Raw genomic sequence first — 113,824 nt, 5'->3', positions numbered from 1 at the left:
GGATGCCACCTATGTACAGTACAGGCCAAAAGTTTGGACACACCTTCTCATTCAATGCGTTTTCTTTATTTTCATGACTATTTACATTGTAGATTCTCACTGAAGGCATCAAAACTATGAATGAACACATGTGGAGTTATGTACTTAACAAAAAAAGGTGAAATAACTGAAAACATGTTTTATATTCTAGTTTCTTCAAAATAGCCACCCTTTGCTCTGATTACTGCTTTGCACACTCTTGGCATTCTCTCCATGAGCTTCAAGAGGTAGTCACCTGAAATGGTTTTCCAACAGTCTTGAAGGAGTTCCCAGAGGTGTTTAGCACTTGTTGGCCGCTTTGCCTTCACTCTGCGGTCCAGCTCACCCCAAACCATCTCGACTGGGTTCAGGTCCGGTGACTGTGGAGGCCAGGTCATCTGCCGCAGCACTCCATCACTCTCCTTCTTGGTCAAATAGCCCTTACACAGCCTGGAGGTGTGTTTGGGGTCATTGTCCTGTTGAAAAATAAATGATCGTCCAACTAAACGCAAACCGGATGGGATGGCATGTCGCTGCAGGATGCTGTGGTAGCCATGCTGGTTCAGTGTGCCTTCAATTTTGAATAAATCCCCAACAGTGTCACCAGCAAAACACCCCCACACCATCACACCTCCTCCTCCATGCTTCACAGTGGGAACCAGGCATGTGGAATCCATCCGTTCACCTTTTCTGCGTCTCACAAAGACACGGCGGTTGGAACCAAAGATCTCAAATTTGGACTCATCAGACCAAAGCACAGATTTCCACTGGTCTAATGTCCATTCCTTGTGTTTCTTGGCCCAAACAAATCTCTTCTGCTTGTTGCCTCTCCTTAGCAGTGGTTTCCTAGCAGCTATTTGACCATGAAGGCCTGATTCGCGCAGTCTCCTCTTAACAGTTGTTCTAGAGATGGGTCTGCTGCTAGAACTCTGTGTGGCATTCATCTGGTCTCTGATCTGAGCTGCTGTTAACTTGCGATTTCTGAGGCTGGTGACTCGGATGAACTTATCCTCAGAAGCAGAGGTGACTCTTGGTCTTCCTTTCCTGGGTCGGTCCTCATGTGTGCCAGTTTCGTTGTAGCGCTTGATGGTTTTTGCGACTCCACTTGGGGACACATTTAAAGTTTTTGCAATTTTCCGGATTGACTGACCTTCATTTCTTAGAGTAATGATGGCCACTCGTTTTTCTTTAGTTAGCTGATTGGTTCTTGCCATAATATGAATTTTAACAGTTGTCCAATAGGGCTGTCGGCTGTGTATTAACCTGACTTCTGCACAGCACAACTGATGGTCCCAACCCCATTGATAAAGCAAGAAATTCCACTAATTAACCCTGATAAGGCACACCTGTGAAGTGGAAACCATTTCAGGTGACTACCTGTTGAAGCTCATGGAGAGAATGCCAAGAGTGTGCAAAGCAGTAATCAGAGCAAAGGGTGGCTATTTTGAAGAAACTAGAATATAAAACATGTTTTCAGTTATTTCACCTTTTTTTCTTAAGTACATAACTCCACATGTGTTCATTCATAGTTTTGATGCCTTCAGTGAGAATCTACAATGTAAATAGTCATGAAAATAAAGAAAACGCATTGAATGAGAAGGTGTGTCCAAACTTTTGGCCTGTACTGAATATGTTAAAATAAGTCAGTATCTTAAAATACTGAGAAGCTTTCTCAAAGTAATGACTATCTCAAAATAATGATTTAATATGTTATCCCAAAAATAATGAAAAACCTTCTCAAAATGATGTCTTAATATTGCTTCTTATTACTTTGAGATATGACGTCATTATTTTGAGAATGTTTCTGGCACAGAAACAAAAGTATTGTATTTCAGTTTATTTCTGTTGTTTCCTCATTAGATTCAAGTAATTAAGTGAGTCATTACTTTGAGAACGTTTCTCATTATAATCATCTTCTACAAGATGAAGAAGAGGGTACTTTAATTTTTTTTTCACTCTGTTGTCATATAAGGTGGCATAGTGGTGTGGTGGTTAGCACTGTTGCCTCACAGGAAGAGGGTTACTGGTTCGATACCCTGCCTCTCGCCCAGTGTCAGCTGGGATAGGCTCCAGCCCCCCTCAAGAGGATAAGTGGTTACGAAAATGGATGGATGTTGTCATATACAGCTACCAGTCCATGCTCCATATTTGGTCTGGACAGGGACTTGAGCCACCGACCCTCCTGTTCTAAAGCCAAGTCCCTATGGACTGAGCTACTGCCACTCCATCACACTGGCAGGAATGGGCTTCCACAGATAATAAGACTTGAATTGTACAATAATTTTGGCTAAAATGCTCATCAATAGAATGTAAAACAGTTCCATCTTGTAGATTCAGAGATAAATTAAATAAATTTAACCTCCTTTCAGTGATTAAACACTATTTAGATGAGTGACTTGAACTGCAGGGAAATAAGTGTGGCATAATTAACGCAAACTTAATTTCGCTGCTTAACTAATAATCATAGTTTATGTGTTGAGTTAGCAAGTCTCTCATATCCCACTGGCAGGTACTAGTTTTTACTTTCTGTTAATGTTACTTGAAAATAATTTCTTGAATGTAAGCAGTCGTCTCTGGTTAATACTTTTTGAGAACTAAACTAGTGGGCCTAACTGTTGCTAAATATTAGCTAACTCTGTATGGATGGCATAGTGAGTGTTGTGATAGCCAGAGTGTGTGAATATAAGGCCATTTAAATATCATGCAAAATTCATTTCCAGACATCGTATAAATCATAGATATTGTATAGAAATGTTGAAGGATTAAAATACATGTATGTTAAATTGTGATGAAGATGCATCCTTTAATTTTGTAATTTACGTTATGTGCAGTTTAGCTGAGCAGAGAGCAGCATTAGGCATGGGAGCAAATAGTTTTTCTGCCATGTGATTGAGTGTAATTTCAGCTTTTCAGTAAATGTTTTTAACTAGATTACATCTCCTGTCATTCATGTCAGACTGCAGATACTGTGCCTACAGCTCAGCAGTGGCTTGTTTGATATTCAGAGGGAATGTTACTACAAATATAGTCTGTCAGACTCTAACAAAGAAACAAAAATGACTGTTAGCTTCCAGTGCTTGCTAACCAGCTAACACCAGGTGTCATTGACCCTTTTTTCATGTCTGTCAAGCTTTTATTTCTTGCAGATGGGGAATTATATTTTCTATTAGAGCAGGAGTGCAATTCAATTTATAATATGCACATTAACCAGGTTTCAACCTCATCAGGAAGACTGGAGTGAGACATCTTGCAGCGTGTGCCATCTTTGGCTGTACTGTACTCAGGTGAGCAGGTTGTGAAGACGGGCAATTCCCTATGACTCATCTCTTACGTCATATCCTACCTGAGGTGTCAGAGGCAACTACAAATGTGTTGTTTTTGTATTTTGTGAAAACAAGCCACACATTCACACAAACATTTTAAATACAAAAACTCTTTATTTGCACTACTGTTTTTGTATTCTTGACACATATTAAAAAACAAAAATTAAAACTATGTAAAAAGGAGCAGCCATCTCTTTTTCATGAGTGTTTCGGGAAATCCCTCTCCGCCTCAAATAGCAGCTGGTATACTTTAAATTTAACATCTGCTTTATGCTTCGGGTGGATATTAGCCAGCATGTCCTTGATGACTTCAGCAAACCGCGAGTCTGCATTGTCCTGTTGCATCGATTTATGTCTCTCTTGTTCCAGGAGCTCCAGTCTGGCAGCATGGGCATCACCGACTCGTGATGGTGATTCACGCAAGGGTGACGGGCTGCTGGAGGACGTCGTCTCTACCGAGGATGGTCCAGAGAGCGGTGCTAAGTATGATGAAGAGAAGTTACCCGGTGATGATGAAGATATGGGGGGAACAAGTCTTTTTGTGTCTTCTAGTGTCTTTTGGGCATCACCGTTGAGTTCCAAGTTTTCCTTTAAGAAAGAAAATTGAAACTGTAAGACCACCGTATGACAAGGAAGCAAGCACAAGCACCTCAAATTTGTAGTCAAGTATATTACTTGAGTAAATAGTTACATTTCAACACTGGAACTGAGACACAGCTTTAACCATTTACAATTACAATTTGTATATTGTACAATTTATTTTCCACACGCTGAGCAGAAGGTGGCGGTAATACACCTAATATGCTGGTTGCCAACTGCAGTTTCAACACAAGAAGAAGAAGAAGACTTGGATGAAGTTGTTAGAAAGTTATTTTCTTATTTTGTTGTGACTATTTGCAGCTCCAATTCTGTTTCAGTTCTCAACAGCCTGATATGCTTCAGTTTCAGCAGTCAAGATATTTTATTCAAAGTGTAACTTAGGGTGACCATATTTTGATTTCCAAAAAGAGGACACTCGGCCCGGCCACGACATAGCCTACTTAAATGGTACTCGCAGTTTACTCAAATATGCCTTATAATTTTAATATATTTAAAGTTTATATGTATGGATAGAAAATTCAGTTATATTACAAAATAATATCTCTCAAAGACAGAAATTGAGATAGGCCCCTATAGATAGGGGACACATAAACACACTAGAGTGTGGCTACCCGATCCGAGCCCGACGTGTCCCGATGGGTCAGGCCGGGTTTGGTCAAAAATGTATAAATTGTATTCGGCTCAGGTCGGATTCAGTCAGCTTTCAGTGAAAATGTAGTGTAAAAACAAATAAAATCCTATTGTCTGTCCTGTTTATTGCTTGGGCACTGTTATTTACGTGACAACACCTGAACATAACACACACACACACACACACACACACACACACACACACACACACAGGCTGTTTGTTTCTACCTCTCCCCTCGCTGAAGTCTCGGACCTCCAGCCGTCAGCCTCCACCTTGATTAAACGCTGAAAATAAAATAAAAGAGGGAGACAGGTGTCTCCTATTTTATCTTATTTTGTTATATTTCACCCTCTCCCCTCGCTGGAATCGTCAGACCTCCCGCCTCCTGCTCCCATTTCAAACATGGAGGTCTCCCTCTCCGCAGAGCACCCACGGCGCACACCCAGCCTGTTAAATAGCCTGTAACCATGACAACTGTGTGACACAAACTCAGTGCTTTAGTAATTAAATAATGTCGGGCTCGGTTCGGGTTCAGACAGAGATATGCGGCCCGTGCCACACTCTAACACACACACACAGAAAACCGGACATTATCATCAATTTATAAAAATCCCGCGGACGCCCTGGACGGGCGTGAAAAGTGGACATGTCCGGGCAAAAGAGGACGTTTGGTCAGCCTAGGTTCATTCCAGACTTATGCATCATAGTAAAGTTTCCAGCTGGTCTGGTCTCTCATGAGCATTGTGAGGTTGAGGAGGCTGTTGTGCATGTAATCACAGAGGGTCCATGTCATTGGTACGACATCCCATTAGTCCGACGGTCCGCAGTGCTGAACGGCTCCCGGCGGGCGTATTTCTACCTTGATGGTGCGCCGCGACCGGCTCTGGGTCAGCTGGGAAAGGCTTGAGGCGAAGCCGGCTTACGGCTTATGTGTTTGTCACGTTCTTTTTCATTTTAACCCACACCATGATCTTTTCCTGACCCTAACCAAGTGGTTTTTGTGCCTAAACCTAACCAGACCCTAACCACAGGGCATCATGATGATTTCGGAACAACGGGACTTCGGAACAATGGGTTTAATATGGTCGCAACAATGGGCTGTCGGACCAATGGGCAGTTCCCATCATAGAGCGGGTATAAAAAAAGAAAGGCAAAGGATGCATACGGATCGCTGATAGCCTGGATGGCTTTCTAAATTGTAGTTTGGGTTAAAATGAATAGATTTCTGACATAAAGGGCAAACTTCTCCCACATGCAAGATCTCAACAAGGCTGGAATTCATACTCTTAATGTAAAAACACTAATGAATCTGTCAAGTGGATGTCTGATCCACACTCCATAGCGCAAGGTGGTGAAAATGCACCTAAATTGTCCTGTCGCTAAGTCTCGCCCCCGGACACAGACTGGCCAATCATAGCGTAGCATTGGGCCGGCTCAGACCAGGGTCCGACAACAACACAGCTGTGCTCCAATGACTCTAATGCAATCTTTTCAGATTTCCTTCATTTTCAGGCTGGTTTTGTGGATTTGGAGCTAAATGTTGTGCCTGGGGCATGTCGTGTATTAATGATACTCGTTACCTGGAGAGGTTGGAAAAAGATATATGTTTCTTCCCTGTTCCAAAACCAAAATCACACCCTGAAAAGTGTAGGGTTAGCTGGCTAGCTACTGAAGATATAGCCTACTGAATGTATACACATGCTGCTTTTGCTTTTTGATGATTATAACAGTGAAACAAAGACTGACCCTGCTGTACAGGAACCAATGAAGGGAAGCAGGGACACTTTGCTCATATTGAACCAGCTGTGTGTCATCACATTGTGCGCACATGAACGTTGTTCAGCGGTGGGGGTCCGGGTGCTGATAGCTGCACAAGTTCATCTGCACACACTGTGATGCCACACAGCTGGTTCAATATCAGCAAAGTTTCCCTTTATATTCATTGTCTTGTGTGGCGATCAGCAGTGATGTGGTGGTTCACTTTTACACTGTGATCTGTAGCCTATAGTTTGGCTTTAGCTTCTAACTATCTTTGTCTTTTTAACCTGTTGTTGCTGCTGAGTCAGTTTGACATCCTGGATATATCCTTCAAACACACACTGTAGACCCCTCTGTCTGCTTCTCTCTGGAGTCACTGTTTCATTTCTCCAAAAATATGATAACATTTCTTCAGGGAGTGCAGTTAGTTACAGTGTGGGCTCCATGCTTACTCTGACAGCTTGTTGGACCATCACAAAGGGGCGGAGCCTGGCAAAAGGCTCACATGCGGCACAGACAGAATTGCTGCTGCAGAGCTGCCCGCACCTAAGAGTACTGTATTTCCACAATTAAAAGCCACTATTTTGGCCACTGTGTTGTAAACAGCACCATCCTGCAAATATGTCACACTGACAAAAGCATTGTGTCAACAAAGTCATTGTCTGATGGATTTCATTTTGATATTGTAACAGGAGTGGCTAAGTTAAAAGGAAATAGTTGTATTTGTTCATGTCTTTTACAGACTAAAACACTCAAACTGTAACAAAGGGTGATATCATGTCACTAAAATCATCATGTACACCGTCTATTTTGCTGAAACGCATTTTTTGGATGTTCCGCAGCTGAGCGGCAAACGCGCCGTGCCTGAGCACCGCGTGTGCGTCATGGAAGCTCTTCATTGTTTTTCAGCGCGCATGAAAACAGGTTAGAGGAGCGGCGCTGCAAGCGTCAGCAGCGCTGCTCAGACGCGGCTTGGCTGCTGCTCAGCTGCGGAACATCTACCATACACCATATACCATATACCATAGTTATAACGGCAGGTGCAACGGTTAACAAGAAGGAGAAGAAAGCCGGATGTCCACTGGATCCGTCGGGTGCAGGATGCCGGAGCTAATCGTGACCATTCAAGTCAATAAGCTGCTCAGCCAGAAGCGCGGTGCGACGATGCGTCAATTTGCACGGACCAAATGAGTAAAACAGGAAGTCAGGCGCAGAAAATACGAGAGTATCCGGTCAATTTTCAAAATAAAACACCCATGAAAACTCGGGATCGTATTTCACATCGCTACATCAACATGACGTAAAAGTGGGTGGCGCCCGGCACAGGACGGAGCGAGTGCGCGCCGCGGTCGAATCGCGCACGCGACGGATCCAGTGGACATCCGGCGGAAGGGACTACTTCTTCTTTGTTTCCCATTATTACATGACTGGCCATGAAAGAAGACGTGCACTATAAATGTGACAAAACACATGAACTAAACAAAAGAATTAAAGTAAAGACATGAAGTAAAGTACAGACATGAAGTAAAGTAAAGTAAGCTGCATTCACGACAAAAGTATAAACACCGTCGTAACGTACTGGCCTGCTGTCACTAACCTCGAAGTCGGAATTATTTTCCAGCTCTCGGTGTTTAACGAACTGAGACAGCCAGCCGAGCTCCACCAGGATCCGCGGCACGGCTGCGCGTCCCTCGCCCTTTAAACGAGCTCTCCGTTTCTTGGCTTTGACGAAGCAGTCTCTGGTGCTCTTCCACACCCTCCGACAGGATGCCTCGTCCTTCCCCAGGGTGGCTGCGATCTCCCTCCACGAGTCAGAGGCCATCTGGATGAAGCTGCGGTCTCTGAACGAGGGGTCGTACAGGTGTTTGTACCGGCGAACCTGTTCGGCCACGCGACTCTCGAAGTCGTTCATGCTGAGGTCATAAACACAGCGCGTGCAGTTGGTCTCAAAATCTGCAACAATTTGCAGAGCAAACGCGCAAGACGCGAGAGCGCGCTAGGGGCGCAATGACGTCACTTTTGGCGCGCGCTCAAAGGTTTCCAGGCGCGCGCAACATCGAACCACAGACACACAGGAAGTTCGTTTTTCTCCTGAAGTTTTTTTTCCCCTCGTCTTTACTGCACAACTACTTTACAAACAACAAAGCAGGTTGAACACATAATTAAAATCCTTGTGTCTGAGTAGAATTATATTTATATATAAAATAAAATATAACAAATAAGAAAAAAATGCATAAATTGTAACTAGTAAAGACAAACAATATAATGAACAGACACACAAATGGTCTTCAATTTAAGGTTAGTACATTTAAACTCTATTAATTTGTACAATCTTACACCTATTATTTCTTTTACAGATTTTAAACTAATATATTTCAGGTATAGAAATGTATTTTTGAATGTACTAACCTTTAATGTAAATTAAAAACCATTTACGTTTATGATATTGTATTGTACTGCATTATCATATTGTATTTATTTACAGTTTCTGCAATTTACTGTCTACTCTATTTGTTATCGTTCTATTTCAGATATTTCATTTTGTATTCACTACTCAGACACAAGGATTTTAACACTGCGTTTAACCGTCCTTGTTTGAAAATTTGTTACTTGATTTTTTTTTTACTGGTATTTTCAAACACCAGGCCTATATTTTTTATTGTATTATTATTTTAATGAATACACAGACATTTGTAGAACACAGCATTTGTTGATTACAACACAACTGAGAACATAAACTGAAAAAAGAAGACAAATTAAAAAGTAAAGTCATCAAGAATATATGAAATAAAAACAAAGGTTCAAATCTCTTATAAAAGTGAGAGAGGAAATTATTTAAAATATTACTCTAGGGAGATAAATAGTTTTAATTAATTTTTATTGCCATGTCTCAGTGTCTTCATTGGACACACATTACCCTCAACACACATAGGCTTACATACAAATCACTCAATACATAATAAAATCTAAATTATTTTTTTCAGTAACTACCAACTGGCTTTTTAAAACAGTACATATGTGGAAGTAAAATCATTTCTAGGTATTCACTCAATCAGGCAGTAGGAGTGAGACATCTCTCTTTGGCTGTGCTCAGGTGGGCATGCCTTGACGACAACAAGCCACGCCCCTTCGCCATGACTCTAAGGACACCTCTCTTCCTCACGTCATATCGTACCTGTAGACGCAGCGGTAGCCAGGTGTGAAAAGATTGTGCACAATAATACTATAACCAAAGACGTCTGTCTCTGCTGTTGTGTCAACATCAGTTACATGTAGCGACGGTCTGACAAACGTCCTCAACAGGTGAGTGAACACCGGAGCTGTAGTTTAATAACATTTATAAATGCGTTTCAAACTATATTTAGTAATTTGTAATGGTTTTTGTTTGAGTTTTATTGTGTGTGTGCCCGCAGTTAGGTCTAAAGGGACTAGACACAACATGTACACCTGGTTAACGTGTAATACCTATGCATTAAAAGGGGGTGTTAAGCCATTTCTTTGTAGTGTAGTGTAATATTTTTCTATCCTTTTGCCCACCATAATAGAAAACCCTAATAGGAACACCTTAAAATGAAACTAGAGTCTATATTTTTTATTTGTTAATTTGAGATTAGTAGTATTTTCATCAAGAATGGTGGTTTGTAGACTCTTTCTGCAGGAACATATTAAAAGGTAGGCTTAAAATGCAGAATAATAGTAACATAATTTCAGTATGTGACTTATAATAAACTGGATATACTTTTTCTATTTTGGTACAAATCATAATAATGTGGCAGCTCAGCTTGTTTTCCAGGAGATTGTTCTCTACTGTTGTGACTCATTGCAATTTAAAGATGATTTTTTTTTTAGTATTTAAAGTGTATTCAGTTTAGATGTGTGATTTAGTTTATTATAATTATAAGAAGGTTTGAATGAGAATAAAAAATGTCACCTGCAAGTAAAATGTTAACTAATATTATATAAAATAGGATTTGAGTGTAAAGCTGAACATTTAGCTTTAAGTTTTATTTTTAACATCTGGTTCTGCTCGTCTTGTATCAGAACTGAGAAATAAACCTAATCTAGATCGCGCCTTGCTCTAGCCATCCTGTAAAAACTTGTCTGAGCAGGTGTCGCCAGAATGAAACTGAGCTGGTTCTCACTGTGGTTTCTGAAAAAAATAAATAAAAGGAAACAAGAAAAATCATCGGTAAAAAGGTGTGACCCCATTTATGGCATCCTGTTAATTACAGGCTGGAGGACACTTGCCCACACCTTTTTAGATGACTAATTGCATAAAGCATTTTAGCGTTGCTACAAAGAGTCTGAGCCAGGAAGCATAAACCTGCAAAGTGCTCACTCTGAGCCAATCAGTCAGCCTACAGTAAATTTCAAACGAGTCCTAAAAGGTGCAGAAAATCAGCACAGGACTTTGAGGAACATATTGGTGATATAACTGAGTGTACTATTACATGTATCGGAAGGATGTTCGTGTGTATTTGATCTTTATCTGAGTCAGTGAATCTAAATGAAGATGAGCTCTCTAGAACGAGGAAGTACATACAAATCTAATGTCCAGTTAAAAGAAAGCACAGTTAATTCTGGTAAACCCAGATTCTTTCGGAACGCTGCCTCACCTTTGACCTGTCTTTGTTGACTTATAACCCCACACCTTTTTATTCTTCCTTTCCTGATTAAAAGGCGCTGCAGGCAGTCAAATCATAGCTGCCAACAAGTTATATGCAACTGCTGATGGCCTGTATGCGTGGGTGACAACATGTACTTAAACTTAATGGTTGTGCTTGTTGTTTTCCCTTCATATGTCCTTGTTTTAGGTCAAAACAAGACACGCAACCAGGCCACGGGTTTATTTCACCACATTAACCACAAGCTGGTGATGTCACGTCCTTTTTCAGGGCGGGCAGTCTAACGGTTTGTCCCAGGATGAGGAGACATTTTGGGTTGGCACTGCTCTTGCTGCTGTCAGCAGCTGTGGAGTCCAACAGTAAGTTGAAAGGCTTGGATGCAATTATTTTGGCTTATAACAACGTGTTTTGAAAGGGTCAGTTCTCTAAAATATAAAATCTGCTTACCTCAGTGATATGCAAACGTAGACATGCAGATAGTTTTGGTTTTATTTGGTGCGGAGATCTGCCACTGAGATTTCTTTAGTGTTCAGAGCAGTGAAAAAATATATTTACATCACTGCTCGAAGAAAAATCTTTTCTTTTCCCATAGGAGTTGATACTAAAAGATATAAAATAAGTTTTCACAGCAGCTTCTTTGACCTAATACATATTACTGTTTAATTTTTTATCAAGTCCAGCCATTATAAATAAAGGGTGGATAAACAAGTCTCAGCCAAATATAACCCTCCAAACTGGGCAAATAAACTAAAACTATCTATCTGCCATGACTAGACACCATTAAAGATAAAAGGTCAAAGATTTTTAATGTTATTGGGTGAACTATCCCTTTAATTTGTCATCTTAGTCGTGATCTTACTAATGTAGTAGTGCCAAATTGTGGATTAGGATCTAATGTTTGTTTTTATGCCATGTGTTGCCAGGCATGTCTCCACCAGGGAAACCAGTCCTGCTCGGCTGCAGGTCACCTGAGAAGGAGACGTTCACCTGCTGGTGGGAGCCAGGCTCCGACGGAGGGCTGCCGACCACACACCGCCTGTATTATGAGAGAGAAAGGTCAGTCCAGTTACATTTTTAGATTTTTGTTTTGTATTTTGCCTTTGTGCAAAAGGTCACGGTGGAGATGCAGGAAAGGTGGAGGAGAGGGAGAGAGAGGGGAGTGACTGACACAAAATAAAGACGAGAACCAGGGTTTACATCACAGTAGACTGTCACTGTAGTCTCGGATAAGTTAATCACCCACACTGAGATCAAGTGGAAGTAAAGCCTCTGTTGTTAAGTTGTCAGCTGTGTAGTGTTGTAGACAGGTGAGTGGAAAACTACCGGCTCTCTTGTTCACATACTTGTGTTCAGTCAGGTGAGAACAAATCTTTGTTGCTGTGCATGTAAACCTGCAGACCTCAAATGCTTTACCTGTGTCACCCTCACTTGCCCTGACCTGGACTAAAATGCTGATATAAATACTGATAGTTTTAAACTTTTCATGGCTTGATTGGTGGTTTGGTCCACTACTTTGGTCCATGAATGGCCATAAAACTTAGATATATACATTTTATAGGCCTATTGTCTGCCCAAGTATCCCAAACATATTTCATGTACACTCTGGTGTTCATACTTCAGTTTTTTATTTGTTAATTATCTTGTGTTTACTTAATTTTTAAATGATGACGGTAATGGTAGATGGTGAGCATTGTACCTGGTAAACATCAGCATGTTAGTGAGCTGATGTTTGCTTTTAGTGGAGCCTGAAAGAGTTTTTCATTAATCATTATTACATAAAATGTCAAGTTTGTAGACATTTATATTTTCTGACAAAACACTAACGCATTAGGCAGTGGCGCCCATTAGGGAGGGCCAGGTGGGCCACAGTCACCCTAATACAATTGCTGCTGGCATTACTGTCTTTAAGAGGCTGTGGCATGATCATTTTTTAAAGTTAGGCAAAGATAGTGCTATCTTGTGAAACCGGACAACCTAAGACATCTATTGGCACCAGCCATGTTGGCATAGCTTTTAAGAAGGGGGGGTTTGGTGAAGCATCTGGCGTGGCGTTTTCAAAGGACTCCCTTGATATCTGAATGAAGATGGGTTCGATGGATACCTACGAGTCTCCCCTGAACTTGAGAAGGCTTGTTCCCAGTGAATGTTATGTGCCTTCAATCAATGTGCTCCTTCAAAGTAAAGCTGTATATCCTCCTGAGACCCTGTGTCCTCATTTGAAGACATCTCGTTTTGGGTTTACTTGGCCTTATACTTCATTCTACTTAACTTAGACCTGTTGTCCTCGTTCATGGACACTTTTTTGTGCCATCCAGTGTTCGTAAGAATACGATACAACAATCCATGTTAAAAACAAGATGGCAGCCATCTCTGCCAAGTCAGTCTGCAGCCAATCCCGACACAAAAGTGGACAAGGTCCAAAACCTGATCACATTTTATGGCTGAAACTTGTTTATTTATGACTAATAATGTTTGTAGTTTGATATGGCAACAAATTATGACTTTATTATCGTCTCGTTTGAGGACACTGGAACTTTATTATTGTCTCGATTAAGGTCATTGGGGCTTAATTATGTTGACAATGCCTAATCTTTTATACTTATCAGGTCCTACTGATCCCAAATAGCTAGGAGAAATTAAGTATGTGCACCAAACAAAAGTTCGGGTCTCAGGAGGATATTTCTCTTTGTAAGGAAAAAGACAAACAACCTATCTGAAAAACAGTTTTCAATTAGCCCGTACACTTAAACAGCATAATCGAATTCCTGAAATTCAGGTATGGCTTTTGGTTTTGGTGTGCTACCCCAAAATTTTCAGCAGCCCCATTTGGCCCCCTCATGGGAAAATTTCTGGGGACACCATTGACATCAGGTTCCTAAGACATGTCAGAAAATCTGATTCTTAGTCTCTTAGATGGTGACATTTGGGATCATGTTGCAGTGCTCAGTGAGGACACTATGTGGACATCACACGCCTGACTCTTATCTGGTTATCACTTAGGCCCTGTAGCTGTTCACTGAACGTCAGCATGTGATGACGGCCCGCAGCACAGTTTAACAATGTTAACTTTGTTGTACAGGAGCAGTAAATGTCTTGCTTTGTGTGTGCGTAGATTGGAGGGAACGTACGAGTGTCCAGACTATCGGTCAGCAGGGAGGAACTCCTGTTTCTTTGACAAGAACCACACCTCCATCTGGGTCGACTACTACCTGACGGTGGTGGCTTCCAACATCCTCGGGAATGCCACTTCAGACACCTTTAAGATGGATGTGATGGAAATAGGTATGTTTTGTTACTCTTGACCCAAAGAAAGAGGATTTAGAATAATGACAAAGATATATCCAGATTAACGAAGACAGTTACTGAAGGAGAATTTCATTAAAGCAAACTTTTTGTATATTGAAAATATCCTCTAAATTGCTGCTTTTCTTCTTTATGACAAACATGTTATTCCCATGAGTTTGACTCTGTACTAGTTACTGTTCAATGTCTATAAAAAAGTAGTTTTACAACACTGAACCACAGTGGATAAAATTAGGATTTTCTGGCACCGATTAACTGTGACACAAAATGACAGTTTAATTAAAAAATAAAAACAAATCCCTACAAATGAATAATAATAATAATCATGAGTAGCTTAATCTGCTTTGCTCAAGAGTGTTTCTGTGTCACACTGGGAGTGATAAACTTCAGACTTCAGACTATTGACAACCCCTCTGTCTGTGTATTCATCAGAGTAGAAGACGTCACACAGCAGAAAACAATCAGTATTGATTCAGCTAATGATTGGCACAGTTTTGCCTTCTTGAGCTCCATAGTGAATGGAAAAGTACTGTTAGACAGACACGAGGCGGAACTGGTTTATGCCCGGTGTAAAACTTGTGTACAGTCTCGGATCAAATTTCACAGCTTTTGTTTGGTTACACAGGTAGTTGTGCACATGATTTCCATGCACTGCACTTTGATTTGGAGCAGAGTCTTGTCCCATGTGAGAAAGAAGTAACTCCGCTGCATTAGATTTTGTCCCAGGGGTTTCAAGTGACTTCACTAATTTTTGATTTTCGCCCCTTGTAACCCTGTGAAGACACTTTGGGGTCCAAGGACCTGCTTCACAAGCCCCCATGGTTATATTGGTCTGTTGGATGGTTCATTGCTTTGTTTCAGACTGAGTTATCTCAACAGCTATTAAATGGACTGATATTGACGTTAATGATCCTCAGATATTAATCCAAATGACTCAGGTGACCCCCTGACCTCTCCTCAGGCACCACCAATAACTCAGTTTGTATGTATCGACTGAAATATCTAAATCAATATTGATGGATTGCTATGAAAGGAAGAATGGTAATCATTTTGGTGATCCCATCAAATTTGAATTTGTCCAAAACTTTAATTTATGACCAGAAACCTGCAAAGGTAACAACATTCCCATCATCTTCAGCTGTAATACACTCAACAAAGACGGTGAACATGGTGAACATTTTACCTGCCAAACATCAGCATCTTAGCATTGTCCTTGTGAGCATATTAGCGCACCTCTGGGTCTTGTTGTGTCTCGTCAGTGAAACCATACGCTCCTGAGAACGTGACTCTGCAGGTGGAGGGGAGAGAGGACAGCCCATGTCTCCATGTCAGATGGGAGCCTCCCTATAACACAGACACCAAGTCCGGCTGGGTCACCATTAAATATGAATTAAGAATCAAACAAGGAAACAACAAGTGGAAGGTGAGTCAGAAACGGTAAAGACTGATTTTTTAAAAAATAATAATTTGCACGTAAGCAGCATCTTCCACAGTGGAGTAAAACAGTGTTGTAGCTTTGTTTTTACCCTTTTCAGTTCCCAGAACAAAAGTTGTTTTTATTGGATGACTGCTGCACATTGTGTTTGTTGTGCAGGACAGAACAAAAAGTGCCTTTCAAAGGTACGAGCTGTGATCCGTACAGAAAAAACATGAAATCAAAATGTAAACTACAGGATTTAAACCTCTTAGCAGTCTCAAATTGACTGAGAGGTCTTTTACTACGGGTGCCAACAGATAAATCCATGCTATAAATGTTTTCTGACTCTGTTAGAGCTTTGTTTTAGAGCTGATAAAGCAACTAAGTCAGTAACTGAACAGTCATTTTTTCAGCATAATGGGTTGTAGTTTCTCAAATGTTGATATTGGCTGTTTTTCAATGACAGTTAACTGAATATCTTTCAATTTTGGACTGTTGGTCGGGCAAAACAAAGCATTTAGAGGCACCACCCTGTGCTCAGAGTAGTTGTGATGGTAATTTGTTGTCATTTTATTGAGTAAAAGATTAATCTGAAAAGAAAAAAAAAGTCAGGTTAATGAAAATAAAAGTGCAGCTCTAGTCTTTTATGTTTGTATAAAAAACATAAGCCTATGTTTTTAGTTATAATCATCTCGAGACTGCAGGAAAAGCCAGGATACTGTGAATTGCCTGTAAAAAAAAAATCACAATTGCATGTTACTTTGTAAACACACACTTGCATACATGCTAAAAATAAATAAATAAAATTAAAATAAGGAACTGGCAAGTAACAAACTGTACTTAGGTACAATAATAGAAAAATATCCATTTATCAAATTTAAATCACTCATTGGGGGACTTTTGACTTCCTAGCAGGCTGATCCAAAGAGAGGGGAATTCTAATAGCGAAGGATCTGAGGACCTCTGAACAGTCCTGATAGAGGATCTGAGGCTGCCGTCTGCTTCATAAGGAGTTCAGAGTTCTGATGTTTTGGGCCAAAGATCCATTTTTTCGAACAGATTGTAAAATCTAACTGGTGGCAGGTGATAGGAGGTGTAGATAAAGGTGATTAACCCCGTCCTTTTAGCCCAGCTGCAGCAGAAATCTCACTTTGGCATAAACTGTGGGAGTGCAAACAGGAAGAAATTAAACTACTTCTCTGGAGATCAGGAAACATTCAAATGGTTGTGTAGTCAGCCAGTAGAGTGCAATAAAGGAGCTGTCTCCATGACTGTCAACAGGAGTGTCAAATGCTTTGACCTCATTTCATGCAGTATATGTGTGAGACAAACATTTTCTATGTTCACTGTTTTTTGGAGTTATTATATAATAAATCAGTTAATCAGTGTTCTTTAATGCAGGTAAAGGAAAGTTTAGCCCGTGATCTAATTCAGGTATGAGGTGAACATTTTGTGATTTTTGTTTTTTTCTCCAGGAGTACAGGTCAGGCACACAAACGTACTTCAGCCTGTACGGCGTCAGTCCTGGGGCGGTGTACACAGTTCAGGTGCACTGTAGACTGGACCACGGTGCCTGGAGCGAGTGGAGCAACACCACCTATGTGAAAATCCCCAACTGTAAGTCTCAGAAGCTGTTCTCAGAAGATCATTGTCTGTATAGCAAGGTAGCAACTGTCTCAAGTACTAACAATCACTGAAAATTATAATGTTTTCTTTTTTTTTTAGATCTTCATAATGACAGACTGTTTTGGATAATGGTTTCTGTCCTGTCTGCAGTTCCAGTTATAACAGCAGTGTGCATCCTGGTCATAAAGAGGAAACAGTATGTATTTTCTGCAAAAAAAAAGATGTGTAATCAATGTTGGCAAAAATGAGTATTGATAAAATAAATATTGGAATAAAGAATTAAACAAATATATGTGTAAATAAATACATGAATAAATAATTAGGAAAAACATATCAATGTAAATATAAATACAGGAGCAAATAAATAAATGTGTAAATAAATACGGAAATAAATAAATAATGTATAAATAATTGTGTAAATAAATACAGGAATAAATAAATAAATTAAGAAACAAAAAAATAAAAGAATAAATAAATGCATAAATAAATAAAAGAATAATAAGATAAATAGGTGTGGAACATTATGGATATAAGTAGATTATTAAATACATAAATAATGATAAATAGGACATACACAAATGAGCATCTTGAAAATGTTATGTTTTGTATAACTATATTTATTCATTTATTTATGTGTCTGTGTATTAATAAGGTAGGAGGTCCTGACCTCCACATGTATTTATTTCAGCATCTATTTTTTTCCATTTATATTTCAGCATTTATTCATTATTTTTATTTCTGCATTTATTTATTCCTGTATATAGATTTATTTATTTATTGACAGTAACATCGTTTTTCATCCTCCATATATTACTCTTGTCATAGTGTCAAGATGGTGAGGATAATTTGACTCATGGTTTTCTTTTGTTCCCCAGTGTGAAGCAGTTTGTTCTGCCCCCTGTTCCTGGTCCAAAGATAAGAGGAGTTGATGTCCAACTTCTCAAGGTAACACTGTGTCTGCATTGTATTTCCAACACATCCAAAAAGTTGCTTTGGGCCTGACAATGGCAATGTTGTAATGTACTGAACTGGATTCTAACCTCCAGAGTAGGGGATCCGAAGATGTCGACAGTGTCCTGATCAACAACCCGAGCTTTCCTCCTATGATGGCCTGGAAGGACCAGATGGAGGAATACCTTATCGTGACGGACAATGATGATGGGCTTTCCTCCCATTCTCAACAAAGGAAGAAAAGCCTGATTATTCCTGCTGGCTTCCTCTTAGACACAGAAATCTATTGTAAGGAATCAACGCTGGCTGGGGAAAGAAAGAATGAAACAGAAAACACCATCAAACCCTTCACAAACAGCGGTTATGTGGATATTCAGAGACATGTGGAGAACTTACAGGGGGTGGATGTGAAACAGGTGGACTATAGCAGAGTCAAAGAGGTGAACAGTGACAATGTTCTCATCCTCAAGAAAGAAAACACTAAGGCTGCTCAGAGACAAGAGGAAGACATACCAGAGGACTACAGCCGGGTGAAAGAGGTGGACAGTGACAATATGATCCTCCTGGAGACACAAAGTCCATCAGTAGACACTTCCTGTGGAGAGAAGGGAAACCACTACACAGACTTTGCCCTTCAGAGGCAAAGAAAACCTCATGTGTGCACAGAACTCATCGACAGCGGATATGTAGATACCATCCCTACACCACTTTTAATGTAGAGTGTTGTTTTATATGCAGTGTCCCCAGTGATGTTGAGGGTGCAGATATTTTATGTTTCTGTCATTATTACTGGATGAGTTGCCATGAGGTTTGGCACAGACATTCATTGTCATCTGCATGACTGGTGATCCCCTGACCTTTTCCTACAATGTCATCATGAGGTTGACATTTGTGGTTCAGAGTGACATATCTTGAATCATGGGTAGATTCTTGAGACATCTGTTACAGATATTCAAGGTCTTTTAAAGTCTAAATTCGGTATTTTTCAACCTGAACCTTTTTTCCCATGTTTTTGTGCCTAATTGATGCAAACGACAATTTTTGTATTATGTCCAGCATTGAGAGGGCTGCAGCAGGCAGCAGTGCAATGTCTGTAATCATAGGAAAACTGTCATTGTACGTCCATTATAAATTGTTATTTTTGCTGCAGACAGACTCAGACTGTTGTAAGTATCTGATGTTTGTTTTTACCTTTTACTTTATCCGGTCTATTTGTTATTGTGCCTTAAGTCTCGCTGAAGCAGAATCCCATTCATAAATCTTACAAGTCGTATACTCAAGCTTAAATAGCGACCATCGAATTCAAAGGCCTCGTACACATTGTTGAAATCAGCTAAATAATCTTCCATGCTGTTGAAAATCTTTTAGATAAGTGGTTCCAAAATGGTCCAGCCATGGGGTCCAGATTTCTCCTTAGTCTTTAGTTTGAGGTCCCACATTTTAATACATGCAGCGTCATACTTGAGTTTGGCCATGTCATAGAGCTAATTTGCTGTCTCCGTCAAGAAGCTGTCAGTTCGTCACTTACTCTACATCAGAAAACAGCCCTTCAAAATAAAAGCTCTGTACTGGAAATGAACTGTATTTAAAGATTATTTATTTATTTATTTTTTTATTTTATTTTTTTTTACAAACTTGACGTTTGCATTCAGAATAGGCCTGTGATCCACTTTTGGACCGCAACCCACCAGTTAGGAAACACTGTTTCAGATAACAGTAAACTAAGCTTTCTATACTCCAACACAACACATTATTCCCTCTCACATGTGTTTCCAGTGTTGTCTCACTGCAACAAGTCTGATTCTGTGATACTGGGATGCCTCAGGGAAGCATACTTGGCCCACTTCTATCATTTACTAATGATCCACACTCACTTATATTAAACACTGCATTTGAACCATCTGACCATTAATGCTTAAAAAATAGTTTGTATCTCCATTAGGAAATTTGTGTATACTCCCTCTTAGATTCAGTTTATATTTAAGGATTTATAAAAGAGCAAAACCACTTTACGGAGCATTTAAACAAATCTGAAGACAATTAGGGAATTATGCTTATTCACTTTAAGGGGGAGAACAGATGATAAATTTTTATCTATCCCATTTCTGTTCGATAATATTAAGGCTAGAGCTGGTAACTGGTTAGGTTAGCTTAGCACAATAATTGGAAACAGGGAGAAACAGACAGCCTGACAGTCTTAAGCTCACAAATTGACATGTTACATCTTGTTTGTTTGTGAGAATTTGACATTTTAGTGGGAGTACTTTAATTGGGACTATTTCTTGGCTGCATACAGTAACTTTTAACAGCTATGCTTGGCAACTCCTGAGTGCCAAGGAATAGTCTCACACATAAACCTCCCACAAACCGGCAAATAGTCCTTTTTTTTCAAAACAAATGAGATATGAGAGCTTTAGAGGTGCATGTAAGCTGTGCTCATTTTCAGTCTTGATACTAAGCTAAGCGAAGCTAAACACTTGCTAGCTGTAGTAACTCTCCACCAGAAAGCAAACGAGTACATTTCCCCAAATGTCAAACTTTTGCTGTAAGAGTCACATGAAATGCAAGACTGTGAAGATACACTTAAACTTGTCATAGCAGGAAATAATTAATGCTGTTAATCCTGTTGAACGTGTCAAAACACATCATCAACTTCCTAACAACCGTCTCCTCCTCCTTCCAGTAGAATAGTACCAAGACATAACTCAGAAAGATATCAGCATGTGATCTGGTCGACCTTGCATGAACCCATCCCATTCCAACTCCCAATAACAATAAGATTCACCACACATCTGATAACATCACTGTTCCACAACTGAAATGTTTATATGAACAATTTCTCAAGTCTCAATAGTCACAGTCAAATGTCTTCTCTGCTTTACAGTCTCAGTTCTGGTCATTTATTTTGCCCATTTCAAATTTTGTCCTTTATTGGCTCTTTTAACGCGATTGACACCTAGCACTTTAGATACCGTAATTTCTCCTGTTATATCATTATGCTATTTCATAATTTAATTTCCTCACCATGTGGGTCAAAAGTAACGTTTTAACAAAGTAAAGTTAACAGCAGATAATATTATTTTGCTGGTGTTCCTACTGAAAGAAAATCAAACGTTAACCATTTACACCTAATCACAGGTAAGTATTACATACAACATGTAGTACTGTCTCAAACAAATAAAAAACACAGGCTCTGCTATGTAGTGCAATAAGGATTAAAAAAAAAAATCATACTTGTAAAAATGATATCATTTCTTCTGGGGAAAAAAAAAAAAAGTTTATCTCCATTTTTTAACTCTAAACTGAACCAAGGCGTGTCATGGTGTCCTAGGAGGATTTACGACAGTGGGCTCAAATAAGGGTCAGTAAGATTTTGTGTTTGTGAAATTATGCTCAGAAACAATTCTGAAGTCTGTGCTTGTATATCACTCTTTGTAAGCAAGCAAAAACGTGAATATGTCGGCAAGATTTGTAGTAAATACATCTGTGCACAAATGATATCAACAGTAAGGTCACATCAACACTTAGGAAAAATACTTGGTTTACATCTCAATATAGATTCAAAAGCAGAAAACTCTGTGAGAAACTCAGCGCTCAAACTTCCCAAACTATGTGCAACACTAAAGTAACGAATCCATGTTGATGTACACTATCGCCCCAAAATCCAATGAAATGCACATAGGACATCTTAAAGTCAGTAATGGCATTTTTAAAGTTGCAGTGTGAACAATGGCACAAGTATTGTATAATTTCCTGTTTGTATAAATTTAGTGTGTTGTTTTCTTGTATGCGAACAGCAAGAAAATAAAAATAATATAAAGTATATGCTGTTTGCAATCGGTATGGAATTGGGGGCACAGCCTTAAGTTAAAGGGTACAAATGTTTGGCCTTGCTTTAACAGCCTAAAGCATGGTGTTTCTGTACAGGTTGTAACTACAGTGTCATGCAATGTGGAAGCTTTGAATTTCTCAAAAACACAATAAAAATGGTTTCTACATTCACAAACTTGAATTTCTCACGCAGAGTTTCCCCAGTTTTAAAAAGGGTGATAACAACCATCATTTCACAAGCTTAAAACCATACTGGATCTCATTTGAGCCCATATTAAGACACTGACCATGTAACTGCAATGCCTGCAGGTTAAGTTTGGCTGGGAAGTTGCGATTCACCTTTTCTCTCCCTGCATTTCCTGACATCTCTCTAATGTCTGTGTCAATGAAAAGACAAAAATGCGGGTAACATACTTTGACCTGAACAGAACTGATTACAAGAAAAAAAAAAAAAAAAGCAACACAATGGCTCCAGGGCAGACATCACTCCTGATAATTTTATATCACTGCTGTTATTCTAATCTACACACATTCAGTACATAAACCCCCTACACATCCTCTACTCATGCTCACAGACATCATGATTGAAAGTTCATATTGTGGGATTTCTTCAAGTGAGTCATTTGGTCCAAATGAGTCAGTGATTAAACCTCTCCAGTTTGTAACCCACACACACAGTCTTAAAGCACACAGCTCTGCCCAATTATCTTAAACTCAAACACAAAAATATGACTTTTTTCAAAAAGAAAATAAATGAATTCATAATTCATTGCAAACATTAGCAACATGATTATCTCCTGACAAAACCCCCAGGTTAAGAACCGCTGCAGCAGAGCACCTTCCATTGCTCTTTTTCTGCATGTGGGATCAAGTCCATCCTAGTTTCAGCACGAGTGGGTTAACATTGTTATTGGGCACAAAGGGATTCACCACTGTCAACTCTTCTCATCTTCATCAGTGTTTTCAGTACATTCACTGTCCAAGCGCATGGAGCTCAGCTGCTCCTCAAAGTTCAGAAATTTGTGGTTGCAATCCTTCTCCAACATTTGCTTCCAAATTTTAACTAGAAGAAGAAATACAAGAAGATATTTATTTGATTTTTATTTAACTTTCAATGGTGAAATATGTTACTGTATTACAGCTTTCACTTGGTTTAACTTCATCAGAGCAGTTCATATGGGTCAGGGCAGTAACTTACTGTACTCTGGTTCCTCTGGCTGTGTGGCGTCAGGTTTGGGATGAGCCTCCTCAGCCAGGTTGCTGATCTGCAGCTCCTCCTCAGTGTTCCCCTCCTCCTCTGCCTCCGCCTGGCCTGTCTGCTCCAGGCTCGACACCATCTCCTCATAGGCTCTCCTGGCCTCAGAGGACAACTCGATCATCTTATGATAGAAGTCCTGCGGGTACAAAAGCAGACCTCTCAGCTTGTCTGTGATATTTTTACTGACATGCTTTTTGTAATAACACTTGAGCTCATGTCAGGAACAACTGCCATGTTGGTGATTAGTATGTATTGTTGATCATAAACCTTACCTGTGCGCCATCATAGTTGAAGATGCCCACCAGGCTGACAGGCACTGCCTTGTTGAGGCAGCGACCCAAAGCTTTCCTGGAGAGGGCAAACACGAACGGCACCCCCTGCTCACGACATGTGTCGATGATGGTGTATAGAGCCTCATCCAGGCCTCCTGTAAAAGAAGACAGTTTTCTATAAATAAATTAACACAATTTTGAGAGCGGTCGGTGTATTTTTACCCAACCCACCTACCTGTAACTGCTGCTACTGAACCTGGACTGCTGCAAATCCTACGTTCATACAATGCGACTGCCATTTTCACACCAAAAATGGTCCTGTTCTAAAATTCTATCTGGGATAGCTAAATCTGAAAATGCTGGCTTTGTCCTAAAATATGACGGCAACTTTCTGTCACATCCAGCCCACACTGTGATGACTAATCGAGTGCTGCTGTTTTTTTGTTGTTGTTGCCAGAAGCAGGGAGATGAAAAGATCTAGCTGTATGTGTTGGTGCCTCTGTGTGGATGTGAATCTTCACAAAAACAACCTGACAATGAAAAACACATTTTCGGGAGAGCTGACACAGTAAGTGGACTGGCAGAAACTTAATCAGCAATGATGTTGTGATAATAGATTGTTTCAGTCATTTGTTAAGCAAAAACATATTTGCTATTTCAGAGCAGTCAAATGTTTCTTTTTCATACATGACAGTCGATGAAACAGCTACTCTGAGATTTGAGGGCATCACCTTGGCTTGTAAGAAATTGACATATTGTGACAACTTTTTTAACATTTCAGACTAAAAAACTTACAGCAGATTAATCAACACTGAAAGTAATGCCTAGTTGCAGCCCTAATTTTCAGATTCAGCTGGCTTCATCTAGACACGGTCTCAGTCAACTCTCCTCATAAGTAAAACTGAAATTAACTATACCAAAAGCTGTGTTGCTTTTTAGAAAACAACAACAAAACAAACAAAGGATCAAAGTCTGACCTACATTATGGACTGCAAAAGACTTCTGTTGGACAAACTAGGGTACCTCTTCTGTAATGGAGGTATGTATGAAAAAATGATGCTTGGACCTTTGAGTATATGTAGTATATTCTAAAACTAGTCCCTATACTTGATAAAAAAACAAAACAAAACAGGAACACTAGAACCACAGTTTGTCATAATTAAACTCAACTGTAGCCACACTGGACATATCTCCAAAGAACAAGGACAATAGATTTTTCTTTTACAGTACAAATCAGCACTAATTAAGCAAAAATGCTGACAATGCTCCACAAAATAACTTTATGAAAACTTCCTAATATCACTAATCTCACACACACACGCACACACACACACACACACACACACACACACACACACACAGAGCGAAGCACTCACATGGACACAGTCATACCTTTGGACTGGATGCGTTCACAGTTGGGTGAGATGACGACACACTTGACCTTCCTGAGTTTGAGGTGCTTCAGGACCTCTCTGAGCCCCATCACAATGCGTCTTTTCATGCGCGCCTTCATGGGGTCCTTCTGATACAGGCGGTCCTGAAAACGGACCAGCTCCTTCAGCAGAGCCTTCACACACTCGTCCACGTCTTTGCTCAGCATCTGGCTGCAATAGCTGACATGTACAACAATATATATGTTTCTAATCAACAAAAAGTATCAGAAAAACAGTGATTGTTAAATTAAGTGTTTTCTTATTTCTGGACAAACAACCAACAAAGATTACAACTTGTGGCGGGGTGTACGGTTTAGAGTCTTACTCTCTGAACTTTCTGCTGTGGATTTTGGGTCGACTGGCTGGGCAGGGCACAGGTGAGGTGGTTTGTTGCTCTATGTTCTCGTCTTTGTCGGCCTCTTCATCTCCCTCTTTCACGATCTCGTTTGTGCCATTAAATTCTGACTCATCATCAAGTTCCTCTGTGGGACTTCCAACCTCATCTGGGGCTACAGAAGTAAAAAAACAAACAAACTGATCAAATATTAGCTTCCTTCCATACTTACAGTAGGACTCAATTCATTTCACATGCTTGCTCTGACCTGCAGTATTTGTGTCACACTGCTCTTCTTCTTCTTCTGCATCATCAGCTACAGGTTTGAACTCATCTTCAGGCAGCAGCCCTCTCTCCTCCAGCAGACGTCTCTGTTTCCTCTCCTCCCTTTCTTTCAGAATGACCTGAGGATCAAAGAGAAATAAACCAACAAAGCAAATAAAACAATAAACCTTACAAAACGCAGTACATCTCGGTTTGTTCCAGAGTTAGGTCGGTGGACTTACCTTCTTGAGAGGAGTGGGTTTCTTGGCTTTGGGTACCTCTCTCTGCTTGCCTTTCTTCACCAATGGGCTGGTGGAGTCCAGGGGGTTGTGAGCAATTTTATCCTGCTGCCAGGGAGGCTTCTTCTGGACTAATGGCTGCTTCTGGACAACAGGTAGTCCTCCACCAACTACAAAGAAATCATTTATACTTATTTTGGGGAAGGTTTATATACCTTGCACCAACAGATGTGGATCAATAAACGTTGTTCAAAGAATGCAGGTGTAATCAGCCAAAATATAATTAATGTATATAATCTTCATCAAAAAAAAAGAGGGAGCCGAGGTCATGACGCCAACCATACGCACCTGAGAGAATGACTGGCTTGGCATCCTGCTTGGCTTTTTGAGATTGCTTCTTTTCCAGGGCAGCCAACATGTTTCCGATGTCCAGCTGAACAGGAGCTTTGCTCTTCTTCCCAGATACCTTTTCAGCTTTCTAGAAATCATGACACCACAAACAATCTCTTCCCAGTCTCTACAGGATAATATCCAAAGACAGCCATTTAGAATGCATAAGAGAAATACAAACCTGTCCTTTTTTCGCTGCCTCTGCAGGCTGAGATTTTGCAGCAGTTGATTTGTCCTTGGTTTGGTCGGCAGACTGATGTTGCACACCTTCTCTTTGGTTTTCCTGGAAGAAAAATGCAGCAACATAGATTTGCAAATTACATACTGTCTAATTAATCTTAATGACCACACACATTGACATGAGTATTTTTCACCCATGTATAAAATGACATAGTATGATAATTATGATGTACAAACATCTTGGAGGGGAAATAACATACTGCATGTATAATATTATCTACCCGATTGCATAGTTTTGCTGCATAGCTGCTTGTTATCAATCTGTCAGTCACAGTCACAGCAGGAGTCAAGCCTGGAAACTCTTCTTCATCCTGCGAAGATAAAATGGCAACAAAAATCATCTTCCATTCAACACTTCGGAGAAAAAATCTAAACTTAAAAATACTCAGAAATGGGTTTTGCTTTTACACTGAATGTGAATAAAGACGCAGTTTTTATTAACCTCAAATTTTGGAGGCTCCTGGTAAAGTACTGGCTCCTCTGACTCAGCTTCTGCATCCTCGCCAGCACCTTTAGCTTTCTTCTTCTTTTTTTTTCGTTTCTTCTTCCCTGGAGCTCCCTCATCTTGCTCAGCTGCCATTTCCTCCGCCTGAGGAGACGCAACAAAGGGACAGAAAACAATGTTTGAAAAACAGGAAAACCCAGAAAGGTTTACGCAACAACTACATTTTCTTATCTATGAAAGTGGGTGGCACCTTTAAGAGACTAAACAGCCAATTTTCAGGCAAGAAAACATATTAAGGTTTAAGAGTTTTTGATGCATTCTAATGCCTTATTGAGAGACCATCATGTTGTCTAACCTGCATGTGGTTGCTGCTGATTGTCTTCTCTTTCGGGACAGGTTTCTTTGGAGGCTGGGAGGCAACATTAGCCCAGGAAGTAACCACCGACTGACCTGGTCACAAAAATAAATAATTAGAAAAATTACTGCCACTGCCTTTAAGTCTTTGAAAAGCCAGCTGCATGGACTTTCACTTACCTGGTGAAGCAGTGGAGGAATCTGACTTACTGGCAGTTTGTTGGGGGTCACGCTGTGTTGGGGATCCTCTGCTGACAGACTATTCAACAGGAAATTAAAGCAGCACAAAATTCATTAGTGAAGCATTCACTGCAAACTGCACAACATCACAGCTGACATTTCAGTGAGCTCACCCTCCAGGAAGATGCTGATGCTTGTGTTTGAGTTGGACCCCAGCACTCCTTCTGAACAAGAGGAGGACCAGCTCTGCCCAGGGAACCACCAGCCAGCTCCGGGAAATCAGTCATCTTCACTTCAAACGGGATCAAGTCTTCCTGTGCTGGTTTTGACTTGCCTGCAGAGTTCTGGGCAGATCTGGCACCTCTAAAACCTGTCGTCCAATTACATACAAAAGCTGATGAATAAGAGTAAGGGAAATTAGATGCACGCTGATAACGTGCCGGGGTTTACTCAGGAAAATGTTAACATTACCATGTGCTATGACTACCTTTTTTCTGTGAATCCAGTAAGATTTTGCCCATGACTCCCCCTTGCACCAGAGAGCCACTGCTTCCTTTTGATGTCTGTGGAGATGGATAGAAAACACTGAAACTGGTTGCATGATTAAAGTTGGTTTTATCCATTTTTCTGGTGTCTCAAAATGAAGCCAACCTTTGCTTGCGGATCCCGTGTAAACCTGTCTCTCTGCAGAAAATCATCAGTGGTGTCTCTAACACGACGGCTGCTGCTGTAGCCATGACTCCTTGACACATCTCCTCTTCCTGCTGTCACTCCATTTGATGGACTCTGCTTTGCGCTCAGACCTGATGACCGGCTCCTTCACAAAGTTCAGAAATTCAAAAAAATTAGTGTCTTGACACCAGGCCATTAGGGTAAATAATTGATTACTTTAGCCAAAATAAAAATCTGTGATCATCCCCTACCCTCTTAAACTCTGGTCGGACACATAAGGATTTGGGAACATCATCATGTGTGTCTCAGCAGACTCCTTTCCCTGCCTCCTCGGATGTTTATTGTCATGAGACTGGACAGCAGATGACAGTTTGCTCTCCTGGGGGACAGTGAAGATTGTTTCTCATTTAGTCTTCCGGAAAACGACCTTTGACTGGAGTACTAGTGAAGCCATGTATTGACTCACTTATTTAAACACTACCTGATCACTTTATCCACGTTTTAGGCTCATAATTCACTCATACGACATGTGTTGAGCTCAACTTTTACTATTCTGCAAGCGCTAATTTAACCATGAAACTATTTAGCCGTTAGCTTAAATTAACTTCTAACTTAGCTGTAAGTTACAACGTTGTTTAAGTTACTTTTGGGGAACCTGACAAACCTTAATGTTGAACAAAACGCCATAAACAACTGCTTATTTGTGTGGTTAAAACAGCCGTTAGCTTAAAGTACCATCTACACATTCACAACAGCTAAAAGTTAGCAGCAACACGCATCAGCGCACGCTAGCATGACAGGCTGGCTAGCTAGCTAGCTAGCTAAAAACAACCGTTATGTTATTTTTTCCCCACAACTACCTTGTCCATCTTCAGGTTTTCCTACACGCAGTCACATGTCCGCATGTTCACTCGATATTCCATGTGTTGTCAGACTCCCTGTCGCAACGCTGCTACATTTATCTACCAATCGCAACAGTGTGTTGGCTAAGCAACCTGTTTGATAACATAGCAGTTAGCAGCTAGCTGTTAGCCGTAGTTGAGTCTGATAGAAACAGCTGATGTTTACAGTGTGCGCAGAGAGGAGAGCAACAGCGACATCTACTGGATCACAGCGGTCATCAGTCAACTCTAAAAACAACAGCAGCTAAATATAAATGCCTTTATTGAAATTTTAGGTAATATTATGCTGACATGTTAGTGGTATAATGATGTATTTGTATTTTAGTATATTTATAGTGTATTTTAGTATGTTCTTATATTGTTTATTCTTATTGCCCATAGCATATAAGTAATACAGTAACCAAGCAGTTAACCAGGTAACTTCTAAAATAGCATGCAACAACTTAATAAATGTTAATGTTCATAAAAAGCATAAACCAATTCTTATAACTAATTATGGTCAAAGGGGGTTCAATGAAGGTAAGTTAAGGATGGTATAATATAAATAATAATTTAAATCCTTTCCTTGTATACCCCCAAATTGTTTGTGGTTTCAGTTAACTACAGAAAAAAAGCAATTTAACTATACAGGTATAAATGTATTTGAACTACCAGCAACTCAGTGCAAAATGCAGTTAAACTACTGGTTGAATTACATGTAGACCTTGTTCACACTGTTAACACTTACATTTGCAGACTTGATTTATTAATGACTGCTGATGACTTATTGATGACTTATTAGAAAGTGAGAAACTAATGAGCATTTATTATGACATTACCAACACATATAACTCAATTATTACAAAAAAGTAATAGTATCTATCTATCTATCTATCTATCTATCTATCTATCTATCTATGCATCCATCCATCCAGGCCTATCTAAAATAGCATAAAACAAGCTCAGATAACACACTGAGTCAAACCTACAGCCAGTGGTGATTGCACAAGACTCACACTCAATGTGCTTGTGGAGGAACTTTGCTAATAAGATTTATCGTAGATTTGCACCATTGAAGTACTATATCATTACTACTATACTACTACTACTATACATTATTGCTTGTATGATTACTGTAAAACTTCAATTACTAGCCCAGGCTTTTATTTGCTTAACTCACTGACATCAACAGGCCTGTATTTGGGACAAGCCTTTAATTCCTTTCACACGAAACTGTTGCTCAGCTAAGATGGGAAATACAATCAAATTGTTTAAACCAGTATGAATATTACATGTACAAAAATTAGGCTTAAGATTATATATTATTTGATCTAGCTCCGACAGGTAGCACATCAGAGAGAGAGGGTGAGTTACGGCACTCAAAGATTATGGCACCCAGCATACTGACACAACACCACTTTACCCCGTAAAAACAATACTCACAATTTGAATTAATTTTATGAAAAACTGTTTGGATTCTTTTGATCTGAGGACCCTTACAGACTAAAGGAATATGAATAACCAAAGGATTAGTGAGAAATGGACACATAATTTGAGGTTGCGACAACCCGCTTTTAAACATCTGAAAAATGTCTATAAAGAAAATGAACTGCTTGGCAGTGAGACCAGGCGTCTAATAGAGACAGGCGGGGTTTTTTTTTTGTCAATATGTGTGGCCACACAAGGCTGGTAAGAGGGACTAGGAGTTTAACTGGGACTAGGCTTTTAACTGAAGTTTTACGTTACTTAATGTAGCGGCCCTGTCATGTGGAGTGGTTAGAACACCCTTTGTCCTGTATTTTAGTTTTTTTCTGTGCATCCTTGGCGGATATTTCCAAATAAATATAGCCATGAGTTTTAGAGTACTATGTTGTATGTATAAAAATGTTGCATTCCAACTTTTACTCATAGTAAAAGAAAAAAAAAAGAATGATCAGAAAATTATTTTCAAGGTGTCAAAAGAAAAAGTATCCTTAAAGCAGAATTAGCTCTTTCAGAGTGTTGCATAATGGCATATTTGGACTTTTATATATGCATTAACATGCAAGCAGTATTTTCAATGTTGTGAGTGGTTGATGTGGAGCAAATTTTTTACTCAGTTATATACTGTTGGGTAGATTCTTCCGTAAAAAATGACCTTATTTTACAGTTACATCACATTTTTTTTTGTAAAATCTAATCTGCACAAAAACATGTTGCATTCAGATACGTGTTGTGGAGTAAAAACTAGCATCAAATGAAAATACTAAATAAAAGTACCTCAAAGTTGTACCTGAGTAAATGTGCTTGGTTTAATTTCCACCACTGCAATTACATTTCTTACCTTTATAACCTTTTTGCACAGTCTCTATATGACATAAAATAATTCATATCCATACACAGATGCTGTCTTGCTTGTTTATTCTTTTTTTAATAACAAGAAAATAGAATATCCACATTTTTAAAGTGAGCTAAAATAAAAAGCTACTTTGCAAAATATAAAATCTGAGTGATTGATAAAATACTGCATTATAAAATGATACCTATGAGCATAAACGTTATTTGTAACCCACCCTCATCCATACATTTCACAATATGCACAGGTCTACATTACATCCACTCATTTCCCATTTGTTCAACACGTCCCTCTGTTTTGGCATGTGCAACGTCTTCTGGCGTTATTTTGTTTGATGTGATGATCCTTGATGAGCAGTGCAGAGAGTTTGTATCTCATTATTTTTGTTCGTGTCAAAGTAAGACGTCAGTGCTTGTTCTCCCAGCGGATGTAAACATCATAACATTCATTTAAACTGTAAAATGTCTCTGCAGTCAGAGTCTCTGTCAAGTATTTGTGTCCCTCACTCCTCCTTTAGCCGTCTTGCTGTTCTCAGGAGAGCCAGAGGGATAACGAAAGAGGCTGAGGTGAGGAGAAAACAGATCTGGGCTCCAGCTATCCAGTAAACTGTGAAGAAAACACAAGATTTAAAATGACTACACTGCAAAGAGCAATTATTGCCAAGCAAAATTATTTCTACACAGAAAATCGGATCTGTAAAATGTTTCACCATGCCCAGTTTCCATGTCCAGGATAAGGTATTACAACTGTCTACAAATCTGAGCAGCATTTGGTGCCATCTGTCTTCCTTACCAGAGGATGACATGACTGGTCCAAGTGCTCTGGCCAGAGCGCCCAAACTACGCAGGATCCCCATCACTGTGCCCTTCTGATTGGCTGTACCTGGAGGAACATCCACGGCAGATAATCAGTAACAATGTGCACATTATAGCGTAATCAAAATGGTTCGTGAGTTTCCATAAATATGAATTAATAAAGAGGCTCACCGTGGTCAGAAACAAGCGTTGACAGACATGGAACTACTATTGCAGCCGCTGTAACAAAAATAAATGACACACATGACAGTTAACATGCATTTAACATAAATAAATCTGTTAAATGTAGATAAATTTCATGTTTTAGGTACATTTTGTCTTTGGATATTATCCTGCTGTCTTATTGGTTGACCTACTTCAATCACAAAACCTCTGGAGATACATTATAACTGACAAAATGGCAGCATAAAGTAGTTAACACAGTCACATTGCTGTTGTGGTCTGTGCCCACACAATATCTACATTTTACGTAAGAGGCTCTTGCAAAGATTTCTTCCTTTTTTTTGAGGGGGAGTTTTTCCTCATATGAATTGAGGGTCTGAGGTCAGACGATGTCGTATACTGTAGAGGTTGTAGAGCCTACTACGACAAATTTGTGATGTTGGGATGTATAAATAAACTGACTGTCAAATAACATAACAAACAGAGGACATCAGAGGCCTAAGGGAGAGAGCTAGACTATTTAATATAGCTATACTGTCAAGCTTAATTTACTCTGTGATGACAATGACAATTATAATTTTCCAGAATTTCTACTGCGGTTGCTCATTTTTCCCCACAAGGATCATTATTTTACCATATCACTTTTGCAGGGCTCATTAGATTTGGTTTTTAAAGGTTCTGCATGCCACATTCAGATCATTAATACAGCAACAAAAACACTATTTGCTATGTAAAGATAAAGTGGGGTAATGGCATCCTGGGCAGAGAATGAAGTCACACTGCATCTGTGTATGTTGTAATCAGAGCTTCTCTGTTCTTTGCTGTGGTAATCAGTCCAGCCGTGTGTGCATGTTAGTGCATGTGGGAGTGTGTTTAACCCTCATTGTTTATTACTTGTTTAGGCTGCATATGTTCATTTGATCACTGTCACTTCCGGTAGTAACTGGCACAGGTGTGGGTGTGGTTTCACATTATTTAACCTGTTCATTCACTGGCGTGGCGGCTTTTAGACAAAGAGGGTGAGATTTGGCTCTGATATATTCTGATGACCGATACTGCAATCACGTAATCACATCACATAGTATTTAATGTAATCTCTTTTTTCTTTAGTTATCTCAGTTGTTTGTTTAATAAATCATCATAAAACGCATCTTTGGACTTCGTCATGGGTTTCTTTAAATATGTCACACTTTAGACCCGACTCAGCCTCTTAGTGGCTGTTTTCATTTCATTGTTTATCCCAATGGCTAAAAGATTTTTGCCCTGAATTTTGCATAGAAGAAAAAGAGGAAGCTATACTTTATTAATCCCTCAGGGGAAATTCAATTTTTTTCACTCTGTTGTTATACACACACAGGCAGGAAATACACGCACATGCACTGATGGGACCTATACATGCATTAAATGGAGAGATGTCAGAGCAATGTAGCTGCCTTGGACAGATGCCCTGAGCAGTTGGGGGTTCAGTGCCTTGCTCAAGGGCACCTCAGCAGTGCACAGGAGGGGAACTGGCACCTCTCCAGCTACCAGTTCATGCTCAATATTTGCTTCAATGGGGACTTGAACTGGCGACGCTCCACTTCCCTATGGACTGAGCTACTGCCGCCCCAGTAAGCTCTTTAAAAAGTCATCAAATGCATCACTATTAATTGTGAATGTAAAAAAACCCTGAAATTCTGATTAGTTTTGTTTCACCCTGAGGGACTCAGCTCTGGGAGTTTTTCATCCTCTTGGTTCTTAACCCCCTAAAATATGGCATGATTTGTTGTACTATGATACTGTTTTCCACAGTTGATAAATGTAGAAATCACATATTAACTGTGCAGTTGCAAAGTCTTCAAAATTTGCAGTGTGGATTGATATTATAATTTATACTGGCCTTTTTATTAAATCAATATCATCAATAATATATTTTCACTAATTTCACACATTCATGGGAACAATAAAGGGTTCGACTGTCTTAACAACACACAAATAAAAATTGAGCTTACCAAATGAGTACAACGCCAAGCCTACATAAAGCATCGTTGTATTCCATGAGAGCCCAATGACAATGAACGCTGGGATCAATACTATGATTGCCTAAAAAAAAAACAGAAACATGGTTCATTAATAAAGAAGACAGGTGTGCAGTGGTGCATCGTGTCTTTTCAGCAGCAGCAGTATTTTATTATGTGTCATGTAAACAGAAGGTGCTCCTACCACTTGAACTGCCTTGACATGCTGCCCCGGTTTGATTCTGCGAGCATACCCGCCCTGGATCAAAGCCATAATGACACCAATGAAGAAGAACATCTTCCCCTGCTGCATACTATCGGGAGAAAAAAATGCTCGTAAAAATCACAAGGTGCGTTTACTGTAACTGATGACACACACAGCTTTATCTCTGAGCCCATACCTTGTAAAGTGGAAGCGCTGGTGAGTCAGAAAACTCAGCGTGAACTCCAGACCAGAGAACAGGAAGAGGTAGCAGAAATAAACCAGGCCCAGCGCTTGAAGCTTCTGCATTCCTGTTGAGACATTTCCACCTTTTATCTCTCAGTGTGCCAAACTTCAATCGTGCTAATAAATGGGTCAAATGGGTGCAAGCTACTGCCTCACACAGGAATCCAGTAGGTGCAGCACTCACTTTCTTTTGGAGGTGGATCTTTTGTCCTAGAAACAGCTGAAAAATGGAACAAAGATAGCGGGTTCAGAAGGTCTCTGGAGTCCCTGAATCCTGAAGATGAAGCCTAGAATGAAACAAGAAATAGTATCTGTATCTGTCAAATAGAATAACAGTGCTGTCAGACAAAAAAAGTTTTAAGCCAATAAGGAAAACTAACTGGTATTAATGCACACTGAAATGTTGTGGCCCCTTCACGCTGCACGCACATAGCACATATATCCTCCTGACACCTGAGGCAAATATTTTTCCTGTGCGGGAGACATGACACTTAGGCCCTCATTTTTAACACCATGCATGCAGTCTATTTGAGTCCTGATGTGCCCTGAAAAGCACATCCTGGGCTTACTAGTGATGTAACACATGTGGGTGCGTGACCAACAGAAGACATTGTCTGTCTTTTAAAAAAAGGAAGAAAAGGGGAAATTACAAAACACATTTTATGGCAGTGAGGGAGATTAGTGATCATATTTATATTTATATTGTGCTTCAGCGGGACCTGCTTCTTCTCATTTTGAACCTTTTTACATACTTACGTTGGCAAACTCAGTGTCTTTGTTTAAAACACATTTTAACAGTAAATCTGGTATGTGTCTAGTTTCTATCCTTCTTTTATCAGCTTTATTATTCATCTATTTCTTTTTACACACTCTGATTTATCTGGTCTTAGTCTGTGTTCAATGTTTTACTGCTGTTTTTATCTTGATAGTGTATACTATTTTATTTGTCCCATAAAGCACTTTGTAAATGTGTTTAAAAAGTGCTATACAAATAAAGTTTATTATTATTATTACTTCAGGAAACAGTAAAAACATCGGAGTCAGGCAAAAGAGCAGGATGTTGAATGCCCAGAAGACGACATATCAGCTGAGGAGGAGCTTAAAGAGGACTACTGACACCCAGCACCCATTTTGGATCATTATTATAATTTGGATTAGATTCAAGGACTTCTCTCTGGTTCTCACACACACACACACACACACACACACACACACACACACACACACACACACACTCACAAACACTATATATAACCATATAAAAGCATGCACATAACCTTTAATATTACATTTATTTCAACTAAAATTAAAACGTAAACGTACCGTATTGTAAAGTATGTTTTGTGGAAAACATTGACCTGATGTCCACTACAAGAGACATGTTATACGACATTATCATGAACATTTTTGAGATAAAACTCTTTGTGATATGATCCTGACATCTTAATTACTCAAATTATGTAACAAAAAGAAAAAAACAAAATATTCAAACATTTTCTTGCGGGTCTCAGGAGATTAAAAATATATAAACAAATATTTAAATTAGAGCAGAATAAATAAAAAATATAGTATATTACATGCCTGTAATCCTCCCTCACAGGTGTTTTCACTTATGTTACCTGATAAGACTTCTTCTATGAGCTAAGAACAATAACAGTGTAGTGTGTGTAGTCTGTACACGCCCACACACTACACTGTTATTGTTCTTGGCTCATAGTTCGGTGACCTCAGGTAATTCCTGGCATAGCTCCACCCAGCTTAGACCTGACAAGACGTCTAATTACTAATAATTACTTCCTGGAGTCTTGTAAGCTTCCACCCCTGGCCAAGAAGTAGTATGGCACATTACCCGACATAATTGTGTTGTTTTAAACACTTTTGTACAGACTTAAGAAATTAAATATGTTAATTAGTGAGCTTTAGAGTTGCTTGTGGGCGGAGTTTGTTACCTTTGGACAAGCTGTTTTCAGTCTTTATGCTAAGCTAGGTGGCTGTAGCTTCACATTTACTACACAGACATGAGAGTGGCATCAATCACTTCACCTTACTCTTGTACAACATGCTTCACAAAAACATCTGTGATTCAGTTTGTCAGTTGGCTGTGCGAATGTTTCCACAACTAACCTTGACATCCTTTGAGAGCGTCTCTGGCAGCATGACCCAAATGAAGAGCAGATCAGCGGCACTGAAGGCCAAGGCGAGCAGAGCTGGAGTTTGGTAGAAGACGTTTCCCGTTGTTTTGGAGCTGAGGGCAAAGTAGGCGCCCATCAGAGGTCCCACGGTGAAGCCCAAGGAGAAGGCGACGCCAATCATAGCCTGGTGGTGACAAGATTAAAGTTAGATATTGTAACATTCAGGACATTTACACGAAGGTCTTACAGAATATTTTAACTTTGATAAAAGATTACATGAAAACTAGCAGTGCATTTTTTCACACATGAACTTGTAGCACAAGATGGCGCATGCATCCAGCCACATTATGGTGTTTTTAGATTCCATATCCTGACAAAACATTCCCTGTTACAGCCAAAGAGAGTCTGTGCCTACCATTCCTCGGTTCCGTGCTTTCGGGCAAGGCAAGTCGGCCACAATGGCAGTGCAGAGGCTGACGTTGCCCTTACAAATGCCCCCAATTACTCGAAACAAAAGGAACATGCTGAAGCTCCGGGAAACGGCCCAGACTGCATAGGAGGACATCAGCCCTAACTGGAACACAAGGCACCCAATTAGACCAGAATGAATCAGCGTTGGTGTTTGAAGCTGCATGGTTTTCTTACACAAATGGGGCACAAACTGTCCAGAGTGAATGACTCTATTGGTTTCCATTGTGATGAGAGGATACTGAGGTTTATGTTGTAAAGCTTAAAAACAGTGTTACTCACTGTGGTAAGAATGAGTAAGGGTCGTCTGCCATGGTGGTCTGACAGAGCCCCGGTTATAGGTGACGACAGGAACTGCAGCAGAGAAAACAGCGACCCGATCAGACCTGAAAGGCAAGATGAGGGGCACACAAATGACTGCAGCTTCTTTGCATACTTAAAATTTTCATTGGTCATAGTATCAGGAAATGTAGAGCTACACTAAATGTGAAATCAGCCCAACATACCTCCAAACAGGACACTGTTGTATTTCTTTTCCATGGGAATCCCCACAGCCTCCCTGAACCAGTCCACAACACTCTGCAGAGACTGATACACGCCATCCTGTCCAACAAGACCAAACACAGAAAATACAACATCACACAGAGACAACACAAACACTAGTGAAGAGGTCCATTCAGCATGAGTCAGCACGCAGACTCACACACAGTCACAGCTCATGTCAGCTAATCTAATCACTCTGGAGTTAGTTATGGTTTATATGGAACATGTTCTTCACACAGAGCCTCCTTTGTACAGCAGAGCACACAAAGTTTACACATCTTCTGACCAAAACACCAACCACAGTAGAATCATTTTCTACTATAACCACTGGTTCCTGCGGTGAAACTGATGTACAACTGTCTTGCCAGGGTAATGCGGCTTACGTTTGAATTTTCAAACCTATCTGGTGATTCAAAATATTGATAATTCTTTCCCTTATTTACAGGCAGTCAAATGTAACTTCAATGAGGAAGTATGGCTGGTTCAATCGTCTTTTTAGAAACTAAACTAACCTCTGTTTGGGCATAATGATCCAAAATCGAAGGCAGCAGAGGAAGAATCAGTGTAAATCCCAGCAGGTCCAGCAGCAGGGTGATAAACACGATTCTGATGACCTTCGACGAGAAGGGGCCGCCATCCTCTGCAGATTTGTTTACGTCTGACATTCCTCCGACTGTATACGATGTCTCTTCTATTCCTGTTAGTGAGTGAACCCCAAAACAGTATATGTTAGAGGAGGACAAGAAACGTAAACTATTGGGAGAGGACAATCATAACAAAGAGCTTAAAGGGACAGTTCAAGCCAAAATCAAAAATATATGTTTTCCTCTTACCTGTAGTGCTATTAATCAGTCTAAATTGTTTTGGTTGAGTTGCGTAATGTTGGAGATGTCTGCCTTCTCTCGATTATAATAGAACCACATGGCACTCAGCTTGTGGAGCTCAAAGCGTAAAAAAATTGCCATGGTTGTGAGCAGTTTCACGAAGGAACTATTTTCTTTCTACCAAACTACACCTGCCAACTTGATCAGCCCTCCAAAGGAAGCATGCATCTACTCATGGACAAGAGGCTTGTGCTCCTCAGCTGAACTGTAACGTTACCCAGCTCACTGGTGCTCAGTGAGCTAGAAGTAGTTGCATGCTTCCCTTTGCACGGTGATACCACAATGATTGGCTGTTGTACTCCAGTAGAAAGAAAATAGTTCCTACATGAAACTGCTCACAACAAGGTCTGTGGATTATCTTTTGTAACCGGGTCATGATTTCTGGAAAGAGACACTGATGTTGAGTTTTTCAAATGTATTATTTTGGCACTTTGAGCACCATAAGCCGAGTGCCATCTAGTTCCATTATACTGGAGAGAAGGCAGACATCTCTACAGCTGATATCTCCAAGACTCTGCAACTCACACCAAAACAATCTAGATTAATATGCAGCACTACAAGTGAGAGTAAAAATATGTATTTTTGATTTTGGGGTGAACTGTCCCTTTAAATTTGCAGTCACGCATGTGTTATTTGGAGCCAATTATAGGCAATTTAAGGACATAATTCAGGCTGATGTGTATACTGTAGTTAATTTTTTCCTCTTACAGTCTCAGCACAGTCACAATATATATTTGTTTTAATATTCTAATTTTTTATATCTTACTATCTTATGTACTAGTGGTAAACATAGTAGCATAATGCACATTCTATTTTTCTTTTAATGCACATTTCATTTCTATTTTATTGCTTCATATTTACATACTTTTATTTCATACTCTTATTCTTACTTCTTACAGTTCTCTATTTTTTACATCGGAGCAACTGTAACGAATCATAATTTCCCCTCAGGGATCAATTAAGTATTTCTGATATTAAATTAGCTAGTGTTTGTACATTTCCTCAACAACAAAAATCAAAACCAGAATATATCCCACTCCACTTTCCATTAATTTAAAAAACAACAACAATTCTCTATATATGTTGAACTGCGTGCTGAACTGTAGACAATTTTTGACATGTGTGCGTGCGTGATACTTCTAATTAACTGGAAGTGTGGCAACTGTACAGTGTCTCAATTTCTCCATAACTAGTTCCCTGTGATATAATTCTTCCTGGGAAACTTCCTATGAATGTTGTTATGTATCTGTCCTTTATTGCAGACTCTATTTTTATTATTTAACTTGTTCGTCTCTCTTCTGTTTTTTTTTTTAATTGCTGTTTATAATTCTTGATGACATTGCTGCTACTTATTAGTTTTTATGAACTCTTTTTCATCACTTTATTGCAATTATATATTTGTATCCTTCTAGCCAATTTAATGTGAACTCTGGGCAATGATGTAAAAGAGCTTGCTGCTCAGTCAGTTTTCCCTGAATTAACAATAGTTGATTGATTGATTGGTACATGTGAGTTACTTTCTATGGAATTAGAGGAAACCCTGGGATCTGTAAAATACAGTAAAGCATTATTAGAGACAGTAATCAGTAGATGAATGGGTAGATCTTAGTACAAACATTAACAGGGTGAGTAGTTTAATTCTCTTTGTGGCTCAGTTAGTCAGAGTATAAGTATGTGAAAGTTATTGGTATTGGCAAAGTCACTCTTATGTGCTTTATCCAAAAAAAAAAAATAGGCTGGATGTTTGCAAAAGTAGGTGTATGCCAGTAAAGCTGCAACAAGCCAAGCTCTCCTTGCACACAGGTCTTACAATAAGTCATCAGGAAATAAAGAAGAAGGAGTAACTGAAGGAGGAAGAAGGAAACAAAACTGTAAATACTCAGATCACAGTTGAACCCAGTCTACATGAACTCCTCAGTAAAAGCACTGACATGAAAATATTTTAACTGGAATCAGTCCCCAAACAGTTGCACTGATAAATAAAAACACACTTCTTACAAACAGTTGTATCGATCCAGTGAGAGTGGTCAGTATTAATCAGCATCACCCCCTCCCGGACACCGTATCTAACCAAGCGATCATATTATACCAGCTTATATACAAACACTAGCTCCACAAACCTAAATCACATCAGATCACACCGAGCACTCACCGACTGCAGCAGCTCTACCTCCTCTCTGCCTCTCATCAGTCCATTATTATAAGTCCACACCAGGAAGCGGTGTCCTCTTACATTTGGATGACAAGATGTGTCGTAACCAACGCATGCAGACTAAACTGCTGCCTTCAAGTGCTTCTCGTAAGCTCGTATTTCCGCGTTCCACACTCCCAACAGGGTTTGCTGGCCACATCTGTGACGCACCGGGAAAACCCTTTGACTTTCCGAGGAGATAACAGACGTATGTGATCATAAAAATACATCTGAAGACACAACCCACCACCCCAGGAGAACGGATAACTTATTTATCTCCCTCACCTCATACTGGCATAGGGAAATGTCCAATTCAAGGGTAACTTTTGTCAAGCACATTTATCTGCGTCACTTTTTAGTAGTAATAAAATTAGTTGTAACAATATAATAATAATAATAATAATAATAATAACAATAACAATAATAATAATAATAATAATGGGATTATCTAAATAAACTATGTGATAAAATGAGTAGTTGGTGGCTGTCCACTGTTCAAAACCAGTGGCGCCCCCAGAAAGTTTTCTTGGGGTGGCACCAGCGTGACACCCCAAAACCCAAAGTCATAACTGAATTTCAGGAATCAAATTACACTAAAGTATGGAGTCATCCAGGGATGACATTTGTCTGTAGGCTGACATGGTAGTTAGCTTCCCTCTGGTTCCCTTGTGAAAACGCCTACTAGGGTTGCAGTGGTATGAGATTTTCATGGTACGATAGCCGTCTCAGAAACTATGGTCATTTAACAGCATCATGGTATAACAAAATTATTGTTTTCTGTCAGAAGACCAATTAAGCAGTGGCTCCCAGCTGGTGGGTCATGGTCCAAAAGTGAGTCATTTGACCTGACAGGGTTAGAACCCTGGGGTGGGGGAGCTGTTTTATGTGGAGTTTGCATATTCTCCCCGTGTCAGCATGGGCTTCCTCCCACAGTCCAAAGACATGCAGGTTCATTCGTGACTCTAAATTGGCCGTAGGTGTGAATGTGAGCGTGAGTGGTTGTCTGTCTCTATGTGTCAGCCCTGGCGACTTGTCCAGGGTGTACCCCGCCTCTCGCACGATGTCAGCTGGGATAGGCTCCAGCCCTCCTGCAACCCCTAAGAGGATAAGTGATTACAGAAGGAAAAAAAAAGACCATGTCAACTTTGTAAAAAAACCCACACTTTATATTGAAGTACAGTGAATATCCTGCACAAAGCTGTTTTAGTTTGAAGTGCCATTTCCTGCTGTAGAGTGAGTGACGGACAGCTCCTTGACAAAGACTGAAAAGTAGCTCAAGGACATGTCCAAACACAAGTTTGACACTGAATATATTAAACTGTGTGGACCTTAAACTGATGACTTAGGAGAAATCATGACCCCATGGCTGGACCAGTTGGGAACCACTGCCTAAAAGGAATTAAACAAACATTTTATTACTATATTTTAATGATGAAACCATTCTTAATAGAAATGTGTGAAAATAACTAAAATAAAGTTGAGATTTTTCTGTCCAGTTGATTTTTTTTTAATATTGTAGGGAAGAAAATGTACACAGTATGATAACTGTCAATTTTAATATCACAGTATACCTTGAAACCTGTATACCGTTGCAACCCTAATGCTTACAGGATTTTCCCAGTGGATTTTGGTTTGTGGACTGCCGTTTCGAAGCCTTGGGTTTGGCATTTAGGCCGTCGCCATCTTGGTTTTTTGAAGCCAGAAGTGGTCATATCTGGACGAGAGGTTGGAGCTGTGGAGAAGCGAGAGGTGGATCTGACTCATAGACTGCAGCTACGTCTTGCAGACAGCCTGTCACTTGAGTGGCGCCACCCTTACATTTAACTTTGGACGTTAATAAAATGAAAATGGGTGAGTTATTAGAAATCGCAGACTGATAAACTTTTTCTTTTTTTTAGTTATTACTAATTATCTGATGTGCATAGACTAATACAGGTACAGTTAACACTGCAAGTTACACAATGATCCTGCTTTAATGTGTTATGTATCTGTGTGTATACATTTTTAAAACAAATATGCTCTTGTACAACCACAATGTCAGACCTGTTCTGTTGTACGGTTCAGAGAGTTGGTGAGTAGTTAAAACAGTCATGATGAGAGTGGAAGCCTTTCACACTGGATGCCTCAGACAAATATGGCAGATATTCTGGTCCAACAAAATCTCCAACCTTCAACTGTACAAGAGAACAGGTCGCTGCAGCGTCACCAAGGAAATCACATTCAGATGTGAACCCAGAAGGCCCAAAACCACCTGGCGCAGAACGGTGACACTGGAATGGAAAGAGCTCACTGAAGACTTATGTCCCATAGGGGAGTTTATTGTTCTTCACATAGGCTGGTTGTCATTTTCCAGAAATAGAAAATACGCATCTTTAATTTGAAAGAGTACATTGTGTGTTAGAAAAACTAATTTAACTGTTTAAGACTTGTCATTCAGATATCTGGAGATGGTAGTTCAAGGGACCCCTTTGAAAACTGCCATATCAGTTGGTCCCTCACAAAAATGTAGTCTGCATTTGGATCACTATTTAGCCCCCTTTCCGACAGCTATGTCACAGTATGTCCTTGGCGTTGCCACTGTCAGTGACACAAGAAAAGACACATCAGGTGTGGCAATTACACATTCAGTTTATTTACAAAAAACGTAAATGATATCGTGTGACAAAAAGGTTAGAAAGTAAACAGAAATTATTATTTACATGGAATATAAAACAAAAATACTGTTACTTCTGTACTGCTGAAATGACTTAACTCTCTCACTGGTAAGGTACACAGCAATCGATGTTCAAATACCCAGCAACACTTGAAGGCAGCACAAGGATTTCCACATTCAGTGGTATTGAGGTTGGTCCAGAGCCTGGGCATTGAACATGCATGTTAGGTACCAGTTTGTACGTAATCATTACAGTTCACAGTGATTGTTTTCATGTTTTACAGTACTAATGATTCATGTCTCCCTTCACACAAACTGCAGGATATCCATTAGTGTGATTACACTTAACAAATCAAAATAAAGTCTTAATAAACATGTCACACTTTGTACAGTCACCATCCTGGCTCTGAAATGTTTTCTTTTGCTAAACCGCACAAATTAAATCCTACGCATAACAGCTGTACCATAAAAACATCTTTATTATAAAAGGTTTAAAATCTACAAAATATGAAAAATTCATGTGTAACCAGGTTGTTTAGAAATACACATTACAGTAAGAAGATAGGGGACGGTCCATAAAAACAAAAACTAGCTTCCCACAAAAACTCAACAGTGAGAGCCATCCCTACCATCCGTAACATAAAGAAAAACGTTATATTCTGTGTCGCATGAAGTGACGCTTCAGTTCATAGCTGTTTGTGAGGTTTCGTCCACAAAGCTCACAGGTGAAATGTTTCTCGTCTGTCGCTGCTGGGCACAGGACTTCAGGAGCTTCATCTGTGACTGTGGGTGCACCTTAGAGATAAAAGAAGTTAGTTTAGGTTGGTGTCACATGCTGTTTCCCAAAACTAATCCCATGATTCCTCCCCCTCATCAACAAAAAATAATGAAAATTCCCATCACAATTTCCAGGAGGCTGATATGGCATCTCCAAACTGTTTGTTTTTGGGGTTGAAAGATATCAAATTTACCACAAAATTAAACAGAGAAGAGCAGAAAATCTTCACATTTGGAAACACTGCAACCTGCAAATGTATAACTGTTTCCTTAAAAGCTTCGACGACTGATTTTTGAGATCAAGAAGGGGTTTCCAGATTGATTTTGTTTTAACCACGTTCACTCACAAACCGCCCTTCATATTTTCTACATGGTGATACCACCAATATTTAGTTGGGTAAGTTTCTGTGGGATCAGACTAGCTGATGTTAGAAGACAATAATCAAATCCCCTAATTGAATATAAACACATCTAGAGGCAAACATTATTCATAAAGTCGATCTATTTATAAGAATTTAAAAGGACTTGCATTTTCTCTGGCCACTGCCAGAAATAGCTGCTTTATGAAACCCACCAGTTGGGATCCACTGGTCTAGACACAATATCAAAAGGAAAAACAAAAACACAGAGCTTGTTAGTTTCTATCATTTGAGCCATGTCAGTTAACTCTTGTGCCATACCCTAAATGTATCAAACAGGCAAGTAGTCATGGTATGGTAGCCAGTGTGTTGATCAATGTAGGGAAAATGTTGAGAAATTGCTTTTTGGGGGGAGATGATGCACCTCGATACACGTTGCCTTGAGCAGAAATTATTAGTCCATTTACAGATAAATTCAACTGTAACTTTTTTTATACTCAAGCAGTCGTTTCAGTTGTCAGTACCCGATAGTTCCTGCTCTTCCACTGAGCGAATTTGATGCTTTTCTCTGTTGAAGTAACTTTGGATTGCTGGTCAGACAAAACAAGCAATTTGAAGACGCCATCATGGGCTCTAAATAAAAAAAAAAATCTTCTATTTTTTATTTTAAATTTTTGTGCATTACATGATTAATTGCGCATAAATTGAGCTTATTAATTGGTAACTAAAATAAACATAAATTGGAGCCCTATTGTTTACCAAGGAAAATAGTAATGTATTGTAATATGCATCAACCCTAAGCTCTATAGAAAATAGTAAGCCACGGCACAAGATTTCGATATCCCAAGCGTTCTGGTTTCCGTTTGTTGTCCGAGTGGTATTGTCAAATCACATTCAAGTAAACTTGGGTGCTAGCAGGTCAACAATTCGTGTGGAGAGTATCACACATTGGCTGAAATGCAATCTCGGAACCCACTGGCTATTGTCTGCCAATGATTTCAATTCTTTTCTAATTCATCTACTTTTGTATCTGTTAATAGAGATGACCAAAATGTTGTCTGGACCTGTCTCAAGTTGCTAATTTAACTGTAAGAACTGAGCGGCGCACAGAAGAGAAGTATTGTTCCAGATATCAGCTGGCTACGCTGCATGTCCTGAAACATCGCCCGTGGCCCCCAGAAGCTTTACCATCACAACACGACAGCCGATGGGTTCCGATGTTGCATCAACACAGACTGACACGTGTCAAGAGAGACTGCTGGAGTGCAGGCTTAAATAGAAGACAATGGATGCAGTTGTTTTGACGTGTCGCCCCCTTACTGTGCATCAAAACTCTTGTTCTGTCACTTATGGTCAGAATAACTGATTTGGACTCTTTGTGATCAATTTAGTATCTTACCTTTGGGAGCACATGAATCATCAGCATCCTCCATCCTGTCATCCTCCTCATGTTTCTGATCTACGCATCGGTTCTCATCGTCTGCAGTGATCGTCTCATCTTCTTTGTCCTGCCTTTGCTCAACATCGTCCTCATCTTCCTTTTTGCAACACTCAATAGGCTGCATTTCTTCTTTGAGATTTTCATTCTCAAGCACTGGCATTTCTCCATAGAGGTCTCTTACCTCCTCACTGTTGTGCACTTGTTCCTTTTTGCAGTTTGTTATTGAGACATCAAAGCTCTCCTCATGGCTTATCCTAAGTTCTGCACACTTGAGCGGAGGAGTGTGCGAGTGCCTTTTAACCGATAAACTTTTTCTAGCCCTGCTGTTGTTTGGCTGCATCTGATTTTTCTTCCCAAGGGCTGAAATTTCTTCCATATTAGCTTGATTTTCAGGGTTGTGGGCCAAAGTGATGCTGTCCTTTGTATCCAGGAACATCATCTCACTTTGATCCTTATCTACAACCTGACTCTCAATGTTCTGCTCTTTCCTAACCGTTCTGTCATGAGCTGCCTTCTTGTGTTTCTTGACAACGCTGCCATCCTCATCCAGCAGCATGATATTCTGCAGTATACTGTGTTCTACACTCGCCTCAATGTCCAACATTCTTTGCTTAAGTGCCTTTTTATGTAGCCTTTGGGTGTGTGTTTTTTCTGCTGCCTCCTCCTTTTGTTGTGTGAGCAATGTGCTGCTGTCCTCACTATCTCTGCGTTTGGTTTGGGCTGACAAGCACACAACTGCTTGTTCTTGTGGCTCCGGCTCACGCTTCTCTTGGACAGCGGTGTTTGGTTTTGTGTCCTCATCCTCATCCTTAAGATCTAACACAGAACTCTCGGCAGGGCTATTTTCATCATCGTCCTGCTCTTGCTTCTGATATTCTTCTTCAGTCTGTGGAGTAATTTTCTCCTTCACATTGTTTTCTGCCATGTTCTTAGCTCGTGTCTCATCTGGAAGTTCAATACAGTAGGTGGCAGAGTCATCAGTTTCTGCATCCTCACTATCATTGTTGTGGTGCTCCAAGTTAGATGCAGGTTCCTCTTCTTCTTCTGGCATCCTATCGTCTCTTGCCTGTAGCTGATCAAGACTGATCTGACCCACAAGCTCATGATTCCTGACAACCTGTAAACAAAACAGACAAACAAAAAACTGTCAACCAGAGGAGCCATGGTCTAAATTAAGGACCCTTTCACACCCACTTTTTTGTCTGGACTTGTGGACTTTAAGGTTTGTTCCGAACCAAAATGGTGTGAAACCCCCCTGGACAAAACAGCCGAACCTTGGTGCAACTGAAAGACGATGTCTCAGTCTGGATCCAGCTGAGTCCTGGTTTGGTTCGTTTCTGATGTGAAAACATTTTTTTGGATGGATTGGATTGTTGGACCAATTACAGAGAGTTTTGACAGGCTATCGTCTAGTGATAAGAGCAGTGTAGCGCCTCAGTGAGTAGGGGGTGGGTAGTTTAGCGACAGAGAAAGTGACTGTGCCTGCACTTAGAGCAGACAAGACAATCGGAGCAGAGGATAAATTAGCAGTTAAGTTGTCACGTGGTGGTAAATGTACAGTGTAGGTTTCAGTTTGTCCGTGAAAAAAAGTCACAAAAAATGAGCTGGGGAGAGGAGGAGATGACGATATGAAGAGTCAGTTGGAAAAACTAACAAAAACTTTTCAAGTATTTTCCAAGAAGATGAGACGGGATACGAGAGGACGGGAGAGCCCATCTACAAAACAATCAGTGTAGGGAGATACAGCTCGTGTAGGTGGTGATGATGATGACAGGACATAGGTATCATAAAACTTCAATTAAAAGCCTAGCCCCATTAAACGCCCAGTCCCTTTAATTAGCCCCCTACAAATTTTGGCAAATAAAACCTGTCCTTAATAAATGCCTGTCCGAAACATAGGCCTGTTGATTTCAGTGATTTAAGCAGATAGCTTGGGCCATTGATTGACGTTTTATGGTATGTTATGTAAAGTGCGCCTGCATAATTGAAATGTGAAAACAAAACTAACCAGATAAAATGTATACAATGGGAAAAAATGCAAATCTTGTGTCAGAACTTTTTTGTTTTGACTTTCAGGTGTGAAAAGGCCCAAAGTTTTTCAGCCATAGTTCACAGTGTACTCCCTTGCTTGCTCTGTAGGTAGCACTGTTTAAGTGGGATCTATTGGGATGACATTTGCAGTGTTGAATGCAGCTCATTAACAATCATGAATTGTAGGACTCTAGGTGGATATTTATTTTAACGTCTATTGGAATTAAACGCAACGTTAAGTAGACTAGAATAAAAAGAGTGACATAAAGTTCCAGTGTCCCCCATAAGGCCTAAGCACTGGATACAAAGGTGTTCATGGAGTAACTTTTTTCCTCCTAATGCCTTAATTACGGGGGTTACTGAAAATGTGAAACAAAGACGGTGTCTGTGAATCCCTTTCCTCTTCCTTTCAGTGCATTGAAAATAGATAATCTATAATTCCTTCAGACACAAAGGAATTCCAGTGATGCATTCAGAGGTTCAGCAACCAATCCTCACCTGATGCTTATCACTCAGGTGTGCCTCCAGGTCTCTCAGCTGAGTGCAGTCGAAATAGCACAGCCGACACTTGTAGGGTTTGTTGTCATCGTGCTTCGTCATGTGCAAATGCAGGTTTTCAGCACTCCCGCATGTGAAAGTACATTTGTGACAGCGGAAGACGATGCCTTGAAGGTAACGCGACAGCTTTGAGCGGCGCACCTCTATTGGCACAACACGTTCCTCTGCGAACAAAAGCAACAAGAACACTGAACATACTGTGACGGATGAGCATATGAGTGGGTTGGACCAGTGAAATCTGTCCAGCATCCAACCTACCACGGTGCAAGACAATGTGATCGATCATGTTATTCTTGTTCTTGGTCTGGTAGAGGCAGAAAGGGCAGCGGAGGTCTTTATGATGAGTAGGTTCTGACTGGCATGTGGAGTGACCTGTCGCCATGTGCATTTCCAGGGTTTTCCTGATAAAGGCAGGAGGAACAACAGACAAGTGTTTGGAGACAACTTCTGCAGTTAAAATATCTAAAATGCAAAGTTAATTTTAAGTTTTCAAATTACAAAGAAAAATACTCCTTTTGGTTGTGACTTACTTCGAACCAGTGAAAAAGTCGCAGTCCTTACACTTGACGAACTTCTTTCCATGGCGATTCAGGTAGTGTCGTCGTACACTAGACAAATGTCCAGTGTTGAAATTGCAAAACTCACAGTGAAGAAGAGAATTGTCAGGTAACGTGGCTTCTCGCCCATTTGCTTTAGACGAGGCATTAGTCTGCGCCATCAAGGTATAGTGGTTTAACTGCCGCTGCACATCCGGGGGCTCTGAGTACTGCGAATCTGTCAAAGTACAATAAATCACAGTCTCTGTAACGCCGCCAATGCAAAAAAGTGTGTATTAGATATACATTTTGATAGTCATGATTTATTAAACATAATAGGTATGACTTGCCTTCAGTAATGTCAGGTTCTTCATCAGGTTCAGGCCAATTGTTTGATTCCTCTGATGAATTGTAGGGCTCCTCGTTGGCCCTCTGACCACTCTCGTCTTGGCTGTCAGTCTCAGCATGATTCACAATGACATCTGAGCATTCAGCATCCATACGAACAGGGAATGAAATACACATGCACTTAAAATATCACAGAGCTCTGTGCAGTAAAGATGATTATTGGCATACGAGAAATATTATCTGGTAAATGAATACATTTAGGTGCCATTTTTATCGATAACAAAACGAGAGTGGCACAAGTTAAAGACAGAGGTGGCTATTAAATAACAATATGCCTGCGACAGCCCGTATTTAACAATCATTGGCTGGATTTTGGTGTTACTAAACCATCCTCATCAAAATCACTGAGCGAAAATGATGCAAGAGAGCTGCAACAGGTTTAATCTACACTCAGCTAACAGTCGGGATGAAACAGTATTGAAATTTCATATCACAATTATAGTGACCACAATGATCAGTATTATCACAGAATTGTTAAAATGTGCTGTTAACTGTGTGGGAACAAGGCAGCGAATCACTCCCATATCTCCTGGGGGAGCCTTTCGGTCACTGCCTTTTGGACTAAAATTCATGGCATTCATGAAACGGTTTTCTTGACCAAAATAACCTTTAATTTTGAACTGATGTACCTGATTAGACTGGAGGAACTTGAATGGAGGAAAAGGGATAAATATCTGCTAAGAAAACTATTGGTGGCATGTAAGAAATCCTTAGAAATGCCTAGTATTGATGAATGGATTGACTTGGTTTATAATATCGTGCCTTTTGTACAGGTGACTCACCTTCATGTGATTTCATAAAATGACTCCTCCAGAGGCCTATGATGGTCGTTCGATAGGAACATAAACTACACAGGAAAGGCTTTGTAGTTCCACTTTTGTAAATGACGTATTTGTTGATGCTGTTGAGATGATGAAAAAAACAACTGTCAGATATTATCACAGTTAACTCATCATTAACTTAAAATTCATCTGAGATTCTGGACAACAAAGGGCATCAAATTTGCGTATGTTTCATTTCAAGACTTAGGGCTGGATGATAGAACGACAATGTACCATATATCGATATATTTTTAAGCAAGATATAGATTTCGGCAATACTGTTTATATCGATATAGAGTCAAGTTGTGTTGTGTGACGCATACAAGTGTGCTTCTCTCCTCTCTCACTCTCCACACAGCTCTGCCTCACTCACTCACTCACTCGTTCTCCAGCAACACTCAGAGAGACACAGAGCTGCTCCTCTGTTTAATCTGTCTGTTAATTAGTCTACAGTGCGACATCGGTCTATGTGTTGCACGTGCGCTCAATCAGTCTGCGAGATGAATGAAGTTACAGCAGTAGCACACGTGAAAGAGCTGCTAAATTATGTCAGGTGTGCGTTTGTTTGCTAGTTTGTGTGTGAGGTGGATCATAGCGCATTGCTGTTCTTCTTGGTAGTTGTAGTCTAATGTGTGACACTGAGATAGCGCCTGGATGAAGGCGACAAGTGTGTTTAAAAACAACTGCTGCCACAACACAGACGTTGCATTTACAAGACGTATCCCTCGGCCTCTCTGATGCTCTGTGCATTAATAAGATTAATAACCTGTATAGATACAAATATTTAAATAATTTTCCAGCTCTGGATTCATTTGAAAGGCCAACAGATGGAAAACTACTTTTTAACTCCCCCCACAAAGATTTTTAATTGTTCTAAACCACAGTGGATTTAGGCCTACTTGATACTCATGTTATAGTTTTGTGTCCCGTGCCGCAAACCTTTAAATCTTTGTAGCTCCAGTGCTGTGTGCAAAAACGTTAACGTACAGCCCTGCTATTTGTTTTATATAATTTTTCATTTACAGTGGAATAAAATTCCTGTCTTTACATTTAATTTTGACCATAATCTGTTTTTTATAAGTGCTTGTGCATCTCAAATGTGGTTTTGACTTGCAACTGAACATGTAGCCCATTTCGTATCAAATACTGAGAGATATAGCGTGTATAACCAGTCAGCCTGAAAATACAGAGATATAAATATTTGTCTGTATCGCCCAGCCCTAATAGTATTGACCAACTTTGTAAAGCTATCTGAATGTGTGCAAATAAAGACAATTAGGGAGCTCCCATCTATGGAGGTGTAATCCCAAATGCAGCAATTAAGATACAAACTTTTGTTAAACATGAACAAATCTGTGACTTTTGTTTTGAATGGACTGTAATTCAAAGGACAGTATTTAAGGTATACTATGCAGGATTGTTGATAACTGTCTGTAAACACACTCGCCAGTTAAAGTGAAAGTAAAAGCCAACCCAGGTTTGCTCTCTTTGATGTTTTGCATCGTTATATTTTTGGCTATCGTTGATTATTTTTTCTTTCGGCGCTGTCTCTTACATGCCTCATCTGTAAGCAATGACTGACCAAATTTTTGACACCACTATATGCAGACTGACTCTGGCCATTTTAATTTCAGCACTAATACGTAACTCCAAATCATTAAAGTTCTTTCTTACCTGTGCTTTAACACTGTGGTAGGCAGATTGGCCCGGTTCTTCCTGATAGCTGCCATGGCTGCATGGCTGCGCTCATGAGAACGCAAACCTTTCAGTGACATGAATGACCGCCTGCACTGTTCGCAGGTGTGTTTGTCTTCTTTAGATTCCAGCTCTGGTTGCTCCAGCTCTGTGGACTTTGAAGGTGACGGCAGAGGACTTGGTGGCAGAGCGAAAGTCTCTACTGGTGTCACGTTCCACTGGGCCAATTCCTCCACATTTTCTAATTTGAGAAGTACGTCCTGCTTACAGAGCTGAAAATTAAACACAGAAATACTCAACAAAGTGTAGCTAATGGATCAAGAGGTGTATATGACCATATTGGCAGAGTCGACTTACTTTAATGGATTTGGCCTCTGGTGTTGTCGTATCAAGCGATGCTGTTGTCTTCTCATCCATCGCTCTCTTTCTTGCACTCTCTCTGTGGCAATCCAGGTGATAACACAGCTTTCTAATTCCATTCATTTGTTTGTAGCAGTGCACACACCTGTAAAGACCTGTACTACCCTTCTTTTTTCCTGTTGATAACACAGTGAAGTCCAATATGGAGTCCAAGCTATGAAAAGCACTATAGTGGGCTGCAAGCAGCTCAGATGAGTCAAACATGAACTCCGGACACTTTTTACATTTCATGGGTCCATCTTTCTCAGATTCAGCTTCACGCAGTTTGCTGGCTTTGCGTTTACGTTTGTTATACTTCTCTAGCAGCTTGTGTATGGTAAATGGATCCATTTTGTGAGTCTTTTTGTAGTGACATTGCAGGTATCGCCTGAAGAATCCTTTATAGTTACAAATGTGGCACTTGTACACCATCGTCATGTTCTGTACTGATGGTGCATTGGATTGAGAAGTCTCAGGAGTTCCCAACTGGTGACTGAAGCCGATTTCGGTGCTCAATGGTGATCCCTGAGAGCTGTGATCAGGTTGCTTTTCAGTTTCAGTGTCAGGTTCAGAAGCCTGATTGTGGTCCCTCTCACAGTGGATTTTCAGCTTCTTCATTGAAGGATAAATTAGTGGACATCTTTTACACATGTACCCTCTTTCATTAGCACCTTTCCCCACTGAACACCCTACCATGTTGGTCATGAGTACTTCATCCGTTTGAAGTCTATCTGCCCTGACTATGAGGTCTGGATGCTTCATTTGGCAGTGCGTCAGAGTGCCATGGTAGCTTGCATTCACATAGGAGCAACATGGACACCTGTAGACTAATTTTTTGTTTTCATCGGTTGTCGTGCTGGATTTACATGCCTCATGCTCGATTTCTGGTTGCTGAGTTAAAGGGTGGTCAGGAGATGTTGGTGCTGGCTTCTCTTGGCCATGCTTGTACACTGGTACATAGTACTTTAAGAAGCTGTCCCTTCCATGTTTCTTAATATAATGGCTTGCAAGTTGAACTTTTTCGAAATAGGAGATGGAACACAGGACGCACTTGTACATGTGATCCGGAACCTTTGAAACAGGTGCATTCTTGTGGTGGACACGCACATGTCGACCAAGCGCAATTTTTGTGCTGCAGCTGTAAGCACAGTACTGGCACTTAACCACTGCATATATTTTCTTCCTTAAAAAGGAGGCCTGCGATACTAATCCCCAATTGCTTAGGGTCTTAAATTGTTTTATTTTACTCACAGCTGATGGTTTAGATGGTTTCAGTGTGTTTGGCACTGTGCTTGCAACAGTTTTAGTATGGACCTTCTTGCAGTGCCTGTTTAGCTTCTCCTGCGTTGAACAGACTTTTGGGCAGGATTCACACATGTAGCCACGAAGTCTCAAAGCGCAACCAGGACCTTTACTTTTCAAACAGACACCCCAGTGGTGTGAATGTTCTTCATCCACGTAATGACTGTCCGCCGAGCACACAAGAGCAGGATGCTTCATCTGGCAGTGAGTGAGAACTCCTTGATAATTGGAATTCACATAGGTACAATGTGGACACTTCAAGACATGCATACCTGTTTGGAGTTGCTCTTGATGTTTATCTGAATCATCATTTGCAGCTTTATGGTGTTTCATTCCACAGTGAGTGTGGAGACCGCGGTAGCTGTGAAAACTCGCAGGGCAGTAAGGGCACCTGATCAATGTGGAAGATGCTGGTTCTTCAGAAGATGAATCAGGCGACTTGTCAAAATCAAGAGGCACTTGGTAGGATTCGAATGACCCTGGCTTGTCATTGTGGTCTTCCGTCTGCCTGTTTGCACTTGGTTTCTTGCTGTTGATGACATCCAGAATTGAGCCGTCTTCTTTCACAGACCACGGATGAACAGCTTGGTAGTGGCGTGTGAGGCCTGACTTTGAGCTACCTTTAAATGAACATGCTCTGCATGAATACGTCTTGATTTCATTTTGTCCAGATCTTTGAAATGGTAAGCTGCCATCAGTGCCATCATCCTCACTAGCATCATCGGTGTACTTTATACGGGGTTTTTTCCTTTTGGGAGAACGTGTTTCGGGACCGACATACAACCGAGTAGTCACATGGTCGAGGCTTGCACTACGTTCTGGGTGTTGTTCCTGGTAGTGTTTATAGACTGCTGCTGCTTTTTTGTGTGAGAAAACACACCTATCGCAGTGATAGCCTGTCTGTATATTTCCTTGTCTGAAACACACTCTTAAGAGGTCTGTGACTGAGCGATTTGCCCTGTGGATTTTCCGCATATGCCTCTTCAAAAGATTCAGATATTGAGTGCTATAAGAGCATCTATAGCACTGAAGGGTCCTCTGTGTTTGTGAGGCTTTCATTGAGGGTGGTGCCGACACCGGTAAGGGTTTGCCAAGCTGTTTTACTTTTTTCTTTTTACGTCCTTCACCATCTTGGGATGCATGACTGACTGACAAAGACTGGTTTGCAGTTGTGTTCAGGTGCAACCTCTGTGTCTTTGCATGAACAATAGAGGTGTACAGACGGACTTGTTCAACCTTAACCATGAATCCACGATGTTTTTTGGCGTAATGTTTCATTACAATTTCCATAGTACTCTGCCTATAGTTGCAAAAGTGGCAGAAAAACTTTTTTTCATCGCCCTCATTCATAAGAGGAAGAGGTAGCCGTGTAGAAAAGGAAAACTCCTTTGCTTGGGATTTTGATTTTTTAACTTCATCACGCATCAAAGCTGTATGTTCAAGAATACATTCCATGCTGTATTGAATGCCTGAGTGAACTTTGTTTTGATGGTTCGCTATTCCTTTTGCAGATGGATTACCAAAGTTGCATTTTTGGCAGTAAAACAAGTTTTCTGCGCATGCATAAGCATTGAGGCTCGTCACTGAAGCATCTGCTGCTTCATCCACTTCATCTTGAAGTTCTTTTTCACTACATACCTTAACTTGTTTAGAAGTTTTAGAACCAGAAGATGTTTTACTTGCTAAGGCCTTAGCTTCTCTTTGACGTTTCTTTTTCTGCACTTCAGCACTATACACCACGATCTCTTCAGTACCTGTTAGTGCATGCATAGAGTGTTTTGCGTTATGATGACCAATAACGCTTCTGATGTTGGTACTTGAATAACTGCAAAACTTGCAGTAAAACAACTTATCTGGTGAACTGCTTGTTAAACTGTACTTTCCCACAGACATTTCCTTATCATGTTTGGTGGGTGACTGAGTTCCTTTATTTCTGTCCACCGCAGATTCCAATTTCTTAGTTTTTGGTAACTCTGAATGAGTCTGCAAAACTTCTGGTGTGCGCTTATGCTGTGACAGCTCAGCTTTGTCTTTTGTTCTCTTGGAAGAACCTGAGATTTTTGTTTGAGGAGCAGATTCTTCAGTTAATGTCACAGAGTTTGGAGACTTATCTGGTGTCCTCTGTGACTGTTTGATTTTGTCAAGTGTGACTGCTTCCCCTGGGTGGCTTTTTTGGTAGTGGACACGCATAACAACAGTTGACTTATGACTAAACTTGCACTTACTGCAATGATACAAGATCTCATCTGCTGTTGTAGAGGTGGGATGTTGGGGTGAGGGTGCATTTTTGACTTCCTTAGATGGTGTACAGACCCTCTCAGGAGAAATCTCTCCTTGTCTTTCCGGACTGGGCACTGTTTCACATGTATTCGACTGGGATGAGCCCTTTTGACATCCAGTTACCAAATATTTGCAGTACATCAAGGAATTATCCATTTTATGTTTTGGGTGAATTTCCTTGTAATGGTTTTCCAAAGCTTCCAATATGTTGGTGGTAAAGGGACACACAAAACATCTGAAAACCAAACTGAGTTCACGTGTTTGCATCGTGAATACATCTGGGGCCCCTCGATGTTTTTCAGAGTAGTGTCTCTTGATGGCAGCTACACTTACAAATTCAACTGGACACTGCAGGCAACGAAAGGTAGCACTCGCATCACGTGGATCCTGAATGTAAGCAGTGTTACATCTTATATAAGGGTGGTCGATCTGATAATGGGTGGTCACAGAACTGATGCTCACATCACGGTAGTCACAGTGCTTACAATAATAGACCTTTGAGCCTTCCGTGTCCCCATTGGCAAGATGAAGATTCTTTTCTCCTTCATCTTCGCTAACTTCAAATGAAAACTCTGGGTCATTTGTTTCTTTTTGTTTACTTGCGTTTGCTTCCTCCGGGAGCTTTGTCTCACTTACATCAGACTTTGCTTTTTTAGCAGGAGGAGCATTCATCCTTTCACTGTCGGTCCTCTTGCCAGTTTTTTCAGGGGCTGTTTCTCTGGATTGTTCCTTAGGCTTTAATGGTCTCAGATCGGTAATTAAAAGGTGGTCATTTAGCAAAAAATGATCAGAAACACTGGTGATGTCAATCATGGGCTTTGCAGTGACTTTAAACACACCACTACTGTTTGGACGGGAGCATGAGGGGGACTCTTGCAAAATTATAGTTCCTTTGGCGCTGTCGAGAAGCTTTGGGCTATCAGCTGACTTCACTGATGGTTTCCCATTTGATCCAGATGATGGTGCAAAGTACTTGGTAATGGTTTGCAAGGGCCTCTTGTAGATCTTAACATCCTTCGATGAGTTAAGTGTGCATTTAGTTTTTGAGGTAGAAGTATCCGAAAAAACGTTGGAAATCTCTTTTTCTTCTGCAGCTTCACTGTGCTGGTTTGTTGAAATAACAGGTGTATTGGTCTCCAGGTTTTGAGAAATGATAATTTTCCCAATCATGTTCTGATCCTCTGATTTTTTGTGACATTGTTTCTCATGGTCGTTTAGAGTGTCCCCATTGCAAGCTTTGAAATCACAGTGCTGGCATTTAAAATCATCTCCTGAGGTGTTGCTATGGTTGTCAGTGCTGGCTTTGAAAGTGCCGGAGCATTTTAAACCAGCCACTGTGAGAGCAGCATCTACATCAAAGTCATGCACCTTGTTAAGGTGTTCAAAAAGGTAGACCTTGGATTTGAAAAGGATCGTACAGTGACTACACTTGAAAGACTTGACTTGGGATACTTGATTCTGTGTCATGGGGCCAGGGGTGGAAAAGCTCATTGAATCTGAGGGGTAAATAACAGATAAAATTAAATACTCAACTTAATTTCATGCACTACATTGAAAAAACATTGTCAGAAAAATAACTGTGATATATACCTTCTTGCATCTTGCATTCCTCTTTAAACCCGCAGCCTTACATATGAAGACACATTTGTGACACATCTAGAGGATGGATAACATTCATTACTGCATTGCTCATAGTACAAAACCAGCAACATATTTGACTATTACTTTAGTTACCACGTAAAGTTGAGTGCACCGAGGATTACATAGGGGATTTTTTTTTAAAAAACTACAACATGAAATGCATTGCGCTTCTAACGCATTAAAGGAAAAATCAATTGATCGTCAGAACAAAACAGCAGTAAAAACAACTTGAGACTTCAGCATATTCAACAGGAAGGAAGCGTAAAACGAGCCCTGCTCCTTTACAGACAAAACTAACACGAACACTTTCAACAACACGATCGAAAGAAAAAATGGACGAATATAATTTACTGAAATACTCGGAGCACATTAATGATATACTCACATAAGGCGACAAACTCCGGATGAGGCTTAAGACGCAATGTTTAGAAGCGCTGATGTTGATAACGTGAAGAAAACACAAGTTTCCGCCATTTTTCCCGCGAGTACAACTCTCTGGCTTGTCCTTCCGCTCCATCGACGAAACATCAATGGACTTTACATCACTTCCTGTGAATGTTACTATACCTTCAAAATCAAATGAATTAGCGGCGCTGTGCACAAAAAACAATAATCCCAGTTTCACTATGATGCCTTAGAAGAGACGCAAATGCATCAATTAAACAATAAATTAATTTACCACCCATTCGTTCACATACTCGTATTAGCCACTAGATGGCACTATGTCACCCACAATTCCGTAGGGTTCATGCTGCAAAAAAGATAGAAATTTCCAGTTCTTAATGTGGAGAAAAATGTTTCAACTCCCCTTAATTAAAATGCAACATATTAACCAGGCATTTTACTGAATGTAATAATAATGAAAAAATAATTAATAACAAACCCTTATGTGTCTTTTTGATGTATTTAATTGAAATAATGCACAGAAAACAAAAATAATACATCCAGAGCAAAACTACACATTGATTAAAAATATGTCTACTAATAAAAGTATAAAATAAATCTGTAATTAATAAAATGTAATCTAAAAATAAAAGCCCAATATATTTTCTCATTTACACCAGTGTGTTATGATTTTTAATGTTATGCTAAACTGTATTATTTTACAATTGGCGCAGCTCATATTTTCATTTCTATTAGGAAAAAAATAACACCTACTCATGCTTTAATTGTAAAATCAGAGACAAATTTGACCGGAAGTACTTATAGTTTGCTTTGTGGTCACTTTGCTAGTTTAAAGAGGATGAGAACATATTTAAAATACATTTATATAAAAGATTTGGTGCCAAACTCCTTTTATTACTCTACATTTAGTTCCAGCCTGGGTCTCTGTATTGATTATAAATTATTTTTTAAATAAGTTACAAGCTATATATAATTGTGGTTGTGTTATCTTCGTGTAAACTTCGACCGCCAGTGTGTTTTTCTCCTCATATCAACACTGACCGCAGTAAAAATGATTTACTGTAACGGATGTTGATTGTTCTCCGTCACTGATGTCATTGGTTCCGCGCTCTGGTATTGTTTCCACCGGAGCAATATCGGGCGGACCATAACAGGAAGACGCAACAGCGGTGCAGCAGTGACCTCACAGCCACCTGTGTAGTAGCTAGCTTCTTTTAAAATTTACATTTCTGTCTACTGTAACTCAAAGTGTAAGTTTGTTTCACCGTTACACCACACTGTACTCGGTTCAAGACAAGCTAACGTTACAAGAAGTCGTTTGAAAATGCTAACTTAAGCTAAAGTTAGCATCAGAGTTGGCTTGTGGCTAACACTCATTGTAAGTTAAGTGTTAAGTGAATGTTAATAGTATTAATGTGTGCCGGTTTTTGTCCTTTTGCAAACTAACTTACTGTTACCAGCCACGGCTAAACGCTGTTATAATGCTAAAAACACATACAAACAGCTAAATAGACCCAGCTCTGGGACACATGAGTATCTCAGTCTTTGTGCACCCGACTCACTCAAACACAAAAGGAATGCCTGTTGCAGCAAATCAGTCCTCTGTGAAAAAAAGCCATTGACGAACCATTGTGTGTGTTTTCGTTTGTGTGTTCAGGGGGTGACATTTTCAGAGGGAAAAAGCATAATGCCAGTCTGACCTCAGAGAAGCACCATGCTGCCAGCCAAGCTGACCAGTCAGTTAACCCTGAATGTCCTGAGGAGGATTCACTATGGAGTTTCTTACCCCTGCCTGTACTCCTCGTCAAGTGGCCTCCTTCACATGGACAGAAAAAGGACGAGAGATGTGAGTCTCCACTCAGACTCCAGTGTGTTGAGAAGAGTGTTTTACAGCCAGAGTGCTATCCGCCCATCACGCAGACTACAAGAAACACAGCAAGATGGGAGAAGATCATTCAGTTTATCTGCTGCTACAATTGTGAATTCAGCACCATCACCTGTCCAGCCATACCTGCGATTGATGAGGCTGGACAAACCTATTGGTTAGTACATTTATTTGTAATGCAGATTGCTTTTTTCTGTATGAAATTATTTTATGGGGAAACTGATACTGTGTATGGACACTATATAGATATTAATTTTAAAAGGAATATTTGGATTGACCCAGCAGTGCCAAAGTTTGGAATATTGCAGCATTTTTGGGATCTTGTTTTCTTTGAGTAATTCACACAGTTGTGTAATAAAGTATATAATGTATTAAAAACACATGATGACCTTTAGATAGACAATCCAAAAAATATATTTGGTTTTTCAGTCCTTTTAAAAGGACCCCTTTAAAAGTGCACATTTAACATCGTATTTGCTATCAAAGATATTTGTGTAAGTTTGAATACTACATTAATACATACCTGCTTTTATAATTTTGTCTGAACCTAAAGTGTGATGTTCTGTCAATCACTGATCTATTTCCCCACGTCCGTAGCTTGGAGTAAAACCAAAAGGTCTTAGTAACCCTAGAATACATAAAAACACATATCTCCACTCAAAGGTCTAATTTGGAGCAACAGTGTTAGTATTGCGTACAAAACGTGTCCGACATAGTGGTGAGAGATTCTGCAAGAAAACAGCAAGGCCAGTTATTCGCTTCTATTGTAAATGTTTGCAGAAAGGCAGGAGAGCTCACATACTCGTTACGGAAAGCAAGCTATTCCCACTCACATAGCCACACACACTGACCTAAATTTATCTTTTTTGGCAGCACCATGCAGCGCTGAGAGTAAAGTGCCTTGTTAAAGGGATCCTCAACATAAATCAGATTTTCCTGCTTAGACTTTCAGAAGCTGATCTCTCACAGTCTTCTTGAGTTATGTTGTTTCTGTGTTTCTGTATAGGAACATGGCTGCTCTACCTCCCGTGTACATGGAGCATAGCTCTGGCTGCCGACCCCGGATGCCTCCCTCATCTGGGCATGCTCACCTTGTTTGGTACAGGAGCTCTGCTGATGAGAGGAGCGGGCTGCACCATCAATGACATGTGGGATAGAGACTTTGACAAAAAGGTATTTGAAGCTTATATGTAGCCATTTGCACATTAGCTGATACTAACAGCCAGCTTTGGTCAAACTTATTATGATACCTTAGTAACTATATTACAGCAAGAAGTATATATATATATTTATTCCTCATATGATTTTTGCACTGACTGATTGAAAGTGGTGATGTTTTTGTGCAGGTGTCCAGGACGGCCACTCGACCCATTGCGTCAGGAGAGGTTTCTCGGCCACAGGCACTAGCCTTCTTAGGAGGGCAGCTCTCTCTGGCACTCGGGGTTCTCTTGTGTCTCAACTATTACAGGTGCCCAGTGATCTTTATGTTGTCATTAGATCTGTATAGTGACCAGTTCAAAAGCAGAAATAGAGGAGACGGGGAAAATAAATAAGTGTGTAGGACCAATGAAATCCACTCTTTTTAAGCTTCATTTTGCGTGCTTAATTTGGATATCTTCTTAGGGTGGGGGAAGACTTGATACATTATAGTATTGCAATATTTTCTGTGGCAATATTGAAGCCATACAGGGATGCTAAGTATCAATTTTTAATTATTTCAATGATTAACATTAATATATAAGCAAATACAGATAAACTTTTGTCAGTTTTCAGACTGAAAACTTTATCTCATTAGACAAAAAGATGTTTAAAGAGTTTTACTTTCAGGACATAATTTGCAGTTGATCGCTATACAGGTATGTCTGACAGTATGTCATGTACTTTGCATATTGAAAAACCAAGTTAAATTACAATAATATTGTATTGTGAATTAAGTATTGTGAAAATATTGTATTGCAAAGGCTTAATATCTTTTAAAGTCACAGTCTTTTTTAGTGTACAACTCTCTTTGCAAAATTTTGTACTAAAAAGACAAACTTTAGAAGATACTCTCTTGATTTGTCTAACTCGGACTTATAAAGCCTAATCCTAACTTCAGATAAATGTTTAAATATATTCTTGCGCAAAACAAAGATTGTGGATTTTGTACCACATCACTTACATTGGACACAGATAAAATGTCTGGTATGAACAGGAGAATGGATTACAGCAAGCAAAACCTCTTTCAAAGCTCATGTTTGAACCTAACCAGTGTTTTAATTAACCTAAAATGTGTGAGCCTGTCCTTTTAAACCAACAGCAGATCAAACAGTTCACCAGTTACCTTTTTTATAGATGTGTTACTTGCAGTGTGTTTATGTACAAGAGCAAGGAATGTACGTTAGAATGCAGATCAAAAATGACCAAAAACAAAGTTGTTTATATATTTAATGGCTTGACACTGTTAGGCTCACAGTTTTCATACTGCCCCTCACAGCATCGCATTGGGTGCAGCTTCATTATCTCTTGTTGTCACCTACCCGCTGATGAAGAGATTCACTTACTGGCCACAGTTTGTGTTGGGTATGTACTAGTTAAGATTGTGTGTGATACATCTAAAACTTCTTCCCCTGCAGCAAAGCTAAATTCAGTTTCATGTTTTTTCTGTTCCTGTTGTCTAGGCCTCACTTTCAACTGGGGAGCGCTGCTCGGCTGGTCCGCTATCAAGGGCTCCTGTGATTGGTCCGTGTGCCTCCCGCTGTATTTCTCTGGAGTGATGTGGACGCTGATATATGACACAATATATGCACATCAGGTGAAGAAGGGGGGTCCACAGATCTTATTTATATTTCCTAGAAAGCACTTATTTAACATTAACATTCTCAGGCGCTCTCATGTAGTAGAGAAATAATTAGACCATGGGTTCAGTTATTTTTATCATAGACCACTGACACTAGTCATTCTGGAGTAAAACATAAGCTTAACGCCTCACATTTTAAAGTAGGAACATATGGACTGACACTGGACTCTCTCTGCTTTTTCTTTGATAACTAGGATAAGGAGGACGACGTCAAGGTAGGAGTCAAATCCACTGCGCTGAGGTTCCAGGAGCAAACCAAACCTTGGCTGAGTGGCTTCACAGTGGCCATGATGTCTGGACTGGTACTAGCCGGAGTCAATGCTGAACAGACTCTGCCTTACTACACTGTACTGTCCGCAGTGGCCATTCACCTAACACATCAGGTGAGGAACAAGGTGTTGTACAGTGACTGAATGCTTGCTGCCAAAGGGTTAATTATTACACTACAGAGTTTAATTCACAGTGAGATAAAATTCCTCTGAGTGAATCGGTGATGTAAATATGTAAACTAATACCTTTCATCTTCTTAAATCACTAACAGGTCTTTTAAGGTATTATCTCAAACATGCACATAACATTTACTCTCCTCTCTTCTAGATTTACACATTGGACATTAACAAACCAGAGGACTGCTGGAAGAAATTTGTCTCGAACAGAAACCTTGGACTGTTGTTATTTTTAGGCATCGTTGCCGGCAATCTGTGGAAAGAGAGAAGAGAGACTTTGCTGCAGAATGAGGAAGAAATCAGATAAGTGAGATAACCAGAACAAATAGTATTTTTATTGTATTTACAGTACATCACATGCAGTGTCACTCAGCAGGGGTGCACATCACAGGTTTCATTGCAGCACAATATTATATCAATTCTTTGGACAATGATATGTTATCTGCAGATAATCACATAGTCAGCCGCGGTACAATTTCAATTCGAGCCTGCGATTGATATGAAATGAAATCAGTAAATATCCTGTTGTATCTTTCTGTGCTGCTTGCCATTGTCTGCTCGGTGCTGGGCCACTTGCACTATTTGAATGTCCAGGAAAAAGGTGTGCTCAGGCAGATACGGTTACACAAACATGCTATGGTAATTTAAAAATAAATATGGTGACACGTGTTGGTTTTTTTAGACAATCTTTTTTATTGCATTTTTTAACAGTAACATTTCAACAAAGAAAATAAGTATATTATCCCCAACCCTGGCGAGGAAAATAAAATGAAATTGAATAAATAAGTAATTAATATGGTGATATATTTATCGATGTTTTCACTTTGCATCGATAATAATGGATTTTTAATCAATGTATCATCACACCCTGACTGTTTTATAGATTACTATTGTTTTTTTATGGCTGGTGAGTGAGGCCAATCTACCAGCCACTTGCATATTTTAATAGCATTTGGCTACTTCCACTCCAAACAAAGCTCTATGAGAGAGCAAATAGATGTACTACAAGCTGTGTGATTTTTACCCACACAATGAAGTTATTTGATATATTTCTTTACTTATAAAATGTATTTTTACAGATGTTAATTTAAAAAATCACTTTCAATGGTTTTGTTGTAAACTGATGAATAAAATACCTCCTGTTACCTACATTTATAATTTACTTATGTGTTCAAGTGCTGCTAGGGGACTTATAGTTTCTGCATATGTACACTCAGAATTAGTCACAATAAACACGTACAGGTGGGGAAGTTGTTTCTTTTTACTTTTATTAGGTGCTGCAGCTGTTGTTAAAAGTATGTACTGTTGCATGCAGTGTGTACACAATCGGGACACGCTACTTTTTTATAACATTGTGCCCAGAAATTTGACCCTCTTGCTTTTATATCCGTTAATCTGGAGATAAAACAAACCCTGCTTGCAAAGTTCGCAAGAGATGGAGAGCTCAACTTGAAGAGCTCTGCAGTTGTTACTTTGCAATGTATGTAGTGTAACTTAAAAGTTATAACTGCATAGATTGTACATTCAGTGAAATTACATCTGCAGTTCCCCTGTCACTGCTATTTTTATTGTAATTTCCTTTTGTTGTTTGTAATATTTATGATTCTTTTGTTCACTTCAACAATTAATATTCCTGTTATTACTGTTAGACTGGTCATCAGTTACTTGAATGTGCTGTCACCCATCATTGCGACTTCTGACAGCTGTAAATCAGCTGTTAAAGGCTACAGCTGTCAACGAGCTGTCAAGCTGTCATCTGTTGCAGAGGATTGTGGGTCAGAATAGCCTGAAAAGCATGCTGGCTTGCATACTGCAAAATTGGACAAGATGTAGTAGAACATCTTGGTATTTTTGGCATACTGCATTTGACATACCATGTATTGGGACATTATAAATCTTTATCTGGCATATTATATTTTATGGTAGTATGGGTATTGGAACGCACAGAGTGTTATTGTTGCTAAATACTCCTTAAAACCGCACTAAGCAGTTGTTACCACTAGGGAGCAGACAAACAGTGGCCACCTTTAGAAAGTATTTACCGGTCATCTAGTTTCGTTTTTGCCCACCACCTATTGAGAAAAATATTTGGGTCTTTAGCTTCACTTTCCTCATGACTCACTGTTTTTCTTTTCATTCTTGCACTCTTTTCATGCGAGGCAGATAGGGGATGCTCACTATGGCTGAGCTTGTTTGATGGAAACAGCTGTCACTTTTTTTTATGTGAAGAGAGTTTTTTGAGAGTAGTCACACTCATCTGTAGTGTTTTTGCAAGTTGCACAACCTAAACAATGTGATGAAAGAGGGTAGAAGCTGCACTGACCTGAAGAGTGAAGTTTGGCACTATGAGCTGTGACCTTATGTGACCTGGTGTTGTTTATTTTAATGTAGTGTTGTCACGATACTGGAATTTTTAACTTTGACACAGTACTTTTGATACCACATGGAAAGATTGACACTGAATACATAAAATGTAACACTTTAATTAAAAGATGAATGTAACAGGGCGTTTATATGACAACGACAACCTTTCTTGATTAGTAGCAGAGAACAGCTGAGTGACTGTAGTAAATATTAAGATTCAAGATAGCCTTTATTGTCATTGTACAGACACCTATACAACGAAATTGGGAGTGCCACAACTGAAGGTGCATTAGGAATAAATATAAGAACAAAAATAAAACAAGTGGAGACAACCCAAGACAAACAAGACGAACGAGACAAGAGCATACAGGTCATGTCATAATAAAAACAATAAGTAAAAAAATTGTATTGCACTTAATAAAAGAAGGTATTGCACTTAAGTCTGTAAAAGTCTGTAAAAGGAGGCATTAGTGACTCATGTGAGCACTGAGTGTCCTGACAGCCCACGGAAAGAAGCTGTTTTTCAGTCTGTTTGTTCTACTCTTTATGCTCCTGTACCTCTTTCCAGAGGGCAGCAAGCTGAGCAGGCAGTGTCCTGGATGGAGGTGGTCGCGAATGATCTTCCTTGTTCGCATGAGGCATCGGGAGCTAGCGATGTCATCCAGGGAGGGCAAGGGACAGCCAATTGTCTTTTCAGCTGACCTTATCACCCTCTGCAGCCTTTTCCTGTCAGCCACTGTGCAGCCAGCATACCACACAGTGATGGAGAATGCCAGCAGGCTTTCAATGGTGGAGCGGTAGAAAGTCACCAGCAGCCTCTGCTGGTAGTAGTGAGAGAGAGTGAGAAGGTGCAGCTGGTACGGATGTATCAATACTGGAGAGAATGAGTACTGTGTTTTGATATATCCATATTTTTCACAACTCTTTTCAATACCAGTAAATGTCAATTAATGCAGGTTTAGATTATAAAAGTGATTTTCAGGCGAGCAAGAGGGTTTCTGGTTCGAACCAGAGGGTGGGTACTCTGGTTTCCTCCCACGGTCCAAAGGCATGCTGGTTAATTGGTGACTCTAAATAGTCCGTAGGTGTGAATGTGAGCATGAATGGTTGTCTATCTCTATGTGTCAGCCCTGTGATAGTCTGGCAGGGTGTACCCTGCCTCTTGCCCAGTGTCAGCTGGGATAGGCTCCAGCACACCCGCGACCACTGACATAATAATAATACTAGTAATAATAATAATAACAATAATAATAATAATAGTAATAATAAACTTTATTTTGAGCACCTTTCATACAAGAAATATATGAAGAAATGCAGTGCAAAGTGCTTTACAATAAATGGACAAAAAAAGACAATTCAATATGAAACGACATTAAAAACAGTTTAAAACATGGATTAAAACTATAAATCATCAAGAGTTGCAGCAGCATGTAGCATAAATAGACAGTAAAATTGTAAAAAGAAAGCGTTTCAGACCTGTATCAGGAGGTCAGGGCTAGTTAAAGGCTAAAGTGAACAAATATGTTTTTAGCTTTCTTTTAAAAATATTTAGCGAGCTAGCTTCCCCGATATCGACAGGTAGTGTGCTCCATATCTTTGGGGCATAACTGACAAAGGCTGCATCTCCGATATTCTTCCGGCTGTTGCTGGGAACCTCCAGTAAACCAGCAGCAGATGATCGCAGTGCTCTTTGAGGCAAATTGTTAACAATGGAAAAGCGGTTACGGAAAATGAATGAATATAGTGATCTTCAGTTTATGCCAGCAGAGAACATTTTTCATTTTGGTTATCTTCCTTTAAGACTTTATTTAGATTCAATTTTCACAAATTCAAGAACAGAATTTTAAAAGATCAAACAGCAGTGACATTTTTGACCAAATACATCAATTTTTATATTGCAACAATAAAATAGGGGTGACTCTTTAACAATGCTTTAACAAAATATTTACACAATAAGATTTTCAATAAACAGTCATCAGTAATGTGGATATAATGACTAGGTGGTTAAAGGCAAATGATAGAACAGTAAGAACAGCCTGTGAGTTCAGAAAATGTCATCATTTTATTGTAATGCAGCCTTTAAAACCAGGAAAAGACACGTACAATGTTATGTGTCCACAATCTAAGATGATATCTAGTCTCATAAGAAGATATCAATATATTGCCCAGCCCTAATTGAGCGTAATTACGTCCCGCTACGTAGATATAGGAGTGTGTTCAGATGATTAATTTGTGTTGAGTTTTAATAAGATAAAAATCAGAATTACATTAAAAAGTGGAAACAGACCTATGTATGTTACAGACAAAAGTCTCAAACCAGACACATTTCTTAATTCTACTGCTATAACAACACAAGCCACAATCATTTGAGTGTTAATCCAACTTATACAAGTGTATATTTTCCTCCATGGAGACGACAGTTTTGGGCCCAGGTGCCTGTGTATGTGATAATCTGCTTTCACGGTTGCTGCCCAGGTCAGAATTCCCACAAAATGACCCAAATGCCAGCCATGCCACCACGCTGAGAAGCTAAAAGTCATGAACAATGGGAAACGTTTGCATCTTGTAAAAACCAGCCTACGCAGCCATGAAGCTGTCGTGGAGTTCCATCGACGGGCAAACTCTGACATACGGCTCGATGCTTCAATGGTCCAGAAATCTCCATCGGATAGTCCGCTCCAGTCTGGGGAGTCTCCTGGTGAATTTTCCCAAAAGCCAAACCCAGCTGCGTTATTGAGGCATTCACTGACCCTCCAGTGAGAATAATATTGGATCCTCAAAACTGCCGCCAGACCCCAAACCCACAGGACGCCATAGAGAATGATAAAGCTGGAGGGATCATAGGTGTTACGTTTCAGGAAATAGACAAGACAATACTTTACTAACTCCATCATTAACACCTGCATCAACTTTAAGGAGACAACACCCAGTGGACTAGGTGGAGGGTTGAGGCTGATTCCCGCCATTAGGGACACAAATCGGCTGTAGGAGCACAATGGCCCACCGAACAGTGTGGTGAAGTTGAGGATGTAGCTGACAAGAGGGAGAAGCATCACGCAGGTTTTCTTTTTGGATGAAGAATTAAATGTTAGTGTAACTTGTTTTTCCTGGAGGTCCATGGACACAGAGGTGACTCTCTGAGTGAGCAGCATCAAAGAGGACACTGCCAGAAACAATCTGAAAAGAAAACCTTATATATGTTAAGTCTTTTTGTCAGAAAGAGGAATAAATGTTTGAATATATGTCTGCATTTTATGTTACCAAGAGTATAACAGCAGCCAACAACTATTGATTGCACACTGTAATAGCTTCACCATCTGCATTTAGATTGGTTCAGCCTCGCTTTTCACAATGCACTTCTGTCCGTACCAGGTAGGATCTCCAGGGAAAATGGCTCAATTTACAGCACAAAATGCGTCCACCAAAACAGCAAGAGGATGGTCCCTAGTTACCAAAGACAATCAGCGTAGGTTCTCTGCAATTACTATCTCCATTAGTTGAATTGGCGGACAGTAGAGCAACTGAAGTGACTTTAAACTGTGGTGTTTGTTAGGCTCTGAGACAATAATAACAACAACAATAATACCACTTGGAAACACTATAAGGGGAAATGCTGAATATTAAAATTAAAATTTCCATTTTAAGGTCCATTTAGTCGCTGTAATGGAGCTTTCTATCATGTCACAAAGTTGATGGCAGCTGACAATTTCTGACAAACATTCAGCATGGATGAGAAATCACAGAGGTGCTCAGAGTCACGAAACATCTACAACTCTGTGTTGAATAGAAGGCACTGGACAGTGATGAGGACAGTGTGATGTGACTGAAAGCTCCAGTACAGCTACTGTGGATCTTAAGGGGAGATTGTTTTGTCAAACTGAAAAGCTGTATTCCAGCTGGTGGAAAATGGTTTCATACTAAATGGAAGGTCATTTTCACTGTATGTTTTTTCTCTTGATTATATCCACTGAAATGTTGTTTTTGGTATGCAGCGGGCTTATTTTAATGTTATGCCTTCATGTAATATTCAGATTTGTTTTTCAGAATACGATTTTCCATCCTGTTGTACTTCCACCCATTAACTACATTAGTGTCTCTATCCAGAAATCATGACCATTGACCCAGCTAACGTTACAGCTCAGCTTAGGAGGACCCATTAATGTTTACATCTTGTGGTTACATCAGGGCAAGCCTCTGGTTCAAGAGTAGATGGACCCCTCCTTCTGTGCAGTGATACATTTGGTGGGTGTAGTTTGGTAGAAAGGAAATAGCTTCTAAATGAAACTGCTCACAACAAGGTCTGTGGATTATCTTGAGGAACTGGGTCATGATATCTGGAAAGAGACATTGTTGTTGAGTTTTTCAAATATATATTTTTTGGTGCTTTGTGCACCTCAAACCGAGTACCATCTATTTCCATTATATTGGAGAGAAGGCAGACATCTCTACGGCTGACACTCAGCAACTCATAACAAAACGATCTGTGTTAATAATTAGCACAACAGGAAAAATACATAATTTAAATTTTGGGATGAACTGCCCCTTTAAAGGACCAGTCAGACATTACAAATCGCATGAAAAGTCCAATGCCTACAACATTTTAGTTTGTCTCAGTCTTTTCTTCAGACTTCCTGAGCTTGTCTGTGGTACTCTGAAGATGTGACTCCTTAAAAACAAACAGGAGTGATGCATTTTTTTGTGTACAGCAGCAGAAGGATGTGCTCATGTTCATGGTAACAAAGCAAAATACCATGTAGTGCAACAGTGTTGGTCACTGATGTGCTTTTTGTAGTTTTTGTACAACAATTGAGCTCTATGGTGGAGAGGAATAAATGATATCAAGTAATACTTGTTATTAGGAACAGTTCATTGTTGGTTTTGGTCTTTTCATGAGATTTGTTGAAAATAAGAAAATATGAAGTATTACCAGACCTATCAGTTAATACATAAATTCATAATTTATATTGGACCCTCTGGAAAAGCATGAAGGTATCAGTTTACATGCCAGTTAAGTGAATTAAGATCGGTACCTGATGCTGACAGGCTCATGCAGGTAGTATTCCCTGTACTGTATAAGCAGGTGCCAGAAGGTTTGCCACAACATCTGGACACCAAACACCCAGGCGTGGACACAGCTAGGATCCACAGAGCAAACAAGCAGGATAAAGAGGAAAGTTGAGGTGAACAGGAGCAAGCTGTAGATGCCCATCGTGACGACCGCCAGGACGCATCCTCCAAGACAAACATACAGGTACCTGCAGATAGAAACTCATGTTGACAATCACAGCTGCAACAATTAGTTGATAAGTTTGTCAATTGATATATAGACAATTAATCAGTAACTATTTGATTAGTATATAGGATGTTCTGTTTTTTTTAAAGATATTTTTTGGGGCCTTTTAGCCTTTAATGTACAGGACAGACAAGCATGAAGGGGGGAGAGAGAGAGGGAGTGACATGCAGTAAGGGGCCACAGGCTGGAGCTGAATCCGGGCCGCCGCAGCAACAGCCCTACACATGGGGCGCCTGCTCCACCACTAAGCCACCGGTGCCCCATATAGGATGCTCTTTAAGCAGATTCTCAAGCATTCTTATTTGTTTAACATAATTATAAACTGAATATCCGTCGGTTTTAGACTGTTGATCTGACAAAACAAGATATAATGACATCAACAAGGACTCATTTTCCACTATTTTTTGACATTTATAGACCAAACGATTAATCAGGAAATTGATCTGCAGATTAATTAATAATGAAAATAAATGTTAGTTGTACTTCAATTGATAAGTTAGTGTGAAGTGACTTATTTAAGATTTGTAAAGTCAAATTATTTTAAATAATGTATTTAAAAACAACAACATTTGCCAACTTGCTTTATGGGAGAAGTACAAAATACAATTAGATGAAAACTAAAAAACAGATATGAATTAGAAACACGAGTATGAATCAATGTTAAAAACAAATAAACAAAAGTTTCGCCAGTATTGTATCCCCTGTTAAATATTGTGGTTGTGCTATTTGGACTGGTTAATTCAAATTTCATTAATTCAAATTTCATTTGAATTACATATAAAACTTCATGAACCTATTGAAATTAAAATCCGAATAGATAGAACAGATCATGGCTTCACAGAAAATTGTGACTAATTTTAGAGTATTAAGGCCATATAATACACTAGTCACTTAACATATTGCTTTTAATGTGTGGTTTAATAACAAAAGTCAATTAATAGATTTGTAATTACATACCTGTATGTCAAGGACAGATATCCCCGTTGAGCAAGGAAATAAAACAGAAATGCGAATGGAAGTGAAAAACACTGGTGCATCAAAAACTGATGTTCCCACAACCAGCTCATCAAACCCATATCTGATCCTGAATATCACTGACAGAAGAAGAGCGCCGCTGATAGCAGATGTTTCTGCTGGTTGTCCTATTAAAGAGGAGGAATACTTGTTTAACCTGAACCAACTGTGTTTGCCATTCCTCCTGAGACCTGCATTAAAGTAATCGCTTTTGTTTACCATCATCACACAGTATTGGTAATAGTTATTCCTTTTGTTCAACACTATCAGTATTGACGGATACAGAAGCTTTTTTATCAAACATATTTTAGCAACTGTAGTAACCAAGAGTCTTTTTTGTTTGTCCAAATCAAACAAATAGCAACTCAGGGAGTTTGTTTTCACTCGGTCCCACAATCACGATCTTAATTTGTATTATGGGCCTGGTTGACTGATTTTATATGTATTGCTTTTCATACTTGAGGCCTTTAGTTAAATCCTGACTCAAGAAGGATTTACAAGCAACTGTAGCCATTTATTTGTGTAACACTTTAAAAAACAACAATCAGTGTAAACAAAGCGGGAGATAGAAAGGTCAAAGATAAAAGTAGAGGTCAAGGACCAGCACCTGTGACACCTGTGACACTTCTTACCCCAACGATGGACAGCACACTCTTGAAATGTGTCTTTAAATTCACAGTTAGTTAATGTAATTGATACTAGAAATAAGACACAAATATGAGTGACCTTTTCCCCTAGATTACCAAAAAATGTGATTTTCTATTTTTCTTCATAAAAATGAAGAACAAAGAAAAGTTGTATCGATAAATACCAAGTTACATATTAGAGTTCACATCTATGCCAGTTTAAAGAACTTGTGAAATATCTGATACACATCGCAACTTTTCCTAAAAGCATGCTCACCATATATTTAATATTATACATTCTGTCACTGTTAAACTGTCAGTAGCTAAATGATGCTCATATTCTACTGTCCTCATTTAACCTGACTTTCATGCTAAACCTGTATTTTCGACTGTTTGGATGGTGATTAATGTTTTCTATTGCGTAAGAGCAAGACTATGATTGCCATTCTAATTATGTAAAAAAGGGTGCGGCTGTCCACTATAACCTGCCCTTTTTAAAAGGAAATGTCAATCAGTATGTTTCATATTATTGTGCCACACTTTGTTGATAATAAATATATACTGTATAAAGGTCACAACACTGCTCAAGGGAACACTTAATCATCACACTATAACACAAGTCAGTTAAACTTCGGAGATATCAATCTGTTTGGAAGCACAAGTGATTGTGAATCAGTTTCAGCTGCTTTGGTGCAAATCAAAGCGACAGCAGGTGCAATGGAGAGGCAAAAGCTAGACAACTCCCAAAAAGGGAATGGTTTTTTTTTTTTTTTTTTTTGAGACCAGCATTTCACAAGTATCAAATACAAGATACAAAGTTGATTCACAGCTGTTTCCCCACTTTTTTGAGACTAGTTGATGTACGATGTACACCAAATATGGCTATCAGTGGGCAGGGTTCCAACCTGATATTTAGGGCTTAGTTTAACAATTATTAAGTCTGTTTTTTGTGAAATGAATTTTGTGGAGGACCTAAAATTGAATTAAACCAAGACGAGTGTAAGAAGATGTAGAATTAACCCTGATCAGTGCCTCTTTCCACCACTCATCTGTCAAATCAAAGCCAAGCTCCCTTTCCCAACTTTGCCTGACCCCCACAAGGGAGGTCACATTCGAAGATGATATGAGGTCAAATAATACTGAAATCCTACTACGAGCCATTGGAAGAGAGAGCACCTCGGTGATAAGAGACCCCATTTGAGATTGAGGGAAAGATGTGAAGTGTGTGCGAACATAATTGCGCACTTGGAAGAATTGAAACATATGAGATTGGGGTAAATTATATTTAACACAGTGATCATTAAATGTAACAAATAAGCCCTTGGAATATAAATGTGAAAAAAGAACCAGGCCTCTCTCTCTCCACAAAGTGAAAGCTGTGTCTGAATTGGAGGAGGTAAAGAAATGGTTGTTGCAAATAGGGCTTAATGGGATGGGTGCTGAAAGTTTGAAGTGTTGCCTGAATTGTTTACAAATTTTCAAAGAGGAAAGTACAATTGGGTTTTTGATATAACTAGGATAACAAGAAGCTAGAGGGGCACAAACCAGAGCAGTTTAGCTGCTTTGTTTACCGGAAAACACTCACTTTTACTGATGTTTAACTTATAACCAGAGAATGATCCAGAAGTTGTCAAGATTTGTAAAATATCATCTACACAGCTAACTGGGTTGGTGACATATAGCAACAGGTCATCAGCATAGAGAGACACTCTATGTTCCAGTCCAGCACTAAGAATACCAGTGAAACATGAAGAAGATTTGAGAGCAATGGAAAGAGGCTCTGTTGCTATGGCAAAGAGCAGGGGAGACACTGGGCAACCCTGGCGGGTCCCTCTTGATAGGGGGACATATTCAGACCTTTGAAAGTTAGTTGTCACACAAGTGGATGGGGCAGAGTATAAAAGTTGTATCCAAGAAATAAATTTAGACCCAAAGCCAAATTTCCCCAAAACAGAAAACAAACAGTCCCATTCAACCCGATCAAAGGCTTTCTCCACATCTAAAGATATAACCATTTCAGCAATTTTGGACATGTGAGGAGATAACACAATATTTAAAAGTCTCATTAAACATGTCTAATAACAAAGGAGTAAGTTGGTGGGAAAACTTTTTATAAAAGTCAGCCAGGAATCCATCTAACCCTTGAGCTTTCCGGTTGCTGACAGACCGGGACTCCAACCCGCCTCTTTCAAATTAAAGTTCTGTATAAATCATTTTATTACAATTCCATTTCTTCTTTCAGGTAAACATCTGTTTTTAATCATTAACCAAAACACTGTATTTAATGAATTGATTTTTTTCACTATGAATTTACTGTTTTTAACCCAAACATCTTTGTTTTTGTTTTATTGTTTTTTAATACACAACTGTCTTTTAATGCTGATTTTTAACCTGGGTTACAGGAGCACTGCCAGAGTCCCACAAAATGACCTCCAGCAGGCTACTGGTGTGCATGTTTCTGACCAAACTGTGAGAAACAGACTCCATGAGTTTGACATGAGGGCCCGATGTCCTCTAGTGGGACCTGTGCTCACAGCCCAGCACCGTGCAGCTCAACTTGCATTCACCAGAGAACGCCAGAATTGGCAGATTCGCCACTGGCGTTCAGTTCTCTTCACAGATGAGAGCAGGTTCAGACTGAGCACATGTGACAGGCCTGAAAGAGTCATGGTGAACGTTATGCTTCCTGTAACACAACCCAGCATGACTGGTTTGGTGGTTGGGTCAGTGATGGTCTAGGGAGTCATATCCTTGAAGGGTCGCACAGACCTCTATGTCACAGCCAGCGGTACCCTGACTGCTGTAAGACAACAGGATGAAATTGTTAGAGCAATTGTCAGACCTTAAGGTGGTGCAGTGGTTCCTGGGTTCCTCCTGGTGCAGTGGTTCCTGGATTCCTCCTGGTGCAGGACAATGCCCAGCTTCATGTGGCCAGAGTGTGTAGACAGTTCCTTGATGACGAAGGCATTAATGCAACTGAACACCTATGGGACGTTATGTATCACCACCAAGTACCGCCACAGACTGTCCAGGAGCTCAGTGATGCCCTGATCCAGGTTAGGGAGGAGATCCCTCAGGACACCATCCACCAGCTCATCAGCAGCATACCCAGTCGTTGTTGGGAGTGCATACAGGTAGGTGGAGGCTGTACTCACTAATGAGTCACATTATGATAAAATTCACACACATTGAATCAGCCTGTGATTTCAATTTTTCACTTTGATTTTTGGTGTGATTTTGAATCCAGCCCTCAGTGGGTTGATGACTTTGGTTTCCACTGACTGTTGTTGTGCCATTTTGTTCCTAACAAACTATTCATCAGTAAGGATTTTCAACGAGCAGTGTGTTATATTACATGTATTTTAGTAAATGTGCTGAAGATCAAGTGATTTAACATAAACAAGTCAAAAGACAGTGAAAGTGTGTTACACATACAGTACAGGCCAAAAGTTTGGACACACCTTCTCATTCAATGCGTTTTCTTTATTTTCATGACTATTTACATTGTAGATTCTCACTGAAGGCATCAAAACTATGAATGAACACATGAGGGGTTATGTACTTAACAAAAAAAGGTGAAATAACTGAAAACATGTTTTATATTCTAGTTTCTTCAAAATAGCCACCCTTTGCTCTGATTACTGCTTTGCACACTCTTGGCATTCTCTCCATGAGCTTCAAGAGGTAGTCACCTGAAATGGTTTTCCAACAGTCTTGAAGGAGTTCCCAGAGGTGTTTAGCACTTGTTGGCCCCTTTGCCTTCACTCTGCGGTCCAGCTCACCCCAAACCATCTCGATTGGGTTCAGGTCCGGTGACTGTGGAGGCCAGGTCATCTGCCGCAGCACTCCATCACTCTCCTTCTTGGTCAAATAGCCCTTACACAGCCTGGAGGTGTGTTTGGGGTCATTGTCCTGTTGAAAAATAAATGATCGTCCAACTAAACGCAAACCGGATGGGATGGCATGTCGCTGCAGGATGCTGTGATAGCCATGCTGGTTCAGTGTGCCTTCAATTTTGAATAAATCCCCAACAGTGTCACCAGCAAAACACCCCCACACCATCACACCTCCTCCTCCATGCTTCACAGTGGGAACCAGGCATGTGGAATCCATCCGTTCACCTTTTCTGCGCCTCACAAAGACACGGTTGGAACCAAAGATCTCAAATTTGGACTCATCAGACCAAAGCACAGATTTCCACTGGTCTAATGTCCATTCCTTGTGTTTCTTGGCCCAAACAAATCTCTTCTGCTTGTTGCCTCTCCTTAGCAGTGGTTTCCTAGCAGCTATTTGACCATGAAGGCCTGATTCGCAGTCTCCTCTTAACAGTTGTTCTAGAGATGGGTCTGCTGCTAGAACTCTGTGTGGCATTCATCTGGTCTCTGATCTGAGCTGCTGTTAACTTGCGATTTCTGAGGCTGGTGACTCGGATGAACTTATCCTCAGAAGCAGAGGTGACTCTTGGTCTTCCTTTCCTGGGTCGGTCCTCATGTGTGCCAGTTTCGTTGTAGCGCTTGATGGTTTTTGCGACTCCACTTGGGGACACATTTAAAGTTTTTGCAATTTTCCGGACTGACTGACCTTCATTTCTTAAAGTGATGATGGCCACTCGTTTTTCTTTAGTTAGCTGATTGGTTCTTGCCATAATATGAATTTTAACAGTTGTCCAATAGGGCTGTCGGCTGTGTATTAACCTGACTTCTGCACAACACAACTGGTGGTCCCAACCCCATTGATAAAGCAAGAAATTCCACTAATTAACCCTGATAAGGCACACCTGTGAAGTGGAAACCATTTCAGGTGACTACCTCTTGAAGCTCATGGAGAGAATGCCAAGAGTGTGCAAAGCAGTAATCAGAGCAAAGGGTGGCTATTTTGAAGAAACTAGAATATAAAACATGTTTTCAGTTATTTCACCTTTTTTTGTTAAGTACATAACTCCACGTGTTCATTCATAGTTTTGATGCCTTCAGTGAGAATCTACAATGTAAATAGTCATGAAAATAAAGAAAACGCATTGAATGAGAAGGTGTGTCCAAACTTTTGGCCTGTACTGTATGAGTGTGCACTATGAATTCCACTCAAGCATTCATGACGTGATGATGAAGTGAAAATGTGTTTTATTCTGGTCCTAATGTCTGACTCATGTTTTATATTTCTTCAACCTAATAACCACCAACTGTAAATCAGACATGAGTCATTAGCAGTCGGAAACAAACGCCCATAGATGAAGTGCAATTCAATGGACCTGACAGTTGAGAAGCAGGTGAGAGGGTGATAACATTCTTGTCAGGTCGTCTTTCTGGCTCCATGTCTCTGAGTCATTCAGTGTTACTGGTAAGTGATGAAACACAAACACTTGTGCACAACAATTACGAAGGCAGTCGTTGGCAATTAAAATCTCGGCTCTCGGGCTCCCTCCAACAATGCTCATTAAATATGTGTTAAAAAATAAATCGCACAAGTAAAAGCAAAATGAGAAACTAGAACAGAAGATAGTGGCAGTTAAAATGAGGAATACAATACAAACATAAATACATTTATCTTTTTCTTTTTATGTATGATCGTTGTTATTTAATAGGGGAGGTATCCTCTAACCTCTCCTGCACAATGTTTTAACTTTTAATTTCTTTTTCCTGTATTTTCTATACACAAATGTACAAATAAACTTAACTAAACTAAACTATAACATAAATAAACAAATGAATGAATAAATAAACAAAGTAATATACATCGATCAGCCAGAACCAAAGGTTTCCCAGCAGAACAATGCATTGGAACAAAATAATCAAAGTTATTCACTTCACCTGTCAGTGGTTTTAATGTTTTGGCTGATTGGTGTACATTTGTTTAGACAGTATTTGCAAATTAATATACTGAATTCAGTATAGGAACATCTGCACTGAGTATGGGCTGGAAGTTCCACGGTCAGAATGGAAGACACCTCCTAAAGTGGTTGAGAATGACCAAGCTATGATCCTGTGGGACTTCCAGATCCAGACTGACAGACTGGTGATGGCTAACCAACTGGACATCATGCTGAACAACAAACAACAGAAGGAGGCAGTGGTGATAGATGTAGCAATCCCAAGTGACATCAACATAAGGAAACAGGAACATGAGAAGCTTGAAAAATAGCCAGCGGTAATCGCAGCACTCGGGTCTGTGACCCCCAAACTGGGGTATATGTATATACACACACAGTGGTGGAAACAGCTCAGTCCCGCTGTGTAGCTGTTGATGTATTTTTGTTCCCCCTGTAGCCTTGTAATGTTTTGCTCCCTGAACTCACAGAGTGGATGTGACTGTGAATGATCCCAGTGTGTTCCTCCCTCATGCATCTGGCTTGACATGACTATGACAGTTCAGTCCTAAAATTAGATTTAAAAAATTGCAATATACTGAATCGTAACCCCTGTGTCTTAGCCAATACACAGCCCTACATATAAGGTATGTTTTCACCTGACACATCACTGTCTTAGAATTTAGGATTTATTTCGGTCTGCAAATAGAAATAAGAACATCATGTGTTAATCTACACATTAATGTAAATAAAGTCACAGCCTCTCACAAAATGGCAGATACTTCAATAGTACAGTACAAAACATTACAATAAAGTAATTTAACCTAACTTAGGCTGTCCGAAAAAGGTGTAGGCTTATAACACTGACCCTTTAACAGCATATCATATGAAGCAAGTGACAACAAAACAAACCAAGACAGGCAAACACGGCAAAATAGCAACAAAGACAAAATACAACTCACACAGAAAACAACCCTGTTCTTCTACGCCAGTATTACAGTTTGATCATCCATTTTCATATTTGATCAATACGTTATTAAAACCTACTTAATGTTCTACATGTTTTCAGTTCCTCACAACAACTGTTCCATAAACTCACTCCTTTAATTGAGATACAATGTAGTTTGGCATCGGTCCTCACCAGTGTTTTTTTGGACATAAAGACACCTTTCAAAGCATGTTGACTTTCTCTCTTTTGAAACAACTTTTGGATACTTTCAGGTAATAATTGTCTTCTTAGATAATTGAACATCATTTTTACATAATTGTACATAATTTGAGCTGTTTTAAAGTTGACCAAATCTTCAAATTTAAGCATCTTACATACAAAATAAGGGGCATATTCATTTACATCCTCTTTTCCAGCTTATTCTCTAACTAACATAGAATACATTCTCCACACTTGCGAGGAAAAAAACAAAACAAACAAACCAAAAAAAAACCCCCCAAATCCAGTTCAAAACAGTCCACTCCTGAGGGCCTGGTCCGCCTCATTTCCAATATAATCCAGAAAAGGGTCCCAAAGGTGAAAAACGTGGATGGCTGGTCCTTGAGCCAGAAGCTTATAGTTAAGTAATGCTCTGGATCCAATATGAAATCTATCTGAAATCCACTGAAGAAGAACACACCTCCTTGCACTAAAAAGTAGCACCTTAAGCAGCTTCAGTAAAAAGGGGCTTAGGTTTAGGGCTGCTGACTGTATCCCAGGAATGCTAGAGTCTCTGTATGAGGTATTCACAATTCTTATGGCTCTCTTTTGAAGTATGAAAATTGGACTTGTATTTGTTGTATGTATTTCCCCACACTTCCACACAATGAGTAATGTGTGGCAAAACAAACAAACATTAGTTAATTGTAAAATAGAAATGAACAAGCTCTGTGATTATTCCATTAACCTCCTGAGACCCTGTGTCCTCATATGAGGACATCACATTTTTGGTTTACTTGAGCTTATACTTCATTCCACTTAATTTAGGCCTGTTAGTCTGCAGCCAGTCCTGACACAAACGTGGACAAGAGCCAAAACCTGATCACATTTTATGACTGGAACTTGTTAATTTATGATTAATAATGTCTGTAGATTGATATGACAACAAATTTGACCAATTTTAGCAACTTGGAAATTACAAATGCATATCTAACAATAGGCGCAGGAGGTTAAGGCCACTTTATTGTTCATTGGGTAAAAGCCTAGCAGGTCTGACTGTACAGTCCCATATTACCCTCTTGCCCTCACACACTATCACTGAGCACACCCAGGCGCTCAGGTTGGACTTTGAAAGTGTAACTTGCCCCTGAAACATCTCTTCTTTCTTGTTTCCTCCGCCTGACCAGTGCAGGGTGGGCACGTGAGAAAGTTAAGCAGCTGTTTGACCGGGGCTCGTCACTGCGTCACGCAGCGTCTCTGCTCTGATTGGTCCGCTCTTGTGCAACTGTGCAGTTGTATAAACTCTGCAGTTTGAAGGAGTTGGCAGAGTCTCCTGCAGGGATCGCATCAGTGTCAGTGGGGGGAAACTCTGCCGCGCGAGGGGAGGAAGAAAAAAAAAGAAGAGGCTTCACCAGTTTCTGCGGACTTGTCTTGCAAAGTGATTTAGAGATGCAGAGCTGCGCCAAGTCCTGGGGGATCTTCTTGGCCAAGTCGGTGAATCCCAGCGCACCGTGCAGGCGTCTGAGTGACAAGAGCCGCGTGGTTTGGAAACTTCAGTGCAGGATCCGAAATAGCGGGGCATCCCTACCGACAGCAGCCCGAGGTCTGAGGACGTCTGCGGCCGTCTCCTCCAGACAGATAGAGAGAATATTACCCAAACATGATGATTTCGCAGAGAGGCACATTGGTCCAGGTGAGAGGGAGAAGAGAGAAATGCTGGATGCTCTGGGAGTCGAGGTAAGATTTACCACTCATCCCCCCCACCACCACAATTGGGCGCAAAACCACCCTTTCCTTCTTATTAAACCAAATCTGAACATGAAAACATGTCATTTGAGCAAATTGCTGCTATTATTAATCAATAACAGCCATTTTCTGCGCGCTTTTATATATTAAAATGCTTTTTTTGCAGTCGATCGACCAGTTGATCGAAAACACGGTTCCAGCCTCCATCCGCATGCAGCGGAGTATGAAAATGGATGATCCAATCTGTAAGTTTACCTTTATTTGAATATATTTATCACTGATGCATCCTTAATGTGACATCCCAATGGCGAAACCCTGCATGATCAGCCCGGGTGCCATTGTGCCAAACCCGATTTAAAATGCCAGATATAATAAAAATGCATATAAAAACAGTGTGTTTATCCCCCTTGTCTCCAGCTATTTTGCACGGTGAGGTTTTCCCCACATGAAAACGGGCAGTTAAATGAAGCCAAGTGAGTGGCTGGAATGTAGGTTGCACCTCTATTGTGTGCCGTGGAGCGCTCTCCCCTGTTAAGTCTTCCTTTGAACATATTTGGAGTTGTTTTTGCGAAACTCGGCGAGCGGCACCAATCTCCTGTTGGGAAGCCGCCGATGCTCATAGGATGGCAACTGGAGTGTAAAGTTTAGCCTTGAGCTCCGGTCCCAAGTCCAGTTCAATCTGGTTACAGCGTTCACATTACATCACAGCCGAGGGGGTTCCTAATAAGGTGACTTTTGCGTGGGGATGTGTGTGTTTTCTCCCTTTCCTCCTATGCAATATGTGTCAGCTCCACATACACAGTCCTTCCTTTGAGGGAGTTTGTTTGAGCTGATTTCACAAGCTGGAGACTGAGAAATGATGGGGGTTTAATCAGGAGGGGTTTCCAGTAAACAGTGGAAGAGATTAGGCAATGAATGAAAGTAAATTGGCTTTAGCAGCAGATACAGCAGGTGCTTCTGTCAGGGAAAGATGAATAAATGATGACTGACTACATGAATTGTTTGTCATTTTTTGTTTTAATGTTTTAATGTTTATATCTCAGGTACTAGTGTTAAACACGGTAGCATAATGCACATTTCATTTCTACTTTATTTTATTTATTGATCTATATTTACACACTTTTATTTCATACTCTTATTCTTACATATTATAATCCTCTATTCTTTACATGGGAGCATCTGTAACAAATCACAATTTCTCCTCAGGGATCAACAAAGTATTTCCGATTCTGATTTTGAATAATCTGTGTTTCTAAATGCAAATAGGCTTCTGCTTGGAGGGAGGCTTATGTTAATTTGTTGAACTGGGGCAGCTGTTTTGTGTGCAGACGTGCAAAACTAAGAGTAAAGTAGAGCTGCAATGATTGATCGTTAAGTTGGCAACTGTTAAATTGATCACCAGCTAATTTTATATTATACAGTTAATCAGTTTGAGTAATCTTTTAAGAACAAAAAGGTCAAAACCTCTGATTCCAGCTTCTTAAATGTGAATATTGTCAGGTTTATTTCCTCCTCACTGACATAAACTGAATAATCTTGGGTTGTGGGCAAAATGTAGACAGTCGAGGATGTCATCTTGGGCTTTGGAAAACACAGATCAACATTTTTCACCACTTTCTCATGACTAATCCTTTAATAAACAATGAAAATTAGTTGCACCGCGGGTAAAATCAATCAATATGTCTCATGATAACCCAATTATATACAATATTACATTCAAAACAGTAAATTCAATGAAATCTACTCAATTGATATGACACAAAACTCTTTAAATATGGAAAATAAAGCCTTTAATTGGTAAGTTTATGTATTTTTACAGCTACAGTTTGCTTAAAAACAGCAGAATTTTGTTAAACAACATAATAAGTGCTGCATCTAACCATTATTTCCATCATCATTTAACCAAAACAAAACAATAAAAAATTCTTATTACTATTTCTTAAAAACGAAATGGTGTGTTTTGACTGACCAATGGCAGAAAAAGAAAAAAAAATTACTGTCCCATAGCACAAAGAAAATCAGCGAATTTCACAAGCAAGGAGAAAAACACTTTCATTAATCAATCGTGACTGATAAATTGTCAAAATTGTTACATTTTATATTGACTGATTAGCGGATGTCTCAGCTTTAAATATAACCACGTCACAATATGATACCTCTGAAAGTGGATAAACTATGATATTGATTCAGAACCCAACCCGAGCACAGGCATTCCTACATGATCTGTTTAACGTGAGCTGTGCTGAGGCATCTTGTGTGTGATGATAAATAAATGCTGACATGTAATGACTCTCTTGCATGACTCTGCAACCATGAACTCCCGTCACTGATGTGACAGAGACCTGACACAGTCAGCTTTAACACCAGAGATCCTACAGAAAATCCAACATTTAGAAAAGAGCATTGTTAAAAAGACAGCAGTTACAAATCCTCAGGTACTGAAGCGTTTCTCTATCACCACCTAGTCACTCTGCTCCGCCCTCGTGTCAGCCCCTCCACTGACTCTGTCAGGTTTCATAATGCAACAAGCCATGCTGAAGGAACAAACTGGAGGCAGTGCTGGTTTTCTGCTTGTTCAGCTTTAGAGGGCTTCAGTTTGCAAAGCCAGCTAGGGATTCTCTCTTCAACAATAGACCTCCTGGATGGTTCTGAATCAGGCTTTTTTGCTGCCCTGTAGAACTCCGGGACCATGGGAAAGCAGTCCTCCCTACTGACACAAACTCGCACACAAAAATACACACTAACATCTCACCCTGAACCTGTTGATTATCGCTGCTTTTTTCAGTTTCCTGTGCTGTATTTGGCTGATTCACACCGTCAGACTGAATGTGCACGGTTTAGCCTTTACAGAAAGCTGTAAATATCCACTTGTATACTGGCTACAGTCCCTCTCACCACCAAAGACTTAGAGGTGTCTTTCTTTTCCAAAAACAGGAGTAGTCAGGGCTCTCGGTTCAGACGGGCGGCATTGTCCATTCCTTGGAGTTGCTAGGCAGCCAGGAAGGCCAGAGGAATCTCAGAGGCTGGTTGTGCATTGGCAGAGCTTCCTTACAGCACCGGGGAATGGGGCTAAATAACTGAAAGAAACCATGGCTGTAGTCCGTCTCTTGATGTTTACTTCTGAGATTGACAGAAATATCTTATGTGCATTGTTGTCTCATCCTAAGTTCAGCTGTAAGGTATTTTTCCTGTCTCACAGCACTCGTGACCATTTTGTAGATGAGAGCATGAGGTCAGGGACTGTTTGTGACTTAATGTCATTGATCACACTGAAACTCAGGCTTTCCTAATTACATTTATTTAATTTGGTCATGTGCATCCATAGCAGGTTATGATAGAGTTATAATATTTTATATTGTGTGAAGTTTCTGTAAATTTGATTTGAGAAAGTCTTGATACACTTAAACAAAGAGGAATTTCTGGTTTTTGGTAATCAAGTGAATTTAAATAAATACCTATAATAGGGAATGGGAATTGTGGAGCATTCTGGGTTGGTGCCACCAACTTGAAAGGAAATTGTCAGTAGCAAAAAGGAGCGAAATAGCAAGGAGCAACTGCTTGCTGTTGCTTTAGAAAAAGGTTGGAGGTAAGTGAAGCCTCTCCAAAATAGAGCCAGGGCGAACAGTTTTTCAAACGAGCAACTTCATTGGGAAACACAAAAACAATTTGATGTGCATTCGCTTGTTCTCATCACATCTAGGTAGGAAGAGGCGTAACCCTTACTATCCAAAATTGCCGACTTGCTGTTGATGACGACACATTTCCATTTTAAGTGCTATATCGTAGGCAACTGGACTTGATTTTCTTGAGGATGTTTCACCTCTCATTCAAGAGGCTTCTTCAGTTCTCCAAAAGTTCTTAGAACTGATGAAGCCTCTTGGATGAGAGGTGAAACGTCCTCAAGAAATTCAAGCAAGTCCAGTTGCCTACAGTATTGCACATGACCTGAATGACTGAGAATCTTCACCAGCTGATTTCCATTTCCATCAGTTTTTGGATTGTCTTGTTCGGTCATCCAACCCTATCATGTAGTGTCAGGCCAAGTAAAGCAGAGACCAGAGGACTAAATTATACTCACAGATTAAATATTTTACAGGTGAGAATGAGGTTTTGGACACTCTACAGAAGATTGCAGCCAAGAACAAAGTATGGAGGTCCTACATCGGCATGGGCTACTACAACTGCTCAGTACCACCGCCCATCCAGCGTAATCTTCTGGAGAATTCAGGCTGGTGAGTGTCTTCAGGTGACTCTCCCATAGAGGAAACTTAACAGATTTTTTAAAAGTGCAGGGAGCTTGTTTCCTCTTACAGATAACTAACGATGTTTATTTATAAAGCTTGGCGACTCATTTAAAGCATAATTGTTGTGCTGTCGTGCCCTTAATAGGAATCCTTGTGACTCATGTGAGATCTGATGATGTGCTTCTCTCTTGTTTCCTGCTGAACAAGATTTTCTTTCACCCAAATCCAAATCAGCCATCCTTGCCCACGTTTTCTTCAAAATCCCAGGATTGGGGGGGGGGGGGTGTCATACAATGCATTCCACTGTCCCGTTTTGCTTCCTTGAATACCACCAACTTGGGCTATTGTCCTCTGAAACTGTTGTCTCATTGTGTCTGTGTTGTTCTCAGGGTGACTCAGTATACACCCTACCAGCCTGAGGTCTCTCAAGGTCGCCTGGAGTCGCTTCTCAACTACCAGACCATGATCTGTGACATCACTGGCATGCCTATGGCAAATGCCTCCTTGCTCGACGAGGGAACGGCTGCAGCTGAAGCCATGCAGCTCTGCCACAGGTATTTACAAGCTGATGACAAACACAAACAATGGTATGGAGAATCATTACTACTACCACTCCCACTGTGTTGTAAAATATAATTATATGTATTAAAGGTAATTACTGTTACAGTCTGTGAATAAGTTGTATCTCAGCCTGTATTTTTTACTCCTGACAGACAAAACAAAAGAAGAACCTTCTACATTGACCCACGTTGCCATCCTCAGACCATTGCTGTGGTGCAGACCAGAGCCAAGTATGTATTACACATGCTAAATCAATGTATGTGCTCCTTATAAAGGAATCCATATAGTGAATAGGAAAAACAAAAAAATCATTCATTTCATTAAATACCACTGGGCTAAAACCACGACAGACAGCTTTTCTTATAGAGGTGCTCAGTGCTTTACCTTTTTATCATTATTTAGCTTTATTTCTTAGTTTCCCTGTTGTGTTGCAGCTACATCGGGGTGAAAACACTCCTGAAGCTGCCTCATGAGATGGACTTCAGTGGGAAGGATGTGAGCGGTGTGCTCTTCCAGTATCCTGACACCGATGGCAGGGTGGAAGACTTCACAGCCCTCGTGGACCGGGCGCACAAGGGAGGGGTAAGAGAGTTTTAACCACAAAAACAAGTAACGGTGTTTTTACACCTAACATGTTTGGTTCAGTTAAAACAAACTCAGGTCCTTTTGCCTGGGTAAGACCGCCTGAGAAGGTGGGTTTCTGGTGCAGTGTGTGTGGGGTGTGAAAGCGAACCAACCAACCACAAGATGTTACGATGGCAGATATGTGATTTTAGCTACTAATAAATCCGTCTGCTGATTGTGAAATCTGTCCACAGTCTTATAATTAATCCGTATAAAGTCATGTGTATATCCTATACCTGCCAATCATGATTTGGTAAGCACAGTAACGCGTCAGCACGAGTATTTTTCCTGATTAATACATCAAAAGCTGTTAAAACAGGGCGCCCATTAGCTCGCCTGATAGAGCAGGTGCCCCATGGACAAAGGCTTTGTCCTTGCTGCAGCGGCTGCAAGTTCAAATCCAACCAATGGCCCCTCACTGCATGTTGTCACCCCTTGATGCTTACACAATGTCTTAGGTTTGCAACTGTAGTTTTGTTTGTGTCCAAATCTGATATCTGAATTGCATTCTAAAGGAAATCATTGGATGCTCCTTTTCACAGCAGCTCTGTTTACAGGTAGGGTCTGGAGGATTTTCCAGTTGCTGTTTGTAAACACACATTCAAATTTGGCCCCTCCTATCAGGCTCAACTCTCCCTGGTGTAGGGAGCCCGGAGGTACGGAAGAAAGCTTCACTAGAAGAGGTTCAGACAAGGCTTGCGCTGGTGCACGCTCGGACACACTCGGACACGCTCGAGCAAGGCACCTGCGCTCTCTCATTGGCTGGGGAAATCTCCGCTCAGAAGCGGTCTGAGCTCACAAAAACATCAAAATACAGTTAAAGGGCAGGAGCTCTGTAAACAGAGTCACCACCACATATGAGTAGAAGCCCATAGATGATTATTAAGCAGGATTTCATTTGTGTATGTCTATATTTTGTTTTGTTTGAAAATCCTCCATATCCTACCTTTAAAGTTTTATGCTGATGACACTGTAGTATATTTACATCAAGATAACACTGGTTTTGTGCAGATTTAATGGAGGGGTGGGATGTGCGTAAACCTCTATCAAGATATGGTTGGACCATTATTTTACAGGAACTGCTCATTTCTGATGTATATGTGTGATAAGGTACAAACTAGCTGCTGCAGATTAGTCAGAATATTTGTCATTTTTATGAATGACGATGAACTTCATCCATTGACTCGGTTCTTTCCCTGTCTAGGCCCTGGCATGCTGTGCCACAGATCTGTTGGCCCTTTGTGTGCTGCGTCCTCCTGGCGAGTTTGGCGTAGATATCGCTCTGGGCAGTTCCCAGAGATTTGGGGTTCCTCTCTGCTACGGTGGTCCCCACGCTGCCTTCTTTGCTGTGAAAGACAACCTGATCCGGATGATGCCTGGCAGAATGGTTGGAGTCACCAGGTGAGACACTCATCAGTCAGAATAACTTGGAGGGAAGTTCAGTATACACTTTAGAAGAGGATGGGGGTTCATATTACAACCAGTGGCAGAAACTCAAAAGTGTCATTTGGAAACATTTATATTTCAGGGACGCGGCTGGTAAGGAGGTGTATCGGCTTGCTCTGCAGACCAGAGAGCAGCACATTCGCAGAGACAAGGCAACCAGCAACATCTGCACTGCACAGGTACGACCAGGCTTACATTTTGTAGATTTTTATCATTTCCACAAATACAACCAAAGAGAAATAAGGAGTAGCATATTTGTAACCACCATTATGGGAGAGTGTGTTTTTATGTATTTGGAGTTGCTGTCAGTCAGCGAGCCGAATTTGAAGACTTTTAATTTTTTGTCTTCTAGTTAACTTTGTTAATTTTCTCATTTTCATCCCTGTTTTTCAACCTCTGACTCTCAGGCTCTGCTGGCCAACATGGCTGCTATGTTCGCACTGTATCATGGTCCTCAGGGACTCAAACACATCGCTGAGAGGACACACAATGCTGCTCTGATCCTTGCTGAAGGTAAGTTTGTTATATTTTGAGCTCGAAATTGAGCTTTCATTGATGCAGCATCGGCATAATTTTCTCGGTGTAGTAATCTTTCACTATTTGTAACATTTATTGGCAGCACATGTGTCATTTCAAGTTTAGCCAACCTTCGATGAGTAAATCTGACACATTATAGAGAAATGATACAATGAATGACTGGACAAAAAAAACAATATTACAGCATTGCAACCTCATGCAAAATGAGCAAAATGCGCCAAAAAAAATCTTTCCATTTTCTTATCCACCTCCACCCTCCATGAAAAGATAAACACACATTTATTCAGTTCTGTATGCAACTATTCACTGTGTTTCAGGTCTGAAGAGAGCAGGGCACCGGCTGCACAGTGAGATGTTCTTCGACACTCTAAAGATCAACTGCAGCGTAGCAGCCAAAGACATCTTTGAGAGAGCTGCCCAGAGGCAGATAAACCTGAGAGTCTACACCGAGGGAGTGGTGAGAACATTATGCTTTTGGAAAATACTGCACCGCAGATTTACCAACTGTTTCACAAACAAAAAGCATCATAATCATCGGGGTGGAACAGTTTTTTAGAAACAATACTTTGCTGTAGCAGTAGCCCTGCAGCATAGTGCTACAAAGAGGTACAATCAAATGAAGCAGGACCATAAAGTACAACGTGATGACACAATCCAAACCACCAGAAAATCAACAAATTAAGAATAATTGAAAATAAGATAAAAATAAACAGGAGATGTCAACTCAGTAAGCATGAGGAGGCAATGGTACATATGTTAATTGAGACTGAGATGTTTATAAGGGCTGCCCTCGTCTAAGAATTTTCCTGGTCGACCAATAGTCGTCATTTAGGGCCATTAGTCGACTAGTCCCCCGCATGTTTACGATATTAGTTCAATTATTAAATGATGTATTTTGCGTGGGGCAACACAATGGTTTGAGTTGAAGGTCTGAGAAAGAATAGTATCAGTAACATTGTTAACACTGTGCTACATTACAGAGAAATACAAAACCGTACTAATGAAGCTTCATTAATATAGGCCTATATTTTATCTCCAAGTGCACGTCACACACTGAGCGAGCCACCTGTTAATGACGCTGTGGGCTAATGGGCATGTAGCTACTTCCATGTTTCAGATGATACGTCATGTTTGTAGTCGACCAATGAAGATGAGTTTACATATCACCTTGGGTTCGTCCTTCACCTTCTCAAAATGATCCCACACTTTGGATTTCCTGCCCGACATGTTATTAACTAGCCTGTGGAATAACTGCAGGTACCAGCCCTGGAAATTAGGGGCCGTACACATGCCGCGTCTTTAACTGCCTGGGAAAAAAGGTTGGGATTAGGTGCTATTCTTGTGCCTTTTTTTGTGCCACCAGAGTGATGTAAAGCTCTGGGTAGCCCTGTACTAACATGATCAATTTTTTCCGTATTTATCAGACTAAATATTTACAGAAGAAGGGAAAGATATCTGTCGACTGTGACTGGTTTGTAACATGACTCCTGTCTGACTGCTCAGCGTGGCATCTCTCTTTGTCTGTCCTATCAAATTAAATTCTCACATGGTGACCAATAAAATATTGCTGTCTTATGACCTTTCTGGTTGATTAACGTTTGGTTGACTATTAGGAGGCAATCCTAATGTCTACATAACTGTGAGACAGCTGCCTTAAAGTGTTGTGTTTGTATTGTAATACCTATTCCGAGCATCTTAATTCTGTCCCTGACAAAAACTCCCTATATTATAAAAAAAACCCCACTAAAACTAATAATGAAACTAAGAAAAACTAAACTAAAAGGAAACATTTTTAAACAATAAAAAGTAAACTGAAACAAGCAAACTCACTCTGGAAACTAAAACTAAGCTGAAATCAAAACAAAACAAAAATTGAAATAAAGACAAAAAACCTAGGAAAAATACAAACTATAATAACTGTTTTGGTCTCATATTAACAATATTTTCAGAGCTCTTCAGATATTCATTTAGAGGACCTACTTGATTAGACAATCTTACAATTAATAATCCACGAGTAGCCAGTCCCATTTCTCTATGATGTCTCCTTCAAGCTGTTATACTGTACTTGCCGACTTTAGTCAATCTGAAATGATGCACATCGCCAGATTAACATACCATTTAAGACAGAGACTTTCATGCCAGAGTCTTGCTGTTGTTAAAAAGAGTTTTTAATAGTTACCCTCTCCTTCTCTCTGCCAACAGTTGGGTGTCTCTCTGGATGAGACGGTGACTGAGAGGGACTTGGACGACCTGCTTTGGGTCTTTGGCTGCGAATCTTCAGCTGTACGTTGATCATTTTTTACTCATTTATCTGTTGTCATTCACATTTAAATTTAATTTGCGCCTTTGCTTCAGGGTTGCATGGTGATTGTTACTTTATAGAAGTAGCTGAGATGTTTAATTTTGAAATGTGAAATTTTCAGGAGCTGATTGCTGAAAAGATGGGAGAGCGGGTTAAGGGGATCATGGGAAGTCCTTTCAAGAGGACGAGCAAGTACCTCACACACCAGGTCTTTAACAGGTTTGTACTCTCAGTTCAGTTGCAACCTTATGGCACACAGTCTATCACGAAACCAAGGATAACAAACTGAACAAACACTTTGCTCTTATTACTTTATGACACCTTAGGCCACAAATATTACAGTCTGATTTTCCATGTTGATTGCCTGGCATCAAACACAGCTGCACACGACACTGTTGTTGTATCACATTACACAGCAGACAACAACGTGGCACTGAGACTTTTCAGTACCAGTTTTCTGGTATGAAGCCCTGCTGCACTTGCTGCTGGTGTTAAATCTCTTTTGGTTGTTGCATGAGAAACAGGCTGATTTGCTTCAGAGCATTTTGTGTACTCTGTTATTTTCATATAATGATTTCATACTGAACATTTACTATCCAAAAACTATAATAATTTTCAAACAACAGTCATGTAATTGACCCATGTTGCCCTTAAGAAACATGCAGCTGGTGTTGGGCCTCATGGTCACTGGCAGTACTTCAAAATCTGGCCTAATTTGTTATTTTAAAAGGATGTGCTGTTCCTCAGTAATTTAATGTGTAACAAGCCAGTTCTGCAGCAGACATGGGTTTGGACAGTGTGCGCCTTTGTAGCAACACAGGCATCTCTGTTGGCTGCCAAAAGTGGAGCATATTATCTTTATTAGTACCATAAAGACAGTCTGGTACCAGGGCTTCCAACGTCTTAAGTCCTCCATTTATTCTTTGACATAATGATTGTGACATGCTTGAAAATTGCTTAGTCAGACTTTGAACTAATACACTTAGTAAGCAGACTACTTAATAACTTTGTATTTGTGTATTGGGATCAACGTGCCCTCGGTTAATCCTGCTGTTGCCTCTCTGGTTGACCTTCAGTTATCACTCTGAGACCAACATTGTGCGATACATGAAGCGCCTGGAGAACAAAGACATCTCCCTGGTGCACAGCATGATACCACTGGTTAGTACTATCAGGAGTCAAATTCAGATTTGCAAACAGTCTAAATGCACATTGCTTCTTATGTGATGGTAAATGTTGTTTTCTTCTTTAGGGCTCCTGCACCATGAAGCTCAACAGCTCTTCAGAGCTCATGGTTAGTAACTCAAGCCACATCTTTAGAACAAATAGACATATTCAGAACTAACGTGAACGTCTTACTGGAGACTTTGTACATTAAATCCATCATAATAAATCTGACACTTTAAAGTCTTTTGTGGAAAAAAAGTGAACCTTCAAGCTTAACAGGAAGTAGTTTTGGAAAGGTTGGATTCTTTCCCACTAACCGCTATCCTTTCTTCTGCAGCCAATCACCTGGAGGGAGTTTGCCAACATCCACCCCTTCGTGCCTCTGGACCAGGCTGACGGCTACCAAAAGCTCTTCAGACAGCTGGAGAGGGACCTCTGTGAGGTGACGGGCTATGACAGCATCTCCTTCCAGCCAAACAGGTAACACCCACCTTTCTGTCGAGGCACAAATCTCCATATACCAGCATCCAGGTGGTCATAACACCAACTCATTGGTTTCTTAGTTCACAAAAATAAAGTGATGCTTATTTTGAAATTTTACCTCAAGAAGCCTTTTAGCATACAAAAGATTCATTCATTCATTCATCTTCTAACCGCTTCATCCTCTTGAGGGTCGCGGGGGGGCTGGAGCCTATCCCAGCTGACATCGGGCGAGAGGCAGGGTACACCCTGGACAGGTCGCCAGACTATCGCAGGGCTGACACATAGAGACAGACAACCATTCACGCTCACATTCACACCTACGGACAATTTAGAGTTATCAATTAACCTAGTCCCCAATCTGCATGTCTTTGGACTGTGGGAGGAAGCCGGAGTGCCTGGAGAGAACCCACGCTGACACGGGGAGAACATGCAAACTCCACACAGAAGGGCTCCCACGCCCGGGATCGAACCGGCAACCCTCTTGCTGTGAGGCGAGAGTGCTAACCTCCACACCACCGTGCCACCCATACAAAAGATTTTTAACAAAATTTTAAGGCATTTCCTGCCAAAAACATGAGGTTAAACATGTAAATTTTCCCCTTCTGTAAATAAATTTAACCCCTGATAAGACTATTTAGACTATTTTTGATGGATTCAATTTGCAGATGTCCACTGTTCTGGCTCTAAAAAAAACATGTGTAAGGTTATAATGATTTACAGATTTGTCACCATGTACTCATTATTTTAACATCCTGTTATCCTTCTTTCCAAAAAAAAAGTGGTCTTAACCTCTATAATTATGCATGTGTGCTTAGCTTGAGCAGTTATCACAACTCTGAGGGGAGAAAAGCGGAAATGAGACCTTTATTTATGAAGTGAAAAACGAGGACATTCCCTGTGTTGTCTGGGACTTTGTAGCTGATTTCAGACTTCAGTCAGTATCCAGTAGTCAAATCTTAGGAAGTGAATGCTTCGTATTTCACGTTTCAGCTGATAAAGCATGCACACACCCGCCTCTGCTGTCTATCACCACTTTATCAGCAGCAGAGGGTTTATGAAACGCTCACCATCAAACATTGGCCTGCAGAGTTATCATGCAGCCTGCTTTTCATCCCATCTGTCGCTCCCCTTTTGGTAATGCCTGCAGACTGGTCTTTGAACTGTGCTTAGGTGAGGGTGTGTGTGTGTGTGTATGTGTGTCTGCATGTGTGTGTGTGTTGTACATGACTATTGTGTGTTTGTCTTCCAGTGGTGCTCAGGGAGAATATGCTGGCCTGGCTGCCATAAAAGCCTACCTGAACTCAAAGGGAGAGAGCTCGAGAAGTGTAAGTGTGCTGCCTAACTTGGCTGCAGTCATACCGAAAGTCAGTGTGAATTAATGTCATGTGGAAGTTGATAGGTTTTAATTACACTAATAGGAATACTTCAACCACTAAATAATCGTTTGGACATCAGTGACTTTTGATGAAGAAAACGTTTTCTTGCATGCCTCCACGGTGAAAGAAGAATCCAAAAACAGAGAAAATCCTTGATGAATTGGACTAAAAGGGGTCAACAGCAAATCATCCGTTTACAAACACTCACATGACTCCTGTCCTCCAATCGGTATGCTCAGTACTTCCCAAACACATGCATTTTCACTAAAACCTTACTATTTAAAACACTTTTCATAAACAGTGTCACACAAGGACAAGTAGCATGCCTGAATAAGCCTGTTTGTTTGAAATCTGCTCAAAGGAACACAAGAGCAGAGGTCAAACGTTCGTGCATTAGCAAAAATGCATGTGTTTTGGGAGTATGGAGCATACCAATTGGATTGAACTGCAGGACTCTGGTTAGAGTTTGTAAACATGTTTTGACATAGTTTTGCTGTTGTTAAATGCTGACGCCCTTTTTCGTCAATAATTTCTCTGTTGTTGTTTGTTCACCGGAAAGGTAACAGTGAACGGAGAATCCAAAAAGGCGAACATTCATCATGAATTCCGGTCATTGGGGACGGCCTTTAACAACAGCAAAACTAAATCCAAGCATCTGTTTCTAAACTCTCACATCTTATGCAGTAAAATCCAAGTCTCATTTATTCAATCAATGATCAGTACTTCCCAAACACATGCATTCTTGCCAGAGCATGTGAGCGGAGCGGACTGGGTGAAAATTTCCACTCCTCGCTCGCAGACCTGTCACTTGGCGCTGCTCTTCCGCTCCGCTTGGTTCTGCGCATTCTTCGCTCCGCTCCAGTCCACTCCATCATAAATTTTATCCTGCTCCACTCACTCACCACTCCGCTCAAAAAAAACTGCATAGTACTACCCTAACCTGTAATCTTCTATTCACAAATAAAACATGAGCTTGGTAGCTCTTTTTCTTGTTCCACATTATCACCATCAGTTAGTTTTACAGGAATGGTACACTTGTATGACTTCTCGGTTGCTTTTCTGAAGTACACGGTAAACTCCATAGTTTTGAAAGAAAATAGTGTGGGTGTGCGCAGGTGCAAAGATGCATTCTGGGTGGGGCATGAGTGACCGGAGCGAAATTGGAGTGAGAGATAAGGCTCCGCTCCACCTTTTTAAAAAAAATAGCCGCTCCTCGCTCAACACAAAATTCTTCCGCTCCCTGCTCAGCTCTGCTCCGCTCACATGCTCTGATTCTTGCTAAAACATTATGAGTTAAAACACGTCAGTACAGACAGTCTCATGCATGACCGAGTAGTGTGTCTGAGCACACATGCATTTCAAGTCCGCTTAAGTGGAGCTGATATGCATGCATATGGTCATGCACAGAGACTTGGATTATACTGCATGAGTTGTGTGAGAGTTTGTAAACGAATGTTTTGATATAGTTTTCATTCATTCATTTTCCATAACCGCTTATCCTGTTAGGGGTCGCGCGAGGCTGGAGCCTATCCCAGCTGACATCGGGCGAGATGTGGACTATCACAGGGCTGACACATAGAGACAGACAACCGTTCACACTCACATTCACACCTACGACCAATTTAGAGTCACCAGTTAACCTGCATGTCTTTGGACTGTGGGAGGAAGCCGGAGTACCTGGAGAAAACCAGGTTAACTGGAACCAGGAACCCTCTTGCTATAAGGCAACACTGCTAACCACTGCACCCAATATAGTTATTAAACACTGCCCCCCCCCCTTTACTTCAATTCATCAAAACTTTTCTCAGTTTTTGGATTCTTCGTTCACTGTCGAGACATCTGAGAAAAAACAATGTCTTCTTTGCATATTCAAGGGAACACAAGGTGAATAATTATATACAAATTATCACTTTGTGGTTGAAGTATTCCTTTAACATTTCAGCTAATTCTGTTGCCCAACACAAATTGAACTGATTGGTTAAGCTGCAGTCTTCCGATTATCTTCCCAACAAGCCAAAGACACAAAGGGATTTTACAGATCGGATCTATATGCAGTGTTCCACAGCAATTTATAGAACAGTCCACTAAAAAGAATCATATTGGGTAACATGCTGATTTGCTTCCTTGCAGAGGAGGGTTGATGAGAAGATAGACACCACTCTTATGTCTGTGCATTAAATATGAAAATACAGTCAGCAGCAGGTCAGATCTCACCCATAACTCACTGTTAAAAACACAACCTGTCATTCCTTACTGTACAAACAAATGCGAGAAAAGTTAATTAGTGAGCTTTAGAGGTGCTGGAAGGTGGATTTTGTTACCTTTGAACAGAGCCAATGAGATAAGCTAACTATCTGCTGGCTGCAGCATCACATTTGATACACAGACATGAGAGTGGTATCAATCTCTTATCAAGAAAGTGAGTAAGCACATTTCCCAAACCAAAGGAGCCAAAGCATGTAAACCTGGGGCTCCTGAAACTCATGAGAAATGAAATGTATGAAGCCTCAGCTGCTGTATAAACTTTACTCAAAATAAAACTTTAAATCTCTCCTGTTTTTCTTGAAGATTAAAAGTGCTTCTAAAAGCAATGAAGCAATACTTGTATTGCTATTCGTTGAGGTTTGATTATTGTGACCACTGTAATATTGCTGATATCCAAGAATGATTTATGACCAGAAGTTCCTTTGATTATGCTGACTGAGGTTCATGAAAAACATGAGGACATAAGCCACAGTGCCACAGCCGTAGCCCTATCAGCTTTAGATTTCCTTACAGTTTTATTGTTCCTGGGTTACAACAGGTCACTTTGACATCACAGATTAACATATTTCAGGTATTCTAGTAAGAAATTCCTTCAGTGTCCTGGTGTGCTGATTGGAAGCAGCTCGAGGACAAAGCCAGATAAGACGCCCCTTCAGATTAAAGACTGGCTGACTTAAGTATTTTTCCTGTACTTTAAATTGGCCTTCGTTTTTTAATGGCTCCCTCGTTCGTACATCTTAGATAGTGGCCTGATCTCTTGAAACAGTCAAGGTCCAAACTGACAACCGTTTGTGCAAACAAAGGGGCTGAAAACGCTGTGATCCCACTATAGGCTACCTGCTTCCAAGATTCCATATTTGGAGGTTTTAAGACTTTGAGAACTGCAAGTCACTGGTGTGACATGCTCTGCAGTGATTTCTCAGTCAGTCATTTGTCAGTGTTACCCAACCCACAGGTCTAAGTGCCCCAGTTTTTCTTGTGCAAGTTGCATAATGTCAGAAGTGTCGCCCTAATAAGGGATAAAATCAATTAGTGACCTGTTACACAGGTTAGACATTAGTGCTAGTGCTGGGTGTCGGCCAGATAGAAAGTTATTGCATATCCCCTCACAGAAACCCTCGATGCACTTCTCTTTGAGTATAAAGTAAATATTTTTTATTTGTTTTACAGTATAACAACAGTATCTAATATTTCTGAACACCAAGCCACTTCTTGTTAGCTTTTTTTGAGGTAACTAATTATGTTTCAGCTTTAAAGTGTCCATGAAGTTCTTTAGTACTCCTTCCTCAACAAAGCAGCATTAAAGCAAACAAAGCTAACTCAAGGAGATGAATCATAATAAAGTTCACCTCTTAATATGTTTACTGTTATACACAAATGCATCAAAGCAAACTCCTTGTATGTAAAAACATACTTGGTAATAAACCAGACTTTGATTCTCATTTTTGTCACCTTAATATGAGGATGTTTTTGGAAAATAAGTGGTCACCCTGCACTCAGAGCCTGAATGGTTATCTTAATATAATAGAGAGGACTTTTGTCAAAATGTTGTTTTGCATGATTTTCATCCAGGCCGCAACTCTCTCCTACTGCACTGATATTTTCTCTTTCACCTCCAGGTCTGTCTGATCCCCAAGTCAGCACACGGCACCAACCCAGCGAGCGCTCAGATGGCCGGCATGAAGGTTCAGGTGGTGGAAGTGGACAAAGACGGCAACATCGACCTACCACACCTCAAGGCGCTGGTGAGAACCGCACTGTTGCATTCCACTTGTTTCACAAATGATGTTCAATCTACATGTTACAAGGAGAGAGAGCAGCTGTATAAGGGCCTGTGTCTACATAGCGTTTTTGTTTGGCAGAGAAGAGCGCTCTTAGTGCTCTTTGTATTGACGTGTTAAGCGTGGAATTTGTTTCTATCGCAACAACATCTTGTATTTAACGTTAGCTAATGCTACATTAACGGGGAGCTGAATACACAGTTAACAACAAGATTACAGTGTGTACGGTGATGAAAGCACAACACCCACCAGCAACAGTCAGTGTTCGGCCGATCTGCTCCCACAAACAGGCTTTTCTGTCTTTGTTGTGCTAGTTTCTGAAAAGTTCAAAGATTTTCAACTAGCATTGTCGGAGCACTCTGAACAGAGACACTAGGTGAGGCACTTCTTCTCTATGCTCTCTCCTCATTAGGAACAATGAACGTTGGTGCTCAAAGATCACAAAGTGTTTTTTTTCTGAGCACCAGCAACTTTTTTTAGTTTAGTTTTTTAGTCTCAGATAAGATAAGGGCACTGTTAAAAAGATGCTGGCACTTTCAGACACTATTGAGTTGCGTTATATTACTTGAAGGATCCAGTGCTTTTGGAGCTTGACACTCACTAATGACTAAAAGTGAGGATAACTCAGCCACTGCTCCATAGATTTTGACCATAATTAAAAAAAAAAAAAAAAGCATTTTATGAGCTCTCTGACTTAACTTGAATAGTGCAGTCCTAAATTGCTGGACTACCACTTTTATGGGTACTGATATACAAGATGAAATATCAACTTTTATTTATTTTTTTTTTGTAAAGCAGTGTGGATTGCCTGTCGCACTGTTGGTGCATGGCCAAAATTTTAAATTCAGTTAAGGTTATTCAGTCTTTAATGTCGGAGTGCTCACCTTCTCTGCAGATCACTGAGTATAGTCACCGTTTCAACATACCAAAGATCCCAGGCCGCTTAGTCTGTCAGGTGTCTTGGTTTTGACATGTTTCTGTACCTTTTCTGAAGGTCCACAGTACTCACATGAGGCAGGGAAAAAGTTGAACAAGGTTTATTGAACACAAAAAAGAAACAAAACGGCAGGTCAAATCCTTCCAAAATTACAACAAGTACAGTCCACTACCGACTCGGTAACCTATCTCTATATATTCTCATCGTATTATGTGTCCTTTTGTCATGCGCACTAAACTGCCTCACAGCACCATACCTGGTGTAAATAGCTTGTGCCTGTATTCTAACACATAAATGAAGTAAATATAAACATGACCTTAGTATAGTCCACTACTGTACACTATTCAAAATACAAAGAAACGGTTTTGCAAACTTAAACAATAGCAGAGCCTAGATGATATTTCATATCAACACAGACATTTTTACCAAATAAAATTTTTGTTTAAGTGGCTCTTACAATGAGAGTTTATAAAAGATCATGGTAGTGTTGAAGTCAAGTAAAAATAATAAATCACCAAGAGCATAGGCATAGATTTCAGGGGGGACACAGGGGACACGTCCCCCTCAGTATTTAGAACATGTGCATTTGTCCTCAACAATAAAAACATGAAAGTAGCGGAGAACTTTTATTCTGACAAAACTAAAGACACTTACACCATAAGTTAATACAGAAAAAGCATAAATTGGTGCATTCACCAGAATGCAGAAAATTAAGATTTTGAAGCTCAAAATTTTCCAGTGGACGACCCCCAAACCAAACCTACGCCCTTCCCCCGAGCCCAAAGATCAAAAAGTTATCTAAAGACTGTGCCACGAATCAACTCATGTTAAAACTATTAATTTCCAGTGAGTCAACACTGATTCACTTAGTTTGAACCAATGACATTTTTGAAGCTGGTGAAGGACCCCCAAACCCACAAGTGCCCCCCCTCCCTCCTCCCATTGCTGAAACAAAACCTCCGGCCTTGGAGCAGTGATATAAAAACACCAGCAGCTCAGGGTCGACTCTTTGATTTGGGTTTCCAGTGAAATTAACCCAGTGTTGCAAATTTTAGGCAGCCGAACACTCTCATAACAAAATGCAGGCTGTGAGACAAGAAAAATATTTGAAGGGAATTTATTCCAAACTCTCACACTGGAACAACACATTGTTTTTCCTGTGCCGACTCGACTCACAGGGGTTATCCCAGAATGCACCGCTCTCTGACTTTGGGTCTTTTCTGTGGAATCAGAGGGAGCGAGGGCAGCGAGGCGGGGTGCTCCACCAATGAGTTTATCTTGCCTGTTTGGCTTGGCGTTAGCGAGTGGAGAATGAAAGCGTGGTGCAGCGGCACTGTTCGGCATGAATGGAGCTCCGGCTGAATCACTTCTCCCAGAGAGACGAGCTCCACATCACACTGAAGGTTGTGATAACTCAGAGCTGATAATCCACGTGGAACTGAGCAGAAACACTGCAGCCCTGTAACACGGCACGCACCACTGACAGGTCGTCACATAAAAGTCCATCCATCATGTGCACTGGTGTGATGAATCACCTTAATATGACATTGAGTGCAGCTCTCTGCGGTGACATATTCAATTTAAAACAGGATCCCCTTGTGTCTGATTCTGAGTGACTCTGCAGATTACGTTAAATTTAACTTGGAGACGATTCACAGGGGGAAAAAGTGTGGTCGAAAACAGGAAAATCTTGCTGGTAATCATTAAAAAAGAAACTTTAACTCATAATAGAAGTGAGGATTTAATAAAGCATGTCACACTCAATGACGCACAAAGGAAAAAGGAAAGTCAAAAAGACTTTGAGCAGCGTGCTGGCAGCTTCTACCTCCTTCAGGATGGAAAACTGATGTGCAGGCACAGCAACACACACACACACTCACACACACACACACACACACACAGGCCTGGGGTGTCTGAGTTGCTTATTTTATCAGGTGCACTGACTTCTCCCCCTCCTCCAAAGACACTCCCCCTCCCCGACTGTGTGCAGTGTGTCTGCAGTTTCTCCTGACGCCCTGCAGCAGAATGAGCTCATTATAGTGACAGAGATTTCTTCTTCTGATGCTCTTTAAAGACCAATAACACGTCTCACTCACCTGACCACCATGTTCAAACACATTAAACAGCACCAAGTCATCGCTGTGCAAGTCTCAAGTCTTTGCACTCAAGTCCCGAGTCCTAATCTTTGAGTTTCGAGTCCTAAACAACTCGTAAACAGGATAAGAAAATATTAAACTTATAAAAATCATAAATGCCTTTTTAAAACTTGTAGTTTGTTGGAAGTTGTTGCGTCTCCATTTGTAATTTTCAACCTGCACATTTTGCACACTGCACTGTGTATTTTGTTGACGACCACATGGTTTTTGTGTGAAACTAAATTATCTTTGGGATCATTTTGTCAAACTGCCGCTCAGTAATTAACTTTAATTGTTCATGGTTTTCTCCTGCAGCCTGATTGCTGGGAATGAAGGAAAATGAATCAATTCGTGGTGCACTCTTTAAATAACTTTTTAATCTTTGGGCTGGGGGAAGGGCGAAGGTTTGGTTTCAACATCTGGAGGATTTTGGGAGGTCATCCACCAGAAAACTTTGAGTGTCAACCTCTCATTGTCCTTCATTCTGGTGATTCTTTCTGCACCAGTTTGTGGTGTAAATGTCCTTAGCTTTGTCAAAATGAAAGTCCTCTGCTACTTTTTTTTATTGTTGAGGACAAATGCACATGTTCTAAATACTGAGGGGGACGTGTCCCCTGTGTCCCCCCTGAAATCTACGCCCATGTCTTTAGGGAAGGTGTCAAATATTTTCAGATCCAAAGGCTGCAGTCAAAGTGAAGTCACGAGTCATTGGTGTTAAAGTCTGAGCCGAGTTTGAAGTCTGTTTTTGGTTTTGCCAAATCAAGTCTAAAGTCTTTAAATCTGTTACCCAAGTCCATTTCATGGGACTCAAGTTCACACCTGTGGTGCACACTCACTAAAATGGGATCAATATAGCACCAGAGTTAATGTCATTCTCGTATTATTTTTAGTTTCTTTACCCAGACTAAAATATGACATGCTTGCAAACTGTAACAATCCTGTGGAGCTCTGTGTGGTGACACATTCCCCTAAATAGTTAAAACACGTGCAGGTTTATTTTTGCAAAATTAAAGACATTTAAACCACGCACTGATGCAAAAAACTGCACAATTGGTGCATGAAAAAAATCAAGTGTTTGAAGCTATAAATCAGTATTGAAACCAAACCTGCACCCTTGGTGAATAACATGTGCATCCTGTGCAGTTTTCAAAGTCATATTCACATCATCAGTTTTAAGATAAAACACGTTGTGTTCGGCACTGATTTTGTCAAGTTGAGTCTACAATCATTGAATGTGACTCCAGTCCTCTGGTGTACACACACACACACATTAGATTTGGGTCGATATAGCACCGGAGTTTATGTTATTTTTATATGACTTTGAGGTTGTTTCAAAACACGGCGTGGTTGCAAACGTCAGCTCTTTATGAACTTACATGTCTCTATTTGTTAATGTTAATTATTAATAACATAGCTGTAGAAATGTGGGGGGGGGGAGGCAGAGGGGACATGTCAACCTTAATAGCTGGAACATGTCTATTTGCCCCCCAATAAAAACATGAACAGGACTTTTGACAAAATCAAAGACATTTAAACCGTGCACTGATGCAAAAAACTGCACAGTTGGTGCATAAAAAAATCAAGTGTTTGATGCTCTAAATTTGCTGGCGGAGGACCTCCAAACCCTCCGTTTAATATGTGCCGCCCACCCCCAGTATTTATTAAAACTAACCCTATGAGCTTGGTTAATAATATGTGCATCCTGGGCAGTTTTGAACATCACAGGGACTCATTTTGTACAACCAACAATAGATGTGTGAGAGTTTTAAGATTAAACTTGTGTTCAACACTGATTTTGTCAAGTCGAGTCTAAAGTCATCGAAGCGCCAGAGTTTGTGTCATATTTATATCACTTTTAGTCAATTTACCCAGACTAAAATAAGGCATGGTTGCAAACTGTTAAAACCTTCTCCAGCTCTTCATAAACTTACATGTCTCTATTTGTTACTGATAATGTAGTATAATAATACAGGTATAAAAATCTGAGGAGCGACTCAGGGGACACGTTCCCATCAAATATTTGAACATGTGCATTTGTTCCCAAGTAAAACAAAAATTAAAGACATTTAAACTCTGCATTAATGCAAAAAATAGCACAACTGGTGCATGACGCTCAAAATGTTCTGGCAGAGGACGCCTGAGGCCAATGTGTCATATATGCCACAAGTGACACAAGTCTGACTCCAGTCCAGTTTACATCACTTTTAGTTTCTTTACCAAAACTGTTATGATCTTCTCTCGCTCTTTATGAACGTACATGTCAATGTTTGTTCAAATTTGGCAGGGACGCAGTGGACATGACAGTAGCAGAGGACTTTTGATAGAATTCATGACATTTAAAACCACACACTGATGCGGAAAAGCACAAATTGGTGCATAAAAAATGCAGGAAAATAAATATTTGACATGCAAACCCTCCATTTGACACGTGTCCCCCTCAGAATTGAAACCAAACCCTACGCCCTTGACCAAGAGGCATTGATGTGACGTTACTTAAATTTATGAGTCCCCAACTCTCCATTACACAGTTTTAGTACTAATGATGTCGATGTCCTGTTTCCTGACCTCTCCTCCAGGTGGACAAACACAAGGCGAGTCTGGCAGCCATGATGATCACCTACCCCTCCACCTTTGGTGTGTTTGAGGAGCAGATCGGAGACGTATGTGATCTTATTCATAAGAATGGAGGCCAGGTGTACCTGGATGGTGCCAACATGAATGCCCAGGTGAGAGAAGAAATGGCAGCGTAATGTGACCACAAAATGTTTCTGTTCTGTGATGCAAGTAAAAAAAGAAAGTAAACTATTACTTGTGATAATAGGATAAAGGTTTATAGATGTGTGTTATCACGCTGTAAATAGATAACCTTTGGTCTCTATAATATGCAGGTGATGGTTTTTACGCCAATCCCACCAATCCCTGACGGACTTACAGACTCTGCCCCCTCAACTTTTATAATACAAACTTCCTCCTCTTTTAGTGGTAGTAGCCTGTCACATGATCAAATTAAGAGATTATTAAAATATTAAAATGATTTTCAATAAAATTACTTTTTTTTCCATTCGTTTTACATTATTACTTCTCAAAGGCCTAAAACAATGAGTTGTGCAAAAATATTGGCATTTAATAATGACTTCACATATAAATAAGTGTTAATTTGAAATTAAAAATGCTACAAAACAACCAGAACAAATAAAATAATCCAAACTGTCTTTCATGTCAGAAATCATATATAATATATAGCGCTTGTAGTTGTTAACTTCTTGTCATATTTGCTAACACTGTAATTATATCCTGACAGTAGTACATGAGACAGATAATCTGTGAACAAAACCACATTCCTCTGCCTCCTCATAGTGCTCTTGGTGGCATTTGCAAGAATCCACCCCTCGTGAACAGAATCAACAAGTCAGAGCTGAGAAGTCTCCTATGCCTTTGCATGCTGAGTCCGTTCTTTTCATGCATTTCCTCCTTTGCCTCTCTCCACTGGAGTTACCTATCTTGCTGTCGTCACTCCCTCCCTGTCTGTCATTTGACACCACAGCTGCATGAAGGGGCGGAGCTGTCCTCCCTCTCTGTTTCCACATTCTGTGTGGTCCACATCATCTTCCTCTTCATCATCATCCACCTGAATATTACTATCTGACCTGTTGAACGTGAGCTAATTGAGTCATAAAATTATTCTGTGCACCCCATTCTTCTGTCTTGTTACAGCTGTGTCCCACCGCCACATTTTCTTCACTGATTCTTGGTCAAACGTCTCTAAAGGCTCTGACGGATGTGAAAAACGCAGGAAATCGAACCTCTTCTGAACATTTTTATGATGGACGACAGTTTCAGACTCGGTGTGCAAACGTGATTGACACAACGTGACGCAACTGTCAGCTATGTCAGACACGACTCATGAACTTCAGTCACATCATCAAACTAGGCAGCGCTGATCAAATATGAATGAAGACTCAGTTATTGCGTTGCTTATGTCTCAACTCAAATGTTTTCAGAAACATATTTTAGTTTACTGTTTAGCTGTGAAATGAGAACGCTTGTGACCTTGCCGCCATGTTGTAAACAGTCGAGCAAAAACCAAGCACTGCCCACTGGCTGGAGCAAACTAGAATATGCTAGACCCCACAGTGCTGGCCAGTGGGCGGTGCTTTGTGTCATGTACTACAGTCGGGATATAGTGACAGTTTCAGCAAATATGGCAAAAGGTTATACTGTATAAAAGCTATCAACTGTAGCATTACATTTAAGGTGTATATAGCATCAGTCATTGAAGTCAAGGTTAGGCAATCTCTTCTCCAAATTCTCAGTCTATATTGTGAGAAATTACAATCAGCCAAATGCTGGCAAATTTTGGTAATCGTACAGTAGGATGTGTGTTTTCCCTGTCCCATTCAGTAATGTGGTTCAAAAATAGAAATGATAACACTGACAGGTACATTTTCCAGCCACTGCGGCCGGCAAATAGTTCATGTCCTTCCTTGGGGTGTTTTCCAGGTGGGTCTGTGTCGTCCTGGAGATTATGGCTCCGACGTGTCTCATCTCAACCTGCACAAAACCTTCTGCATCCCTCATGGTGGAGGAGGACCTGGCATGGGGCCGATTGGAGTGTAAGTCAGAAAATAGATTCATCCAGACTTACTGGATTAACTGGAAGTATGTAACACAGGGTGCTAAATGTTTACTCTGTGTATGCAGGTGCACACAATCACAGCATCTTTTTTTTTCTTTTTTTTTTTTTTTTTTTAACATATTTCACATTTATTCTCATGACATTGATCTGCTCTTCATCAGGAAGGCCCACCTTGCCCCCTTCCTGCCGAGCCACCCGGTGGTTCCCATGCATTCAGTCAACACCAGCAGCTCGCTGGGCACCATCAGCGCCGCCCCCTGGGGCTCCAGCGCCATCCTGCCAATCTCCTGGGCTTACATCAAGGTCAGTACAGATAAATCAGTGATGTTCTTGCTGTTATCTCCACAAGACGGCATGAAATGTTTCACAAACTTTGATAACAGTGAGCATGAAGGACACAAGGGGTACTTCTCATTATGCTAATTTATGCTTCCTTGCAACTTCTCTCCTCCGTGACCCTGATATTATTCCCCCTCTGCCATCATGCCATCCCTTAAATTGACTTTGATGAGACAGCAAGTGAGTAGAGGGAGGCTTCTGGTGGAGCTTAGAGCGAGGAAACACAGATGTATCCTCTTACAGAAATATTTTTTTATCAAGTGGTGTGACATGTAAATTCTGCACCTCCACATGTGGCTGACGTTGCTCAATACTGACGCTATAAAACCTAGGATTTCTCATTTGGCAGCTTTGGCTCCTCCATCCTCATGTCTCCTCCTCTAATCTCTTTCTCACATACTCGCCAGGAGGAGCTCAGATGTGGAGCAAGGAGACATATTAGCATAATGAAAAGCCCCAGAAGGGAGGGTGGGTGTTAAGCTTCCATGACGACGCAGTCCCTTCACCGTGGCTTGTGATGACTTTGTCAATCTTGGGATTTGTCACAACCAAAAACCTGGCGATTTTCTATAAGTACGAGCTAGCTTGTAGGTCCCGTATGCTGGTCTGTAACTGGCAGAATTTGTAGTCACTGGGGAGGGACATGACAATTTGAGAAAGCATTTCATTGGACGCAAAATAAAAATACGTGTGCAGGATGAGTCATCGTTTTTAATTGTTTCCAAGGCTATTCAAAGAAGGCTGGGACATGCTCTCTGACCCTATAGGAGCTGTGGGTTATGACATGCAGTTTAACTGTAGTTGCGATGTTGGAGGGTTTCTGCAGATGGCGCTAGAAGTGAAGGGATGGTGTTCGCTCAGGTGCTCTTTTGGCTTACGCTCCTTATTCTCCTTGGGTGCAGTTGGCCTGAGAGAACTTTTGGATACACTCAACTGGATGGCAGCCAATATACAATAGAGCGTTTAGATATAAAAGCATATGACCTTTTCAATAATTATTAATTAATAATAATTGTAATTCTCAGACATATCTTTTATTTTTCACACAAAAACCCAAGGTCGACTGCAGAGACATCAGTAAACCGAATCAATCAGCTCAATGTTCTATGATAGTGCGCCACCTATTGAGCTTTCCAGAGAGTGCAGACCAGATTTCACTGCGCATGTTTTGTACCCTTGTACATGATATGATGCTGTGACTCTTTTTAACCCCCTTGATTGTTTCCAGGAAATGACAGTTTAAAATACTATTATGAATACTGACGAAACTACTTTTTTTTTTTTTTTTTGTCATCGTTGGGCCAGATACTGACACATAGGTGGTGACCAGTGCAAAGTATGTGATTTAAAAAACAAACAGTCTTCTATTTTGATTTCATGAACTGGTTAGATGTTTTCAGGCATTTAAACTTTGTTTCTTCACATGTTGTTATCACACAGTCAGTGCTGTTAAGGTCACCTGGCTGACATTTGAGTGTCATGTCAGAGTCACATGAAATGAAGTGTGTATTTGTGATAAACTAAAGGAGAGTCAGGCTGGTGCTGCATGTAGCTCAGTATGTGTTTATTTGGCGTTTATCAGGAAGAAGTGTTGAGCAAAGCCTGAGCAACAAGATGTGCACACTTCTAACTTTTTTTTTTTAAGACAATCAAAGCAGCCGGCCTTCTTTTGTTGTCAGCACTATTTTTCAAGACTAAAACTGTAAAACCCAGTTGGCTTCACTTGCGTACTTTTTAGATATTTTCAACCTGCTTGAGAAAGTTCATTCTAAATAATTATAATTTTCATCAATATGCTGTGTGGAAGTTTTCTAATTCTCCTGCTAACATCACCTCTGTGTTCTGTGTTTAGATGATGGGATCCAAAGGACTGCGACACGCTACAGAGGTGGCCATCCTCAACGCCAACTACATGGCCAAGAGGCTGGAAGGTCACTATAAGGTCCTCTTCAGAGGCAGGAAAGGTAACAGCTGTGAAAGCATTATATTTCCATCAATGTTGGTGTGCTCTCTAAAAAGCCTCTTTTACATTTAAAAATCTCTCTTTATTGTTCATGTGTTGGTCTGAACAGGTTTTGTAGCCCACGAGTTTATTCTGGATGTGAGGCCTTTCAAGAAGACAGCGAACATTGAGGCTGTTGACGTGGCCAAGAGGCTGCAAGATTATGGTAGGCTGAATTATTATACACATTCCTCCTTAACTTTAATACAAAATGTGCTGTATATTCTTCGGTATTTGGTCGAAGCACTCAGCAACTATTGGAGTCTCGTTCTAGAAATTAGCTAGAACAAGAAGAAGAACGAGCTCGAAGAAGTATTCAATTGATTGATTTTAATTTAATTTTAATATGCTTTTACCTCTCACAATAAAAGCCCAGTTTAAATTTACTTTCAATTTTAGCACCTCACTAAGAGGCATTTCAACAAGATAGCTCACAGAATCATTGCATTAATTTGTTAATGTCCATGTCCAATGTAATGTTTGGGTCATTTAAAACCAACAGAACTTGTGTCTGATTTTGTTTTCCTTTTGTGCTGGCGTCCAGGTTTCCATGCACCCACCATGTCGTGGCCGGTGGCTGGCACCCTCATGATTGAGCCCACAGAGTCAGAGGACAAGGCTGAGATGGACCGCTTCTGCGACGCCCTGCTTGGTATCCGACAGGAGATCGCAGACATCGAGGAGGGACGGATGGACTCCCGCATCAACCCGCTCAAGGTACGCCACTGGTTGGATTTAACTGATTTGTCAGGGGTGAAAAGATGTAGCACAGCAGCTGATATGAAGCTCCTCTTGTGTGTCTGCAGATGGCTCCTCACTCTCTGGCCTGCATCGCATCCTCCAACTGGGACCGACCCTACTCCAGGGAGCATGCTGCTTTCCCCCTGGTGAGTGTATGCATCCCTCTGAGTACATTACACACCCTCTGCTACAACTTTTCTGCAGCGCTAAGGGTGCTTAAGATAGAGAATATGTTGTCTGTATCACCCTCTAGTGGTCAGAAGTAAGAATTGCTATTAATTCCTCCTATCTGTGCAGAGAACAACCAAAAGGTTTCTTTTAAGAAATGCCTGATTTGATGGTTGACGTACAGCAGCCTCTATCACTGTATCTGTGTCATGTACACTATAGAAATTTAACAAACTAATTGTCATAAATATTTTTTCACCTATCTCGATAGTTACGAAGCCATGTAGACACTTGTATTATTTGCAAATGTCTTGAGATAACCATGAGATTTCTGCCTCCACCCCAGTACAGCAAAGGCAAACAGAATTGTTTATGTAGCTCTCAGCACTGAAATATTAAAATTTCAAAAGTACGTAGATTATCCAGAGTAAGATGGACAAAGATGTTCCTGTTGAATGTTTTTAATGTATTTTTGTGGTGGCTAAAATGCTAAATTGATTCACAGAAAATTAATCTGCAACTATATTGATCATCAATGAATCGTTAGATTTACTTTCAACAGTTCAGATACCAAAGATATTCAAACAAAACAGACGCATTAAATGAATTTATTCTCCCTTTCCAGCCCTTCATTAGGCCTGAGACCAAATTCTGGCCGAGCATCTCCAGGATCGATGACATATACGGTGACCAGCACCTCGTGTGCACCTGCCCACCCATGGAGATGTACGAGTCTCCGTACGAGGAGAAGAGAGCCTCCTCATAGGTGCTCCCTGTGGTCTAGTCACAATGTCCGGCCTGAGCTGTAAAACCTCACAGATTTTTAACACCAGTTTGTTCAGTGAGAAATGTGAAAGCAGGAGGGTTGAAACACTACCTGGTGAAATCACGTTAGCTGGGACAGAAGCATTTTTGTCACCATAAAAGTGTGATGTCATTTTTCAGATGTAGTTTTATAAAATGGAGACTTTTGCTCACTTGTCTACAGAAAAATTGGCCTCTGTATTAAAGTGTTTGATCAAATTGGGGAACAACAAATCAGTACTGTGCTCTGTAAAAGTTTAGCGCCTACAGCAGGGCAAGAAGTGTGTAAAGTTGGGGCTCAGAAGGCTGCAAGAGAGCTCTCAAGCACTCGTTGATTTCCTAATGTAACAGCCCTGAGCTCCAGACTTAATACGAATGAGTGTTTAAGTCTGTGAGGTGGACACTGGGACGGGGCGCCGTGGCTGATCGCACCCTTCTTAGAGGGATCACTTGAACTGTTCTAATGGACCAAAGGTGCAACTTTTGCTTTTCCAAGTCGCAAAATAAGTGCACCCGTCGACACCGAGGCCGCTCCGTAACAAACCTCTGAAATACTGTATTTTAAGTTGAGTACAGTTAATTTCTAGACTCCCATCATCTATAAAATGACCTTGGTGCCTCAATTCTGTTGTGTAAAATAGTTGCCTTGACTTTCCTTTTTTTTTTTTTTCCAAATACTATGACAAAACATAGGAGGTAGTTTATTGTAGGCTTTTGTTAATATGCACCTGTTGTATGAAAATGTTTTAATGTGTTTTATGACATTTGTTTGATCAAGTAGATGAGTACAGTCTTAATTCTAAATTAATTATTTTCTAATCTAAACTGTTTTGTGTGTAGAAAAAAATGTCTGGATTAAACATTTTTGTCTTTAACTTTGTACATGTTTTGTATGAAGGCAGGTTTTAAATATATTTCAATCAACACTGCCACCCAGTGATGACTTGTGGAACACTACTGACTAAATGGATCACACAAGATGGAAAAGCTTCAACACATCAGTGTTTACTGGATTCCCTAATCTTAATCAGGTCTCCTATCCCAGATTTAATTGGACTTATTGGACAATTTCCTACTTTATTCACACATTAGATATTTCTATTTTAATGACAGATAATTAACCAGCACATGACTGAGTGCTCACAGGAAAAATCAACACATAAAACAATATGTATTCCATCTCACTTTCACATTAAACTGTTGTGTTATCCAACAAAATTTCTAACTTTAGCTAATAGCACTATTATTGATGATGAAATTCCCACAACACTTGTCAGGTGCCACTATTTGCCATGAAACCAGTAACTTTCTATGAACTGGCTTTCCCGACCTCAAAGACACTTATTAAGAGGAGCACAGATGCAGCGTAACACAGTAGTTGACTAATGTATTAAATGTAAGCTATTGAAATATAATGCATGCATAACATGATGCCTCACCAAATGAGGACTTTTATTGGCATCTGATGACTTTTTATGGTGTTCTATATGATGAAAATTTTACAAAATATACGCTTTAATAAATGACATTCTATGCTGACTTTTCAATGACATTTTTTTAGTAAACTATACTGACTGACTTTTTTTTTTTTACCATAATACAATATACATACTATACTGAATTTTTTCGACAAACTGTAACTTTTTTCAACATACTATACTATGTAGTTTATCAGTTTTTTCAACAGACCATACTGAATTTTTTCAACATATTGTACTGACATTTTATCAGATTTTTCGACATGCTGTACTATGACTTTTTTTTTTTTTTAGCAGGTTGTTCAACATGCTATACTACAACATTTTTATCATTTTTTTCCGACATGCTGTAGTATGACGTTTTTATCAGTTTTTTCAACATGGTATACTATGATTTTTTTCATCAGTCTTTTTGACATGCTATACGATGACGTTTTTATCAGTTTTTTTTTGACATGCTATACAACATGGTATACTATGATTTTTTCAACAGTTTTTTTGGACATGCTATACTATGACGTGTTTTTCAGTGTTGTCGACATACTATAACTATGACGTTTTTATCAGTTTTTTCGACAAGCTATACTATGACGTTTTTATCAGTTTTTTCGACATGCTATACTATGACATTTTTATCAGTTTTTTCGACATGCTATACTATGACGTGTTTTTCAGTGTTGTCAACATACTATAACTATGACGTTTTTACCAGTTTTTTCGACATGCTATATACTATGATAAAAACGTCATAGTAGGCTATAGCATGTCGAAAAAACTGATAAAAACGTCAGTTTTTTCGACATGCTATATACTATGACGTTTTTATCAGTTTTTTCGACATACTATACTATGACGATTTTATCATTTTTTTCGACATGCTATACTATGACTTTTTTCCGACATATACTATGTTTTAATTAGTTTGTTCGACATACAAGGTTTTTATCAGTTTTTTTCTACATACTTTACTATGATGCCTTCATCAGTTTTTTTCAACATGCTATACTATGTCCTTTTTTATCAGTTTTTTTCGACATACAGTACTATAGTATGCCTTTTTTCTGACATGCTATACTATGATGTTTATATCAGTTTTTTAACAGACTATACTATGTAGTATTAGCTGCCCTGATCATAACCAGAACCCCCTCCATGGATGATATCACTCCTGTTCTCCAGCAACGTTACTGGCTTCCTGTTAAATATCGCATTGATTTCAAGATTCTGCTTCTCACCTTCAAGGCCCTTCACAATCAAGCCCCTTTGTACCTGTCTGAACTCCTTCACATCTACACACCCTCCCGTACCCTTTGATCTTCTTCTGCACTCCAACTCACATCACCATCTGCCCGCCTGACTACCATGGGTTCTAGAGCATTCAGCCGTTCTGTCCCTCGCCTATGGAACTCTCTCCCGCACAACATTCGCAATACTGACTCCCTTTCCACTTTCAAATCCCGTCTGAAAACACCCCTTTTCAAGCTAGCATACTCAGTCTGATTTAATCGAGAAACACATATTGCTGATACTTTTATTGTGATTATTGTATACCTAGTTTTTCTAATTATGATTTTGTCTAGTCATTTTATCAACTTTTCTTGTATATTACTGAAATGTTTGATTTTATAATCTATGGATCCATTGCCACTTGTTTTGTTTTTTACTGTGACTTTTTTCGAAATACTATACTATGACGTTTATCAGTTTTTTCAACATACCATATTATGACATTTTTATCAGTATTTTTCGACATGCTATACCATGACTTGTTTTCAACATACTATACTATGACGTTTTCATCAGTTGTTTTCGACATGCTATACCATGACGTTTTTATCAGTTTTTTCCGAAAGTCTATACTATGATTTTTTCGACATACTATACTATAACGTTTTTATGCGTTTTTTTCGACACACTATACTATGACGTTTTCATCAGTTTTTTCGACATGCTATACTATGACGTTTTCATCAGTTTTTTCAACACACTATACTATGATGTCTTTATCAGTTTGTCTTGACATACTATGCGATGACTTTTTTCAACATACTATACTATGACGTTTTCATCAGTTTTTTCAACATACTATACTATGACGTTTTTATCAGTTTTTTCGACACGCTATACTATGACGTTTTCATCAGTTTTTTCTGACGTTTTTATCAGTTTGTTTTGACATACTATGCTACGACTTTTTTTGACATGCTATTTTATGACATATTTATCAATTTTTTTGACATGCTATACTATGACTTTTGTCGACATACTATACTATGACATTTTATCAGTTTTTTCGACATATTATACAA

At 40.0% G+C, this 113,824-nt stretch overlaps 8 protein-coding genes across 10 annotated transcripts; 3 read left to right on the top strand and 5 right to left on the bottom strand.

Annotated features, from left to right (window-relative positions):
• Positions 1–3,443: 3,443 nt before the first annotated feature.
• LOC125890041 (uncharacterized) lies at positions 3,444–8,385 on the bottom strand. The gene is made up of 2 exons (XM_049578431.1): positions 7,928–8,385; positions 3,444–3,929 (listed from the first exon to the last, which is right to left on the bottom strand). Exons 1-2 carry the CDS (start codon positions 8,240–8,242, stop codon positions 3,540–3,542), a joined length of 705 nt encoding a protein of 234 aa, XP_049434388.1. The 5' UTR covers positions 8,243–8,385; the 3' UTR covers positions 3,444–3,539.
• An 860-nt stretch (positions 8,386–9,245) lies between these two features.
• On the top strand, positions 9,246–19,411 carry prlrb (prolactin receptor b). Of its 2 annotated transcripts, none has more exons than XM_049578423.1 (9): positions 9,246–9,633; positions 11,226–11,314; positions 11,879–12,011; positions 14,068–14,237; positions 15,518–15,681; positions 17,151–17,292; positions 17,401–17,497; positions 18,177–18,246; positions 18,348–19,411. In XM_049578423.1, the coding sequence occupies exons 2-9, from the start codon at positions 11,254–11,256 to the stop codon at positions 18,969–18,971; spliced, it is 1,461 nt and encodes a 486-aa protein (XP_049434380.1). In that variant the 5' UTR covers positions 9,246–9,633; positions 11,226–11,253; the 3' UTR covers positions 18,972–19,411. The 2 variants fall into 2 exon arrangements, with proteins under 2 accessions (XP_049434380.1, XP_049434379.1); XM_049578422.1 differs by having other exon boundaries at positions 9,247–9,633; positions 11,145–11,314.
• A 545-nt stretch (positions 19,412–19,956) lies between these two features.
• On the bottom strand, positions 19,957–29,226 carry LOC125890033 (selenocysteine insertion sequence-binding protein 2-like). The gene is made up of 18 exons (XM_049578420.1): positions 29,025–29,226; positions 28,416–28,543; positions 28,144–28,309; positions 27,980–28,055; positions 27,666–27,862; positions 27,493–27,571; positions 27,314–27,408; positions 26,956–27,102; positions 26,735–26,824; positions 26,455–26,556; positions 26,232–26,361; positions 25,887–26,053; positions 25,649–25,784; positions 25,372–25,555; positions 25,006–25,226; positions 23,614–23,768; positions 23,282–23,477; positions 19,957–23,146 (listed from the first exon to the last, which is right to left on the bottom strand). Exons 1-18 carry the CDS (start codon positions 29,031–29,033, stop codon positions 23,019–23,021), a joined length of 2,406 nt encoding a protein of 801 aa, XP_049434377.1. The 5' UTR covers positions 29,034–29,226; the 3' UTR covers positions 19,957–23,018.
• Positions 29,227–31,428: 2,202 nt separating this feature from the next.
• On the bottom strand, positions 31,429–41,125 carry mfsd10 (major facilitator superfamily domain containing 10). The gene is made up of 13 exons (XM_049578424.1): positions 40,982–41,125; positions 38,458–38,642; positions 37,909–38,005; positions 37,685–37,788; positions 37,350–37,508; positions 36,927–37,118; positions 34,987–35,089; positions 34,756–34,867; positions 34,560–34,668; positions 34,349–34,439; positions 32,367–32,414; positions 32,173–32,262; positions 31,429–31,986 (listed from the first exon to the last, which is right to left on the bottom strand). Exons 2-13 carry the CDS (start codon positions 38,608–38,610, stop codon positions 31,883–31,885), a joined length of 1,362 nt encoding a protein of 453 aa, XP_049434381.1. The 5' UTR covers positions 38,611–38,642; positions 40,982–41,125; the 3' UTR covers positions 31,429–31,882.
• Positions 41,126–43,628: 2,503 nt separating this feature from the next.
• Positions 43,629–58,579, bottom strand: LOC125890028 (zinc finger protein 462-like). Its single transcript, XM_049578413.1, has 11 exons — positions 58,307–58,579; positions 57,871–57,936; positions 52,657–57,776; positions 52,279–52,571; positions 50,566–50,684; positions 49,726–49,857; positions 49,370–49,613; positions 49,098–49,240; positions 48,780–49,003; positions 46,209–47,367; positions 43,629–44,468 (listed from the first exon to the last, which is right to left on the bottom strand). Exons 2-11 carry the CDS (start codon positions 57,878–57,880, stop codon positions 44,326–44,328), a joined length of 7,587 nt encoding a protein of 2,528 aa, XP_049434370.1. The 5' UTR covers positions 57,881–57,936; positions 58,307–58,579; the 3' UTR covers positions 43,629–44,325.
• An 887-nt stretch (positions 58,580–59,466) lies between these two features.
• coq2 (coenzyme Q2 4-hydroxybenzoate polyprenyltransferase) lies at positions 59,467–64,164 on the top strand. Of its 2 annotated transcripts, none has more exons than XM_049578428.1 (8): positions 59,467–59,576; positions 59,984–60,368; positions 61,218–61,384; positions 61,558–61,679; positions 62,688–62,773; positions 62,872–63,005; positions 63,245–63,433; positions 63,648–64,164. In XM_049578428.1, exons 2-8 carry the CDS (start codon positions 60,041–60,043, stop codon positions 63,801–63,803), a joined length of 1,182 nt encoding a protein of 393 aa, XP_049434385.1. In that variant the 5' UTR covers positions 59,467–59,576; positions 59,984–60,040; the 3' UTR covers positions 63,804–64,164. The 2 variants fall into 2 exon arrangements, with proteins under 2 accessions (XP_049434385.1, XP_049434386.1); XM_049578429.1 differs by lacking the exon at positions 59,467–59,576 and adding an exon at positions 59,594–59,704.
• Positions 64,165–68,085: 3,921 nt separating this feature from the next.
• Positions 68,086–72,229, bottom strand: mboat4 (membrane bound O-acyltransferase domain containing 4). Its single transcript, XM_049577717.1, has 3 exons — positions 72,111–72,229; positions 70,891–71,115; positions 68,086–69,037 (listed from the first exon to the last, which is right to left on the bottom strand). The coding sequence occupies exons 1-3, from the start codon at positions 72,227–72,229 to the stop codon at positions 68,086–68,088; spliced, it is 1,296 nt and encodes a 431-aa protein (XP_049433674.1).
• Positions 72,230–80,993: 8,764 nt separating this feature from the next.
• Positions 80,994–111,536, top strand: gldc (glycine dehydrogenase (decarboxylating)). The gene is made up of 25 exons (XM_049578416.1): positions 80,994–81,480; positions 81,656–81,734; positions 85,586–85,721; positions 86,123–86,287; positions 86,447–86,524; positions 86,729–86,876; positions 88,123–88,319; positions 88,447–88,543; positions 88,772–88,877; positions 89,219–89,358; positions 91,104–91,184; positions 91,325–91,422; positions 92,280–92,364; positions 92,456–92,497; positions 92,708–92,850; positions 94,103–94,178; positions 98,114–98,239; positions 103,924–104,073; positions 105,848–105,960; positions 106,145–106,286; positions 108,175–108,286; positions 108,395–108,490; positions 108,869–109,041; positions 109,131–109,211; positions 109,859–111,536. The coding sequence occupies exons 1-25, from the start codon at positions 81,193–81,195 to the stop codon at positions 109,997–109,999; spliced, it is 3,093 nt and encodes a 1,030-aa protein (XP_049434373.1). The 5' UTR covers positions 80,994–81,192; the 3' UTR covers positions 110,000–111,536.
• The last annotated feature ends 2,288 nt before the right edge of the window (positions 111,537–113,824 follow it).

The sequence above is a fragment of the Epinephelus fuscoguttatus genome, linkage group LG6, assembly GCF_011397635.1.
Source record: "Epinephelus fuscoguttatus linkage group LG6, E.fuscoguttatus.final_Chr_v1".
NCBI lineage: Eukaryota > Metazoa > Chordata > Actinopteri > Perciformes > Serranidae > Epinephelus > Epinephelus fuscoguttatus.
Note: the sequence above shows the minus strand (reverse complement) of the source record. Positions and strands in the feature narration are given on the sequence as shown.

What these genes read in the sequence shown, in the direction of transcription:
- LOC125890041 (XM_049578431.1), bottom strand. Translation starts at nt 8,242, where the DNA reads ATGAACGACTTCGAGAGTCGCGTGGCCGAACAGGTTCGCCGGTACAAA. An exon ending in AAAATAATTCCGACTTCGAG is followed by an intron (nt 3,930 to 7,927) that starts GTTAGTGACAGC and finishes TCTTTCTTAAAG; the next exon opens with GAAAACTTGGAACTCAACGG.
- coq2 (XM_049578428.1), top strand. Translation starts at nt 60,041, where the DNA reads ATGCTGCCAGCCAAGCTGACCAGTCAGTTAACCCTGAATGTCCTGAGG. An exon ending in TTGTGTCTCAACTATTACAG is followed by an intron (nt 61,680 to 62,687) that starts GTGCCCAGTGAT and finishes TGCCCCTCACAG; the next exon opens with CATCGCATTGGGTGCAGCTT. An exon ending in ACACAATATATGCACATCAG is followed by an intron (nt 63,006 to 63,244) that starts GTGAAGAAGGGG and finishes TTTGATAACTAG; the next exon opens with GATAAGGAGGACGACGTCAA.
- LOC125890033 (XM_049578420.1), bottom strand. An exon ending in AGGCAGCGAAAAAAGGACAG is followed by an intron (nt 26,362 to 26,454) that starts GTTTGTATTTCT and finishes CATGATTTCTAG; the next exon opens with AAAGCTGAAAAGGTATCTGG. An exon ending in TCAACTATGATGGCGCACAG is followed by an intron (nt 23,478 to 23,613) that starts GTAAGGTTTATG and finishes TTGTACCCGCAG; the next exon opens with GACTTCTATCATAAGATGAT.
- mfsd10 (XM_049578424.1), bottom strand. Translation starts at nt 38,610, where the DNA reads ATGTCAGACGTAAACAAATCTGCAGAGGATGGCGGCCCCTTCTCGTCG. An exon ending in ATCATTATGCCCAAACAGAG is followed by an intron (nt 38,006 to 38,457) that starts GTTAGTTTAGTT and finishes CTTGTTGGACAG; the next exon opens with GATGGCGTGTATCAGTCTCT. An exon ending in CGCTCTCAAAGGATGTCAAG is followed by an intron (nt 35,090 to 36,926) that starts GTTAGTTGTGGA and finishes GTTTCATTCTAG; the next exon opens with GCTTCATCTTCAGGATTCAG.
- gldc (XM_049578416.1), top strand. Translation starts at nt 81,193, where the DNA reads ATGCAGAGCTGCGCCAAGTCCTGGGGGATCTTCTTGGCCAAGTCGGTG. An exon ending in CTTCTGGAGAATTCAGGCTG is followed by an intron (nt 85,722 to 86,122) that starts GTGAGTGTCTTC and finishes TGTTGTTCTCAG; the next exon opens with GGTGACTCAGTATACACCCT. An exon ending in GCAACATCTGCACTGCACAG is followed by an intron (nt 88,544 to 88,771) that starts GTACGACCAGGC and finishes TCTGACTCTCAG; the next exon opens with GCTCTGCTGGCCAACATGGC.
- prlrb (XM_049578423.1), top strand. Translation starts at nt 11,254, where the DNA reads ATGAGGAGACATTTTGGGTTGGCACTGCTCTTGCTGCTGTCAGCAGCT. An exon ending in CTGTATTATGAGAGAGAAAG is followed by an intron (nt 12,012 to 14,067) that starts GTCAGTCCAGTT and finishes GTGTGTGCGTAG; the next exon opens with ATTGGAGGGAACGTACGAGT. An exon ending in GATGGATGTGATGGAAATAG is followed by an intron (nt 14,238 to 15,517) that starts GTATGTTTTGTT and finishes GTGTCTCGTCAG; the next exon opens with TGAAACCATACGCTCCTGAG.
- mboat4 (XM_049577717.1), bottom strand. Translation starts at nt 72,229, where the DNA reads ATGGGTTTGATGAGCTGGTTGTGGGAACATCAGTTTTTGATGCACCAG. An exon ending in TATCTGTCCTTGACATACAG is followed by an intron (nt 71,116 to 72,110) that starts GTATGTAATTAC and finishes TTCTATCTGCAG; the next exon opens with GTACCTGTATGTTTGTCTTG. An exon ending in CATGAGCCTGTCAGCATCAG is followed by an intron (nt 69,038 to 70,890) that starts GTACCGATCTTA and finishes TTTTCTTTTCAG; the next exon opens with ATTGTTTCTGGCAGTGTCCT.
- LOC125890028 (XM_049578413.1), bottom strand. An exon ending in TTTTATGAAATCACATGAAG is followed by an intron (nt 49,858 to 50,565) that starts GTGAGTCACCTG and finishes CTGAATGCTCAG; the next exon opens with ATGTCATTGTGAATCATGCT. An exon ending in GACTTTTTCACTGGTTCGAA is followed by an intron (nt 49,241 to 49,369) that starts GTAAGTCACAAC and finishes TGCCTTTATCAG; the next exon opens with GAAAACCCTGGAAATGCACA.